Consider the following 144,179-nt stretch of genomic DNA (forward strand, 5'->3'; position numbering starts at 1 on the left):
ATTAAATTTGTTGCAACGTCCTGGAGAATGGTCCAAAATGGCAATGAATAATAATATTATAAGTTCGATGGAGTCGCCACTAACTTGTTACTTAAGTGTGATTAATTCACCTAATTACCACTTGATGATTGATGTTAAAACTAATCCAAGGCCAAGGAACCAGTAGTGTTAGTCTACTTGAGGGATGTTTGTTTTGCCGTATCTTTCAAAATTTTCAAGAATGTGATGTACATGATATCTCATTCCCACGTTTGTTTGATTATGAGAATCTGATGTGACAGACATATTCACATTCTTAAGAATGTGAGAATTTTCATGAAACACGAACATTTTATTCTTACCTCTTTTATGAGTAAGTTTCATGGGCAAGCTATTTTAATGGAAATCCTACATTTGGAACTAAAAGTGCCTTCACTATTTAGCTTCGGATAACAGTCCCTTATAAAATAATATAATCATAATCATGCTCTATTACTAGATTCAAAATAATAAATTTGCTAATAAACTAAAAGTAAAAAATTTAAATTAGCATAAATATTAATTATTAGAATGTGAAAATATACAAAATGTTAATTAAAGATATTTAAAATTTCAAATAAATTTTAATAAATTATTAATTGGAAATAATTAAAATTTTATTCAAAAAATATTAAAATGGCATCCATCATAGATTTTAGTTTAATTTTTTAAATATTACTATTAAAAAATTAATTACAAATATTAATAGTCAAATTTTAATAAACTTTTTAATTTAAAAATATTTAAAATGTATATCAAAAGTGTTAATATTAATATTAGTTAACATTTTAATTGACACGTGTAATGTATTAAATAAAAATAATACTATTCTTATTTTATGAAAAAAACTAATATACTAGTTAATATTTAAACACTATATTCTCCTTAATTATTTCGATTTAATCAACTACTTAGTACTAAAACTTTTAAATTTATACTTGTTGAAAATTACAGGATACAGATTTAATTAAGCTGATATTATTAATAGATTTCTGTGTTGAAAAATATAATTATTCTCTATGCATGCAATAATTATTTTTTTAAAACACTTATAAGAATTTATATGTTAAATCAAATATTGGTATAGAAGTTTTATACGCATTTTTGAGAATCTCAAAAAAGTGAATTAAATAAAAATATTTTTATAAAATAAATATATTTTTAAAAAAAGATAATATTTTATAATTTTTTATAGTATGGATAAAATAATTCCTTAATTTATAATTTATTATTATTATTATGAGAGCTCGTGATGTCACCAAAAAATAATTTCTAAACATATTTTGTTGTGGCTTTGAAGAAGCATCAAACATTAAAAGAAAGTGGTACTGGGGAAGCTGAATAATAATGGATGGCCTCTTCAATTATGAGGCTGACACTGAAATGATTTAGGGCTGCTATGACTGTGTCAACTCTGTAGGCTTTCACCAATTTATTGGACGGTGTCCTCTTCTATTTTTTCCTCTTTGCATGACCGCGTGTGCGTGAAAACTGGACGGTGCCCTTCTCAAGAATAGACTCCACACCAAACTCGCGTTAGTTGCGGCTGACACTGACTCCCACAGTGACATTTATTAATTTGTTGTCTATCAGCTGATTTTTTATGAACAATACTTATTTGTTAATAGAGTCCATGGGATTGGGAAGATACAGGATACAGGATTTTATCTGGAAGGTTCCGGATAAACCTCATTGCATAATTAAGAATTTTTTAAAAATATTGACACCGCTTCTGTCTAAAAATTTATCAAGAAATTGCAATGACTTTTCTGCTATATGCATTTGGAGTTTTTTCTCTCAACTTCTATTGATTTCAAGTTCAAAAAATTTTATATCTGGTTTGTACCAAGTGGTCTTTCTTTCTTTCTGAAAGTACAATTCTTTCATGTAAAAACACTTGTCACCTGCTTTTAAGTGTTTGTAGTGATCCTTAATATTTCTGTTAGAGCATCATCAATGTAAATAACCAAATTATAATTTGATATTTTGTAACATGAGAATATATGAATGTTATTGTAATTTTTTTTGGTTCCTTCATAGTTAATACATGTTTAAGGGTTATTTGATGTTACTATAAAAAGTTGTAAATAAATTAAAAATAAAAACTAATAACTTGTGTGATTAATATTTGTAAAGTTAAAATGAATTTTTAACTTAATTAAAAATTATTTATTTTTGTCTTTAAATTAAATAATATTATAAAAATATGATTAAATTAACAAAAATTAAAAATAATGCAAATTAAAAATATTATAATAAAAATATAATTTTTTATAATTAATTTTACTCAATGCTATATTTTCCAAAATTCATTTCACAATAATAGTATTGTACATGATAATTAAAAATAGTCAAAATATTTTTGATTGAATTTTATTATTATTTTTTTAAAAAGTATGTATATTTTTTGTAGCAACCGGGAAAAAAAATAATAATAAAATTTAATTTTAAAAAATATAATAATAATAAAATAATAAAAAAAATAATTAATTTTAACATTAACAAAGTAAAATGAATAGTCATGATAAGAAAATATTATATAATATATATAATATATATAAAGTAGTATTATGATATGTATTTAATATAAAGGTTAAAGGTTATAATATATATATATATAATAGAAAGTGGAAAACTTCTTCACGAAGCTTACTTGGATATTTTTGGAGTGCTCTCTCTATTCTTCTCTCTCGCTTCTCTCCTATTCTATCTTCTCTCATTCTCTCCTCTCTCCTACGACTCTCCCTTCAATTCAGTGCAGTTTGTTTTACGCCGGATCGACAAACCGAAGCCACCACGACGCTCCTGACGAAGTTCTCTACAAGTCTGTCAGAGCGGATCGTCAGGGAAACGAAGTTGGATTTCATCCCAAATCCAAGATAAGACTTTATATTCAATATTTAGATTTTTGACAGTTGAAGAAAATGATATATGCGTAAAAATACTAAACTTTAATACTGAAAATTTTCAGTTTCAAGGTATTGATTAGGAACGTTGGGAATCATCCCTAAGTTGAGGTAAGACTTTTTAAGTCGAATTTGACTTAGTGGTTGTTATAGAAAATGATGTACGTACGAAAATACTAAACTTTAATTCTGCGAGTTTTTATTTTCAGGGTATTGAGTTAAGAACCTTGTGGGTACGGGGAAGATTTTTTTAGGGGTTTTTCAGGAATCAAGTAAGGGGATAAACTAAGTTAGTTTTGTTTTGAGAAAATGTATGTATATATACATAGCATCTGGTTTCAGGAAAAATAAATATATTTATATATATGATTTATATTTGAAAAATACTGTTTAAATGATGATATGTTGAATACGTAGAAAATTTGTTTAGTGTGGCATGAGTATAAAAATGTTGTGAAATACTGTTTTTTTTTTTGGAATGGGGACGATATGGATTTCTATGATGGAAAACCGGCGTACGGGCCAAGATATTTTTATATGTATATGTGATTTACCGGCGTATGGGCCGTGCTATATGGATGAGATTTGCCGGCGTACGGGCCGTGCTATGTAATTTGCCAGCGTACGGGCTGTACTATGTGATTTGCCAGCGTACGGGCTGTGCTATGTGATTTGCCGGCGTACGGGTCGTGCTATGTTAAAATGTGTAATATCGGCGTACGGGCCGATGATTTTTATGATACACGTATATATGTGAAATGATATGATTAATGTGAAAATAAATGATATGAGATATTTATGTATCACGGTTTTAGTATATGTATATGATATCAGAACCTGATTGGCTTGGTCTAGGCTACCACTTGCACGGTACCGTTGCTATGTATCCATGGTCCTCGTGATCATGATATCTGTGTTAACGCCGCTGTACGGAGTGGTGTGAGATTGGATGGTCGATGTGGTTATTTTCAAGAAGTGTGCTGTTACCGCCCCTAGTGTACGGACCAGTCTGGGTAGACCCATCGGACCTACAGACTACCGTTTGACTTGGCAGTGGTTGGCCAACCATTGTCAGGTTCCGCCTTCGGGCCACACAACTCAGTCATGTGGGGGTAATACATGACAACAGTCAGCTAACCTACCAGGATTGTTTTTATGTTATTATTATTATGATATGAGATGAAAAATGTTTATGAAAATGCAGTATATTCTGCCATGTTTTGATATGCATATGTTTTTCTAGATTTGATAAACAGTATTGAACATGTTATGTATGGTATATGTAGAACACAGAATACTCATGTTGCCACACACTGGTATTAGTTTATTTCCCTTACTGAGAGGTGTCTCACCCCTAAATCTTATACATTTTTCAGGAGCCCCTAATAGGAGAGCAGGAAAAGCTTCGCTGATCTAGATCAGTTGTTTGCCTTCTTTGGAAGGGTAAGTTTTTGGTAGGGACAGTTAGGTTTTGTGGGGATTGTCCCTAGATTTCATTTTTGAGATGTATATACTGTGAGATAGTAATTGTAGTGACTTTGGTATGTGTTATGCACATTATGATGAGATGTATATGATTTTGTACTTTCTGCTGCGTAGGCTTCTGCTGTATGTTTTGTTATATCCCTGGTGCCCACGGGCCCAGGTGGATTGTGACCTGCTGAGCTGGAATGTATGATGTGATGATAATTTATTTATATAAAAATATATATATATGCGAAAAAGGAGCAGGTCGTTACATTTTTATTTAATTTATATTTAAATTAATATGATTATTTGATTTTATTTTAATCAAAAAGTGCGCACAAAATGAATGATTTAAATGTTAAAATTTCTAATAATGATTTGTCAAAATGATAAAAAAAATTATAAAATTTGACTTTTAGTCACAAAAAAATAAAACTAGTAATATAAAAAAATTTTATTTTTATAAAAAATTATAAAATTTGACTTTTAGTCACAAAAAAATAAAACTAGTAATATAAAAAATTTTATTTTTATAATTTATTTAGTCACTATTTAAAATATAAACAAAAAATAGAAAAATAATAATGATACTAAACATATCTTCAGACAAACATTCTAGTGTGTGTGTGTGTGTGTGTAGGACATAACATATAAAATTTGAATTTGGTTAAATTTTTTTTGAGAAATCATTTTAAAAATGTGTTTGAAAATACTTTGAAAAAATATAGATTTTTAGAAAATAATTTTAAAGTATTTTTTGTATTTCAAAAGCATTTTTTTGGATGCAGTAAAGATACATGTGTTGGGTATAATTTATTTTTTTAATAAGAATATAATGATAATTATTATTTTATTAAAAAATATTCACTTGGATATATTTTAACTAAACCCAATTTTGTTATTTTCATCTTCAAGATTAATTTTGAAAAAAAAAATCCAAACCAAACACAGTTTTTTAGTATAAAAATACAAGACAAAATCCTCTATTTTCATTTTCCAAAACAACAGCTCAAAAATTTTATTTTTAAATCTTTAACCAAAAAAACCATTAATTATTTAAGTCTTAATTCTCCAAGCTTGCATATTCCTTTCATACAACTAAAGTTTGAAAAATGAATACCCTATGTCGCTACCAGAGTGTGTCAGTGTAGAGATCCGTAGAATTATGGTAATTAAATAATAAAAGAAAAAAGAGAAACAGGAAAATTCAAAAGGGAATTATAGGGTCTCGTCTCGTCGACGAACACAGGACGTTCATCGATGAGCATCCTTATAACGCTCCTCGTTAAAATATAACAAAATACATCAAATGGTCAACCCGAACCCGTGGGGAGCAGGGACACCTGTCAAATACAGCGGAAAAACCTAGCAGCAGTAAAATAAAATCACAATCATCCAACCATAATGCATAATACCAGAACTTTCTATTAACATTAATATATTTTTTATATGTACAATCTCCAAAAAGGCAAAATGATACTAGGATCATACAACAAAAATCTCCTAGTCCTAGTTCAAAGCTTACCCTTCTAGTAGGGAAGCTCCACTCACTCAACGGCGGCCTTGACCCGCCGGTTTCTCTAAATTTCTTGAAAAATATATCAATTTTGGGGGTGAAATACTTCTCAGTAAGGGAAAATAAACTAAATATAGTTGTGTAACAATATGAATATTTAGTGCAATTATACATATACTGTACATTTCATAAGTCGGAAAATATTCGTCATATCATTCGAAATAATCATACATTTTCATATATGCTAATAACTCGTAACGTACATAAACATATGCTATGACTGTAATACTGAAAATCAACCTAGGATGAATAGTTAGCTAATGTCATGTATTACCCCCCATGACGGGTTGTGCAGCTCGAAGGAGGGACCCGACAATGGCTGGCCGACCACTACCGAATCAAATATGTCTGTAAGTACGATGAGCCCGCCACACCCTGGTCTGGACTGCCAGGTGGACGTCCACACTCTACCAAAAGCCACATCGACTATCTATCTCCCATCCCCTCGTGAGATGGTTAGCACTAATACGGCCTCGTACCAAAATCTGATCTACTCATAGCTACGGTACCGAGCTCCTGGTCTGAACTAAACTAACATCCTGATTGTAATAACATATAATACATGAACATACGTAACATCAACACGGCTCGTGCCGAAAACATAGATACGGCCTCGCGCCGAAATCATACGTATGGCCTCGTGCCAAAATCATAGTAAATATATATGACCTCGCGCCAATAACATAAATACAGTCTCGTGCCAATAATATAATAATAAGACCTTGCACCGATACTATAATAAATACAACCTCGCGCCGATAACATCAATACGGTCTCGTGTCGAATCATTTCAGGTATTTACATTCTAAAAATAACTCTTTTATCATATATTCGTCAAACTAAATATAGCATAACTCGTCTTTCCAAAATACCTGAAAATGTGTTTTACACGTAAAAGCATACATATCATATCTCATTTCACGTAAAATAATACTCATGCCACACGTGCTCTGTTAAAAGTCATACTTCATATTCTAAAATCGTGCTTTTCTATCATCTCAAACATACATATACGTTTCATCATAATAGCAGTATTTCCCAAACGTACATTTCATCTATAATATACAGGTATATCATATGCTTTTCTGAAAATAAATTTACTCATAATCAATAATAATTTGCATGGAAAATAACTGCATTAGTTTATTCCCTTACCTTACTACTGAGAAAGCCCCTACAATTTCCTAGCCTAACCCCCGTAGGATTTTCTGATAAATATCCTGAAACTGAAAATTTCTAATATTAAATATCAATATTTTCATGCGTATATCAATTCCTATAACTATCACAAAGTCTAATTTGGCTTAAAAAGCCTTACCTCAACCCAGGGATGATTTCCAACTTTGTTTTCTCAACGATCTGCTTCGGCAAACTCGTAGAGAACTTTGCCAGGAGCGTCGTGGTAGTCTCAGATCTTCGATCCGGAGACTGGCGGGGCCAAAATCAAAGAAAGAGAGTGAAAGAGCCGAAGAGGAAAGAGAGAGAGAGAGAGAGAGAGAGAGAGGAGTGTGAAAAATGAATAAAAAATCGGATTTTTGATATTTATAGACGGTAGAATTCGTCGACGAGTTCTTCACAAATTTCGTCAACGAAATCCAATCTTCATCGATTAAATTCAGTCAGCTTCGAACCCCTCTTGGTATTTTTTCGTCGACGAAATCTTTTAAGCCTTCGTCGACAAAACCTTGTGTTCATCAACGAAATCCTTTAAGCCTTCGTCGACGAAACCCTGTGTTCGTCAATGAAGCTTGGCAGCTTCCTTCTTTATTTTTGTTTCTATTCCCTTTTCTTTATTAGTTAAATTTCATTTAAAAATTCAGGTTGTTACAATCCTTGTTGGGTTTGTCAATGGGGACATTCATCTTATCGACGAGAAATTACCGAAAGAGTCATTTTCAGGACCTGAATCTCGTCGACGAGGTGACATGGCTCGTCAACTAGGCCACTTGTCAAGAGACCTATAAATATGCAAAAAACGAGTTTTCAACGAAGGAAATTCTCTCTCTCTCTCTCTCTCTCTCTCTCTCTCTAGAAAATGGTTTCTCTCACTTCTCTCTAGATTTATGGCCCCGATTCTCCCCGGTTCAATGATTAGAAGCTACCACGATGATCCTGGGGAGTTTCTCCACAACCTAACTGGAGCATAAATTCAATTTGAGCAATTTGGGAACCATCCTAAAATTTGGGTAAGTGGATTTTAGGTATTTTCAATATTATCAGTATTATTTGGGGCCAGATTTTGTATCTTATGAGAATATACTAGTGTTTTATGGAATAAATTTGAGGTGTCATATTTTTAGGAATATAGTGTTTTGGGCCTCTACAGTCATGGGTTAAGACCCCAGTACGTATATGCTCAGGAACTTAGGTAAATTATAGTTTAAGAAATTTATGAATAGGCCATTTCAGGAATTATGGGTGTATTGATTTACTGAAAATTTTGTATATATAAATGCTAGTTTTTTAGGTTGGTACACTGATGGTTCATCCTAATGCACATGAAAAGCTCGTGTGTAATGCACATGAAGAGCTCATGTGTAATGACCCGACCCTTTATACAGACCCAGATTACTACCACACATACATAATACCTGTACCTGATAAACATACATAAACAACCCGCCCTAAACAGGGACATACGGGTGTATCTCATACATAACTGTAATTCAAATGTTATGGAAAAACATAAATATCCATAGGGATTCTATTAGACATATACCAGAGTTCTAACTAGTATCTTTAATACATAGGATCCATACTTAAAACATAAACTGTATTAAATCCCCAAAAGAAACTAACCAAGCTAACAACCCAGTACTAGTACAAAAACTTACTCCTATCAATTAGATTTTAAGCTCCAAAGTCCCATTAGAAGACTAGGATCGATGCCTTGAATGACCTGAAACAAAGGTTGTAAGATTGGGGTGAGACACTTCTCAGTAAGGTGGAAGATATTACAATAGCATGTGATTACATGAGTTTATTCCAATTAAAACAATTGCACAATTCCACATTCATATTACTGCACCACAGAAGATATACAAATATAATTCAACATCGTTACAAGTGAGAGTTCCCGAGGTTAGAGTAGGGTATAGGCCCATACACTGTACGATCCCTCTACACGGTACTCAACCCTGTGACCTTGCCCATTTTAGCCTTTTAAATCATGTATATGAATATTTAGAACAATGACCAGCTTTGAAATGTCATAATATGGCTATTTACCCCGTGGCACGAGTTGTGCATTGATAACTCTAACATGCCCTATTCGTGCAGGCACTGTCTTGCATCTATTATATACTTCGACTGCCCTACCTAGTCCATTATTTCACCAGTTGTCCCAATACTCCTGCAAGCCGACTATCTCTGTACCCACATTGATTCACATATGTGGTTACACTGTATTTTACTAGCAACGGAACCGCGCCCTTAGAAATTGGAGTATCTTTCAACTCATTTAATCTGAAGTATTTTTCAAATTTTTTAGTAACAAGTTGTGGTCCCATTTATCGTATATACAATTTACAATGAAAACATAATAACCTGTGCATTTCCAATATTTTCACAATCTCATTAATGAACTAAACAAGCATGTCACAACCTGCTTATTTTCCTTATTCATTTTTCTTTTATAATAATAATATCAACATTATACATTCCAACTCAGCAGATCACAATCCATCTGGACCCGTGGGTACCAGGGATACATCAGAGCACAAAACGGAAGCCTAAACAGCAGAAAATATACAATCATATACATACCATTATGTCATACATCACAATATACTAGAGTTACTACAATTATTGTATCTCAGAATATACATCCCAAAAATCCTATCTAGAGGCATTTTCCCACAAAATCTAACTATCCCTACAAAAAGAAACTTATCCTTCAAAAAGGGCAGATATCCAGTACTAGGTCAGTAGGGCTTTTCCCGCTCTCCTATCAGAGGTTCCTGAAAAGTTTATAAGATTAAGGGGTGAGACACCTCTCAGTAAGGGAAATAAACTAATACTAGTGTGTGAGAACATGAGTATTCTGTGTTGTACATATCCCATACATAACATATTCAATAACTGTTTTGTTGAATCTAGGAAAACATGTATATATCAAATTATGGCAGAACATATTGCATTTTCATAAACATATCTCATCTCATATAGTAATAATAACATAAAAATCATCTTGGTAGGTTAGCTGGTTGTTGTCATGTATTACCCCTACATGACTGGGTTGTGTGGCCCGAAGGCGGGACCTGACAATGGTTGGCCGATCACTGCCAAGTCAAACAATAGTCTATAGGTCCGATGGGTCTGCTAGACCTGGTCTGTACACCAGGGGCGATCACAGCACACTTCTTTAATAACCACATTGACCATCCAATCTCATACCACTCCGTACAGCGGCGTTAACACAAATATCATGATCACGAAGACCATGCACACATAGCAACGGTACCGTGCAAGTGTTAGCCTAAACCAAGCCAACAAAGTTCTAATATCATATAACATATACTAAAATTGTAATACATAGATATCTCATATCATTTATTTTCACATCAATCATATCATTTTGCATATATACGTGTATCATAAAAATCATCGGCCCGTGTACGCCGGTATTACACATTTTATTATAGCATGGCCCGTACGCCAGCAAATCACATCATAGCACAACCCATACGCTGGCAAATCACATCCACATAGCACAGCCCGTACGCTGGCAAAACATATAAAAATCTTGGCCCGTACGCCAGTTTTTCATCATAAAAATCCATATCATAAACACATTTCCAGAAACAGTATCTCATAACATTTTATACTCATGCCGCACTAACAGATTTTCATATATTCAACATACAATCATTTTCACAATATTTCCCAAATATAAATCATATATATATATTTATTTATTTTTCCTGAATTCAGATGCTATATATATAAATACATGCATTTTCTCAAAACAAAACTTGCTTAGTTTATCCCCTTACCTGTTTCTTGAAAAGCCCCTAAGAAAATCTTCCCCGCATCCGCAGGGTTCTCAAGTTAACACCCTGGAAATGAAAACTCCCAGAATTAAAGTTCAGTATTTCTAAGCATATAACACTTTTTACAATTGTCACAACTCTAAATTTGGCTTAAAAAGCCTTACCTCAACTTGAGGATGATTCCCAACTTGCATTCATCAACGATCCGCTCTAGCAGTCTTGGATACTTTCCTAGGAGTGTCGTGGTGACTTTGGATTGTCAATCCAGCGTAAATCTGGCCTGAAATCAATGAAAGAAAGAGGGAGAACCGAAGGGGAAAGAGAGAGGAGAAAGATTTATTAATTTGTAAGTTAAAAATCGGATTTTCCATATTTATAGAACAGGGGATTTCGTCGACGAGCCCATCCTTCGTCGACGAAATTCAGTTGGCTCCAACCCCCTCTCGGTATTTCTTTGTCGACGAGTCCCTTGTATTCGTCGACGAATTCTCTTAAGCCTTCGTCGATGAATCCCCTGTATTCGTTGACGAAGTCGACGGCCTCCTTCTGTTTCTGGTTTCCATTTCTCTTATTCTTTATTATTTAAATTCCATTTTTATTCGGGTCGTTACAAAGCATTATTTATTTATTTCAAATCGAGGTATCAACTGACACACGTACTCTTGATTTACCCCTTTTCACATATAAAACTCGGTATTTAATCGACACCTATTTTCCACAGTTTCAAATAGTATAATGGAACCTTAGTTCCTATAGTTTATAACTTTATATACCAATGCATTATAAGTCCATTTAACAGCATATATCACGTTCGTTTCGTCAAAAAACTGCTTTAAGGAGTAATCCGTTCAAAAAGTCATTTAAATGAAAAATGAGGGTTCATGCATTTCCTACTAGTAGTTTAAAGCAACTAGGTAAGTTTTTAAAACGTTTGGAGATCATATGCAAAATCTCTAAATTTACCAAAACCATAAAAATAATTAAACCGACACTATTACCTTGTAGAATTTTGCAAACGAACAGTCATAACATACATAATAGTATAGACTACAGTTTTATCAGTTTACTTTTCAAAATAAACTGATATAAACAAATCCCCTTACCTTAAACCTGAAATCGAAACACGAACGAATCAATCCAAAACAACGACTTGAGGTCCCCAAAACCTAAAAACCAAAGAACAATACTTCAATATAATTTCCTATACTACCGATCTACCAAACTAAAACCGAATTCAGACCCTTACCTCGATTTTAGGGAAAATCCCGAAATTTCACAAATGAAGATTCGTTCCACAATAAATTTAGAGATTTTCCTCCTGATCCACGTGGTAACGACGGATCGTGGATTTCGATAATGGATGGCGCGAAATCCTAGAGAGAGAGAGGGTTGGCTTGAGTTTTAGAGTGAGAGAGAGAGAGAGAATGAGAGTTTATAAAATAAAACCTAACTTAACATTTAAGTAATCAAAATAAATATCTCCTCAAAGATATTTATATATAAATATCTACTTTCAAAATATCTTCTCCAAAATATCCCCTCTAAAATATATTTTTATTTATTTATTTATTTAATATCTACTACAATGTGCATAGTTGATCTCAATAGCTAACCTACCTAGCCGAGCTTATCTTCATGCACGTGAAGAGAACATGTATAGTTAACCTCAACGACTAACCTGCTTGGTCGAGTTCATCTTGACACATGGGGAGAGGCTGTGCATAGCTAACCTTAAAGGTCGACCTACTTAGCCAAACTCATCTTAGGTGCACTTATAAGGCATGTGCATTTCAAATGTGATAGTCACATAGAAAATGGACAAATGGAAATTGCCCACGAAAGTCACAAAGATAGCTGAACACACACATACTCGTGGTTGTAACTCTTAACTGTTCACTCCCCAATAAGGAGATTCGTGTTCGAAAGACAATTAATTTTCAAGGAACCAAGAAACAAAAGGAGGGGACAAAGAGCAAAAAGAGGTATGCTCACTCTACACAATGAGGTGTTCTATCTATTTATTTCTTTTATTTTGATTTTAAACATATTCACTAACTTAGGCATTAAAGAGAACTCTTAGAGGCCACCGTAACCTTCCAAAATTTTATTCTTATTCTTGCAAGTCAAAAGTGATAATGATTCTTTACCAATTCAATCTTTATGGAAATGATTTGTTTTCAAAAGTCAGTAGAAGTTAAATGAAACAAAACATAAGATTTTAATAAAACTCGGCACATCCTAATTACTAAAATATGAAACTTACTATTGATTTATCTCGGTTTTAAGGAAAAAATGTAACTTGAGTATGAGAGAGAGTAAATTTTGGAGTGTCCTATAGATAGTGTGTACGCAAGGAAAAAAAATGTAACACTAATGAGACAAGGACATTGGCTCTTAAGGGGCCTTCAAATTCAATAATTAATATTTGGAGGTCTCATTCTCATGTATTGATCTTGATTCTCATGAAGTCTGCAGAGAAGAACACTTGGCATGTAAAGGTGGGGTGGGGGATCGGACCGGAGTTGTGGGCCCCAAAAAACCCACAATAATTCAGACAGGTAAAAGTTAAAGTAAAAGTAAAAGTCCACGTTTAACATCACCCCTTCCATAACATCACCATCACCTCTCAAGTCTCAACATAGTGGTCCATTTTAGTGGCAAAGAAAGTCGACCGGGTTCACTGAAGACTGCTTAACGCAACATGACCTCCATAACGGCATAACGTCGCCATTACAACGGAGAGGTCAATTTTGGTGGAAAGGAAAGCCGACCGGGTTCACTGAAGAGTGTTTTGGTTGGATTGGGTTTGACACAAAAAAAAAACTGTTAAGTCTGATGGTGATGGGTAACCTTTCCTTTCCATTTTCTGTCGTTCTCCCTTCCACTCTATATATATATATATAAAATCAAATTTATTATTTAATTTTTTAAATTAATTAATTTTCATTTCTCAAATGGAACATATCTAATATAAAATACTTTACTCTTGTTAATTTAAATTCAAAAGAATAATTTCACACAAGATGTTCGCATTAATGTTTTTCCTTTTATGTTAAATATTATTGAAAATAAAAATTTATTTTAAGATGATTAAAAATATGAAAAATCATATATTAATGATGAGTAGGATTAAAATTTTATTCACAGATTTGGTGTGTATTTTTTATTTTCTTTTTCACTTTCCTAATAATCAAACATGAAAATACAAATTCCTTTAATATTTTTATCTTTTGTTCGAATTTTTCAAATAGAACCTTAAATATCACTTTCACCTACGACATGTCAAGGCCGAACTAATTGAATTTAGTTTTAAGAAATAGATAAAAAAGAAGTCTCTATATAAGTCATCCATGAATTATGGTCCATGCCATTACATTTGTACGAACCATAAACATGTGGTCCTCCAGTAACAGCTCATCCATACTAAATTAATTATATATATATTTTATTATTTTACTTTCTAATAATTACATATGTATATGCACATTCAAATAGTATAATTATCAAAGCATCCATTGTCGAGACTTTTATATAGGAGATCTTATATTTTAATTTTGAAAATAAGTAAAATATAATTTATAATTAATGGACGTCCCAATAAATCTTTCAAAGATAGAAGAATATTTCATGTAAAAATTTATTGTATATTGTTATTTTAGATGCTCGTGCACTTAATATTCAGGTGCTTTTTGAGAACAAAGTCAAAATTTTCTTCTTAAAAGAACTAACGACTTATATATTTAATGTAAAATTATAAATGAGCTTAGTCTATTTCTATCTAAATCAACATAAGAGGAGAGAAAATAGTAAAGTAATAATTTAAAAATTAAAGAAAAAAAGTATAAAAAATTAGTTCATAAATTTTATATTGCACATGTCAAAATATCAATAAGGCAATTGAAAGAAAAAATTAATTCAAATAAAACTTGACATTCCTTTCAACTCACAAAAACACTAATAAAGAAATTAATATTATACTTCCCAATGCATAAATGCCCCCAAAGTAGTAAATTCAAGACTCTCCTAATTAATATGTATGAATTTTGGGGGTTACGACTTTCTATTTGAAAAATTATAAATGAATAGACCTATTATTCATGTATATTAGTTATGTATCTAATAAATCTTAGACACCATTATTTTAAATTAGGAATACCACTGATCCTTATATTTTGGACGGATGAACTTTAAATCTCATATTTGGATATGCACCAATTGGTATAGTGCGTGTGGTCCATTGTATATATATATATAAAGTGCAATCCAATCGAGATTTGTTCAAGGCTGCTTTTGACAATAAAAACAAATACATGTTCAAAGAGATCAACAAATTGGTCCCAATGATATTTGAACCTTAGATTTAAATAATGGTCACTTGACACTTTGTCTAAAATTAGGTTAAAAGTCCTTACTCATATTACACTAAGTATGTATTTTTATTTTTTGTAAATTTGAAGAAAAATATTGTTTACTTAAGGAATTTCAATTTTTACAATTTAAAATAAAAGAAAATAAAATAATGTAATTTTTTAAAAATTTACATAAATTTAAAAGATTTACGGGATGTAGAGTCATTTAACTTGTAAGTGGATATGTCTTTTATTATTATTATTTTTGATTACATAGAAATTTCAGCCACCGAAAAAGTCATTTTGACCCCTTGGTGAGGCACCACACCAACGGATTAGCGTTCTCTCCTTAGGTCTCGCTGATCAGATAAAGTCCGAAATGCGGACACGGCTTACATGCATCAATTACACGTTCGGTCAACTCGATCCCGGGATACATCTCCATTACTATCCATGGTTTTTGTTGGTTCACAGAAAACTTTTTCAATCCACGATTCTCATTGACTCATAGAATAAATTCTCACCATCCATAAGTACTGCTGGTTCCGTAAGTGTATCTACCAGAACTTGAACCCCTGATATTCCTTCTTACGTGCTGATGCCTTTTCACCGCACCAAGCCCATAGGGCGATAGGTCTTCTTTTATTTCTGGTATGAAGTTGATTCTATCATTTTCTTAAGAGTTGAAGACGAACTGCACAGGCTGTCCCATTATATACGTATTTTCAAGCTATCTACCATGTTGTAGGTCTCCTCTTCCAAATCACATTTTCCACGTGTCAACATAACATTTTTTATTTTATTTTATTCCCATAAAAGGCCAAAACAGGTTGTATATATAATGGCCACAGCAAATCTTCCACGCAGGACCACGAGTGGGGTCCACTCTGAGCCAGGCTGTAGCTGATCCCTCCCCCCAGAGTCCAGACGAATATTTTTTTGTCACCATTTGATGTAAACGTGGCAGACAGTGGTAATGTCCTCTTCTTTGTCGTTAATCACACCTGATTATCCCCTTAACCACCAATTAATCATTCATTTCCACAGTAAAATGGTCTTTCAAGACCCCACGCGTCAATCACCCATTGGCTTCCCCATTATTCAAATATTATTTTATTTTATTTTTTTATTCATTAATATATGCAATTGTACATTTTTCTTTAGCACAGGCCAGTACTGCGGAAGTTCAGTTCGGACACCCTTTCGTCTTCATCTGTGTTTTCACACTCCGGGGGTTGCCGATTTGCTGTTTCAGTGTAATACATCACTGTCTTTTCGTTATCTTCTTTCTCTCTCTGTTTTTTCTTCTTCTTCTTCATTTCAAGGACTAGGAGCTTGTTCCTGAGGATGGCCGACCAGTTCGCGAGGTCCGTACAGTACGGCCTTGGGCTCGCTAAGCGGATTTACTACGGGAAGGATCGGACGGTGTCGCCGCCGGCTATGGCGGCGATGGAGAAATCGCCGTCGCTGAAGTCGAGGGAGATGTATCTGCCGGCGGCGCCGATGGTGTACGCGGCGGTCTCAGAGCCGTCGATTGTGGATAATCCGGATATTACGAGCTACCAGCCGTACGTGCACGGCCGGTGCGACCCGCCGGCGTTGATTCCGCTCCACATGCATGAGATTGCGATGGAAGTTGATTGCTATATGGATACGGCTTTTGTTACGGTTTGCGGAACTTGGCGAGTTCACTGCGTTACGGGAAGTAGAAGCTGCGATTGTCGCATAGCCATTCCGATGGGAGAAGAGGTAATTCTCGGGTTTTTTTTTTTTTTGAATTTTATTTTTGTAAGGTTAAGTCAGAGTTACTGGCATGCTTGGAAAGTGTAGCTCTTGTTTTTCAGAGCTTATGTTGGTTCGTCTTTTGGTATTGAAACTGAGAAATCCTTTAGCAAACATTTTAAACAAACAGCAGTGTATCTTGTACTAAACTGCGAATTAAGTCGCTATAAAGCAAGTTGAAAAGAAAAAAAAAAGAAAAAAATATTTTCTTGCCATAAATAAATGGAACAGAGTTGAGGCAATATCAGATGAAATGTATGTTGATTCGTCCTTGAGAATTACCATTTTCATCAAAGAATCAACTTTTAGCCAAATTATGTGAGAGACGGCTCTCTGTTTGATGCAGTAAACTAGTGTGAATACAGGGCTGCCCTCACCTTAGTCGTGCAACTTCCCCAAACCCAGTATTTCTTTTTGTCTTATTTCTGCAAAATGAAATATATTGCTTGGTGTCTAAATGGATGTAATTTATTGAAGTTCATAGCATTTTGATTGAAAGCCAAGATCGTTTGAAACTTTCCAAGCTGCACATCTTGAAAATTTCAATTCTGTTCCCTTTTGGTCGCCCATGAATAGGGCAGTAAATTACAAATTTACTATAATAGTAAAAACGTACAATCTGTATGGCGGAGTGCAAATGGTTGTATTTAGACTGGGTTGAATTGAGTTTATCAAATGCTAAAGATGGAAGGATCTGAATTTTAATTCTCTTATAAGCCTTTTGCTATCACACAACAGAGAATTGTGCCAAAGAAAGAAAGGCATTTCACCAAATGGGAAAATATGTACATTAAGGAAGAAAATTGATAATCAAATAGCATCCTAAGGTCAATTCACAATCTAAACTAGAGAGGACATGGTCAATTCAAATATGGACTAGATATCTACAGATTTCCTTTATTTCACTTTAACATATTGTTAAGCTATGCTGCTCATCAGCAAAGAGACTGGCTAGAAGGCACATTAGAAGACCACTCTGAGGAGTGCTGTTGATTTTTTTTTTTGGTTGAAATTTTAAGAAGTTACTTAAGAGACACAAACTGAAGGGATTGCACATGGAAAAAATGCCAGGTCAAGGTCTAATATAATGGGTTGCTGCAGGACACAAAAATGGTGCAGCTCAGACAAGTAAATAGATTTAATTGCAAAACTCCTTGTCAATGAGAAATTGCTTCTTCCTTAAAGTTATGAATTTGGCTAGGAAGCTCTAACAGTTTTATCATCATCCAGATAGAATCGGAAATTTGTTTAGCAGTGTATGTTGATGGCATCAATATGTAGCATTATAATATCTACGAGTTACTTTACCTTGCAGTTTATTATTATTATTATTATTATTATTATTATTATTATACTGTTTTTATGTAGACCTGATGTTTTTTATTTTAATTCTCAAATAAAACATGATTTTGCTAACAGGGTTCAATTCTAGGTGTCGAGGTTGATGTTGGTGGAAGATCATATTATACCAAACTGATCGCCATGGAAGATATAGAAGATGTGGATAAAGCAGCCAAAGCTGAAGATGGGGGCTTTTTGATACCCCAGATTTATACTTTGAAAGTTGCAAAGGTGTTTGCTTCCAACATTCTGTTCTGATTGCACTAGTGATCTTTAATGGTTGTACTTTATTTTTCTCTAAGATATTTATTTTTCGTATTACAAGGTATATGGAGGGTCCATTCTTTCACTTAAAGTCAGTTGGTCTCAGAGGTTATCATATGATGATGGTCAGTTTTACCTCAGCATACCATTTAGTTTTCCAACATATGTGATTCCTGCTGGGAAGAAAACCTCCAAAAGAGAAAAGATAGAGTTGAATGTGAATTCTGGCAACAGTGCAGAAGTTTTGTGCAAAACTAGCAGCCATCCTCTAAAGGTATGTTACTGATTAAAGTTAAATATAGTGATGTGTTTCCTTATCTTTTTCAATATACACATACATATATATATATATATACACACGCATGTATACATTGTATGTGTGTGTGTGTGTATTTATATATTTATGCATATGTGAGTGTGTGTTTGTATTTTATATATTTTTATATTTATTTATATTTGTGTGTATGCATGTGTGTGTTTGTGTATTAATGTGATTTATTAATTTTTAGGAAATAAGGCGTCAGTCTGGTAGATTGGGATTTTTATATGAAGCAGAAGTTCTCAAATGGTCAGATTCTGACATCAATTTTTCATATACCGTAAGATCTTGGACCATGGTTATGTTGCCACTAGTTTATGATTTACAGCTTTCTAGATCCAAAAACGGCCCTCTGGGTTTTGGATGATGATGAATTTTTGACTCATCATGTGCATAGGACCTGCCTTGGAGAATTGATTCTTAATTTTTTGTGTATTGCTTTTTTGCTTTTTTGTTTTTTTGTTTTTCATGGTTTGCAACCATGTTTCCAGGTTTCTTCAAGCGACATATGTGGTGGAATGCTCTTGCAGTCTCCATCTTTGCATGATTTGGATCAAAGAGAGATGTTCTGCCTCTATCTTTTCCCTGGAAATCACCAGAGTATGAAGGTCTGTAAGCTTTAGTCTTTGATCTTTGTCATTATTCTATTTATCTGTGAAATTATCCCCATTTATGTGATTATATAATAATTAGATTCTGCTTTTTGGATGGATTTTCTGATTTCCAGGTTGTGGTGTGTACACTAATATTGGAAATGTTGTCCATCCTAACATTTTTTGGGGGTTCAAGTGGTCATTCGGTCACTGTACAAAACTGGGAATTTCTTAAAAATTAAAGCTACCTGTCAACTAAGTAACTAACTGAAGTTAGAACTGCATCTATTACACAAACATGTTCATGTAATTTGCTTTATGTTTCTCTTGGAAATGGCCACTGTAGGCTTGTAGCACCAGGCTTTTTTTTTCTTTGAGAACAATTTTGGGGCTTTTTTCTGTAAAATATATCATACAACTTTTGAGATCATAAAAAATGACAAACTGGTACTTGCATGGTTGTATCTTCAAATATCACCTCTTGATTTTAAGGAGGTTAATTTTTTGGCATATTTTTTGACTTCAACATTTAAGACTTGATCACAGAGCAGTTTATGGGCTTGGTGGCTGATGACTATCAATCTGATGCTGATATATTTGATCTTTGGCACTAGTACTAAGTAATTTAATTAAAAATTCTATCTAATTTGCGGAGAGTGCTACTTATAATGTTACTTTTAAAGTGTAGGATATTTTATTTACTGTGAATTACGTTGAATATGTGAGAATATAAACTTCCAATTTTACCATTTTCCTCAAGACAGTTCAATAATTATCGAATTTTCTACAAATCAATCCCAACCTCATTGTAATTTCAATCCTGTCAAATTTTTATATCTTTTACTTGTTAAGATTTTTCTCAAATTTCTTTTTTTTTGGGTCCAATTTCTGTACTATGAATAAGAGAAAGATATTGGAGAGCAAGGCTTGAAGGCTATACTAGAAGAGTACTTCATTAGGGAAGATGAATTTGTTTGGAGGGGGAGGGGTCTTAGCCTGTGAGAGTGGGGCTTTGGCTATGAGGGAGGAAATTTGGTATAATGTCATACCACTATTTGGAACTTCTTGGGCAATATTCAGTATCTCATTAAACTACACCCTTTATGCGTGTTAATCACTTAATCCCTATGGAGATTATGCAAGAGTGTTGCAAGAGTGTTGTGGCTCCTATGTGTCTTAAAACTCCTATGACGAACACGTGTAAGTCAAGTGGTTTGTATGTAATGGAATTTGGGTTGAGTGACCGATGTGTTTAAATCCTTTTCTTAATCATGGTGGATTGTGGACATATAGGTCACTGTAGAAGGGCCGAACAATGTTAAATCTCTTGGTTTCTTCTGTGTATGCTTGATTGTGTGCTTCCGTTTGCATGTTTTGTCCCTTACACCATTTTAATGGATTTTTTTAGGTTTTTAGAAAAGAAGTAGTATTTGTCGTGGATATAAGTGGAAGCATGCGTGGAAGGCCTCTAGAGAATTCTAAGAATGCACTATTGGCAGCCCTCTCCAAGCTCAATGCACTAGATTATTTCAACATAATAGCTTTCAATGGAGATTCTCGCTTATTCTCGTCATCTATGGAGCTGGCAACAAAAGAAGCAATTGAAAATGCTACTGAATGGATTGGCTTAAATTTTATTGCAGAGGGTGGTACAAACATTTGGCTTCCCTTAAATCAGGTATTTTCAAAGCAACCATCTTGTTCAACTGACCTGTAAATGTTCTCTCAGTATGTTTTGGCTCTTTGGGTTAACATTTCCATCTTTAATTAATTATTTTCGAAAAATGGTGGTTACATGCAAAGTGCGTACAAAATTTTTTAATAGAAAAAACTTGACAATGGCTAGTTAAATTTTTTTCACTTCATTATTTCCCCAAGAAATTACTTATATGCTATGTAACAAAGGAATTTCTATTTTTGGCTCTTCACCATGCAACCTCTATAAATGACTAAATGTGTTCCAAATCATGGTGGATTCATATTGGAACTAATACAGTTGCCTCAACTTTCGTGTAATTTTATTTTATTTTTTGGGGTGGTGGTGGGGGGGGGGGGGGGTTTAAGGAGTTCCATGCCATGAACTATTCATATTTTTATTTTTAAAATTTTGTTATTGGACACAATGTTTTAAAAGGTGAAGGGAATAAGGGATAAGGCGAGGTGTTTTAACCCTTAAGAGGCAAGGCATAAGCCTTAAGGCATTGGGATGTAAGCCTCTTGAGAATTTTATTTTTCTGGTAAAAATATTAAATAAATTATATATTTTTAAAAAATAAAGAAAAAATTAAAAAAAATCATAAATATAATGTAAAAATAAAATAAAATAGATATACATTTCAAACTACTTGCTGGATTGCTAACCTTGCATGACATAAATCATGACAAGAGATAGCTATACTATTATAAAATTCAAATTATTAGTTTACTTGTAGAGTTTGGTATACTATGAAGGAAAAGATTGAAGAGGTGGTTTCTTGTTTAATTGTTAATTTTTTAAATTATTTTATTTTATTTTATTTTTGTGGGATGGACTTCTTGTCCTCTTTCATTGTAATTTCTCTCTCTCTATCTAATATACCTTCCTTTATTATCACAAAAAATAAAAAACAAAGTTCAAATTATTTTCATGATTTAAGATATAACTTAGTTATTTTGGAAAGGTAAAGGTTCAATAGTTTTAGGAATCGACTCATACTATTTTTATTTTTTTTTTAGGAAGAGCCGGAAGCCACCCACATAGTGGCCCCATCCCAAGTTTATTAATAACCCTCACTTATGGCGGAGGAATACCGTGGAAACAAAAAGACACTTGGGGCTTACATGATAACCAATAAAACACCCCATGCATTAAACCAAACAAAAGAAAAAAACAAATTTATACCAAAACCAAAAGAAAACCAACTAAACATACCTCATATAAGCTGTACCCATCTTATCCAATCTATACAAACCTTTAATAACTCTAGGAAGTTGACTATTATTTGTAAACAAACTATTCCTCCCCATGACACCTTGTCGAGCCAAAGCATCTGCCATTTTATTCCCTTCTCTACACAAATCAACTTATACTATGACATTCCTTTTATATAAACATGTAGTTAAAATTTTCTAGCCAATTCTAACTTGAGAATTGCATGCTCAAAATGCATAAGCCTCAACTAAAAAGGCACAAAAGGCGTGCCTCAACCGGTAATGCTTTAGCCTTTTTGGAATTTGGTATTTTAGATTGAGCCTTGAGGCATTTTAAGCATGCCTTTCCTTGAGGCAAGCCTCAATTGAGCCTTTTAAAACAGTGATTGGACATGATCCCCATGCTGGTTCCTTGGTGACATGAACTGTATGTTAATATTATTTGGAAGGTGCAGTGTCCATTTGTGTACTTCGTTTAGACGTCGTGAACAATTGGAAGGTTCAAATGAATGGGAATGCTCCCGGATGTGGTTATATCATTTTGTATATTGGAAAGTATTTGTACATTTAAATATGTAATAGACTATGTATGAGTTAAATAATACATGTCTTTTAATTCATGCATTGTTGTTTCTATCTCTAGCTGTCAGTGTTATTTATTTTGGTTGGTACACATATGCATGTTTTGTCTCACCATGTGTTATTATCTCAGGCTATAGAGATGTTATCCAAAACCAGTGATTCAATTCCTCTCATTTTTCTCGTTACTGATGGGACGGTGGAAGATGAAAGAAACATTTGTAGTGCATTGAAGGTCCGTTTCACTGGGGAAGGATCAATCTGTCCTCGCATTTCTACTTTTGGCATAGGTATGAAATTTGGTTTAAAATTTTTTCACCTTTTATTGCTAGAGTACTCTTCCAAACTTATTGTGTTATATGATTGTTAATTTTTGGGGTCTCCATGATATAGTTTGATGTACAATTACTTTTGGAGAGGAAAACATGTCATATGTTTACAGTATTCATGGGTTGTGAGTTGTTTTGGAATATGGATGTCGGTGTGCATGAATATTTGTGCATGTACAGGTGGAGGATGGAGGGAGGGTTAAACAAATTATTATCATGAATGTGTTGCTGGTTTATGAAGTTTGCCATTTTTCTGTTCTTGGTGTATGAGTGTTGTGGCATATGTTGTTTTCTCTATTGTCCAAAGTCCAATGCTTTGAACCAAATGGATTTGATTTATGACTTTCTGTTTTCATTAGTGATTCTCAGCATGTACAACTTTTTGCCTAGGTGAGTCACTGCCTCTTTGTTGGCTTCACAATTTGTTGACTAGATACCCCTCTTTCACAGTTTGATACATGTAAGTTCTCTGTCTTGGGGTGGTCGACTAATGCTTTTAGGTATGTAGAATGGTAGCAACTCATATATTGAGTGTATTATAACTTAACAAATGGTTTGGGAAGAGTACAAACACAAGTATTTCTTGTAAGTTTAAACATGATAAACATTATTCATACATCATAATTTTAAGATCTTCGAAACTCATAATTTTACAATCATTAACGTTAAAATAAAACATACCTTGATCCATAGCCTCCAACTATATATATATATATATTTGAGACTGTGTTTCTATCTCACAACCCTTACTCTTCCTTATGCTTCAACTTAATTTGATAGATATATTTAGCATAAGTATCATAGGTTGAGATAGGACCAGCCCCTAACCTCTCTTTTATAATCACTTCCATCAAGTGATTAATAATGTATCATTATTATATCATAATTATAGACTTCTCATATTTTGAGATGTCATTATAGTTTTACAAAATTCTGAGATCATTAATCAGAAAACATAATTACAATTATGATAACAATATTTTATTTAAAGACCTTTCATAGTACCTCAACAAATATGATTATAATTTATTTGAGGCAATTAATGTCTTACATTCTCCCACTTGGCTCAAGTGAAATTACTTAACGTAGTTGATCATAATGTGCATACATTAGTTATCATTAATATTTAGAAAACTTGTAGGAGTCATGGTGGTTCCATATCATCTTTATTAACATAGTTCTTTCCATGCACTACAATACTAGTTCTCCACTACACATAATGTTCTTTTAGTTGAGAGGCATACATTAGGTCCAAATTTAACCCTGTTATCATTATTCCATAACAATTATGTATACAAAATGGAAAACAGAAATAACAGAAACATTTTCATTATCGAGCTCAAATATCAATTGAACAACATACATTAAGATTCAATAATACCCATCTTTTCAACATGACCAATAAATGTTTTGGGCGGCAATCCTTTCGTCAAAGGATCAACTATCATACAATCGGTGCTAATATGTTCAATTGACACTTTTTGTTTCTGTAAGTCTTCTTTAATAACAAAGTATTTCAATTCCATATGCTTAGCACCCTTGGAATACTTATCATTCTTAGACAAGAAAACAGCTGCGGAATTATCATAATAAATTTTCAGCGGCTTGGTGATACTATCAACTATTCCAAGTCCTGAAATAAAGTTCCGCAATCAATTAGCCTGAACTGTAGCCTTAAAGCAAGCTACAAATTCAGCTTCCATAGTGGATGCAACAATTATTGACTGCTTCGCACTCTTCCATGAAATTGCTCCTCTGGCTAGCAAGTATACATAGCCAAATGTGGACTTTCTTGTATCCACACATCCAGCGAAATTAGAATTCGAATATCCAACTACCTCAAGATGATCAGACCTTCGATACATAAGCTTGTAATCTTTCGTTCCTTGCAAGTATCTTAGAACTTTCTTTGCAGCCTTCCAGTGAATCATTCCTCGATTACTTTGATATCTATCGAGCATTCAAACTGCAAAGCTAATGTCAAGCCTTGTGCATGTTTGAGCGTACATCAAGCTCTCAACAATAGATGCATAAGGAACATCCTTCATTTGCCTCCGTTCCAAATCATTTTTAGGACATTGCATGAGACTGAACTTGTCTCCTTTCTGAATTGGAACGGGTGAAGTTGAGCATTTGTCCATGTTAAATCTCTCTAAAACTTTATTTATATAACCTTTCTGAGACAAACCAACCAGTCCTTGGGACCGATCTCAAAATATTTCTATTCCGATTACATACTTTGCCTCTCCCATATCTTTTATTTCAAAGTTTTTAGAGAGAAATTCTTTAGTCTCATGTAACAGACCAAGATCATTAGTTGCAAGCAAAATATCATCAACATACAGAATCAGGAATATAAACTTACTCCCACTAATCTTCAGATATATACGCTGATCAACAGTGTTTTCTTTAAATCCAAAGGAACCAATTATAAAACTTAAGATACCATTGTTTGGAAGCTTGTTTAAGTCCGTATATTGACTTCTTAAGTTTACACACCAAATTTTCTTTCCCTTCAATTGTAAAACCCAATGGTTGATCCATATAAACATCTTCATCTAAATTCCCATTTAGAAATTCAGTTTTCACATCCATTTGATGTAACTCTAAATCGTAATGAGCTACTAAAGTCATAATAATTCTGAAAGAATCTTTCTTAGAGACCGGTGAAAAAGTCTCTTTATAATCAATACCATTTTTCTGAGTAAAGCCTTTAGCAACAAGTCTGGCCTTGTAACGTTCAAGGTTACCATGAGAGTCTCGTTTGGTTTTAAAAACCCATTTACATCCAACTCTCTTGCAACCTTCTGGTAATTCTACAAGATCCCAGACTTCATTTTGTTCCATAGACTTTAACTCTTCTTTCATGGCATCCATACATTTATCAGAATTATCACAGCTAATGGCCTGTGAAAACAAAACTGGATCATCTTCAATTCCTAAGTCAAAATCTGACTCTTGAAGATAAATCACATAATCATCCAAGATAGCATATCTCTTTTCTCTTTGAGATCGTCTTAACGCAACCTCTTGTGGTTTTTTTATAATAGGTTTACTTTAAATAGCCGGAGTTGTAATTTCCTACATTTAATGGAACCATACTCCCACTAGTTTCATCATTCTCAATGAACCTAGCATTTCCAGTTTCAACTATTCTTGTGAGATGATTAGGACAACAAAATATACACCCTTTCGATTTTTCTGGATAACCAATGAAATTACCACTGATTGTTCTTGCATCTAGCTTCTTTTCTTGTGGATTATAAACTTTAATTTCTGCCTGACAACCCCAAACATGCAGGTGTCGTAAACTTGGTTTCCTGCCAGTCCAAAGCTCAATTGGCGTCTTTGGAACTGCCTTACTAGGAACACGGTTTAATACATACATGGCAGTTTTTAAAGCATACATCCACAATGAATTGGGTAAATACTTTCTGCTTATCATGCTCCTAACCATATCCATCAAAGTCCTATTACACTTTTCTAATACACCATTCTGTTCTAGTGTACCTGACATTGTGTATTGAGCACAAATATCATGTTTTTCAAAGAATTTAGCAAATGGACCAAGTAGTTGTCCAATTTCGTTATACCTTCCATAATATTCACCTCCTCTATCAAATCTAACAATTTTCACCTTTCTGTCTAATTGTCTTTCAACTTCATTTACATAAATCTCCAAAGCATTTACCGCTTGAGAATTATCATGTAGCAATTAAGCATATTCGTAACGTGAAAAATCATTGATAAATGTGATGAAATATCTATCATTATTGAAGGTATTTACGTCAAAGGGTCCACATATATTAGTGTGTATAATTTCTAGAAGCCGAGTGCTCCTTGTGGCTCCTTTCTTTGTGTGTCTTGTCTGCTTTCCTTTAATACAATCTACACAAATGTCAAGGTCAGTGAAATCCAAATCTGGAAGTATTTCACTCTTTACTAATCTTTCCAATCTTTTTTTGGAAATATGACCTAACCGTTTATGCCACAAGTAAGCAGATCGTTCATTCACTAAACTTCGTTTAGTGCCAATACTATGATACGAGGTTAAAAGTGTTTCAGCATAATGATTATCAAGTTTTAACTTATATAATCCATCACAAAGCATACCGCAACCAACCATACTGGTATCCTTAAATAAACTGAAACATCATTTATTAAAATTACAAGTGTATCCAGAAACATCCTATTTAGATAATGAAATTGAATTCCTAGAAATACTAGGAACATAAAAAGTCTCATATAAATCCAAACAATAACGAGTGTCTAGGATTAAACGATAAGTCCCGACAGTTTCAACTAACACTTTTATTTTGTTCCCCATGAGAATAAACTTCTCATTTGGGTTTATGTTCCAGGTTGTAAGAAATCCATGCATCATATTAGAAACATGATTGTACATCCAGGATCAATCCACCAAGTATTATAAAGAACTTCAGCTAAATTTGATTCGAAACATACATAAGCACTAGGCTTGCCCTTCCTTTCGAACCAAGCTTTCCATTTCAAGCAATACTTCTGGTAATGTCCAGGTTTCCCACGGAAATAACCCTTGTCCTTACTTGATACCTTCTTTTGGATATGAGAAGAGGATTCATTATCCTTTAAAGATCCTTTCCCCTTTCCATGCTTCTTTACTTTCTTTTTAGCTCCTTGATTGTTCACATAATGAATAGAGTGAATTCCTTTATTGTTTAGTCGTGTTTTCTCTTGAACTAACATACTGTGCAATTCATGCACATTCCATTTATCTTTCATGGTGTTATAGTTCATTTGAAACGGTCCATACTCTGTCGGTAATGAGTTTAAAATAAACTGAACAAGGAAATTTTCATTCACATCCATTCCCAAAGTCTTAAGTTTTGCTGCAATATTTGTCATTTCAACAACATGCTCATGCATAGTACGTGAACCATCAAACTTCATGGTGGTTAACGTACTCGTTAATGTCCCAGCAAGAGACTTATTTGCTATTTGGGAACACTCCTCCACAAACATTAAAAACTCTTTAGCACTTTCAGTTTTGGGAATAATTGTCTTGATGTTATTTGCAACACTCATTCGCATAAACATCAAACTTAACCTGTTTGATCTTTCCCAATTATTATAATAGGTTATTTCTTCAGCACTGGTAGGATCAGTAATAGCAGCAGGCTAATCACTTAAGAGTGCCAAATCAAGATTCAATACACCAAGGTGAAATTGAACTTGTTTACTCCAATCAGCAAAATTCAACCCATTAAACATTGGAACAGATGAAGCATGCAAGTGTAACGATCCAGGTACAGATACTGCAACAATTAACCATACTTAATACTTTGAATGAAACATTTATAAGATCACAAATATAAATATATTAATGTTTCCTTTGGGAAAAATACTAATGTAAAGAGCATTAAAATGATACTAATTAAATTTTAAATTTTAACATTACTTTGGTAACATTATATGTACTAATTATAAGTATCTATTATCTTTGGATAAATAGATAAAATAATAATACATAATAATATTACCAAAAAATTATCCTTATATTATAAGAACAATTAATCGACCTTTGGGTGATTCTTGATGTCTTATAATAATTTTATATCGTTCTAGCATCAAACATTTGAGTACTTTACTTAATGATTTAGTCACTTTGGTGATTAAAATCAAAATACTTTATAACATCACAATGTTAAAATATTGTGAGTAACGTAAACATGTTGGCAAAATACTTGTAGATTCATATTAGCATACATTAACATTATATATATTTACTATCACATCAAACATTTTGCACCGTCATTATTATTACATAGATTTTAAGAAGTATCATGGTAGAACAAAATTAAACACAGTGCACATAAAATAAGTTTGGAGATGTGCTGCATTGTCAGATTTTATTAACCAAGATGTACATGTACCATACTTACACCATTATGCCTTAGAAAAATAGAAGGTTACTATGCCTTGATTCATAAACTAAAATTTAACGAAACATGAACCTTTAATCATAATCGAAAATCATGAGTTTCTACAACTTAGCTCTGATACCACATGTAAGTTTAAACATGATAAGCATTATTCATACATCATAATTTTAAGATCTTCGAAACTCATAATTTTACAATCATTAACATTAAAATAAAACATACCTTGATCCATAGCCTCCATATATATATATATTTCAGACTATGTTTCTATTTCACAGCCCTTGCTCTTCCTTATGCTTCGACTTAATTTGATGGATATATTTAGCATAAGCGTCATAGGTTAATATAGGACCAGCCCCTAACCTCTCTTTTATAATCACTTCTATCAAGTGATTAATAATGTATCATAATTATATCATAATTATAGACTTCTCATATTCTGAGATGTCATTATAGTTTTACAAAATTCTAAGATCATTAATCAGAAAACATAATTACAATTATGATAACAATATTTTATATAAAGACCTTTCATATTACTTCAACAAATATGATTATAATTTCATTTGAGGCAATTAATGTCTTACATTTCTAATCCGGCACAAAAAGCTTAGTCTCTCTCTTCCCTTGTCTATGCACGTGCATGGCTTTGTGTGGGCACTCATGTATGAGTGTTTCAATTTTGGTCCAATGCTATTTAAAGATGTATGTGATGGATATGTATTGGGTGCATTTCCATTGAAATGTGGACCACAAAATGTTATCATTGTTTATATGCTTTCTTATACGAGTGCTTAAATGTTTTGCATGGCCTAAATATTAGTTACCTTTTACGTTTCAGCTCTAAATTTCTTTTAAAGTTTCTTCAAAAATTTATTTGAGCGAGAAGTTCAATGTAATATTTTTCATGGTCCCCATGTACACTGCTTGTCCACTTGTAGTTTCATACTAATGAATGATTTTGGTAAGAGTATCACTAATTTACCGTGCAATGTGAATATGTGATATGTCAGATCATGCTTGGGTGATCAGCAAGACTGTTCCAACCCTTGCTCAGCTCAAGCGTACTTTTTCCCTCAGTGAAATTCTGTTTTTTTTTCTTTGAGTTTGTTGTTTGGGAGGGGTGTTAGGGGCACTGACAAGCATTAACAAATTAAAACTTTCAAGTCCATGTGAAGAATTCGAAGGCACAAAGTAATGGAATATGCAGGTCTTATCCCTTTTTACACACTATGAGTTTTGAGCATGTTCACAAAATTTATTGAGCTAGCTTATTATCTCAAATTTTGTGAACTTAGTTGGTTCTACTTAAGCAATTTTTTTGGTGCACTGAGAATTAAAGAAATTATTAGATTTCACTTGGTTGCCTCTCTGCATAAAAGCAGGGGTAAGGTTGCATACACTGTGACAACCCTCCCTTTGCCCTCGCAAAGTGGAGAGCTTTGCGGGCTGTGGACTTCCTTTTTTCTTTTTTATTTTTTATTTATAAATTTTCTCTCAGTTGCACACTTGCATGGCTTTGTCCTTTCAGCTCCATCTTATACAAGCAGAATATCTAGCCCCCATATTTGATGAAGCCTCATAAAATGTTGCGAAGTTAAGCACTTGTTAGTTATTGATGTCTATGTTATAAAGCTTATTTTTAAAAGTTATGTCTGGTTGAATCATTGTGTTAAAATTTTTACAGGTTCATACTGCAATCATTACTTTTTACGAATGCTAGCACAGATTGGGAGGGGCTACTATGATGCTGCTTATGATGTAGGTATGTTAGTTTGTTGTTTTTTTTTCCCCAATTTTTTTTTTGTTTATATGTTTTAATATATCCTTTTTTCTATTTCAAAATTGAATTCATGTTATAGATAGTGATTTGACTGTTACATTGATAAAAATCAACATGCAAATTCAGCTATTGAAATTATTTGCTCTAACTTTGTCAAAAATATCATCACTTTTCTGTTTCTGAATGTTTGATTACTACGGAACAAGAAAATAGAGATCTTCCACATTACCAAATCTTTAATATTTCATTTTTTGCATAGCTATGAGAGAATAGTAGTTCATAAATAGTGTACTGCTTAATAGAGCTGAACTCTTGCCTATCAAAAAAAAGAAAGAGCCCAAATATTATTAAAATTATTCACTAAACAAGTAGATGTTGCAACCTTCATACATTGTATTCAAAATTTTCTAATTTAATGTGTCGTAGAGTTGGCTGTTCCATGGAGATGATGTTTGGCCTTTGTTAAGGCATGATATACATTGTTGGCCCACTATCTAACAGCTTAAGCTTTTAGGTAAAGTGGTCGTGCAATATCGTAATCAAGCTATGTTGCCAGGAGGTATTGGGTTCTAGTCTTGTTGCCCACATTTATGTTTAGTTGTTAAAAATTATCTTATTCTCTGTAATGCCATTTATAATTTGTTTCTCTCTCTACATGCAATCGGGCTTCATGTGGAGGGGAGTAAAGGCATGATATGCATTGTTGGTCCACAACCTAACAGCTTAAGATTTTAGATAAAGTGGTTCTTTGACAATTGACAGTATTCATAGTTAACTATCCCAGTTTGAGGGCCATTTCAATTCTCCCTCGAATACATGAATATTCAATGAATCTCATTGATACTATTATTGTGTGTGTTTGTCCAACATGAGCTGTCTAAATTTTTGTTTTTTTTTGTATTTTTTGTATTTTTTTTTTTGTGGCCAGAAACAATTGAATTTCGAATGCAAAGACTAATCACTACTTCATCATCAGCTCTTCTTGCAAATATAACCATTGACACTTTCAAGCTTCTCGATGCTGTAGAGGTATGATGGTCTTGATCTCTCTTCTTAATATGTTCTTGCTTTTACTCTTGAACTCATTAGCAAGAAAAATAACAATTCTCCATTTTTTGGTTGTTTTTGTGTGTGTCTGTGTCTGTCTGTGGGCATTTTTTTTTTTTTTCGGTGGGGGTGGGGTTGGGGGCATTAAGTTGGTGAGTTCAGTGAGCCTCTTTGAAATACAAAGTTATTTTATTTGGGGCCCATCCATATTTTTTTCAGTCTACATATCCTAAACACAAAAGAATAAATGTAGGAATTTTAAATTTAAACTCTCTAGGGGTCAGAGCGCCCCATTTTTGAATGCAATTCCACCCTCAGCTTGAAGTATTAGTACACTTGTAAATCGCAGTAGCAACTTGCCTGTAAATTTAAACAGTGGAGGCATTATGGATTCATGGCTGAGCCTCTGCTTGAAGCGTTAGTACACTTGGAAATTGAAATTGACACTTGCATGTGCATCAAATTTGATTTCTATGTATTTTTCATAAATGATCATATCTTGAAAGTTATGGCACCAAATGATGTATGTTTAGGATGGGAATCTTGTGACTAGTATAACATGGTTGATTATTTTCCTTATATTCATTTTTAGTTCTGATTTGGTTTAGTATTATAATTTGACTCCATGGTGAAGGAGAAAGTTATGGATTATACTGAGGCATTTTCAATTCTCTTGGCTATCTGGATTATGAAACTTTATTTATTCCCTGCTGCAGTTATTTCCATCCAGAATTCCAGACCTTTCATCTGGAAGTCCTTTGGTAATATCAGGCAGATACCGAGGGAACTTTCCAGAGTCTCTTAAAGTTAAAGGTACCCTGGCTGATATGAGCAATTTCACAGTGGACTTGAAAGTGCAAAATGCAAAAGATATCCCTGTTGATAAAGTATGTTTGCTTTTTATGAATTTATATTCTTTTCAACTTTGTACAAAATTGACGCCAATAAAAAGTTTTGTATGAAATTGATAATGGGATGCTCATCCGAGTAATATCAAATCATAATCCTTAGTGCTCATCTGGAACTTGGAAACATTAGAGAAAGGAAAGGAAAATATGAAGCAATCCACTTTTTCATGTTTGGTTTTCAAGTAAGTGAAAAAGGAAAAAAAGGATAGGAAATTAATGAAAAAAAAAAGATTTTATACAGCACTAATATTTGATTTTTCTTGATTTCTGATCATATTTGTAAAAAATCATTTTAAATGGTATTTGATACAAAATATAGTGAATTTTTTTTTCTTCTCATTTTACTTTCCTACTCTTTTCTCAAACAAAATCCTTGATCTAGAGCCTTAAGGATCATGTAATATTCCAACTTCTGGTAAATATTTTTAGTCAGAATTCAGTTAAATGCATATTTCATCTCAAATTTTTGCTCTTCTGAGCAGGTACTTGCCAGGAGACAAGTTGATATACTCACAGCCCAAGCATGGTTGTCAGAAAATAAACAGCTTGAGGGGAAGGTTTGTCACTAACATTTCTGAAAATTATTGGATCAATCTTGGGAAAAAGCCATTGTATAATTCAGTGAATAATGGTAACATAATCTTCAGTTCGTGTAATATCTTTTTTGAAGATTATTAATACAAAACACGATGATGGAACTAATTTTCCGTTACAAGGAAAAGATCTAGTTTCAGGGACAATCATTGGATTCTTTTCCCGGGGAAATGATTGAGTTGCGAAGCATCCTTGTGTGAGGAATGTTTTCCCACATAACCTTGATATGGTTTCCTTACTGTATTTATATCCAATGATGAATAGTCAAATCCCTACCCACCTATGGAAGAAAAGTGACCCATGCCTGCAATTCTGACTTTAGTATTCTTTCTATGAGTTGAATTGTTTGTTTTGCTTGTAGGTTTTTATTATTTGTTCGTTTGTCTTTCTTGTAGGTTGCAAAAATGAGCATAGGAACCGGGGTTCCATCTGAATATACCCGCATGATTTTACTTAATATTGATAAAGGGAAGCAAGAGTTTGAGTCCACTGTAATACAAGAGGTCTGTGCTTGCCTTAATCTCTACTGTTTACTTGGAAGCATTTACAATGTGAAAATTACTGAATTATCCATAAGGCTATTTGCAAAATTTGCTAGCTATGCTACCAGCAATGTTCAAATACTTCTGATTTCCATCAGATCTACAAGCAGAATATGGCTATATATTAAGCATTTGCAATGCGGAAATTTCTCAATTATTCATAATATATTTTCCAAACCGACTTCTTCATTAACCATTCATGATCTTAGGTACACAACCTGAATTGGGCTTGTAAAATATAAAAGTTTTCGTTTTTCCTTTTTTTCTAATTCCCAAATAACTCCAACATAGCAATTTGGTTTTCCCAAATGGAGAAAAACTAGCAATTGCTTTTTTCATTTAAAAAATCATTGCTAAATTTTCTTCATGTTTATTAAATTCTCTATTTGATTGTCTAAAAGTGGCCAGAAAAGAAAATTCACAAACTCATGAAAGCCACTCTCAACTGCATTGTGATGGTTTATTTTTTTGCTCGTTAGGGGATATTTTGTTTTCCATTCCCAAGCATAAACTGTGAGTCCTGAGCTCCAAGTTATTCCTGTGTTGAAATAAAAATTTCATTTTCTTTCAAATAACTAGCGTAGCATAAATAATGTTAGCATCAGCTCCTTGTGTGTTAGTTGATCTACTACTAATTCATTAAATTTTTTTTTCTAGATTATTTGCCGCATTAGTGTACATAGTCATTTTGAATTGTTTGATTTCATAGGTAATATAGAAAAATATGCTAGAGCTGCGCGGGTGCTGGAAACTGGAAAAAGTTTTAACTGACATGATACCATGCACTGATCAGAAATACGCATGATATAAATCAACTTTAAATCTTTTATATCATATTTTTAGTTTCATGTCACATAAGTTTATTTAAAAAGGGTTTCCATGGAAACATTTACAGCATAAAATTGACCTACGAACGATGATGGACTTTAAGGGCCACAAGGTGGTGTTTCTGCAAGGCCTGGGTGTTGGATTTGGCGACTTGGTAGCAACTGCAGACAATTTGCCTCCGGGAATCAGAGAAATGGCATTACAGGAACCTCCTGGAATGCTTGTGAAGGCAGTTTCCAAATGTTGCGGTGGGCTGGTGGATCGCTGCTGCTGCATGTGCTTTATCCAGGCTTGTGCACGGCTGAATGACCAGTGTGCTATTGCTTTCACGCAGCTTTGTGGTGCCCTTGCATGTTTTGAGTGCCTTAGTTGTTGCTTTGATCTGTGTGTTTCGTGTGACTAGAACTTAAATATGAGAGAGAGAGAGAGATAGAGATAGAGAGAGGAAAAAAATATGAAACTATCAGATCATATCCGGTGCTCTAGTTTCTGTTTGTACATATATTTTGTAATATATTGTTAATATATTAATATTCTGCAGCGAGTACTATCGTTTATCATTTTCGTTCATACATTACTTGCAGGGATTTAATCTGTACTATTTTTTGGGGGTCAGTTGTGAGGTGTATTAGCTAGGGCCAAGTTAGACAGCGTGGATTGTCAATTTCGCTTTCCAAACGCCATGCGGATAGTTTGCATTTCAAGTATAGCTAGATAAATCCATTTATCCCAAGCCAATTATGGTAATAGATTCATAATCTAAAGAAAACTGAACTTGAACCATGCACGCTCCTGAGCTCTCCTGCATTTGCCTTTTGGCAGTGGTCAAATTTATACGACCATAGTTGGTTCCTTATGGCAGGGTTGAGTAAGTTTGACAGCCTGAGTCCACGCTACTAACCGACTGCCACACATAAGAAACAACCCTCTTATATGAAGCAAATTTGCCTCCACTAAAAAGTGCACAGCAACTTCAAACAGCGATACATCCACCAATAATTGAGAAGATGTTAGAGCTGGAGCCAGAAGACAGCTAGGAGCTGGAGTTGAGTTGGAGACACGGTCCATTCATGGAGTTGAGTTTGAAAATGCGTTACAATTAATCTCACGTGGTGAAATTAATCCCATGATTGAAACTTCTCATGTTTTGATTCATTATGTTTAAATTGTAATTAAATTGTGATTGAAATATTAATCCTATAAATAGAGGGCTGAGGAATGACACAGTACAGCAGTGAAAAGCTCATAGAGCAGAGAGTGAGAAGCTCAGAGAGAGTAGAGAGGAAGAAGGGAGGAAGAGAGAGAGAGAGAGAGAGAGAGAGAGAGAGAGAGAGAGAGATAGAGAGAGAGAATTGTAATTTTTCTGGCGAAATAGTGAATATTTGGTGTGTGCTTCGTGGACACAGGTCGTTATTGACTGAACTACGTTAAAATTCTGGTATCACATTGATCTGGTTGCTCACAGTTTCCTAACAAGTGGCATCAGAGCCTGATTGGAGCAGAAAAACCAAATTAGAAGTGATCCCGAAAGCAGAGCTCTATCCAGTAGATTGAAACTGCGTTTTTAGGTCACCATCATATTCAGCTCGTCGAGACGAAGATAATGGTGCAAGCCGGAGCTCGAACGGAGTTCAGCCGAAGGCTCACGTGCCCTCACCCACCTTGCCGGAGCAAGACGCCTCGCCACGCGCTGGTAACCAGCTCCTTCACGCGCCGCACGCGTTGCACGCGTTGTCCTCGCCCGGTCAGCTTCGACCCGACCCATAAGGAACTCGACCCGACTCGGACGCTTACTCAGACCGGATCAACCCAAGATCCGGTCCCCGACTTGGATCCAACCTGCAGGCACAGACTCGGCCACGTTAGCATCGCTGAGTCAGCCACCGGCAGCAGGTGTGACACGTCAGCAGGGGTGCCACGTCAGTCGCCACGTCAGCAGGTGGGCCCACTGCCACGGCAGCTGCCGCATCATCGTGCCACGGCAGCACTGCCACGTCATCGTGCCACGTCAGCCGCCATGTTAGTAGAGTTGACAAAGTTTGACCAGGTTTGACCAAACTTTGACTGAGCTTTTCAGAGTTGTTTTAGGTCCGTTTTTCGAGTAACTTGAATTATTTCTAGGGTTTTCGATCGTTCTGGATCCAACCGCGCTATCCATTTGAGCTAATTCCATCTCTAGATCAGCGAATCAAGATGTTGAATGAAAAGAGCTCAAAAATTGAAATGTTCAACGGAAACAATTTCGATTTCTGGAAGATGCAGATAGAAAATTATTTATTTGGGAAGGAATTGCACTTACTGTTGAAGGGTAAGCCAATATCCATGAACGAGGACGAGTGGGAGTTGCTTGATCGAAAGCCCTCAGAGCCATCAGAATGATGTTGTCAAAATCTGTGGCGTTCAATATCAAGTATATAACTTCCACCAAGTCTCTGATGGATGCGCTCTCTAATATGTACAAGCAGCTTTCAGCCGCAAACAAGGTACATCTCATGAAAAAACTATTTACGATGAGCATGTCTGCAGGTGAAAGTTTCAGCAGGCATTTGAATAACTTCAATGAGTTGTCTGATCAACTCGCCTTAGTCGGGATAACGTTTGATAATGAGATTCGGGCCCTACTGATTCTTAGTCAGTTGCCTGAAAGTTGTAATGGTGTCGTTACTGTCATCAGTAGCTCTGCAGGAAAATCGAAGCTTGTTACGATAAGGTCGTCAGCATGATTTTGATGGAGGAAATCAGAATGCAGTCAAACCATGGCTCCACTTCGAGTTCAACTTTGAACATGGAGAGTCGAGACAGAGGAAACATGCATGGAAGATCAAACAACCGTGACAGATCTAGGCCCAGGCGGTCTAAATCTGGAAATTCCAGAGGTACGTAGGACACAGGTTCCTAGAGCACAAAAGTTATTGAGTGCTGGAACTGTGGAAAGACTGGTCATTACAAGAACCAATGCAGAAGTCAGAAGAAAGAATACGAAACGAGGGCAAAGACAGAAGCAAATATTGCTTTCGAGAATGATGAGATGTTGATATGCTCTTTGGAGAGCAAGCAGGAGTATTGGGTCTTAGAGTCCGGAGCCTCATTTCATACCACATGCTGCAGAGATTGCCTAGAGGAGTACACACCAGGTAATTTTGATAAGGTGTATCTTGACAACGATCAACCTTGCGATGTAACTGGCAAGGGAGTTGTGAAGATCAATATAAACGGGTCAATATAGAAGTTGAAGGATGTCAGATATATTCCAGACCTAAGAAAGAATTTGATCTCAGTTGATCAGCTGGCAGATGAGGGATACACGACGAAATTCATTGGCAATGAATGGAAAGTTTCAAAGGGTGTACTAACAATTGCGCGAGGTAAGAAAATCGGAACACTTTTTCTAACCTTCAATGCCTCCATGTTTATTTCAGTACAGATTGACATGTGTGAGGATTGTATAGTCGGGAAACAGAAGAGGGTTAGTTTCCAGATAAACACCCATGCCCTAAAGAAGAAGAGATTAGAAGTAGTTCACTTAGAATGTGTCGGGACACAACAGTAGAATGCCGAGAATCCTCAAGTGGAGGAATCAGTGGAGCAGATCGTCGCACCACCGTCTCCTACTCCAGCTCCGGAGCTTAGGAGATATACTCGGTCTCATGTATCAAACATAAGGTATATTGATTACTTACTTTCTACAGATGGAGGAGAACCCGAATGCTATGATGAAGCATGTCAGGTGGCAGATACGAAAAAGTGGGAGCTTGCGATGAAGGATGAGATGAAGTCCCTCACCTCCAACAGAAAGTGGGAACTAGTTGAGTTGCCCAAAGACCTTCACAACAAGTGGGTGTACAGAATCGAAGAGGAGCATGACAGCTCCAGAAGGTACAAGCCTTGGTTGGTAGTCAAAGACTTCGAGCAGAAGGAAGGGATTGACTATACTGGCATTTTTACACCAATTGTGAAGTGACAGTCATCAGATTAGTTCGCAGGAATCGAGCAGACAGGGAGATGGTAACTATTGAGAAGTTGAGTTGTGTTCAATTTCAGTTGCTCTTCATGCCTGAAGACATATTTTGAGCACATCATTTATTCATGATACTAGTTAAGGAGGCGTCTTTGTCTCCAAGTGGGAGATTATTAGAGCTGAAGCCAGAAGACAGTCAGGAGCTAGAGCTGAGTTGGAGACGTAGTCCATTCATGGAGCCGAGTTGGAAAACGCATTGCAATTAATCTCACGCGGTGAAATTAATCCCATGATTATAACTTCCCATGTTTTGATTCATTATGTTTAAATTGTTATTGGAATATTAGCCCTATAAATAGAGGGCTGAGGAATGACACAGTACAGCGGTGAAAAGCTCAAAGAGTAGAGAGTGAGAAGCTTAGAGAGAGCAAAGAGGAGAGAGAGAGAGAGAGAGAGAGAGAGAGAGAGAGAGAGAGAGAGAGAGAGAATTGTAATTTTTTCGACAATAGTGAATATTTGGTGTGTGTTCCGTGGACATAGGTCGTTATTGACCGAACTACGTTAAAATTCTGGTGTCACATTGATCTGGTTGCTCACAGGTTCCTAACAGAAGACCAGTTGACAGCCATAGGCTCTCGAGGAAACAAGGTAAGAGGATGATTTGGTTAGAATTAGCATGGCAATTGACCACTTCTTTGTTTTTGATCACAAGTAGATACATGAATGTTAAGCTTTGTTTCATAGGTAAGAATAGGATGAAATAAAATTGAATTGGTCTTAATGATTTTAAAAATTTGTCACATAATTTTTCATTTCATTTTACTCAATTCATTTCATTCTAATTTAATAAACATAGAGGTAGTTCGAGTAATTGAGGAGGGAGATGGGAGGAAGCAAGCAAAACATCGTTGCTCATCAGGTAGGGAGCTTGGGTCATTCTCTCATAGAAGTCATCACTATCTCATGTTTTGCAAGTTTGAAGTATCTAATGTGGAGGCATATGATAGATGCACAAACCCAATTGACCTCTTTGGATAAGTTCGAAGTTTTGATGTTGTTGCAAAGAGCTCATGATGCCATCATGTGTTGCACACACATTCATGACTAGTTGAATGGGCCAAGTAAGTATGGCGTTGGAGCCTTGAGCCCTCATCTACAAGCACATTTTAGGAGCTAACTTTAACTCTTCAACAATTACTTTGTCAATAGTATGCCAAAGGTGGAGGAATCAACTGAATATGAAGAAATTTCAAGAAAAACAAGAATTGTTCAGTCTTTCCAAAATACATTGAGAATGACGAAATTTGGAAGCTATATTTTTCCTTTTTGTTTTAAAATGAGGCTTCCCATTTGTGTGTATGCTTATTTGCATGGTAATGTCAAAATAATATAAATTGAAAGAATTACTAATTGTAGTTCTATTCATCCAAATTTTTGTGGCAAATTGAGAAATATATAGGGAGTAGTAAAAAAAAAATAATTCGTTATTTTTTCTCAACACCGGAGTAAACTTAAAAAATGAAGCTGACCGCAATTCTTGGTCTAAGTATTAAAAAAAAAAAAATCATTTGTCTTGAATTTTATGTCAAGCCAAATATAAATATAATAAAACTCTGATTTTGATTCTCATTTTCTTTTTGAACCAAATGGCACCTCATATATAGGTAGGTAAGATGGGGAAATAGAATTAGAGCCTATGCATATTGTAATTGAATATATCTTGAAAATAACTTCGGTAAGATGCAAGAATATTATATCACAATTTATAATCAAGGTAAATAATAACAACCACGCAATATGAGCAAGGGAAAGAGAAGCTTAACACGGCAATATTAACATGGTTCGGCACCAAGCCTATGTCCACGCTATGAGACCAACTCAAGGATTCTCCAAATCCACTATGTAACTCTCCTTCGCCGGTGGAGAAACCTTTACAATCCAGCTGCTTACAAAGAGTTACAACAAGGTACTCACCTAGAGTCACCTTACAAAGGCTCACAAAGAACCCAGCAATCCAACAAACTTGAAATAATGAGATACAATAACAAGAAGCCCCTTCAGAGTAGATACATAATCACCTCACACTATTCTCTCTTTGCAAATGATGTGTGAACAAGAGTAAAGAGTAAGAGAGCTTGAGAGCACAAATGAAAACCTAGAATGAATGCTCAATAAATGTTCTCAACAACCAAATTGCTTAACTACTTTGAAATAAATGCATAACACCCATTTTAAAGGCCAAAGGGACGAGCTATGCGTTGGAGAGCTGTTGGGCATTAATTGACAAAAGACAAATTGAAAACTAGACGTTTAAGCGCATTTAATGTAGTCTGCAGCTCGACATTCGTTGACGAGGTCACTTCTTCATCGACAAGTCCCATGCCAGTTTCGTCAACGAGACCCTATGTTTGTCGCCGAACCAGCTGTTCTGAATTTAGGTGACTCTCAATTTCTTCTTGTCGACGAGTACCCCGTGTACATCGACGAACCACTACATTGTCTTCGTTGCTGAATCCCCTATATTTGTTGACGAACTTGCTCTAAAATTTTAGGTGGTTTCGGTATCTTTTCGTCGACGAGTACCTTGTGTACGTCGACGAACCACTGCATTGTCTTTGTCGCCGAATCTCCTGTATTCGTTGACGAACCTACTCTGAACTTTTAGGTGGTCTCGGTATCTTTTCGTCGACGAGTACCTTGTGTACGTTGACGACGTAGCTTGTTACGTTCGTCAACGAATCCCCTGTATTCGTCGATGAACCCTTTACTTATATTGGTTCGAAAATTTTCAGACTTTGGTTTATGTTAAAGTAAAGATTTCATCTTGTTCATAAATAATGTTTAATCTATTTTAAGATGTCTTGGGTTAATAAAATATGTTTGAAAGTTGTTTAGACATCTTACGCAGTTTAATTGACTGGATATGCATGTGTAAGCCCAGTGTTTATGTTATAGCCTATCATGAACTAAATGCATATGCAGTTTGCCTATCTCTTGCTGATTACTTTTGAACAGCACCATACACAAAGGAATTACAATATCAACCTTCCTTACACACACACACACAACCCAAAGCTCGTGCTCGCAATGTAAGATCCATAAATGCTTTGGTTGAGTGGTTAAATTCCGGATATGTCATATATTGGACTTTATTGATGGTCATTTGCTCTTTGCCGGTTTGATACATGTTTAACCCTTATGCTTGCTTTGGAACTGTCCTGTGTATATGAACTAGACTAGAGGAAAAGTGTTAATAACCTTAAAGAACTACTAATAAGTTGTTGTCATCAAAACAAAGTTGGAATGAAAGCCCTTGACTACTAGGACTAATATAAATTAATTTTTTTATTATTCTTTAGGAAACTAAAAATGAAAAAACAATTGCTTTGTATAACTAAACTAGCCCTAAGATTTTTTTTTTTTAATAAAATGAAGCTTTCAAAAGATATTGGATTGATAACTCTCAAAAATATAACAAAAATGTCACACTAATAACAATTTTATGAATTTTAAAAATTAAAAAAGTAATTAAGTTGTTTCCTAAGTTTTGAGATATCAAAACTCATCGTTTTTAATTATGTTTTTGATAAGAAAAAAAGCACAAAATCCTTTTATATTGGGAGAAATTTGTTTTTTCCTAAGTTTTGTAATATCCTCAAAACCTTCTTTTTTTTGAAATATGTTTTCTCATCATCAAGATCTCATTTTGAAATTTTCTTAACAAACCCTCTCCTCATGGTGCCTTTAAAAAAAAAAAACGTCCTTTCCTCAATTTTTTTAAAATTATTTTTAAAAATTAACTTTTCTAAGTAGATGCTCACGTGTAAAAAAAAAAAAATGGGGACTCGAAACAAATTATCATGAATGAAAATTTTCATTTTGTATTTTACATCTAGATAATATGCACAAATCTATATATATATATATATATATATATATATATATATAAAGGGTATGGGCACTTTTTATAATTGTTGGTTTTCCACATTTTGTGTTTCATTTTCAGTGTAGTGTTTCCACATTTATATATTTTCATAATTCTAAAAAGTTTAGAATGACCAAAAGCGAGCTAGTAATCGAGTACACAGCTCCGCGGCTGAACCGGAAGCGCGTTATGTAGACGAAGGGTCTGTACTCCGGTGCTGGCTCCTCGTGCCCCATCTCTCTCTCTCTCTCTCCCTGAGCTCGAAAAATGGAGATGACTCTGCGCCTCAATCAGCTCGTGCCATTGTTTTTGGTTTTCTTCCTTCTGTTTTCCGTCTCTCTCACTGTCAGGTGAGCGAAACTAGGGCTTCCTATCTTCTTAGTTGTCGAAGGAATTAGCAGAAAATAAATTATGTTTTGCATTCCTTTATGTCATTTAAAAATGAAGATTTTTGCTCGCCCAGCCAGAATCGGTGAATTAGGCTCAATTTAGTGGAGGTTTCACTCGGCTGTAATTTCAGTCAAATACAATATGAATTATTGAATTTCAATCCGTTCGTTTATGTTGAAAGCTACGGATTCTGAACTTGATTGTATTATGGCAGATGCACGGCAGATGTCAAGTTTAGAGTCAGTAGCTTGAAATTACTATAGGATAAGTCTGCTAATAGAAATCTTTGTATCATTTGGGGCTTTGATTTTAATGCTCTGCGATAGATTTTTGTGCATTTAGGCTTGGGTTTGTTGTGTTTATTTTTCTCGTTTTCCTTCAAGCTGCTCGTAATCTACTTTCCATTCTGTAGCATTCTTCCTGCTTTTGTTTCTCCCTTTCAGATTAGTGCTTCTCTTTTATCTGGAAAAGCTTGATGGTTAATAACTTCTTTTATGCTCTTAATGCTATTGGTCTTTGTATGTCCTCATTGTAAGATGCTGCTAATGTTTTTTTTTTTTTTTTTTTGTTCAATGGTTTCCTTTGATTTCCTGCTCTATATTGTTATTGCTAGTGTTTTTTTTTTTTTTCGGTGAAAGTCCGGTTGCTAGTGTTGTTATTGCCTTTTGTTTATTTTTTAGTAGTTTCTTTCAGTATATAGATGTTCTGTATTAATTATCTTACTGGTTTACTATTTCTGATTGCTCCTCAAAAATAGATCTTCAAGCAATGGAAGTATAGAGAAGGAAAAAACATTAGCCATGATAAAACCTGATGGATTATTGGGTAACCACACAGATGAGATAAAGAAAGTTATTTTTGATTCTGGCTTTGAAATTATCAAGGAAATCACAGTTCAACTTGATGAGGATAGGGCTGCAAGCTTTTATGCCGAGCATTCTTTGAAGAGCTTCTTTCCAAGCCTTATCAAATACATGACAAGGTATCTTTTGGTCTTTCTAGGTCATAAGTTGTTTCTCTTCCATATGTTTGAGCTTTCAAATTTAATTGAGATGGGAAGAATGACTCTTGAATTGGTTGACCTAATACATAATTATTATTTTATGAAGTTCCTCATCAACTTTATTTTTTAACAAACTACTGCAGAGCAAGCAAGTTTGAGAATTTGGTTTTTGAACTTTCATATTTTCTTTGCATTTTCTATTAATTTATGATTATTATATAAATCACATGTGCACACAAATGTTCTAATATTTTTGGTTTATTTTTTGCAAAAATTTTTAAGATCTAAAAGCATGAAAGGTGTAGTTATATATCAACCGTCTTCCATCTGGCGGTTCACACGTGGCAATTCAAAATTTTCACAATCATGGTTTATCAAATTTGTCTTCCATGATTAGTGTAGTGTTGTGCATTAATGATGTTTTTGGAATTTTGTCTGTTTTCATAAAGTAGAAGCCCCAACGTACTTACTTCTACCCTTATCACAGTATACCCTTTAATATTTTGAGTATTATTATTTCTCAAATATTTTTTGTCTGCACTTGTTAAGGTGACAACGCAATAATGATACTTTATAGCTCTAAAGACTTCACTATATTACATTTAGAATACCCCTTGCAAGGTTGTCTAGTAGTAAGGACAAGCCATCAACTTAGATGCCTGGGGTTCAATTTCTTGTGGGATCAAACCTTTATTTGGGTGGACATCCATGGAAAGATGTTGTGTTTGGTATTACGGAGGTAGTCAGTTAATGTGCTGCTGGGCTCTTTGTTTTCAATATATATTTATATTTAGAATGAATAAGGTTGCAAGGGCAACATATGCATCTTAAAGAGTTGTTGACAAGCATATATGCATATTTATATTCTGCGTGTGCGTGTTTGTGTGTCACCCGACTTTGTATTAGTGGTCCAGTGTTAATTATGGTCTTGGAGAAGGAGAATGCTGTCGCTGATTGGCGTGCTTTGATTGGACCAACTGACACAAGCAAGGCTAAGGCTACCCATCCTCATAGGTTGTTTATTTTACTCATCTTAATTCCTTTCGTAATCTCTATTGCATGCTTTTATTTTTAGTTTCCCAATCATACCATTATATATTGTTAGGGATTTCAAATTTTTTTGTAGAACTTTTTGGGTGGAATTCTTGACTTCTGAATTGCTAAATGTGGTTCAAATTCATATTCTTGGTTTCACTTGATTTTTCCATTTCCCTTCTTTGCTTTTCTCCTCTTGTTTTTTTTCTGCTTTTGCTTCCAGCATCAGGGCCATGTGTGGGCTGGATTCAGAAAAGAATTGTGTTCATGGTTCAGATTCTCCTCTATCCAGTACTAGGGAGATATCATTTTTCTTTCAAGAGATGTCTTCAGGTCAGATCCTATTCTTGATTTCTAATTGTCAAATTGTTATAGAACTACCTTTTAATTTAATCTTTTCAGATGTCTGCCTTATTTTATTTTGTCGAGGAAAGGAGGAAAAAGATGCCCTCTTTCTTTAGCGGAATCCCAGTTTTTGGCCTATGAACAAATGATGTGTTACAATCTGTGACCTGTGCATTAAGAATACTTTTTTTTCCAATTTATGAAGGCAAGAAAAGCATTTTGATGTGGCTTTTGAGAGTTGTATTTTGTTTTCATACAAAAACAAAGTTGATAATCAAAATTGTAAAACTATCGTGGAATTAAACTTACGAGTCATGCGTTGAAACTGTGGGAAAGAGTAATTGAATGAAGAATAATAATAGAAACGAGGTTTCAGAGAATCAATGAGATTGATAGAATCTATATAGCTACTAAGAAGATTAATGGAAAAGTTCAGGAAAAAGAGGAGGGACTTGCATATGGTTTTATTGACTTAGAGAAAACATATGATAGACTAACGACTAAAGTTAAGACTGTAAGAGGAGAGAATAAAGAATTTTCAATCACAATAGGTGTACATGATCCAAAACAAGATCTCATAGTGTATGATGTTTGCAAATGATATTGTTTTGATTGATGAAAGTGGGAGTCGGATAGAATCTAAATAAGAACTATGGAGAACAACTTTAGATTCTCAAGGTTTTAGGATAAGTAGAAACAAGACAGAGTATATAAACATAATTTCAACCATTTAAGGTGGAATATTTAGGATAAGGTTAAACTTGATAATCAAATCAAAAACACTAGTAGATTTCGATATCTTGGATCCATTATGCAAGCAGAGGGAGAACTTGAAGAGGATGTAGTACATAGAGTTAAGGCAGGTTGGTTAAAATGGAGGAGTGCTTCGAGTGGGATATGTGATCGTAGAATACCATTAAAATAAAAAAAAATTATATGATGATTGTAAGACCTGCAATGCCTATATGGATGAGAATGCTAGACAACTAAAAAACAACATATTCAAAAAGTAAAATTGACCGAAAATGCACATGCTAAAGTGGATTAGTGGCATAACTTTTTAGGATAAATTAAGGAGTGAACATATTTGCAGTAAGTTAGGCATAGGACTAGTAGAAGATAAGCTAAGATGGCTTGGGCATTTGAAACGAAGGTCAAGTAATCCGCCACTGAGGAGGAGCAAGCTAGTTATTGTTAATGACACTAAAAGAGGGAAGGGTAGACCTAAAGTAACGTGGAGTGAGGTAGTGAAGAAGGATTTAACAGCTTTTAAGTTAGTCTAAGAAAATGTCCTTGATTAAGTGAATTGACAGAAAAGGATTCATATAGACGACCCGCTTAATGAGACTTAAGGCTTGTTATTGTTGTGTACATACTGTCTATTTATTATATCATCATGGCCTGCTATGCTTCCTATGCATTAACTCCATGCATACAAGCTAGGTATGACAATAGCAGCGCCTGCCCCACAGTTGCATGTTTTGTGGGAAATGATGATAGTATATGTGTTAGCATTATTTGTTGGTGTAAAGAAGTAACCCTAAGAGCAGCCTTAGTAATACAATATGGGAGGTTCAGTTCAGTCATTAATTTCAACATTTTGTGAGTAATTGAGGTCAACCGAGTGCACACATGTCTTGATAAAGTGAATGAATGAACAGAATTTGTGTTGCTGAGTCCAATTAGGTCAGGCAAAGCACTGTGAATGATGGAAACTTTTTTTATTTGAGATACATTGTATGAAAGTTTATTGTTCTAGACATATAGAAAATAATTTTCCTTGGCACTTTTTGGGCATTGTGGGTTTTGAGTTTTGGAAACAACCTGCCCGCATAAGGCTGGGTATATCAGACCACCCTCCTTAGAAGTTCAGTTGGTGGGAGCCTTCTGCACTGGCCATACTAAAAAATAAGCCCTCCTCATTTGTAGCAGTACAACACTAGGAAGATTCCAAAATTCCTTTTTGTTTAAACTTTGCATTGCAACCTTTCTGGACAATCATTTTAGCAGAAATTGGATGTTTACTGATAAATACTATTTTACATATTTGCCCTTGTGGATTCTCATTTGATTTTTTTGGAGCATTGGAAAATTGGGATGATACTTTGTGAAATTTTTTGATACATTTATGTATCATTAATCACAAGAAGTGCCTACCATGCAGTTCTCTGCATGAAAAGTATGCAAAATCTGTAAACAAAAAGAATCCCCATAATTCATCCATATATTTGAGGTATATGAAAATGAGTCTGACGTCCAAGAATATAGAAGATAAAAGTCTAGTTTCCTTCAAATACTTCAATAAAGGATCTGCCTCCCATATCATTTGAGTAGTACCACCTACTTTTTCTTCCTTTATAATTACCTTTTCCCTCCATATTCTGTTTGATTGAATGGAATAAGATGAGAAAAAAAAAATGCAGATCTTAGAAATGAGAACTGAAACAGGAGTTTGCTGTCGGTAGATATTGTCGTAAAGACATACTTTTCTTGGCCTTTTCTTTTAGAGGAATTTTCATTCCCTTCTGTACTGTTTCTTTTTTCTCCTCTTGTTGAGCTCTTCTTTTACCCAAAAAAACGTGGTTGTTACATTTTAGAAATGCCTTCTATTTTTCCTTTCACTTATGGAAATTTGAAGTCCTACATCTTGTTCATTTTGCACTGCAGGTGAAGATGTTATGAAGCATGATGAACTATAAAAGGTAAGAACTCTTTTTAGTGCACAACCTTCCAGAAAAAGGGAAATGATCTTTAAGGTTGAGTTTTTCCTTTGCCCCTTTTGCATCTTGTGGCTGTCTGACAATGGCCATGCAGTTTTGCCAGCAGTATATGCTGTGTGATCTGAGCTCTTTGTCTTCAAAATGGTACATGGAAATTGTATTGAAAAATTGGTGGTACATGGTGCATTTATTTTGGAATTACTTCTGTCATTTTATGGTCTGCCTGGAGAGTTTGGAACTTGTAGACCTTTTTTTGTTTTGGTAGCCTCCTTAAACAGGTGGGGTTGAGGCTTAGTTGAGTGGACCTGAGTTTGATTTTCTGTTGCAGGAGAGAGGAGAAAGGGAAATGGAGGTAAAATTCTGTTAAAAAAAGTTCAGTAGATATGGTTAAGGAGAATTGGATATATCCATGGAATAAACCTCTAATTGCTTCGCATAATAATGCACATAACTAGCAAATTAAAGAATAATTGACTTTTTTCTTTTGTTTCCTATTTTCTTCTATATTCCTTTATTATCATTTTTATTTCAACTACCAAAAAAATACTAAAATTAATTATCCATGTGTTGAGTTATTCATGGACAAGGATTGGGTGGCCCCTATAGCCAAACAAAAAACAACCCAGATCAAATTCTCAAAAAATCTACGCCTATAACTAGAATAGATGGCGTGATAAGCACCTTGATGTGTAGTCACAAGACTCTCAACCAACAAAAGAGGACCATGGAGCCTCTTTTGGAGATTGGCAAACCAACAAGTGCAGTAGGAAAATGGTCAGAGAATAAACCAAAATGGATCTGGTCAAGACAAACAGCTGGATTGATATCGTGGGTCACCTGCATGCGATTGGGCAGTAACAGTGCATGTCAATGGTCCTTTGAAGTCAGATCCCAAGCAGTGCTGATAATGATAGTCCAATGGTGAATAATCAATGAGATCAATGATAGAAAAAATCAACAATACTCTCGTGGCAAAGCTCAATAATAGGATCAATGACAATGGAACATGTATGAAGCCTTAATTGTGGCTTGTGATGTGGGTTTGTGCTTGGAAGCATGAATTGAGGGCAGTGGCTGGGTGGGAGCTGGAAGTGGGAAGTGCTTAGCCTAGGAGGTTTGAGGATTTGGAGTATCTAAGAAGCATTCATTGCATATTATGTGCATAAACACCTATGTTTTCTCAATAGAAAGGAAGTGAAAAAAAATTAGGATGAGTAATTTGTGGATGCAATTATATTAAGAAGTTGAGCTAGAAATACTCTTTGTATTATTTTGTGGAAATTTTTATGACAATTTGACTGATTTCCATGGGTTATAATTTTTGTTTTTTCTTTTTCCTTTTCTTTGTACGATAATTTTATTTATGAATGGAAAGCAAACTGAAGTTTATCTTTAAATACTTTGAGGTCTTATTGTGAGGGGAGCGAGATTCTATCATTAGTGTGAGCACTGAAACCGAGTATAGGAGTTCATTGTGTATGTGTTTATGTAGTGGGTTGGTTCTCAAAACTAGATCAGATCAAATAGCTGGTTCTATGTGTCATTTTTTTTCCTTGGTTGCCCAATTTTCTTCTCAGGTTTGTGAAACAAATTTGGTATATCAGACAACACAAGGGCTTCTTGTTAGTTCTTGTGAGTATGGGTTAGATTTGGTTGTGATACCACTTGGCACATGCTAAAGAGAAGATATAGAGATAAAGGGAAGAAGAAGAAGAAGAAGAAGAAGAAGGAATGAAGAGGGAAGAGAAGAGTAAGGGAGAGGAGAGAAGAAAAAAATGGAATTCAATTTTAGTTAATTCAGGAGGGAAGCAAAAAGATGGAATTCAATTTCAGTTAATTCTATATTATCCACGAGGGCCATGGCAGTGTGCTCCAAAAGAACAAAATTTTATTTATAGGCACGTGAAGGAAGAAACCCTAAGAATGAAGTTCCTAAATAAAATAAAATCCTGTAATATTAAATTTACTTGCTAATTACTATGAAACCTCAAAATGCAGATTTTACAAGAAAAACTTAAATTAGAAAAATTAACTGTGATCCAAAATAACAAAATCCTATTTATAGGCACATGAAGGAAAGAAACCCTAACTAAGAGTGAACTCCCTAAATAAAATAAAATCCTGTAATATTTAATTCACTAGCTAATTACTTTGAAAATTCAAAATATAGATTTTACAAGAAAAACTTAAATTAACAAAATTTATTATTGGAAGAAAATAATTCTTGCATTTTATTAAGCTGTTGGCATCTATTTCCTTTCCAGACTACAGGGGAGGGTCAAGTTGATGGAATGATTATGCATATGTATGGGTTTGATTATCATTTTTATGAGATGCAAAAAAGTTTTTAAATAACAGGTTTATAATTTCATTAGTAGAACAAGAGCATTTTCAGTTGTTCATTTATAGGATTATGCTTTGCAAACTAGATTGTTGCCTATTCCAAGCTAAGTTTTTAAAGTTCACATGTTCTTTGGATGAAAAGAAATGGATTGGTGGGAGATGAGGAGCTTGCTTGTAGTCCTTGAGATTGGTTATAAGCATTTTGAAATGTCAGCAAAAACTAATTTATGCCTTGTTTGTAATTGTAGCTTGTTGTAATCTAATGTATTGCTTGAAAGTGTGACGGATGATTTAAAAGAGTTACTTGCACACGGTGGTGAACCCAACCCCCTTTTTTTATTAATGAAGTAATGGAGATTTATCTATCGAAGCACTTTAAAAAATGATCATTTTTTTTTTTAATTTTTAAATTTGCAACTGCTCTGAATTGTGTCGTTTTTTTTTTATTAAATGTTTTTTTGATCATTGTGAATCTTGGAGTGAAATGTACTAATTTGCTCCTTTTTTCTTGTGCTAGTATAGTAAAACTACCAAAAAGCATGATGAGAGCAAGATGTGGTTAATCTCAATAGATTTTGGTATATAATACATTGGAGGTTGGGCTACATTTTAGGAAGTCCACACCATTCGAGAATTAATTGATTCTTTTGAATCCACTTGTATTTAGATGAGTTGATAAGGTTGACTTGGGTCAAAATTTTATTTAATATTATTGTTGAGATTTTAGAAAGGCAGGTGTTTTGCAAGCTTATTTTTTGAACTTCACTTGGATTTATAGGCTTATTTTAACTGGATGTGATGCACCCAATGTCCTAAATCTTTTCATGCGCAGTTGGTCATAAGCTTGGTAAAGGATTGTTGCATTAGGTATATGACAATCAACATAAAACTTGTTAGATATCTATTGATTATGCGTTGGGGCGTCCTGTATGAGCGATATGTTGCGCTTATGCAATTCATGCATAGCAAAAAATGCCTAGGATAAACCATGTTGGTGCTCAATCGCAATGTCAAATATGTTAGGTTTCTCGCATTATTTTAGACATGGACAAGTAAAGAAGTTAGTTTAGCGACGAGTGTTAGATTAGCAACATAGAATATAGAGAAACTTTTGGTAAAAATGTGGAGATTGTTATTATAATGCTTAGATGAAAAATTAATATAACAATGCCTTCAAGAACTAAGGTTACGTTTGGTTTGTAGAATGCCTGTTCTCAAGAATGGATTAGTTTTACTAGATTAGTTATATTTAGTTATATAAGAAACTATGTTGTTATTATAACGCAAATAAGAATGTGAAACATTTTATGAGTCCATGATAAGGAATAGACCAGGAATAACTATTTTCAAATTTTATCATGGGGATGTCTATTCTTTTCTTATTACATGTTAAATGAAATAATTAAGAATATACAAAAAATAACTAATCCCTTGATTTCCAAAATTTCTTAGTGGTTATGCTCCTCAAATAGATTTAACAAAAAACCTTGAAAACAATTTTGGAAAGATTGGAATAGTATTATACTAGGGATATAAGAGATTGAGAAAATATTCATAATTAATGGACACATTAGAAAGGACAATAAAAGTTATTAGAGGATATATAGAGGAAATGCATATGGAGATGAAAATGAGTTTTTTTATATGAACTAAGATTTTGCCATTTTATATGATTTTATTACTTTGAGCACATGCTTTGATATTAGAGAAATACTTAATAACTTGTAAGACTAGACAAAATAAAAGTAAAATAAAAATTTTCTTATCTAAAAGGTTAGTAATCCTAGGTAAAAGTTTAGCTACACAATAGATAGTTCTAGTGTTAGAAACATGTATTGAGAAATAAAGGAGACAAGGTAACATAAATCAATGCTGGGAAACTAGGTGGTAGAATTTAAAAGGAGAAAATATAAGAAAATTTAAAGATATATTGATTAAAATGGTGGTTGGACTACAAGGATAGTGTAGATGCAACACTCTTTGTAGTAGGATAACAAGCTCTAGTAGAAAGATGGTAAAAGAGATTTTAGGTAAATTTAGAGGAAGAATATAAGCTACTAAAGAAGGTGGTGACATTAAGATGCCCAAAAAAGCCATAAATACAAAAAGAATTTGGTGTAAAACATGACAAAAAATGAAAAACTTTGAAAAGTATAAAGAGGTAAGAAAGATGCAAAAAAAGGTAGGTAGTGAAACTAAACATAGAACATTTAATAATTGATATGCTATATTAGACACAAAATAAGGGGAAAGAAATTAATAGTACTATTAGATTTCGATATCTTGATCTATTATATAAGTTGAAGGAGAAACTGAAGCAAATGTTATACATAGAGTTAAAGTTGGTGGATAAAATGGATAAGTGGTTCGGATGTGTTGTGTGATTGTAGAATACCCTTAAAATTAAAATGTAAATTTTATAGGATAACTATAAGACCAATTGCGCTATATGGATCATAATGTAACTAAGAACAATATATCCAAAATGTAGTCACCAAAATGAGAATTTCAAGTAAATGAGTGGTGTAATGTTAAAAGGTAAAAGGAATGGACATATTGGTAGTAAGTTTGGCATAGCACCTTGATGTAAGGGTAGTATCAAAGGATTTGTAGCCACAAGAGAGATTAAAAGGAATTGAAGTGAAGGTAGGGGAAGAGAGGAGATATGAGGGGAAATTGCATGTTTAATTTAATTCAATTCAATCATCAACAATTACCTACAACATGACTTTTACACACTATTATAAAAAAAAAAATCTAACACATGAAATTACACATTTATGCCTAAAAGTATATGAGACTACAAACATACTCTTAAAATATATAAATATTACAAACAGGACTCCAAATACACTTAATTAAACCAAACACGCAATTAACTATTAATTAAGCCCAAAAATCCTTGTCTCAATTCTTTTGAACTATTTTCCAAGGAGGATTTTCCCATGGTCTTGCTTCTTGTCTTACATCACGCCTATAGAAGATAAGGGAGGAGCCTCTCAAATGATTTGGGCATTTGCAATACATATCAAATAATGCACTGATGAGGAATGTTAAGTGGCAATAGGAGTAGGGGCAAGTATAAAATAATGTGAAATGAGATAGTAAAGATTTAATAGCCCTTAAATTATTGGAGAAAATTGCTCACAATTGTGTAAATTGGCGTAAAAGGATCTAAACTCAAATAGTGGGACTTGAAAGACTTAGTTTATTATTGTTGTTGTTTATAGTCTTTGTCTTCGTGAATGTAATTGTTATACATACTGCTAGTTTGTCATCGGCCCATAGTTTTCATTACCAGGAATATGGCATAGTTTTTAATTTTATATTCAGTCATATAGTTAATATATATTTTAGACAAAAGCTAGCAAATTGATGCATAGTTAGGTTTGGACACACTACTCTATGTACTAATATCTGGTGATTCTCTAGAGGCCAAGAATTGGACTTGGCCTTTAAGCTTCAACGCATGCTAGTGATTTTCCATATATATATATATATATATATATATATATATATATATATATATAAAATAAATTGGCGGAAAATAATTCATATAGCCGACCCCACTTAGTGGGAATAAGGCTTGGTTTTGTTGTGTTGTTTTATATATATATATATATATTCCGTTTTTGTGAGCTTCGCGGTTTATCTGGAATGCCATTGTCAAGCTGTATGCTCTCTTTATTATTCCATACTGAGAATATGTGTTGCAGCTTTGAATTTGTAGTCTTTTACTGGTCTGGTTTGCGGCAATGAAAGTTCACCTAAATTTTCTCATGCATAATGTGGGAAAATGTTCCACTCTTCACTTTATGGAAGTTTCTAGGGCAAAACATTGCAAGATGATTTCTAAAATTACTCTACAATTGTCTCATTCAATTTAATGTATGATTTTTTATTAGTCTATTGGGAAAGTAGGTTCTCATTCTTTCTGGAGTGTGTCAATAGAAGTGAGAGCACTAATTATATTGGCTTCTTGTCCTTGCACCAAAAACAAGATTTCATGAAACCAACTGTTTCATTTATCCAGAGGGAACACATTCATGCCAATTTTGGTCCTACAATGAGCTTTGTTGGTTGTAATATTGAGCCAGTGTTTTTCTTAGTCACCATTCAACTTGGTATCGAACATTTTAAGGTTCACTGTGGTAAGTTCTGTTGAATGCCCTTTAACCCTTATGTTCATCTCGTTCTAGCCAGTGTTTTTCTCAATCACCATTTTACTTGGTATCAGACATTTTTTAGGTTTTCTGTGGTGAGTTCTGTTCAATGTCCTTTAACCCTTGTGTTCATCTCGTTTTATGGTTGCAAGTACTTGTCCCTTGTGGTTATCGATTGAGTGGGGACACTGGAGCATACGTAAGTATCAGGTTTCCAATGGTTATTGGGCTTCCAAAGTATGAGGTATTCATTAATAGTCAAAATGCTATTTATAAATCAAAAATTTTGTTTTGAGACCGCTAAAAGGAATTGAGATAAAAGGATTCATCAAGCAAGAAGCTTGGTGAATTAGGATTACATGTTGGAAAGGAGAGCAAGTACATAGCCAAATTTGAGCAATATCATAAATTAATTAAGCATATATTTTGAGCTTGAACATGTATTGTAAACAAAATTTTAATTGAGGATAAAATCCCCTAGAGAGAGAGAGAGAGAGTGAGAGAGCGTCGGAGATGGCAATCATCAAAGGAATCACGGTTGGAGTTATGTTGGAGATGGAGGTGTCTAGCATGCTTTCAGTGAGAGGTAGTTAGGTTATGTTTGGAATTTAGAAAGTATTGAGGAAAGGAAAGATAAATATTAATAAATTTATATTTTCATGTTTGTTATCAAGAAAAGTGAGAAATATATATATGTGTGTGTGTGTGACAAATGCATAAACAAATTTTGACTTTACACAATTGATGTTCTTAATTTTAAATTATATTAAAATAAATTTTTATTTTTAATAATATTTAATATAGAAGGAAAACACAAGCAAAGATGAGTTTGATTATTAGGGAAAAGAAAATAAAATATTAAGGAGTTCGCATTTTCATGTTTGATTATTAAGAGAAATAAGAAATAAATTGAAAAATATGTCAATTTCATGAATAAAATTTTGATTTTAAAACTTGTAAACATTTAGTTTTTTAAATTTTTTAATCATATAAAATAAACTTTCATTTTTAATAGAATATAATGTAGAAGAAAAATATAATGAAAAATGAGATTTTCGTTTATTTTATATATATATATATATATATTTAAGTTAAATTACTTTTAGAAAATTTGAAAATATTTTGAGCTAAAAAGAGGGGGTTGCACACGAAAATGACATCATTTTCAGTTTTGGGTTTGCCGCCTATTGTGTTTTTATTTTTAATTTTTACTTTTTAGTGCACAAAATTTTCAATCATTAATGACCAGATTATAACATTGATATTAAAAGTAGTTATTAAATAATTTTATTTTTTTAAAACTGTAATGACGAGATATGATAATTTTATTATGTTGCTTAAAAAATTAGTTGTTAAATAAGTATTTTGTTGTAAAACATGTATAATTATGTGGATAATTATTTAGATAATAGGTTACAACTTTTGATATATTCACATAATGGTTCATTATGTGGTTAACTTTTGGGATGCTAATGTATTTGCTTATATAAGAACATATTTTACAACAAAATGAAATAATAAGATGATTAGTAATATCTAGTTCTTCAGGAGCTAGACTGTTGAATATTTTTAGTTCCAAACTTTTTTGTATTCTTCTTTATTTTATTTATAGCACGTTATTTTTAGATTAGAATTTTGTTTTCTTTAACATTTGTTATCTATATAACTTTAGTTTTTTGTCAAATTATAGTTATATGTTAACTATATCTCTAACTTGGAATATGTGTCCTTAAATATTTTTATGTTGGGATATATGTAAGAATGACATTTCCATTTAATATTTACCTAACTTTGAATTTTTATTTGTTTTCAAAATGACTTTATAATGTCGAATCTCATAAAGTTTGAATTTGTTGCCCTTGATATTTCTAGAAGAAATTATTTGTCATGGGTACTTGATGCTAAGATTTACCTTAAGATAATCTTGGAAGTACAGTTGAAGAAGGAAATCAAACATCCTTGTAGGATCGCGCAAAGGTAATGATTTTCCTTTGATACCATTTACAAGAAAAATTGAAAATTAAGTACCTCACTTTTAAGGATCCATTAGTCATTTGGAATAATTTAAATGAGTGATATGAACACAAAAAAATGTTAATTCTTCTAAAAGTTTGATATGATTGGATACACTTACGACCACAAGATTTTAAAATTGTAAGTGAATATAATTCATTCTTGTTCAAAATTAGCTCTCAGTTGAAGTTATGTGGAGAAAAAATTATCGATGATAATATGTTAGAAAAAATATATTCAACTTTTCATGCCTCGAATGTGCTCTTGTAGCAGCAATATTGAGAGTGTAAATTTATAAAATATTCTGAGCTAATTTATTGTTTACTTGTGATTGAACAAAATAATGAGTTTTTATTGAAAAATCATCAATCTTGTCCAATTGGCTCAACACCATTCCCTGAAGTGAATGTGACTTTTTCTCAAGGTCATGGACGAGGTTGTGGTGGTAAAAGGGGTCGTGGTAGGAAAAATTGTTGGACTCGTGATGATCATCATTCAAAGTTTGAAAGCAAAGGTGCTGAAAAAATTCAAAGAAAATGAGTAAAGAATAAAAAAAGCTCTGAACAAAATAATAAAGTGTAAAATAATGACAATATTTGCTATAGGTGTGGAACAAAAGGTCATTGGTCTTGAATATGTCATACTCCTAAAGACCTAGTTGATCTTACAAGGCATCGTTAAAAGGAAAAGGAAAAAATGCTAAAGTGAATTTGTCTGAATCCATTGATGCTAAAGTATAAGTCTCATTTGAATGTTGATTTTGATGTTTTTGATTTTTTTGAGGATCCTAGTGGCAAATTTGATCATTTGATTGGAGATGGAAATGTCTCCTATTAAATTATTTTCATGTTTATGTTATTTTGAAAATTTAATTTATATAATTTTTTATTAAAAGTTTTACATATAATATTCTTGGTAATATTTTGTTATCTTTCCTAATTCTTAAATTTTATTTTTCATTTACTAGATTATACAAAATAAACTAGATAAAAGGAAGGATGACATGTGTTTGGTAGATAGTAGCACGTCTCACACAATTTTTCGTGTTAAAAAATATTTCTTGCAATTAACATTAGCTGTAATTAATGTTAATACAATATCTGGCTCTGTAAATGTAATAGAAGACTTTGGAAGAGTTCACATTATGTTTCCAAATGAGATAAAATTGTATATTGATGATGCGTTGTATTCTAGTAGATCCTAAAGAAATCTACTAAGTTATAAAGATATACGTCGCAATTGATATCATGTTGAAACTAAAAATGAAGGAGACATGGAATATCTCTTTATTACATCTACAGTTTCAAACCAGAAGACAATATTAGAAAAATTTTTAAGTTTTTCATCTTACCTATATTTCACAAAAATAAGGATGGTTGAATCAAATTTTATGCATTAGAAGTGTTTCGAGTTTAGAAGTTTTATACTTTGGCATGATCGTTTTGACCATCTTGGTTCAATTATGATGTGACGAATTATTGAAAATATACATGGACATCCATTAAAGGATTAAAAAGTTCTTTTACCTGGTGATTATTTTTGTATTTATTGTGCTCAAGGAAAACTACTTGTTAAACATTCTCCTTCTAAATTATCTTTAGAAGTTTTTTTCAATTCGTAATGTTGCTTTTGCTAAATTTCTTGCTCAAATAATAAAGTTGAGATCAAGTTTTCTTGATCATCCCATTTAGACTGTCCATTTAGATAATGCAGGTGAAATTTCTTTAAAAGCATTTTATGACTATTGCTTGTCCATAGAATAAGTGTTGAATATTCTATTGCACATGTTCATACACAAAATGGTTTAGTGGAATCCTTCATTGAACGTTTACAATTTATTGCTAAACCTATGTTTATGCAATCAAAGCTTCCTACATTTGCTTGGGGTCATGATATAACGCATGCTGCGTCTTTGATTAGAATTAGATCAACCGCATATCACAAGTTATCACCTTCATAGCTTGTGTTTAACCACCAACCTAATATATCTTATCTTAAAATTTTTTGTTGCGTTGTATATGTTCATATTGCACCTACACAACAAAGTAAGATGGGACCACAGCGTTGACTTGGTATTTATGTTGGTTTTGATTCTCCTTCTATCGTTAAATATCTTGAACTACAAACAGGTGATCTTTTTAGAGCAAGATTCCTAGATTGTCAATTTGATGAATTAGTTTTCTCGTCATTAGGAGAAAGAAAAGGTAAAGGATTAAAAATACAAGAAATTTGTTGAAATACACCAACTTTGTCTAATCTAAATACACACACAAATCAATTTGAACTTGAAGTTCAAAAGATAATTCATTTGCAGAATTCTGCAAATCAATTGCCAAATGTCTTTACAGACCACCAAAAGGGTCACTCAATCACATATTCCGACTGCAAATATTCCTGCTAGATTGATAGTTCCTGAAGAACTAGACTGTTGAATTTTTCTAACTCTAAACTTTTTTGTATTCCTCTTTATTTCATTTACAACATATCTTAATTATTTATTAATGCTGATATTTTAAAATCTTAGTTTTTTATACACTATTTACAAAATTTATTTTATTTTGTTGTTAAATATTTATCATTAAAAAAGGCAATGCACACTTTCTCGCTAGGGGTGTTTGAATTTAGTATGACTTTTTGCGCAAGACTTAGGTTAACTTTTTATATCAATACATGGACTTTATTTAGGGGTGAGCATTCGATTGATTCGGTAAATTAGGTTAATTAATAAAAAAATCTTGATTAAAAAACTTTAATGTATATAATATGTAAAATATTTTACTAGATAATATATATAATTATTTATTATTAGTTTATACTATTCTTAATTTGGTTTACTAAACCCAAAAATTGAATAGAAAATTGAAAACTAAAATTCAATGAAAATGAAAATTGTAACAAATTGAATAAATTTAAATCGAATCGAACAGATCAAATTTATTTGTTTAATTCGGTTTCAATTGAATTATGTTGACCCCTAACTTTATTATTGCTCTAAAATATAAATAATTTTTTTAATATTAAAAAGTTTAATTATTTCTTATATGCTTCTCTATATAACAAACTTGAACAAATTCTTAGAAACTCAAAATTAACCCATTTATAACTCCAATAGATCACTTTTTTGACTATAATATTTTTCAAAGTTTAAAGATATAGATCATAAATAAGTTTACCTAGGGTCGGTTTAGTATAACTATTGTTTTCAGTTTTTTGTTTCTGTCTCTTCACAGTAAAGAAACAAATTATAAAAATACGTTTGTTTAAGTTGAGTTTTATGTTTCTATTATTAATTTTTAACTGTTTGTCAAAAAATTAAAAATCAGATTTTATGATTTTAATTTGTTTTGGCAACCAAGTGGAGTTGGTCACATGAATTATTTTTCGTCAATTTACGTGAACATGGATAATTTTATTCAACAAATTCAGGACTATTATATCCTTATTCACTATCTCTCATTCTAAGGTATTTTAGATCGGTCTCTACCCCTTCAATTGCTTTTCACAATAACTAATTCACTCTTTCTTAAGGGTGCATTATGTGACATGTGTTACAAGTGTCAAAACCATCAAATGTATTCATAAAAATGGAGACCAATTGCTCCCACGACATGGCGCGGTGGAAAGACATCAGTAAGTAAAGAGTATCAGAGGTTCAATTTCAGGTAAATACACTCACGGAGCCAGCGATACCTGTGGATGGTGAGAGTTTACTCTGTGAGTTAACAGGGATCATGGATGGTAAGAGTTCGCTCTGTGAGCCAGCGAGGACTGTAGATGGTGAGAGTTCCCTATGAGCCAGTAGGAATCGTGGATGGTGAGAGTTCTCTGTGAGTTAGTGGGGACCGTGGATGATGAGAGTTTTTTGTGAGTTAGTGGGGACTGTGAATGGTAATGGAGACGTGTCTCAGGAGTCTGGTTGGCCGAACATCCAATTGATGTGCAGAAATCATGTCTGCATTCGGACTTTACTCTGATTAAAGAGACCTGAGGGCGGAAGACGCTGATCCGTAGGTTTGGTGCCACACTAGGGGGCTCGAAAGGCTCGTCGGTGGCTAGAATTCCTATGTAATAAAAAAAAATGAAAACTAATTATTCTCTTGACCTCTTTATAGATAAATATGATTGTGAACAATTTTTAGGATTAAAATAAAAAAAAAAATAGTTCTCAAAATTTGCTAAAATTTGACTGAAATTTAGGGGAAAAAAAGCGAAAGAAATAGGAAACCAATCTCGAAATATGAAACTTCTATTAAATTAAAGAAATTTAAAAATCTTTATAGAATATGAAATATTTTCTCTATCTTGAATTATTTAATGAGGGAGACTTGGTGAGGAGGGAGGGAGTCAAACGATGCCGAGTATGGCCCTTTCTTCTCTTTTTCTTGGATAAAAAGAGTGCGCAACCCACAGCACATCATTATATAATAGTGTTAATTTGATGAATGCGACGAGGCAGAAAACATTCCTGTTTAGGAAAGTTATAATATAATATTCTCGAGCTTTTAAGGTTGAAAATTATAACACGAAGGCCCTCGCAGTCTCCTAGGCGTCTAGTGCCCTCTCAATCTCCCACATCTACTTATTTAATTTTCCCTTTTTCGGTGGAAGTGCGCCCTTCCCTTGCTTCATCATCTTCATCCATCTCAAGAACAATGAGAAAAATTCCCCCTCCTTTGCGATGGATGCTGATGCCCTCCCTGACGCATTAAGCTCGCATACTTCACTTCCATCCATACCTTAACCTTCATTTATTTATTATTATAGAAGAGGAGATGGAAAGTGGTAGAGAGTCAACCCCACGCCCTTCGGTACGAAACAGTCACCATGTCTAACTTTTGCTTGTCATGACACGTAGCCGATTGCAGGCAATTGGAACTCCCTCGCATGTCTAAAATTCATTCATGCACATTAGGAATTTAGAGTAAAATTTATTAAATATAGCATAAAACTTACTAAACTCCTCAGTTTTCATAAAAATATAATAACTTTTCCTGAAATTTGGAAAATCTTGACAAAGAATAGAAAAATATGAAAAATTCACTTCTTAGGAAAGTAAAATAGAAATGCATGAATTTGAATTTGCATAAATTTAAAAGAAATTTAATAAAAATTTATATTATATTATATTCAAATTCACACGTATTAATTCACATACAAGATGTAAATTCTATTCTCTTCAAAATATGATAATTTCTAAAGCATGTAATTTAAATCTTAAATTTAAATTTTTATAAACATGAATAAAATTCAGTATAATTTTATATTACTATTTTTTATCAAATACGTATGAATATAAATTAAGATTCAAAGTTTAAACTTCCAAATATAGTGTAGTTTAATTGTACCATCCAACAAGGAATTATACAATAACAACAAGCCTCAAGTCTTATTAGGTGGAGTCGGATATATGAATCTTTTTTCGCTAATTTATGCAATCATGGGCATTTTTAATTTTAACAGATTCAGGATTATTAAATGTTTACTCATTATCTCCTTTCAAGTTATTTTAGGTCTACCCCTATCCTTTTTACTGCCTCTCACAGTAATTAACTCACTCTTCGTCACTGGTGTACTATGTGACTTACATGCAAGTGTACATACCATCTGAGTCATCCCTATATTATCTTGTCTTTCATAAGAGTTACACCTAACTTATCGCAAATATGTTCATTCCTTATTTTATGTTATGACCTTAAAAATAATATACATGTAAGTGTAAAAAATAATAATAATAAAATTAAATTAAATTAAATTAAAAATAATTAATTAATGAATTATAATAATATAATAATATAATATAATATAAATATTATAATATATAATAAGTTAAAGAAACATAAGAATGCTTAAAGAAGCATCTTGAATTCAATAGAAGACCCCCCTCTTCGCAATCTCTCTCTCTCTCTCTCTCTCTCTCTCTCTCTCTCACAACTTTAATGCCATTTTCGGTCAAATTGAAAAACGAACATCATTCTTGGATCCCAATTCCGATCCTCAACGATTTGACGGGGGGAGATTTTATATTTTGCACGCCGTAGGCACCAATTTAGGGTTAGTGTAAGTGAGTTAAATTATGTTAGAATTTATTTTAAAATATGTCTGATTTAAATTGAGTACGAAAATTTAATTATTTCTATGTTCATATTTTATTTTAAAATATGTCTATTTTAAATTGATTACGTGAATTTAATTATATTTATATGTCTGAATTAAATTAATTTTTAAAAATTAATTATATTGGTTTTATTCAAATATATACCCGAGTTAAATTAAATTATACGGATTTTGTTTAATTTAAATACATGTCTGAGTTGAATTAAATTGCGGGAATTTGATTATATCTAGGTTTTTAAATATGTTGGGGATTAAATTTAAATATGGGGAGTTGATCATACCCGCTCGTTTATTTAAATTTACTGATTATATATTTATGAGAATTTCTCAGGTAATTTATGAAATTATAATTATTATATACATCGTGTGACATGAGTTTAATTTATTTAATGCATAATTAAGTATGTTTGGAATTTTACGGTGTTATATTTGTTACGTGTGTAATTGGGAATAATGATGAGATTTATCACAAATTTTATGTTCGGAAAATGGTGAGAATATTATAAGAATGTGGTGGATGTAATAATATGTTCTAAAAACCCTGATTGGCCAAATGTGGTGGATGTTCGGTACCGTTACCACAGATGAGTATATTAGTGCAGTCACACTATTGTGAAAATGTTGGCGGTGGATAGTGGATTTGATCTGAGTAGGGGAGTATACACCTGTTTCTGGATCAGGATGTGAGGCAAATCGCACTTACAGACATTGACTTTTGATTTAGCTTTGGTCGGTCAACCAATGCTAAGTCCAGTTTTTGGATCACATAGTCCGGTCATGGAGGTTAAACATGACATGCATTCGCTGAAAGGAGTTCTTTTATATATATTTAGGTATTTATGTGATTATGGCCTTTAATAGGCATAAATGATGTTTTGAAGGAAAGTACGGATATTTATTTATATATGTGATTGACATATTTCAAATGAAATTTTTATTAAAGTAAAATTATGATTAAATTACTTTTCACCAAAGCTCATTATTAGTCATACACTGATAATAATTTAATCCTTATTTACTGAGAGGTGTCTCACCCCATTATTATATTACATTTCAGATACCTTGAAGAGCATAGTTGAAATCAGAGTAATGTAGCGGAAGCATGGGTGGGATTAGAAGGAACAGTTTAAATTAAATATTAAATTTGTTATTTTTGTATATTTTAAAATTTTCCTAGGATGAATGATATTGGAAATATTGTTTTAATGAGGTTTTTAGTACTTCGATATAAATATATTTGAGGTTTTTCGCTGTATAATATTCGAGTTGTCACATTTTATCTTTCAGTAGTATAATATTCGTCTATCTAAGCATTCTCATCTCAACAACTTTTACTTTTTAAATATTTTATTTCTTCCTTACCCAACATTCTGATCCATATAACATAACCAGTCTTATAGCCGTTTTATAAAACTTTATTTTTAATTTTAAGGGTATTGTACGATTACAAAACACACTTGAAGCACTTTTCCATTTTACCAACTTACTTTACCTCTGACAATGAGAAATTATATACTAGTGTAATTTAATCATTTTACTATACAATAAGACAATCACCAATTCCTTGAAGTCATTGAGTATGTCAATGCTTTTATGTAAAATGAGAGTATCATTCTCTAGTCAATTTTAGATTTTTCACTGTTAGTGCTAAACTAATGTAAAGAACCATTTAGGGAAGAGTGAGTGTCAGCATATTTATAAATAAGTTTAGCTTGCTCATTTCTCTTACTAAATACATCTTAGATTCTAAATTTTGAAATCAACGAAGGGTTTCAATCCACTGTAATTAAACACTTCACATCTTACGAAGCTACTTCAACTACTTTTATGTAATTAGACAACCCAAGCATATTACAGGTTTTGATCTAAGAGAAGGTGGTAGAAAGTCAGCCTTGGGAGGGGAGAGAGAGAGAGAGAGAGAGAGAGAGAGAGTGGAAATTGATTGCTGGGATGATAAGGGAATAATAATTTTGAGTTTAATATACATTGAAAGCAGGGAAGAGAAGGTGGTAGAAAGTCAGCCTGACTCTTTTGACAGAACACGTGTTGACAACGTACACGATGATGGATTCACTTAGGCTTCTGTCGTGACACGTAGCCATTGCATGGACGCACGGACGTGGCCTGGGCCAAGCCACGAACTGCTCGCGTGATCTGCTGTTGTACCCTCGAGTACCCCAGAGAGAGAGAGAGTTGGAATTTGCTTCGTGGAAAATGTGAGATTAGGGTGTACTCCACCTTAAGTAAACTATTTAAACTTTATTTGACTCAAAACTATTGAGATAAAAAATCAATTGAAATTTGATTATTTTTAAAATTATTAAGCTCAAATTTAATTGGACTATAAATTCATAAAATTTAAATAGGATTCCCTTATAATTTAATATTACATGTATAAAAATATGTATGTCATATTGAATATATTTATAAAATAAATACTTTATATAGCATATATAATATGAAAAATGAAATTAAAAAGTTTAATTCAACTTGAAATTTGACTCAAGTAATATTATTGAGTTTATTTGGACTCGAATTCGAGTAAAATCGAATCGACTCAAGTTAATAAATATATAATTCGAGTAACAAGACAGTAGAGAATAAGACAATAGTTTGAGTAGTAAGGTTGGTTTTACCTTTAGGTGTGATTTATCTTTTAAATAATAATTTTTCTTTTCCATACTTACAAAGCAAAAAAAAAATATTTAATTAACTTCATGAATAAATAGGAACAATAGAGTTATTATTATTATTATTATTATTATTATTAATCAATTTTACATTTAAATTGGTATGTTGGAAATAAATTTATATGATATGTACATGCCCATAACATTTTTAAAATTTTACATATTATGTGCAATTTTTATAAATATTATATTATTCATTTAAATTTATAAATATTTCACTATTCTAATGAATAAAATATGTAAAATAATATGTTAAACTTTAATATTATTGTTAAAACTAATTATTGAAGTAAATATGTATGCCCGCCGTGAAGCACGAGTTGGTTTAAGTAGTAATAAATGAATTCTCGAATCCAAAAATTTGTGATTACGTAAATTTTTTTTCATGGTAACAATTGAATGGTAATTATAGGACGCTTTATTGGTACATTTAAAAAATATTGTTAACTCCTTTGATTTTGTAATGATAATTTGTCCTTAATTTTAATTTTTTAAATGGAGAGAGAGAGAGAGAGAGAGAGAGAGAGAGAGAGAGAGAGAGAGAGAGAGAGAGAGATTATTGACATTTGATTGAGAAAATTTGAAAGGCTACTAATAGTTTTTTTTTAAATTGGTAATTCACATTATAGTACATTATTGATTTTTTAAAAATATTAAAATGTATAATAGAATGTATTAAAGCTATATTCAATCCCCTCCTCTCTCTCTCTCTCTCTCTCTCTCTCTCTCTCTCTCTCTCATTCATTAAGGTTAATTGCACAATGTGAGATTGATTAAATCTTGTATTAGATCATTTATTTTTTATTAAATTAAAATTATTTCTATTTTTCTAGTTTTGAGTGCAAATCAAATCCTTTAGCATTGAATAATTCATTGAATTTGTTCTCTAATCTTTTAATTTTATTCTATAATTCATTTATTTACTCTCTACAATTTGCTCTCTAATTTGCAAATCAAATAGAAAAATTATTTTTATTCTTTTAAATTTTTCTAGCGATTAATCAAACAATACGCTAGCTTAGGAATCCTAATATCATTAAATTTAATGTCTTAGGTAGTATGACATTTAGATTATTTGCTTTGTCATAGTATAAAATTTAGTTAGGTGTTGTGGTTCTCGCCCCCCCTAGCGGTGCGAGAACTGAGATTCAACGACCTCAGAGTTTTATTTTGTAAATCAATGAGAAAAGTTTATATAAAATAAAATTATAAACTTAAAAACTTTTAAAGGTTTTAATCATGACAGTAACATGCTTTAAATGAAGGCTGAATTTAAAATGTGCTCCAAATTCATGACTACTTTGGTAGAACCAAATAAAAGATTTGAAAGTAAGCTTGCAATTGCATTCCCAATGCATCAATTTCATTCAACACAACAGATCCATATAGATATATTCTTCACTTCCCACCATTTGAGATGATTAAATGTCAACAAATATTAAATTTAAATCAAAGTGAAATTGAATACTGATAGACTGAAGCTTGGGTCCGCGGCCACACAATCTCGTGTGGGCTCACCGTGGCACCTCTCCTTACCACTGATCTCAATTTATCGAGATTGATTCTACGGAAAGGAAAATAATGTCTTGCGATCTCCGGTCCCCGATCGGACGGACAAGAGGGGCGCCACGACCACCGCTCCACAGGCTGCCATGTACGGGCACCTACAGAAACGTGGCCCATCTGTCGGGGAAGGAGAGCTTTGGGCAGTGGGGTATTAGTTGAGTAAGGGGGAAAAGGGTGAGGAAGAATGGAGAGAAAGTGTCTGGGGTGGAGAGAGAGAGAGAGAGAAAGAGAGAGGCCGTGTTTTGGAACTCGAACCCAGTGAAGGAAAGGCTGTCGAATTCCACGGGATCCGTGGGGGCTGTCCCATCACCTTTCTTTGTTTATTAGGGTTGTAGTACCATTAATAACTAGAAAAGTTTCAATTAAGTCTGATCATTGGCTTGTAGGATCTGCCGGGCATATAGTCTCAAGCGTACCACTACTCCATACACCACCGCCAACTCTCTCACGCTCTGCTCGCTCCTTTAGCTTCCGCATTCAATCTCTGAGAATGAAGGTGAGATAAAGAGAGAGACAGGGCCTGAAAGATTTTTTGAGTTTAAATTTAAGTAAATGGTTGGAGTGCGCACTGAAGGTAGCTGAGGTTCATTCAAATGAGAATTTTGATTTGTTTTTGGTGCATTGGCAGATCTTCGGATGGATGCAAAATAAGCTGAATAGGAACAGAAATACCAATGCAACTGCACCTACTTGTAAGCATTTCATTTCTCTCTGTCCCTTTTTTTGTTTTTTTTTTTTCTTTCTTTCATTTATTTATATCGCATTCGATTCAATGCCTTGCGTTTGCAATCCATCAGATCAACGATGTCCTTCTCCGCTACCTCTCCCATTTCCATGCTCTACTTGAATTATAGTACTCTCATGAATCTATCCATATTATACTGAACACTTTTCTTAAAAAATAATTAAATTCATTTCAAAAGCCTAGCTAGATATTCTAAAAATTATTTATATAATGCGAGAGAAATACGCACGTGCGTATATAATTCAATGCGTTCTGTTTAGTCTTTTTACTCCTGACGTCTTAGTGATGCCTTCATGCTTATACATATCTTTTTCGGCGAGAAACTTGGGATGAAAAATATGGCGATTCATGGGATTTTCCAAGCTCATGTCTCACGAGCTCTTGCTTGGTAATTTCCTTAAAAAACTTAAATTGAATTGCTCGATTCACATAGATATTTCTTTTCCACGAGGTGGTCGGATGTCCTTTGAGAATCGTTGCAATAGGTTAAAGATACCAAAGACACACATACGATCACGTTTGATTACTTGTGACTCTGTTCATGATGATTGTATATTACATTGGCTAATGGCTAGTAAAGCAGAGATGTATGAGATAGAAAAAATAATAATAATAAGAGTGACTATAATAAAGATTGCTATTGAGAAATGTTTGTAGATCTAAAAGCTAGCATTGATAAGTGGGTTCACTTGGAATCAAATCAATATAGTGAGATACTCTAACTATTGAACTTGAATTTGATTTGACAATGAATTCGTAATAGTTGAATTAATTAAATTTGATATATGGTCATATTGGGTAACAATACATGAATAGATAAGCAAAATAAAGCAAGAATGACCATAGCTTTTATATGGCCATTCTAATCAAAATCTAAATCTACCTATTTATATTTAAAAAATATATATTTTAAATGCTTGTTTGGTTATACTGTAATATGATCATGTGGCTAAGCTTGCATGGCATAATGGACTTTTTTTTGTTCAATCTTTTCAAACTCCTTTTTCCATGCTAGCAATTCAAGTATAGTAAAAAAATAGATCAATTTCAGTAGTTAGATTTATTATATTTAAATAGTGATAAATAATAAATTTGGGATGAGAAGACCATCCGAAATGATTGTTAGAATATTGTAGATTATCATTCAATAATATAATAAAATTTCAACCTTATCGTTAATAAAATTATAAAATCTGAAATTAAATATTTTTTATTGAAATTTGTAAGTACACATATTAAAAATATAAGGGAGGTGTATGTAATTTCTATATCCCCTCAAAACAGAAAACACAATTGCATCCGTATAAATTATCGAGCATCTTAAAATAATGTTTGTTCTCATTTTTTAGCATTATACCAAAACTTCTTTAACTCTCTATTTAGTTATACAAAAATAATTAATAGTAAAACTATTAAATCTAACGAAAATGCTATTATTCTTAAACAAAATTGTCTCTATAGACGATGAAAACATGCAAACATCATTAATCATACAACTTAGCTGACACTTAACAGAATGTACAATATTTAATTCGAATTATGCTTTGAGTTAAGATGAGTTCATGTGACACTCCTTCACTGAGTACAATAATATGGGTTCATATTAAGGTAAGTGTATTCTCTCTCACCTTCAAAAAATTGCTGTGTTTTCAAATTCATAAAGGCGCCATCACCGTGTCTTTTGTAGTTACTAAATTCAAATTTGATCATCCCTCCCACCATATTCATCAAACACATCTATAAATTCCAATTTCAATTTGCAGATCAAACAAACCCCTCAAGTGGGAAGGAAGAATTCAAGGATTGGCCTCACGGGCTATTGGCGATCGGAACTTTCGGAAACACTTCCGAAAGTGTAAATGAAAATCATATCTCATATCCCCAACTTGCCGAAGAGGACAACCCATCTTCATCCGAAGACATCCTCGAGGATTTCACACCTGAAGAAGTTGAAAAATTACAGAGCGAACTGACGAAGCTCCTATCCCGAAAGCCCGCAAATAGCTCCAACGTGGAAGGAAAAGTCGCAGATCTCCCCCTGGATGAATTTCTCAATTGCCCGTCGAGCTTGGGAGTAGATCGACCAATCAGTAATACAAATGCAATCTGCAGCGAGGCAGAGGATGAAGATGAAGATATTGAGAGGACGATTAGCGTAATCCTTCACCGGTGCAAAGGCATTTGTGCAAATAGTGAGAAGAAGAAAATTAGGAAGAGGTCCGTCGCCTTCCTTCTAAAGAAGATTTTTGTGTGCGCAAATGGGTTCGGCCCCGCTCCAAGTTTGAGGGGTACCCTTCAAGAATCGAGAATGGAAAAGGTATTCACATAGATCATTTTAGTTCTTGAGGAACCTATTAGAAGAATGAATGATTGATTAATTGAGTTTTTCTTTTTGGGTATATTGGATGTAGTTTTTGAGGAAAATGCTGCACAAGAAAATAAACTCTCCAAATTCTTCTCATGGGGCGTCATCCTTGCCAACATACATGGAGAATAGACAGAAGTTGAATGTAGAAAATGAAGAGGAAAAGCAGGAGAAAATCGGAGATGTTGGACACAAATGGGTGAAGACAGATTCTGAATGTAAGATTCCCACATATACATACATACATATGCATATTTGTATGTGTAAAGTATAAAATTTGAAGCTCACGGGGTATGTTTTTCGGTTGTAGATATTGTTCTGGAGATGTGAGAAAGATACCCTTTGCCATTGCTTCAACTCATAAGGTAATATAAATGCTTTTCAGCTAACTTCAATACTTTTCTCATTGAACGCTTTGACTAGTTATTACTTTCATGGAGCCCCTATATATCCCCAAGAAAAAAATTAGGTCATCCGGAAGAATAACATGATCCTCCTATGAGCCACTTTTATTCAATAAAAACAGTCTAAATTGTGGGTCTTGTTAAATTATACTTGGATTTTCCAATTTAAAACTCAGTGCATGAAATGTTTTCACTGTATGGGAATGATGCTTTTCATTGAAAGGTCATAATGCTTTTTGAAACCTTTCCACTATATCTTCTCATTTTAATTTCTTTGTGTTTGTATGCGTTTTTCACTTTAACATTCTAATTATTATATTTTATTGCATCTAAACTTATTCATTAATAATTGCAGGTTCAGATGCTTCTTCCAAGTGATTCAAGAACTCAAAAGATACTTGAGATTATCAAAACTTGTTGATATTGTAAGGAGTTTTTAAGAATCATCAATAAATTTGTCACAAGCAACACTAATGAGAAGAGCAAAAAAATTTACTACTAAGAGACAATGTTATCCTTTTGGGGACTACTCTTTTTAACTTTTCTTTCCTCTTTTCTTTTCTCATGGTTGTATCTCTTTTATGATACAACTCATGCTCTATGACATTGTCTATTGAGTTCTGTAACTATTTTTATTGCCACATGGTATCTTATATTCTTGCCCCAATTGAAAATATAAAGTATGAAAATTTCAAGAAATACAAAAAATAATAAAGCATTTGCGACAAAAAAACTGTTAATTAATATATAAGGCGCTAGTTTCTTGACATCTTAATTTAATGACATGCATCATAGTAGTATGATCAATGAGATGTTTCCTAATTCTCAACAATTGCTTAATAATTGGGCATGTATTTTTCAAATTCATTACCAATCTAATGATGAAGTATTACTAATTTGATGAATAAGGTATAAGTCATGTCTAATATATAGACTACAATGAGAAGCCATTCCACTCAATAATAGTTTATTCTAACTATTTCGGTAAGATAAGTAAGTCGAAATCGAAGTTAAATTTTAAGTTTAAAAATTAGAGGAGCCGAATTTGTGTTAGACAATACTCGACTTGCTAAATTTGTGACTAATTTGTTTAATTGATTTGAAACCTTAATTGTTTAAAAATAATATATTTGTTCATAAGCTTAGAGTTAACTAATGAAGTAAGTTCATTAACTTTTTCTTATTTAGGATAAAAAATTGACTTGATATTTGCTTTTCTCTTTAATCATCACTATAACAATTTTTTTTTTTTTTATAAATATTTTCATGACATGAGATTGTAAGACATAAATTAAAATCTTAATTTTGTGTTTGAGTGAGCAATTTTATATTTAATTTTAAACCTATTAATATATAATCACATAATTTTAACAAGATTAGTCTTGACTCATTTAGACTCATTGGAGAGTGAGCAATTTTATATTTAATTTAAACCTATTAATATATAATCACACAATTTTAACAAGATTAATCTTGACTCACTTAGACTCATCAGCAAGTAAGAAAGAGCATCGAGGGTTCAATTTCAGGTAGATACATTCATGGAACCAGCGGTACCTGTGAATGATGAGAGCTTACTCTGTGAGTCAGCGGGGACTGTGAATGGTGAAAGTTTGTTCTGTTAGTCAGCGAGGACTGTGGATGGTGAGAGTTCTCTGTGAGCCAGCGGGGATCGTGGATAATAATGGAGATGTGTCTGGGGAGTCAGGTTGGCCGAACGTCCAATTGATGCACAGAAGTCATGTCTGCATCCGGATTTATCCTGATCAGCAAGATCTGGGGGCAGTGGACGTTGATCCGTAGGTTTGGTGCCTCACCAAGAGGTTCGAAGGGCTCATTGATGACTTGAATTCCTATGTAAATAACAAAAAATTAAAAATTAAAAAAAATTTTAAAAAAAATGAACTGAACATGAACAGGGCGAACTCAACTCCTTTAGTTAAAAAGTCAAGTTAACTCAAGTTTAGTTTTAAAGACTCATTTGTTTTTTTAAAAAAAAAATGGTAAAATTAGAATCAACAAACGGGCTCAAGCTACATCATAAAGAGATTGTTAAACACTTAGAATTATTAACAAGCAAGAGAAATAAGAAAAGAAGAAGCTAATCAACTTCCCTGATAGATACTCCGATTGCAAGGAAACCGCAACATTCCTCTTGAAATGAGAACATTTTCTCGAGTTTTTTCCGGATTTATCTTTTTTTTTAATAAATTAAATAATAGCTCTCTTGGGAAAATAATTCTCGGAAAAACTCTGATGTAATCTCGCTACTTGAAGTAGTGAGATTTGCCACGTGTCATTTCGGGAATTGTTTTCCAAAAAAAAATATTATTTAATATATATATTTTAAAAAATGATAAATCAAGAAATAAATTTTTCTGCGTAATAAATTTTTCTGTGTAATAAATAGGGAAATAAATTCTTTTAATATATTTTTTTTTAAAAGATAAATCGAGAAATAAATCTTTTGCGTAATAATAAATTCTTCTGCGTAATAAATCGGGAAATAAAACAAAATTTAATTTTTTCTCTTATTACTTTTGGAATAATAAATTTTTGAAAAAAAAAAAAGAAAATTCCTGTTTAATTATATCTATTTTTTTCCATTTAATATATTTTAAAATTTTTTTTTACTTAAAAGTATTGTTTTGTTCACTAGATTTAAAGATTCTTTTTAGAACGATTTAGAAATGGGATAAGTGTGAAATATTTTTATTTAGTCTATCTTATATCAATATAGAAAATATATAGACGATACCCATTTCTCTATTTTGTTCATAACAAAAATAAAATTTTTACATAAGATTCTCATGGGTTGGGGTTGCATGAAATTAAAATTTTCATATTTTGTGAGCATTGTCATATGTGAGCATAAAGATAAGAGCGTCACATTTTTAAAAATTTTATATTCCTCAAAATATAAAAATTGTCATCATATATGGTTTTCTAATCAACAGTTAAATGTAAAAATAAATATCATAAATTCTTTAAAAAAAAACTAAGGGTCTATTTAGTTATGAAAAATATTATTATTGTGATGTCCCAACTGCAGCATTCTTATCATTTTTCCTTTTGTTATCCTTAGAGGAAGTTGCTAAGTAAGCACTTTCTGTCTTCTCTTACTTAATCATTTCCTCTTCTTGCACACAATGAGCAATAAGCTCATTCAAAGTCCACTTATCCTTTTGGGTGTTATAACTCACAGTGAACTTATTGTATTGTGCAGGAAGGGAAATCAAAACTAAGTGCATGAGCAAGTCATCAGACAACTCTAACTTAAGTGTCTTTAGCTTTGAAGTGATTCCATAATGTATTCCCTGATATGATCTTTTTTCTTTATACGTCATTGAAATAAGACTTGTCAAAAGGTTGTTTGTTTGAGCATTTTCGTTTTTTGTAAAACGTTTCTTTAGTTTCTCAAGGAATACCTTAGCATTATCCTCATCGGACATTGTGCCACTGAATGCTTCTGGAACAGAGCGTTTCATGATCATTAGGCTAATGCGATTTGAACACTCCCACCTTTCCAAGTCCCTCTTCATATCAGAGGTACTTGTATCCGTAAGGGCGAGAGGACGTTCTATCCATAGTGCAAGATTTAGATCTATACAACCTGAAACAATCATGACGTTCTCCTTCCAATTCTTAAAGTTAGAGCCATTAAGCATCGAATGGAATTTATGTTAGTATAAATTGTAGTAGTAGATGCAGTAATTGAATGCAGAACAAAAAATCAAACAACATGCTTAGTTATAATATACAAGTCATATTAAGTTCCTAAATCCGTTTTATATATACATGACAAGTATATTAACAAATAAAGTCGGCCCCATCTGAAGATACTTAGCACAACAGTAATATTCTATCTTTGGACAGAAATATTAACTTATTAGTGGTATCCTTCATGCAGTGATCAAATACTTATTGTAAGTCCTGTCAAACAACAAGTCTTTCTTTGGACCGACTTATTATTCACATAGATAACCAAATAATTGTAACATATTTATCACCGCAAGTATGCAAGTTATTTGGCCTAAGAATGACCTTCCTTTGGGCCGATCATTACTTGCACAAATAACACACATACGTCCTTAATGTTTCAATATAGATGCATCTACATAATAGAGGTTACTTTGACAACTTATTACTTCAATATACTTATACTAAAATAGTAGGTATGCACAAATTACCTTATAAGGAAAATAATTTTTTTTAAAAAAAAATTATAAAATAATGATGATGAAAATAATTCCAAATTCCAAATCAAGCAGGCCAGACATACCCTCCATGTGCAAAATTCAATTCCGTTGTACATGTCTATATATATATATTCTCAAGCAAAATTGTGGGTCACACAAAATGCACAAATTGTACTGATTCCAATAAGCCATCACATCCTCTTACATTATTTTCTATATCAATAAAATAATTCAGCACCCATAATACATGCTTCTTTCTATATCCCCCAAATCAACCAAACAGAAGCAACAAGAATGATCCACTGCCAATTATTATATTTTTAGTGTTGAGTGTCTTGTATATCTGTTTCTCCTATTTGGCTGTTTTGTTTTGTTTGATTCTATCCCCATCACATATCAAATCATACTACTATAGTAATCATAAAATCCAAAACCCAAACTGTAATAACCCTAGAAAGGGGAGTTTTTTCCCATTTATCCTTTTTTAAAAAATATATTAAATAATATATTTTTTGAAAAAATAATTCTCAGAATAACCTAACGTAATCTCACTACTTGGAGTAGCAAAATTTGTCATGTGTCATTTTGAGAATTATTTTCCCCAAAAAAGTATTATTTAATATATATATTTTTTAAAAAATTATAAATTAGGAAATAAATTCTCCTACGTAATAAATAAGGAAATAAATTCTTTTAATATATATATTTTTTAAAATGATAAATCGGAAAAAAAATCTTCTGCGTAATAAATACGAAAATAAAAAAAATTTAATTCTTTCTCTTATTATTTTTGGAACAATAAATTTAAAAAAAAAAAAGAAAATTCCTATTTAATTATATCTATTTTTTTCTATTTAATATATTTTTAAATTTTTTTTTTTACTTAAAAGTATTGTTTTGTTCACTAGATTTAAAGATTATTTATTTAGTCTACTTATATCAATATAGAAAATGTATACACGATACCCATTTCTCTATTTGGTTCATAACAAAAATAAAATTTCTATATAAAATTCTCATGAGTTGCATGAAATGAAAATTTTCATATTTTATAAGTATTGTCATATGTGAGCATAAAGATAAGAGTATCACATTTTTTAAAATTTTATATTCCTCAAAATATAAAAATTGCCATCATATATATGGCTTTCTAATCACTAGTTAAATGTAAAAATAAATATCATGAAGACTTTAAAAAAATTAATGGTCTATTTAGTTATGGAAAATATTTTAAATTTTTATTTTTAGTTTAAAAAAATATTTAAAAAATAGCTAATTTTTCATTTTTTAGAAATTTTTTCTAAAATAAATTAACAGTATAAAAAAATTGACACTATTTTCTTGTAGAAATAGTTCTATTTTTATTTTTTTATTTTTAAAATAATTTAAAATGACATTTTTATTTTTTAAAATTCATATAGAAAATGTAACAAATATTTTTTACTGTTTTTTAGATTTCTAACTTTTATTTTGTTAATTAAGAGTTGAGAGCATGCACTCATATATTAAATTTTGATTTGTGAATTCAAATCCAAAATTAGTGATCAAATATATTAATATGACAATTTATATATAATATATATTACATAAATTTTAAAAATAATATTAATATTATAATATCATTATTAATATTTTTATTATATATAATAATATTACAACATATAAAAATTTATAGAAAGAATTTATTTCCTGATTTATTATGCGGAAGAATTTATTACGCAAAACATTTATTTCTCGATTTATCATTTTTTAAAAAAATATATTAAAAAAATTTATTTTCCTATTTATTACGCAGAAAAATTTATTTCCTGATTTATCATTTTTTTAAATATATATATATATACTAAATAATTTTTTTTTTAGAAAAATAATTCCCGAAATGACACGTGACAAATCTCGCTACTTAGAGTAGCGAGATTACGTCAGGGTTATTTCAGGAATTATTTTCCCGAAAAAGGTATTATTTGATATATTTTTAAAAAAAATAACAAATTAGGAAAAAACTTCAAAAAGGGTTATACAAGATTAGTGGAGTGATCTAAAAGAAAATTTAATTAATTAATTAATTAATCGAATAAAAAAAAGAAAAAAATTATTAAACTTTATTTTTATTTTTATTAATAAATATATTATTATTATTACTATTAATTAAATATATTATTATTATTATTATTATTATTATTATTAGAAGTTTCAGGACCCCCCTACCTTTTCTTCTTCTTCTTCTTCTTCTCTTTCTTCTTCTTCTTCTTTTCTTTTCTTTTCTTTTTTCTTCCTGCACAGCTTTGAACTCTCTCTCTCTCTCTCTCTCTCCTCTCATTCTCTCTCCCTCTCTCCTCTCATTCTCTCTCCCTCTCTCCTCGATTTCTTGACTGATTTTCGCCAAATCAAAAATTTGAAGATACCACAGGACTCCATTCTCCACTGCCGTCATTTCTACCTGAGCGGATCGGTGGCAGGAGCGGCATAGGCGTATCCCCTTAGGTAAGTCAATTTCCTTTTTTTCTTTAATTTATTGCAAATTATAAGTCCAATTGACGAACGAACACCACCACGAGAATCTATGAATGATTTTTTATAAGTCTAGAGGGACGAAATTCTCATGGGAGTGTTGGGCCAAAACCCCAAATTTGGGGTACGAGGGTTATTAAGGGGCTTATTTTTAATTAATTAGCATTAATTTAAAAATGCTAAAATATTGAGCATCTGGGGCTAAAATAGGATTTCTGAAATTTAAGGTCCGGGTGAGTGCCGCGAGTGTAATTTTGGAACCCGCGAGCAAAATTCAGAAAATTAAGTGGGGGTGTTAAATAATAGTTTAAATATTAATTTGAGGTATATGGAGCCTAGGAAAGGCTAGATGAGTATTATTTTGAAAAAATAGATTAATTAATCTGAGGAAAATGCAAATTGCAGGAGTTGAATTTTGGACGCCAAGGGCATAGGATTTGAGATTCTAGCGAGACTCTCAGTAAGTCAGGTAAGGGAAATAAATTATAACAGTCTTTTTTATGAAAATTATAGGTTGAGAAATATGTAAAAATGACGTATGTTATTTTACCTAAAATTTATTATGATATAAATATCAGATGAAATTTGTGTAGCATATGATTTATATTGAGAACTGTTTAAACTGAGTTAGATGATTTACCCTGTGAAATATGTGATACAGAAATGTGTTTTAATATGAGAATTGAAATGTGAAAAAATGATGAAAGTGAAATGTGTAATAAATGTATTTTCTGAGAAAATGAGAAAATGTGAAATATGGAAATGTGTTTTGAGAAATATTGAGTAATTGTGAAATAAGATATGTATATGATAGTATGAGATGAGATGAATTATGAACTGAGAAAATATCATTTAAATGATGAAATATGTTGAGAATATTGATATTGAAATGTGAATATGTGAAATAAAAATATTGCAATGTTAATTCTGCAATATGAAAATGAGAAATGTGGAAATACTGAAATATGAATGATAAAATGTCAATACCGCATAATGATTGCGAGTATGTGGTGGTAAACCTTGTTGAATGGTTATGATATTGAGCACGGTACCGTTGCTAGTGGTGTTAGTGCAATCAAACGGACTCTTGGAGCGTGTGATGTGACAATCGACTATGCCATTTTGTAAGGTTGTTGGTCCCCCTGAGTCCGGATCAAGGTTATAGGCCGGTCAGTCGTACTACAAACGCGATATGTGATATGATATTTGATCTAACCGAGTCGGCTAACCGCGATTAGATCCAGCCTTCGGGGCGCACAACTTTGACCATAGGTGGAAGTATGGTATGGATAGAAAGATTCTCAGGGTGGCCATAAGTTACAGACGCGATGTTGGTATTTGATACCGAGGATACTCATGAGCCGGAAAGTAAAATGGAAACTAAAAGTAAAAGAATGATAAAATTGGTTAAAATGAGAAATGAAAAAAAGAATGGAATTTGAGAAATAAAGAATGATAAAATTAAAAAATGGATCCGTGTGAGTTACTAATAAACATATTTGAGGCGAAGTGAAACTCTCCGCTTGAGGGCTTGCTTAGGTATCAGATGTGGCCATACGTGGTTGCATAACGTGTTAGGGCAGAGGGAAGCTACCTGTATGGGTGGGTAATCTTCCCTCTTAGGAACTTCGCGGTAAGTATGTGTTGAAAATTATTGAATTTGAGAAATGATTTTAAAGTTTATAAAAACTTGTGTTGTATATCTATATGATTATAAGAATGCGTATATCAGTGTATTTTCTCATATGAAACGATGATTTGAAAAGTAAAGTGTATTATAATTGAACTTATATGGTCACACACTCTAAATAATTTATTCCTTCTTACTGATATGTGTCTCACCCAATTAATCTAAATTTTTTCAGGGAACAGAGATTGACCAGGTGATAGAGCTCCGTGATAGTAGGGAGTTGGAACCCTGATATACAGGGTGAGTTTGGACTAGGGTTGTATTGTTTTTGGGTATGAGATAGTATTGTGTATATGTGTATATTGATACTCTGGGAATTGTATTCTGACTAATATATATATACTGTCTTCCGCTGTTAGGTTGTATAATAAAATACTTTTTACTCGGTACCCAATGTGGGTCGGGTCGTATGAATGATAGTAGAATTGCTGACGTGACCGATTTGTGGGTGTTGTGGATGACGTGTAATTATTTATGATTATTGGAAAAAAAATTGTACGAAAATCGGGGCGTCACACGAACCAAGAAATTTCTTTTTCAAATTGTAATTTTGTTGGACATGCCCCACTAGATTTCGAAGAAGTGAACCAGAATAATAATAAAATTTCTATTGAACTGAATGGAGGCCGACAGTTATGGAATCCGGCAGCGACAAAAACATTCCCAATCGCAGTTTTTTTTTTTTATTGAAATTAATCCAAATTTATCTTAAACCTTAAACATCCCAAATTAGGGTCGAATCCATAAAATCATGCAACAAGACATCAAATCTATGTTTCCTTTAAATTTTATCATTCTTAGATCAAAGCATACATAGTTTCTTAATCAACTACATGATCAGGTTTTGATACCACTTGTTGGTAATAATTTTAATCCATAAATCTATTAATCCAAGATCATCATATTATTCAATTAAGAAAATTAAAAGCGGAATACATACCTCGATCCATACTAAACGTGGAATAAATGTTTGGATCCATAGATGTGTGATTTGATTGTCCAACAGCCTTTAACGGAGAGTTTTGATCTTCTACAGTCAAATCTTTAAATGTCTCATTTGTGTTCTTCTCTTTAGATGGAAAAAGTAAGAACATGGAAATTGTTTCTGATTTTACTTGAAAGTCATAACCCTGTTATGTTTTCTTTATATACTAGGTTAATTTTAGAAGCCCATCAGTTTTAAAATAACTCTGAACAAACAAAAATTCATAACTAAAAAATATATACAAGTCATGACCAATAAAGTAACACCGGCTAATTTATGTGTAAGTGAAATTTTCACATATAATGCAGCGGGCAGAAATATTTAAGACATTTAATCATGTTTCTTAATGTTCATTAAATAGAAGGTTCCTTATAACAATTTAAAACTCGGACTATATATTCATCCAATTAAATTATGTTTTCATGCTTTTCCAATCATGGAAGAAAACATTTCAAATATGAAATAATTTCCACCAGGATGAGCATAAGACAAAATTATACACCTAGAACCATCTTAACCAATAACTAACTATACACAAGAGAAAGTAATAAATACTATGAAAATCTATAAGCTGAGACAACAACAAATAGAAAAATGAAGTGTATATATTTTTCTGAAAGAAGCCAATGGCAAAGCTTCCCAGAGTAATGTATTTTGAGAAACAATGCAAAAACCTAATCTATCCCAATGATAGATACAAATAAAACTCATTATCCGGAAATGTTAGAAGTGAATATGACAAGATTTATTCGGTCACAAAGTAATAGAATGACTTTGATGAAGTGTCCTGCGTTACAATTAAATAAACGTTTCTCTCACCATTACAGGCATCACTTGCTTTTTTTTCCACTAGGCAATTGAGGACTACTCGACTATTATTTGCATAAATCTTCCTTTTAAGGGTTGACAATGGGTGGCTTCATATGCTCTTTGTACTAAATGTAATTATTCTTGCTTTTAATAAATGTATGAGGTGCCCCCACACAACGTTACTTACACACACTGTAGCATGTTTCATCAGTGTATCTCTAAAAACGAACTTAAAGTACACCTGTAAGATGACTCATAAGTAACTTTGCTTGTGCATCCAAGTTCACCTAAATATAGTGAAGAGAGGGGTCATGAATTTTTTAGAAAAAAAGGTTTAAAGAGACAACAAAAACAAATACACCTTTAGAAGAAGATGTCAATTGGTTAACCAATGTTGACAAGAAAGTAACAACAATATGTGCTATAAATTGTCTATGAAAACCATCCACATGACTCACTTAATATTGCACATCAGTAGTATCATTACATCTAAAATTCTAATTTGTGTCACTATTGCACAAGTATTACTTGAACTTTTGGTGTTTTTTCATTTCCTAAAACTTCAACTTGATTTAAGGCCTGGCAGAATTCAAAAATCTAAGTGCTTATGGTCAAAATTTTTTTGAACTTCCATTGTTCGGTTCCACTTCCTAAACATTGGGTTATGATTCTCCAAAACATTGTCTAGAATGACTAGTTCAATGCTTAAGTAAACAAAACAAAGTGCAAAACAACAATTTCAGGGGAGAGGGTTAGGGATGAATGCAAATCATACTACTGACCGAATCGATGCATCCTGATTCATCATAAACCCTGTTCACAGCTCACCATGTCACTGCAATTTAATTTTTGAACACAGAATAATTGAGCACTCTAACGCCCACGGACATAATATAGTAAAAATTTAAGTATGCACGCATCTATTCGAATGTAGGAAAACTCTATGAATTTCATTTCATAACTTCTCAGTTATTCGTTTCGGCAATGAAATAAGTTTACAGCTTTCTCACTCTCTCCTTCATTATCATTTTTGTTTTCTCAACAAACGAACAACCAATAACTTCGGAATGTGTTCAAACCTGCGTAATCTCTTCAAATCTGGATTGCTGCGGCAATTTCTCACATTTTTCAGTTGTCAAAAATAGTAAAGAGCCTTGGTTTTAGGGTTAAGAGACTCAAATCCGTGCTATTTCTTCGGATTTAGGGACTTTGATGCATTTTTTCTGCATTCTCTTGACAGATAAATAGGTAGGTTCTTCCTACATTTCCCACATGAAGATGTATTGTACCGGTGCACGATGGAATTCCATTGTTAGAGTTTGCCAAAGTGGACGAACTTGAGAGCTCTGCGGGTAAGCTGCAGTGAGCATCAAGCAATTCCCCCATTGCCCCCTCTTAGAAACGAAACCACACGAACCCAAAACAGATGACCTAATCGATGACTCATTATCCGTCCCTTGAAGTCTTGAAGATGAATTCGGATCTACAAGAAGAGATCCATTTATGATCTAATTTAATAGTTGACTACTAGAAACACACGTGAAAAATATTTGTCTATATATAAAATTATTTAATTAAAAATATCAAGTATAAATCTAACATGTACCGCATCAAATGGATCAATTAAAAAAAAATTTAATAATCAAATTTCTCTTTAGTCAACAAATCATGTTTTTTTATGATAAAATAAATTTTAGATTTTTATTATAATTAAAAAAAAATACAATATAACAATCAAGGTTTATATTTGAACTCTAAAGTTTTATGCACGTCATTTGCAAAAAAAAAAAAAAAAGAGAAAGAAAAATACCAATGTCAACAATTACACAACAAAAATGTTTGAATGATTTCACACAATGTCAAATAAAATTAAATTATGCAATATATATATATATATATATATATGAATAATCAATAATAAATTAATTAATAGTCATATGCACAAAAAATAAATTTGGTACAGTTTCTTTTTAGGCATCTTTTAATGATATATTATTATTGCCAACTAAATATATATATAAAAAAAAAAAAACATTAATAGATTATAATTTTTTGTGGTATTTGTACAATTTGCTCAAATTCTATTTGGCACACACTAATCAAAATTTCAACATACTACTTACAGTGATTAATTATATAACATTCACAAAGTGTGCACATACAAACCCTTGTGTGTATGTATGTACACAAGTGGAGGAGTGTGTAAAAACGAAGAAAAAAACAAATAGTAAATCACAGAGCAATAAATCAAAAAACATAATAGACCTTAAAAATGTTTTTTCATAAGATAATAAATATTAAATCAAAAATATTCCTTCCAACAAACTTTCTTGTCCCCTTTCATGAAGAATCAATTTTCCATATCCTTTGTGCCATTTTGTCGAACACCTCAGGCACGACCATCATCATTCTCCAAAACACTTGGATCTGCCCCATCCTCATGGATTGGTTACAGTTGCTGTCATTGTGCATTAGGTAGCTGCTGTCGTTGCCTTTGTGATTTAATTGCAACATATGCAACTCTGTAGTTGTTGCACTCAAATGAACACAAGCAACCATTTCCATCTCCTTTGTGCCATTCAGTCGAGCACATTGTGCACGGTTGTTTTTCCCAATACTAGCAACAGTAGCATCACCATTGTTACCAATTCTGTGTTCGCAATGCCTTTACTTGACTCGCAATCTCGACAAGCATCACTATGGTTTTCTTTCAAACTTAAAACATTCTGCTTTTGAAGATTTTGACAAACCTGAACTTCGTCTTCGGTACCCAGCATTGCAGGGATTTTAACAAACACCCGGTGTGTCCTTTGCTGCGTTCAAACGATCCCTAGACATGCCCTTTGCAGCGGTTGAAGCAGAACCCTTTGTCGTAATTTGTCGAACACCTGAGGCGCACCCTTCGGTACCAGCTTCCTTTGCAACACCTTCATATGCACCTCCCTCAAATTCACAAACAGCTTCAATCGTAACTTTTGTTCCAAGAGTCTCCGAAGCATCAAAATCATCTTCCTCTTCGTACTCCCCATCAATTCCATCTTCCCCGAAATCATTCGACTCTAGTTCACCATCTTCTTCATCATCAGTTTCTTCCTCTGATGATTCACATCCATTTCTTGCATTTGAAATCGTCTTGATTCACAACTGATTTATGAAATCATACTTGATTTCAATGTTCAATGCTTGATTTCGGCCATGAGATCTCGAGATCCGAGTGTGGAAATTATAGAGAGCTTGTCTCATTTGTTATGCAAAGAGGAACCTTCCAGGCATCTCTCGTTCTGGTAGGAAACCGTTGTTGTCTTCGACATCGTCGACATCTGTAGCTTGAGAGACTGAATAGAGAGATATGTTGGAGACGATTATTACGAGTATTCCGCCAAAGAAAAGCTCGAGATCTGCAACGTTGACAAGGTTTTTGTTTGGATTACTAAGAATGGCGAACATTTTGACCGCATCAAAAGCATGTCGAGCTACTTTGGAGAAGAAGATCGGGTCGCAGCTGGAGCAAGCAACATTGGACGATCTTCTGAGTTATTCATATCTGAACGAGATGCTTTACGACATCGATTGCGTGGAAAGGGTTTTAAACTACTTCCTGGAGGATTTTGAAGAGAGATCTGCTGCTGGAATCGAAGACGATGAGGGTACCAAATCCACGGAGCTGATGTTCATCGGGAAATTGATAGACGGATACCTGTCGGAGATCGCTTCAGACGCCAATTTGTAGTTGGAAAAATTTAATGAACTAGCCATCACTCTTCCAAAACACGCTCGGCTCTTCGACAACGGCCTCTACAGAGACATTGATGTCTACATCAAGGCGCATCCATGGAAATCAGAAGCAGAGCGGTGAGGAGGACCTCGGTGATAGTAAAAATCTGATTGGAGTCTTCCAAAAGTGGCTCCATCTCTTGGGCCAGGACGGCAAATTCTTTAGAGCTGCCGAGATCGCGATTGTGTGAGAGCTTCTCTGCGATGCCTAGAAGGCATTCGGGTTCGGCACGGTTGGTGTCGGGGGCAATGGATGCAGCGGCGGCGGCGGAGGCGGAGGCGGAGGGGCCTTCTAGCATTTTCAAACGCTTCTCCTCACACTAGCTCGCAGGGAAACACAGGGAAAGACCGAGCCAATGCATCGACTCCTCCGAGCTGAAAGAGAGAACAAACCAATGCTCTGATTTTGAATTATTTGATATTGTGGTGATCAAGGATCGAATATTATTTGATACAGCGTCATCAAGGATTGAAGATTGGAAATAGAAGAAAAACTCTCAAAAGCGTTTTTATAGACGGCGCCAACAGTTGCAACAAAAAATATCGATTGACCTCTAATGAGCTTTCCAATCCCGATCACTTGAAAAAGACGAAAACAAATGTGGTTTGAAGGACCCGAGATGTACTTTGGGAGATCTCTCCACTGCCTAAGTAAAGGACTGTTCTAGAGAGCTTGTAAGCAACAATAAAGATGGGTTAAGAATAATACTTTAACCTATTTTCTGAATCCCCATTTATAGTGATGGAATTTGACTCAAGGGTGATATGCCATTTATTGGAGAATTATGGTGCGAACGTGAATTGCTCCGGTTATTACAACGTTGGCGTAGATTATTCTGGTCATCATAACGTTGACATCAATTTCTCTGACTGAACAGTTGACTTGGATGGTAACTACCCTTAGGCTCTAGTCTCCATTAATTTTTCCATGAATTTAGAAGTCATCTCTTTATAGACATCATCATTATTGTGACATACACGTAGATAAATAGACAATGATACATTGCACCCTTGCCTAATTAGCCTTTGATCTCTTGAATTTTTTTTTTTTTTACTTTTAATACATACAATCTTTTATCAATAGTCAGGTTTCACATTCTCATTCTCAATGATTTACTTACTCATCCTTCAAGAGTTTGAAAGATTTAAATTTGTGTGAATTTAAATGAAATAAACATAAAATTATCTTGAATTTTATCCAAATCTATACAAATTTAGATCCTAACAACACTAAAATCTATACGCCCAGATACTACTTTATTGTTTATTGTATTTTTCTTTAATTTTTTTTCTCAGGAAAAATTTTGACATTGTTTTTTGCTGTTTTTTATTTTTTTTTTGGGAGCGGGAGGAGGGAGACTCTATAATACGTCCAATGAGCACTTAAAAGAAGAAGAAGAATCAACAACATCAATAGTAGTGTTATTAATATTTCAATCTAAAAATGCCTTAAAGTCGGGTATTGGGGAAAAAATGTAACATAAATAACAAGAAAGACGAAGAAAAAGAAGAAGAAATAGGATTGGCGATTGTGCTTGGACTATTCATATATGCATGGAGAATGGAGGCAATTGTGCGTGGAGAAGATAGAGGAGGGGGGCGGGGTAAGTTGTTTGATGAATTTTTGAATAATTTGGTGAGTTTTAAGGGGGTAAGGGTGTTTAATGTGAGTTGCACATACTACTAACTGAATCAGCATGTAGGGAGATAATAATTTGATCATAATCTATTCAAAACCTAAAAAATTAACTAAATATTATTGGTTCACCAAATATTGAACCATTTAGCTTGATTTTATTTAGAGGCTATTAAGTGCAAACAAACCCATCATTACTCTATATCTCCTCTTTTGCAATGTCACGTCTTCTTCCACCCATCTCCCAATCTCCTTTTTATGACTCCAAGGCATCAACAATGGTCTCTCTCTCTTCCTCACCTCTCCATCTACTTTGTTTTTTTTTTGGTATATATATATATATATAAATAGAGAAATGATAAATTAGTTTTTGGACTAATAGCTTAAATCTATTTTAGTCCTTACATTTCTAGTTAGTACAATTAAGGATTTATATCCATTAATTTTATTCAACTAAAGTTGTTATTTAAAACAATTTAAGAGTTAAAACAATGGAGGATATGAATTAAAAGAAGGTCCTGGATTACTCGTCCATATGAGTTTGGGATATTTTCAGTTAACAAAAAAGTATATACTATTTTAAAGTTATTTTGTGCTAATTATACACTCGAAGTCACAATCACTTCATCAATAATGTGACGACCTGCTTATTTTTCACATTTTTTATATATATAATAAAATCACAATCCTCAACTCAGCAGATTATAATCTACCTGGACCCATGGGTACCAGGGATACATCACGGAAGCCTATGCAGTAGGAAACATAAATCACAAACACCTCAATATACCATACATCACAATACCAGAGTTGTTACAATTATTGTATATATATGTACACAATATACAACCCAAAAGGTATCTAGGGCCATCCTACAAAATACATCCGACCATTATCAAAATACTTACCCTTCTGGAAGGGCAAACCAACCGTACTAGATCAGCGGGGCTTTACCCGTTCTCCTATCAGGGGCTCCTGAAATGTTTATGAAATTTAGGGGTGAGACACCTTTCAGTAAGGGAAATAAACTAATATTAGTGTGTGGCAACATGAGTATTCTGTGTTATACATATACCATACAGAACATATTCAATAATTGTTTTGTCAAATTTGGGAAAACATAAATATATCAAACATGGCAGAATATACTGCATTATCATAAACATATTTCATTTCATATAATAATAATAACACAAAAACATTCCTGGTAGGTTAGCTGGATGTTGTCATGTATTACCCCCACATGACTGGGTTGCGTGGCCCGAAGGCGGGACCTAACAATGGTTGGTCGACCACTATCAAGTCAAAAGTACAGTCTGTAAGTCTGATGGGTCTGCCAGACCTGGTCCGTACACTAGGGATGCTCACACACTTCTTAAAAACCACATCGACCATTCAATCTCACACCACTCCGTACAGCAGCGTTAACACAAATATCATGATCACGAAGGCCATGGACACATAGCAACGATACTGTGCAAGTGCTAGCCTAAACCAAGCCAACCAGGTTCTGATACCATATAACATATACTGAAACTGTGATAGATGGATATTTCATATCATTAATTATCAAATCAATCATATAACTTTGCATATATACGTATGTCATGAAAATTATCGGCCCGTATGTCGGTATTACACATTTTACCATAGCTCGGCCCGTAAGCCGGCAAATCATCGCACAGCCCGTACGCTGGCAAATCACATCCATAGCTCTGCTCGTACGTCCGCAAATCATATCATAGAACAACCCATACGCTGGCAAATCACATCCATAACACGACCTGTACGCCGGCAAAATATATCCATAGCTCAGCTCGTACGCTAGTAAATCATACACATAGCACGACCCATATGCTGGCAAAACATATAAAAATTTCGGCTTATTCGCCGGTTTTCCATTATAAAAAACTATATCATAATCACATTTCCAGAAACAGTATTTCAAAACAATTTCTAATCATGCCACACTAACAGGTTTTCCGCATATTTAACATACCATCATTTTCAACAGTGTTTTCTCAAGAATAAATCATATATATGAACATATTTACTTTCCTAAAATCAAATGCTATATATACATACATTTTCTTAAAAAGAACTAACTTAGTTTATCGCCTTACCTGATTCCTGAAAAGCCCCTAAGAAAATCTGTCCCACACCCGCAGGGTTCCCCATTCAATACCCTGAAAACAACATTCCCCAGAACTAAAGTTCAGTATTTCTACGCGTATATCACTTTCTACAACTTTCAAAAATCCAAATATTGAGTAGAAAACCTTACCCTGGATTTGGGATGGTTTCCACTTCAGCCCCACCGACGATCCGCTCCGGTAGACTTGCAGAGAGCTTTCCCAAAAGCGTCGTGGTGGCTTCAGATCATCGAATCGGTGAAAATCCGTCCTGAAATTGAAGAGAGAAGGAGGAGGGACCGAAGGGTAGGAGAGAGAAAGGATTTGCGCAGAAAATTTCGTCCAAAAATGAACTTTAGGCCTACTTAAATTGTGGCCCTTGTCGACGAGGCTAATACAAAATTCGTCGACGAACTCTCCCCTTCATCGACGAAATTCAGAAACCCCAAAATCATCCCCTCGGTATTTCCTCGTCAACAAGCCACGTCACCTCGTCGACAAGCTCAATTATATTTTCATCGACGAATCCCTTGTATTCGTCAACGAGGAGCCGAAAAATTCCTGGGATTTATCCTTTCCAAAATGTAATGTCGTCGACGAACGCTTCGGTCTCCATTTCCCTTTCTTTTACTATTTAAATATCATTATTCTTTGGGTCGTTACAAATAATATATATTTTTAAAAACATTTTTTAGTGTTAAAGCATGTTGAATAAAATAGCAGCGAGATGAGAAATTAAAACGATGTAATGCATGTAGTAAAAATAGGTTGAATAAAATAAAGGAGTGTTTCGAATGTGCTATGTGATTGTAAAATACTTTCAAATGTTAAGGTCGATGAATAGCATGATATTATTGGCTAGATTAAGAAATGAATATACTTGTAATAAATTAGACATAACATTAGTAAAAAAAAATGGATGTAACGACCCGAAAAATACTGATATTTAAATATTGAAGAAAAATAAAAATGGAAACAGGAACAGAAAGAGGCATTAGACTTCATCGACGAACGCTCCGCGTTTGTCGATGACATCGCATTTTGGGGATAATAATAATAAATTTCAAGGAATTTCTAGGGCTTCGTCGATGAGTACATAAGGAATTTCATCGACGAATACAGGGCTTTGTTGACGAGCACATAAGAAAATTCGTCGACGAATACAGGGCCTCGTCAATGAGAAAATACCGAGAGGGGGTATGGAGCAGCCTGAATTTCGTCAACGAATACAGGGACTCGTCAACGAATTTAATGAAAGACTCGTCGACGAGGTGACATGTCTCATCGACGAATCTGACAGTATAAATATTTGAAAACCGGGATTTTTATCCATTTACCAGCACCCTCTCTCTCTCTCTACGAATCCTCTCCCTTCTCTCTTCGATTTCGGCCCCACCAGTTGCCGGATCGACAATCCGAAGCTTCCACAATGCTCCTGGCGGAATTCTCTACAAGTCTGCCGGAGTGGATCGTCAGGAAAACGAAGTTGAATTTCATTCCAAATTCAAGGTAAGGTCTTTTATTCAGTTTTTGATTTCCTGACAGTTATAGGAAATGATGTAGACTAAGAAATACTAATGTTTTGTTTTGGGAGATTGCGTTTTCAGGATGTTGGGCTAGGAACCCTGCGGGTATAGAGCCAGAATTTTATAGGGACTTTTCAAAGTTAAGGTAAGGGAAATATGTTATGCTAGGAATTTTCATAATACTATCAGAGATTTCATAGACACATTTTTATACCAATTTATTATATAGTATTTGCAGTGTGTGAGTTTAAATGTTTGTGTGGCCTGAGTAGATTTTCATGTGACAGAGAAACTTGTATAGTTTTATAAAGTATCATACTATACTGAATATACATATAGAGATATATATTCACAGAGATTAATATACAGTTTTATATGAGTAGTTTCATAAAACAAACACACACACACACACACACACATATATATATATATATATATATATATATATATATATATACATATACATGTATACAGTGTTACTCAGATTAGTATTTATATTATAGCTTATTATAGAGCAGTATACATAGAGTTAAAGTATGCCATGTTCCTATTACCATAACCTACAGAGTATATAGACAGAGAACATAGACAGTGGTATAGACAGATATATATATAGAGGTAGCATCAAGATGCTACAGATACAGTACACAGAGTTTACAGTAATTATAGTACAGAAATATAGCATTATGGTAATTTTGGAAACATAGCGAAAATAGTTATATGTATATATGTATATAGTATTAGATCCCTGTGAAAAGATTGCAGATAGATACAGTTTACAGAGCACGGTACCATTGCTATATTCAGATAGAGTGCAACCACACATCTCAGATAGTGTGTGGGTACCGTCTAACCGTGCTCAGAAAGGATGCAGCTCCCCAGTACGTTGGGTAGAGGGGGCCGGTTAGACGAGGTAGCAGCCAGTCCCGCGCTTAGGAGAGGATGCAGTTTGGCCGGGCTGAGGTAGTGTAGAGTATATTGACTTATCTGGAGGGCCGACCAGATAGAGTCTCGCCTACGGGCCGCACAACCCTGTCATAAGGGGTCAAATCATGACGTACAGAGTCCCATGGAATAAGCACAGATATGTATATGTATACAGTATTACAATATATGATGAGTATAATATGATATTATCAGTATGAAAAGTAGAAAATACAAACATTACAGTATATGTTAAATTGAGAAGGATAGATATGCATGAAAGATATGTTTTATTGATTGTTGCACTATAGTTCAGTTGCTATATCTTAAAGTACTTTTAACTTAGTTGCCACACACTAGTAATAGCATATTTCCACTTACTGAGCGTTGACTCACCCATTACTCTAACATTTTTCAGGTGAGCTAGATAGGCGAGCAGATCAGGCTCGTGAATAGAAAGAGTGTTTGGTCGCCCTGGTTTAGGGTGAGTTTTTGACAAAATTGGGTATATTTTTGAGTAGATGATGATAGAAGGGCATTTTTGTATGACTATAGTCTGTATATTCTGGATTCTGGTATTGTATAGTAAACATGTGAATGGTTGTATGATATATGTTTTCGTTACTTAGGAATGGATGTGAATTCATAGATGTATATATATATATATATAATGGTATGAATTTTGAGGTCGTTACAATGGACAACTTAAATTGTTTGATCATTTGATCATTTGAAATAAATTAGACATAACATTAGTGATGTTGGAGTGTCAAGCTGAAGAAAAATCCTGGCCATCCATTTGATGGAAAGATCAAATGGCTGCTGTGTCTTAAGCTATTAAGGGGGGCATTGTTGTAATTTGATTTTTTTTGTTTAGTTGTAAATGAAACAGCAGGGGCAGGGGTTTTCCTTCTTGCGGTTTTGGTAGCCTCAGAAACTTCAGCGCAGAGCAGGTCTTCCCTTTTCCAACCGTGAGAGACGTCTTCCCTTTCAGCCGCGAGAGTCCTCAGCAGCCGCGCAAGAGAGCACCTGCAGAACCGAGTGTTCCTTCAGCGGCCGCGCAGGAGTGTGAGAAGCGCGCGCGAGAGGGAGATGGCAAGAGGAGCGTGTCCAGCGTTGGGGATCTCGAGCGAAGGTGCACGCTCAGGTAAAGGGGAGGTAATGCACAGATTTAGTTTCTTGGGAGGGTTTCTTTTAGGGAAATTAGGGAGGAATATGGGGAGAAATCTAGGGTTCTTTGCAGGTGCGAAGAGGGGGTTTCTTGGGTCATTCTTGGGCTGATTTCCAAAGGAGATTGGTAAGCCAAGAAAGGGTAAATCTGTGTATGTATATTTATTTTCGCCAGATTTAATATAGTATATCCGAAGGTGAGTTTCTGCCATGGATGTAGGCCAATTTTTGGGTCGAACCACGTAAATGTGTTTTTGTGGATTGTGTGATTGACATGTTTATGTTTTTTGAATATTGGATCGGTGAACATATATTTTTCTTGTTCAGGATTAGCATACACGCACATATTGAAATAAACAGCTCTTCGTTTAGGTGTGATTGTGGTTGATGCTTAGGTAAAATCAGATTCTTATTATTTTATAATTGATTAAAGTCTGAAAATTGAATTAGCAATCAGCTGAATTACACACAACAAGTGGTATCAAAGCCTAGCTATATGATGGGGACTGCTACGTTTGAAATAGAAAAATTCATTGGAAAAAATGACTTTGATTTGTGGAGGATTAAGATGCTTGCCATCTTGGTATAGCAGGGGCTTGAGGAGGCTCTTCTTGGAGAAAAAAAGGGAGCCTCCACTTCACAAGAGGGGAAACTAGGTTTACGCTCCGCCGATAAAGTGAAGCGCGAAATCCTCCAAAAGGCACATAGTGCCATTATCTTGTCCTTAGGAGACAAAGTGCTTAGGGAAGTTACCAATGAGGATACGACAGCTAGAGTGTGGTCAAAACTAGAAAATTTGTACATGACAAAATCCCTAGAAAATAGACTTCATAAGAAGACTAGACTTTACATCTTTAGAATGACCCCTAGAACATCTATTGATGAATATTTAGATGAATTTAATAAAATTCTTTTGGATCTAGTTAATATTGATATTAGCATAGATAAAGAAGACCAGACAATTCTTTTATTGAGTTCTCTTGATTCCACATATGAAAATATTAAAGAAACTATGATGTATGGGAGAGAGAGGCTAACTTTAGAAGATGTGCAAGCCATTTTGCACTCTAGGGAATTGCACACTAAGTTTGAGTCTAAGTTAGGGTCAGAGGAAGGGTTAAATGTGAGAGGTAGGTCTGAAAAGAGGGATAAGAAAGGAAAAGGCAAGAGGTCTAGATCAAAGTCTAAGAGCAAAGCATTAAAGTGTTTCGCATGTCACAAGGAAGGACATTTTAAGAGGGACTGCCCTAAGAGGAAAAAGGTTGCAAATGCCACCACCTCTGAATCAAAGGGTAAGGCAGCTGTACTTTTAGATGGGTATGATAATGCGGAAGTGTTGAACGTCTGTGATAAAGATTCAGTAAAGGAATGGATATTAGATTCAGGATGTTCCTTCCACATGTGTCCATTAAAAAACTGGTTTGAGTCTTTTACATGCTTAGAAGGAGGTCATGTTATCCTAGGAAACAATAAGTCATGTAAAATATAGGGTATTGGGACTGTGAGACTTCTAATGCATGATGGGATTGAAAGAGTGTTAAGAGATGTGAGGTACATACCTGAGCTGAAGAGAAACTTGATTTCTCTTGGTAGCTTAGATAAGACAAGGTACACGTTTAAGTCTGAAGGAGGTAGCCTAAGAGTATGTAGAGGTTGACTGGTAGTGATGAAAGGGGTGCTAAAGAATGGGTTGTACACTTTAGTAGGAAAGATAGTGATTGGTGAGGCTTCACCTATCAATCATAGGGTAGAAAATTAGGTTTCCTTGTGGCATAAGAGGCTAGGGCATGTTAGCCAACAAGGCCTAAAGGAGCTGGAGAAACAGAGGCTCCTTGGAGATAAACTTGAGGAATTGTCATTCTGTGAGGAGTGTGTCTTGGGTAAGTCTACTAGGTTTAGTTTTAAGAAGTCCACTCACACCACGAAATAGACTCTTGATTACATACATTCAGACTTGTAGGGGCCTGCTACGGTTAGTTCTCATGGTGGTTTTAGGTATTTTCTGTCAATTATAGATGACTTTTCTAGGAAAGTATGTGTTTATATTCTAAAACATAAAAGTGATACTTTTGAAAAGTATAAAGAATGGAAAACTTTAGTTGAAACTCAAGTTGGCAAAAAAGTGAAAACACTGAAAACGGACAATTGATTAGAATACTTGTCAAATGAATTTTCTGAATTTTGTAAAGCTGAGGGCATTGCTAGACATAGTACTGTTAGGGATGCTTCCCAACAAAATGGACTAATTGAAAGGATGAATAGGACTATTCTAGAAAGGGTAAGATGCATGTTAGCCACTTCAGGTCTGCCCAAGACCTTTTAGGCAGAGGCGATGACCACTGTTGTATACCTTATTTATAGGTGTCCTTTCACAGCTCTAAATATTAAAACCCCTTAAGAAATTTGGTCGCGTAAACTTGCTGATTATCAGGGTTTAAAAGTTTTTGGGTGCGTAGCCTATGCCCACATTAGAACTGATAAATTAGAACTTAGGGCTATTAAATGCATTTTTATGGGATACCCAGAGGGTGTTAAAGGTTATAAGCTCTGGGTTGTAGAACTTGGAAAACAAAAATGTATTATTAGCAGGGATGTAGTTTTTAATGAAACTAAAATGGGGGGAAAACTAGAAAATTCAGATGAAAGTGTTAAGCACTTTGATACTAGTGACCTACAGCTTAAGGTGGAGCAACCCTCCACTTCTCATAGCCATTTAGAAACAGATGTTGTAGATTTTGAGGAGCAAAACTCATAAACAGAAACCTCTGAATTGAGTAAAACCTACCTTCTAGCACGAGATAAGGAGAGAAGGGTCATAAGACCTCCTCAAAGGTATGGGGAAGCTGGTATGACAGCTTTTGCTCTTTCTGTTGCTGAAACAGAAATTAAGGTGGAGCTTAGGACTTTTAGAGAGGCCATGGATAGTAAAAAGGCTGAAAAATAGATTCTTGCAATGCAAGAAGAAATGGAGTCTCTAAACAAGAATAAGACATGGGTGATGGTACCTAAACCGGAAAAAACAGAAACTTATAGGATCCAAGTGGATCTTTAAGAGGAAAGAGGGAATCTCTGGAGTTGAACCACCTAGATATAAAACTAGGTTAGTGGCTAAGGGATTTACACAAAGGGAAGGGGTAGACTATAATGAAATATTTTCCCCCGTTGTGAGGTATAGTTCTATTAGAATTCTATTATCCTTTGTTATTGTACATGACTTGCATTTGGAACAACTTGATGTTAAAACTGCTTTCTTGCATGGTACTTTAGAAGAAATAGTTTATATGCAACCTCCTGAGGGCTTTGATACGGAAATGAATAAAAATCATGCATGTTTATTAAAGAAATTTTTATATGGATTGAAACAATCACCTAGACAATGGTATAAACGATTTGATTCTTGCATGATTCAAAATGATTTCTGTAGAAGCAATTATGATGACTGTGTTTATTTTAAATCATGTGATAAATGTCATATATATTTGCTATTATATGCTGATGACGTGTTGGTTGCTTGTGGAGACATGGATATGTTAAATCAAGTTAAGTGCATGCTTAAATCTGAATTTGAAATGAAAGACTTAGGACAAGTTAAAAGAAAACTTGGTATGGATATAACTAGAGAAAGGAATAAAAAGCGTCTCTACTTGTCTCAAAAGTCTTATATTTCAAAGGTGTTGAAAAGATTTGGAATGAGTCATATTAGATCTACTTCTATGCCTGTTGCACAACATGTTAAATTGTTTAAAAAATAGTGTCCTGAAACTGAAAATGAGTCACTGTTTATGAATAGAATACCTTATACTAGTATGGTTGGTAGTGTAATGTATGCAATGGTATGTTATAGACCTGATCTATCTTATACTGTAAGTCAAGTGAGTAGATTTATAAGCAAACTTGGAAAACCACATTGGCATGCTTTGAAACAAATTTTTCAATACTTGTCTGGAACAAAACAGCAAGGATTAATATTTGGTAAAAGGGATATGCATTGTGAAATAGGGTTAAAAAGATATGTAGATTCTGACTATGCTGAAAATCTAGATACCAGGAATTCTTTGTCTGGTATGATTTTTTCTTTTTTAGGTAATGCTATTAGTTGGAAATCACACATGCAGTTGGTGGTAGCCTTGTCTACCACATAGGCTAAATATATTTCCATGACTGAAGCCTTTAAGGAGGCTATATAGATAAAAGGACCATGCCTAGTGCTAGGAATGTATAGTGGAACTGTTATAATTTATTGTGACAATCAAAGCACTATTCATTTGGTTAGGAATTATGTTTATCATGATAGGTTCAAACATATAAATGTTAGGCTGCATTTTGTGAGAGATATTATTTCTAGTAGAGAAATAGAAGTAAGGAAAATTTCAATGGAGGATAATCTTTTGGATATGATGATTAAAGCAGTACCCAAATCCAAGTTTGAACATTGTTCGAACTTGGTTAACCTTGGAAGTTTCTAGTGTTTGTTTTTCAGGAACCGCCATAGGAGATGCTAAGGAGGTGCAAGCGTCATAAGCTTGCCAAGGTGGAGACTTGTTGGAGTGTCAAGTTGAAGAAAAATCCTAGCTATTCATTTGATGGAAATATCAGACGGCTGCTGTGTCTTAAGCTGTTAAGAGGGGGGCATTGTTGTAATTTGATTTTTTTGTTTAGTTGTAAATGAAACAGCAGGGGCAGGGGTTTTTCTTCTTGCGGTTTTGGCAGCCTAAAAAACTTCAGCATAGAGTAGGTCTTCCCTTTTCTAGCCGTGAGAGACGTCTTCCCTTTCAGTTGCGAGAGTCTTTAGCAGCCGCGAGAGAGAGCACCTGCAGAACCGAGGGTTCCTTCAGTAGCCGCGCAGGAGTGTGTGGAGCACGCACGAGAGGGAGACAGCAGGAGGAGCGTGTTCGACGTTGGGTGTAAGAACCTGAATTTGTATTGTCACGACCTGCTTAATTAATATGATTTTTTTTCCACTGTAATAATTATCATACTCTGATACCATAACATTATCCTAAGCAGCGAGAGGCATAATACAAATAAACATTTCCATACATAATGATATACCATACTGTACAATACCAGAGTGCTATCATGTTTCTCAAAAGAATATATACATGTGTTACCAAATCCCCAAAATGGCCCTTAGCTAGTTAGGGCAAAAACAAAAACCCTCCACTGTACTCACTTTGCTGTTAGGGCACTACAGACGCCCCTCTACCTACAAGTCTGATCTGCTCGCCAACCTGATCACCTGAAAAAGGTTTCAACACTGGGATGAACCAACGCTCAGTAAGACGATATATTACTAGTTTGTGGCAAATGAGTCATCATATCATAAAAATTCGTTTCCATATAATCATGTATATTTGGATCTATAAATACAATACAAATCATAATATTCATTACCATTTTAATGTCATTTAACACATCTATATTTAAGTTACTATTCGAAATACTTCTAACATACATAAGTAATTCCCTTGTCTCTATAAATCAGAATATACATAATAATAATTGTAAACTTTTCCCTATTGATATCTGTATGTCATGATTTAACCCCTCATGACAAGGTTGTGCGGCCCGTAGGCGGGATCTACACTGGCTGGCCGACCAGGTAAATCACTATACTCCCTCAGTCAATCTGCCCACCTCTACCCATATCTGATGGGGAGTTTGTCCACTTCAAGGGCACTATGCGATCGACCTACAGCCTATTATTTGAATAGGCGGTTGCACTCTGTAAACTGTATACTGCATGTAGCTACGATACCGTGCTTTGTAAACTGTATGGTCCAACAGGGTCTGATACCATATACATATTCATATATATACTCTTTCACTATTCTCATCATGTTTTCAAAATTACCATAACGTTATCTTTTTGTTCTGTACATACTATAATTGTAGCATCTCGATGCCATCTCTGTATAATTGTCTATATATTCTGTAAATGCTCTATCTGTATACTTTGAATGTTATGGTAATAGAAAACATGACATGCTTTAAACTCTGTAAAACATAATACTAGAACTATGTAATCATAATATTGTATCCGTAATTCGTATAATCATGGTGTTAAAATCTGTAAAATCATGATACTGTAATTCACATAATCATAGCACTGAAATACATAAAATCATGAAACTACAACTCATAAAACATACTCCCATACTACATACCTATTCTTAAGCCACACCATACTTGAGTACATAATTTTCATAAATAAATATACTGCATAATATTTAGAAATTTCCTAGCATAACATATATCCCTTACCTTATCTCTGAAAAACCCCTACTGTACTCTAACCCGATACCCGCAGGGCCTACTACAAAACACCCTAAAACCAATATTTTTCAGAACTAAACATTAGTATTTTTCTGCCTGTATCATTTCATATAACTACCATAAGGCCAAAAGGAGACTAAAAGGCCTTACCCTGAATTTGGGATGATTTCCAACTTCGATTTCCCGACGATCCCCTCCGGTAGATGCGTAGGGAACTCCACCAGGAGCGTCATGGTAGCTTCGGATCGTCAATCCGACGACTGGTGGGGCCGAAAATGAAGAGAGAAGGGAGATAGAGTCGTAGGAGAGAGAGAGAGAGAGGAGAGAGAGAGCAGCGAGGGAAATGAGAAATATCCCAGTTTCTCGCCTTTTATACAGCTAGATTCGTCGATGAGACACGTCACCTCGTCGACGAGTCTTTCATAAAATTCATCGATGAAGCCCTGTATTCGTCGATGAAATTCAGACCGCCCTAGACCCTCTCTCGATATTTTCTCGTCGACGAACACAGGGCTTCGTCGCCGAAATCCTTAAGGCCTTCGTCGATGAAACCCTATATTCGTCGACGAAGCCTAGCAATTTTCTGAAATTTTGATTATTTAATATTATCTCCAAAATGCAATGTCGTTGATGAAATCTACGGCCTCCTTCTGTTTCTGTTTCTATTTTCTCTTCCTCTTATTATTAAAATATTATTATTCTTCGGGTCACTACATGTATTGTACAGGGTAATTACGTAAAATAGGAGTAAAGTATGGACTTCTGTAGACTTCGTCGACGAGGCCAAAATTCGTCGATGAAGGTAGTAGACTTTTTGTCGACGAAATTCAGAGGTTCGTCGACAAGAAAAAACCGAGGGGTTCAGGGAAATTTAAATATCAGGGTTCGTCGACGAAATTGCTGCCTCGTCGACGAAATCCCTGAAGACCTCGTCGACGAGAAGACCAATTCGTCGACGAAATCCCTTGGGTCAAAGGTCTTTATAAGGATATTTTGGGCTTGCTTCATAGCTAAGTTTTGGTTTTTTTTTTCTCTCTCTCTCTCTCTCTCTCTCTCTCTCTCTCTCTCTTCGATTCCTTCGCCATTTGTCATCGGAATAGTAAATCTAAAGTTACTGCGAGGATCAGCGAAGGATTCTCTACGTTTCTACTAGATCGGAATCTCGATTCGAGTGTTTTCGGGTTTCAGGCCAAAATCGAGGTAAGGCTCGATTTTCATTTCTTATTCGGTAAATATATAGCAGTACGGATTGTAAGTATGTTTCGTACTGTGGTTTGTAGGTTTCGGGGTCGCGGTTCATACTTTTGAGGACCGTAGAGTTCGGAGTTGGTTTTCGGGTTAAGGTAAGGGGATTCTGTTTATATCAGTCCATTTTTGAAATCAAGATCGGTAAGCTTGTAGGCTACGATCGTATGTATGTTTTGACTACTTATTTGGGGAAATCTATCGGGTAAAAATGTGGGATTTTCGGGTTACAGTTTCGAAAAAATTGGGGATTTCGGGTATCATCTCTACTTTGGTTGGAAAACTGCTTGTCTTATTTAAAACTGTATTATTGAGGTGACCGTAATCCATATTTGCATAAACTGTATACTTGGAATTGTAAACGATATGATTTGCCGTAAACCAAATAAGTGTGGTACACATGAATGTATGTATGTTGTTCCAGATATTTGTGAAACAGCTATGTGATGGTTTATTACTGTACGTTGAAATGTATAGGGACGTGAGTTCCCAAAATGATTCCAGGTTTTTTGAAATCGGGTAGTGGCGGCTAATTACCATACGCCGAGAGTGGCTGGCTCTATATCCAGGGTGTGAAATATCACTAGTATGATTCGGCTGGTCATCGATGGTGTGATCTACACCGTTTGTAGCAATGGATTCACTGTGGGCTTAGGTCATTGCAACGTAGTTGTCACGTGGCAATGTAATCGGGGTGAGACTAGGTGACCTTGTGTAGTTGCGTATGTAGCAATGGATTCACTATTGGGCCTGAGTAGTAGATCTTTGTAGTTGCATGTGTAGAAACGTAACCACTGTGAGACTAGGTGACCTTGTGTAGTTACGTATGATGCAATGGATTCACCATTGGGCCTTGATCGTCGCAGTGTAGTTGTGTATGTAGCAATGTAATCGCTGTGAGACAAGGTGACTTGGTATAGTTGCAAACTAGTGTGACGACACTAACCGTATGTATGTATGTTGGGTATCGTATGAATTGGAATGATTTTTGTGAAAATACTGGAACTGTATGGAAAAGTATGAAACTGTATGAATTGTTTCAAACTGTATCGTATGTATAATGTTATGATGTATGTAAATAACACTGGTATGTCACACACTGATATAAACTGCTTTCTTTCTTACTGAGAGGTGTCTCACCCCGAATGTACGTACAATATTTTCAGGGCCTTCAGGTAGCGGTAAGTAGCATCCTAGCGTCGGGAAGCAAGGGTATCGTAGCTACTGCTAGTACCTTCTAGGTACGAGTTTTGGCATCCAGGTTGTCAGGATGGTTTTGTAGACACCTGGGGTATGTGTTGTAATTATGAGAATGTATGTCCTAGTTGTATAGACTCTGGTATGATCTTGTGTATGTATAAAAGACCGTATTCGCTGCGTATTTGATGAGTATGGATTGATATGTGTATGTATACAGGGCAATCGTGTACCCCACGGGGTCGGACCTTCTTAATTGTAATGTATCAGGTATGTTTTAATTGATACAGAGACAGCTTAGGTTTTTAAATTCACCCCGGGTCCTATTTTCGGGTTCGGGGCGTGACAGCTTGGTATCAGAGTTAACCAGGTTGTTAGGTCTTGTAGACTTGATTAGGAGTATTGTTGAGTACATATCAGAGTATAGGATGTAGGGAATAGGTAGTGTTGATCGAGGGTTGTTCTGTTGCTAGATTGGGATTTGTCGACAGTATTCCGTGTTTTTCTTGGGATGACGATTCTAATAAAGGCAGGGTAGACCATTGTCGACAGGTCTGGGAGGGTTTCTTTTAGGGAAATCATGAAAGAATATAGGGAGAAATCTAGGGTTCTTTGCAGGTGCGAAGAGCAGGTTTCTTGCGTCATTCTTGGGTTGATTTCCAGAGGAGGTTGGTAAGCAAAGAAAGGGTAAATCTGTGTATGTATATTTATTTCGCCGGATTTAATATAGTATCTCCAAATGTGAGTTTCTGCCGTGGATGTAGGCCAATTTTTGGGCCGAACCACGTAAATGTGTTTTTGTGGATTGTGTGATTGACATGTTTATATTTTGCTGAATATTAGATTGGTGAACATATATTTTTCTTGTTCAGGCTTAGCATACACGCACATATTAAAATAAACAAGTTTTCTTTTAGGTGTGATTGTGGTTGATGTTTAGGTAAAATCAGATTCTTATTATTTTATAATTGATTAAAATCTGAAAATTGAATTAACAATTAGCTGAATTACACACAAGAAGTGAAAAATGATTTAATTGTTCTTTAGATAGTTTAAGATAACATCCTTATATAAATTGACGGAAAATAATTTATATAGTTGATTTCATAGGTCTTCAAATTTGTAGTTTTTGTAGGTTCTTAATAAATAATAGTGACACAATGTCTGTGATGTCAATTTGACATATAGCAATGAATAGAAATTTTACAAAACTAACATAAATTTTATTTAATACTTATAATTTCAAGAGAATATATATATATATATATATATATAATAGTAAATACAAATTTTACAAAACTAATATAAATTTCGTTTAATACTCATAATTTCAAGAGAAAAAAAATTGTAGACACGTTACAAGTCAAAATCTCCACTTCGACTATTTTCAAAACGAAGCCAGTAGGATTCATCCACGTGGTTTACCTCGTGCACTCGTGCTCTCCTAATCACTACTACGCTTCCAACTCTCCGTCCAATAAAATATTAAAATACGCTCGTCAATCAAATGGAACGGAAGAACAAATAAAGCTGATTCCCTTCGGGCAGGTCCGAACCCTAGAATTCTCTTCAATTACTTAAATTTCCCGCATTTTCTCTGTGAATTATTTCTCTGTGTCTCTTGTTCGCAGTAATTTTTGGTTCCTGTCAACTCTTCTTGAGCGATTGGGTCTGAGTGCTTTTAGATTTTAATATTTTTCCTTCGAAATCTCCGAGTTTTATTTAGTCCGAGGAGGAAAATCGTGACCTTGATTTCTGAGGCTTTTGAATTTTTTTGTTTTTGTTTTTTCGAGTAGAAATTTTAGATCTGAAGGAGAGATGGGTCTTAGGGTTTGGTGGTTGGAGTATCTTAATTAGGATTTTGAGTTGCAGTGTTTCGCAGAGAGTGTCTCTTGTGTTTTTCTTTTGGGTTGGGATTGGTCCGAGGCGTTGTTACTTAGCTCTGATTGTAGGAATTTTTTTTTTCTGTGAAGAAGTTTGATATGCAGTGACTGGGGAGGCGTCAGAGATATATCTGCGCTGCCAATGCCATTTGTTTCGTTTTTGGAGAATTTTTCGGTGCTTTTTGAGATACCGAAAAACTTAAAGTTAAAGCTCAATGTCTTGGGCAGGCCCGGAAGATATTTATCTATCCACTTCTCTTGCCAATTATCTCGATAGTAAGTTCTCTCTCTTACTTCCTAGTTTGACCTTAAAATACATGCCAAAGTTTCGATTTTTAGTGCTTTAGGTATTCAGTTTTTTTTTTTCTTTGAAGTTTTACTGCGCGTTGTTAAACTCAGATTCAGTCTTTGCTTGCTTTGGAACGTCTGGGTTCTTCGGATTTTTTATTCATGCTGTCAAGTTGGGCGGTGAACTTAGACATGTCACTCTTCACTTGAGTGTTTTTTAGCTAGGATGTTTTCTTTAGTGATGTGTGATGTTGGTGCATAGTTGTTTCTTGGGAGGCTATGTGATGCAGAACAGCAATTTGGTATTAGAGTCAAGAGAGGGATTGGAAGAGAAGTAGATAGGAGAAGGGAAGAATAAAAAGATAATTAGCATCAAGACTCAAGAGAGAGATAGGAAGAGAATATACAAGAGAAGGGAAGGAGAAGAAGAAGGAAGAAGGAAGAAGGAAGGGGGAAGAAGAGAGAGGCCGGAGGAGGGACAATGGGGTAAAACACACGTTCACCAATTCAATTTTCAAATTTACAAAAACTACCTCTTACGTAGCTTTAGCACCTACTTATAAGAAAGCATGAATCCCTAAAGATGCAGGAAATTACAAATAGACCCTTAAAAGACACTTATATTGCAAACCAACCCCAAATACAGACAAGCCTGCTACAAACTAAATGAAGCATTTGTCTTGTGAAAAAGATGTTCTTATCGTTTATTATCTCCAAATCTTTGATGAGGGGATTTTCTAGAATATTCCTTTTACCAGGAATGTGGCAGATTGGGAACTTCATGCACTCTTTGACTTTTCAGCAATCTTTATTATTTCCCGTACCAAAACACCCCTGATGAACCAATTTGGGCTTTGAAGGGAAATGGGGAATTCACTGTTAAATCTTTCTAGAAGAAGCTCTCTCCAATGGGAATAAATTGCAACAACTCCCCTTGGATTCATATTTGGAAGACAGTAGCCCCTTCAAAGGTTGCCTTTCTTGTTTGGGAGTCTTCACATGGAAAAATTGTAACCTTTGACAATCTACAAAAAAGGGGTCCAACTCTAACCAATAAATGTTTTCTTTGTATGGATGATACAGAAAATTGGGCTGACAGTAACCAATAGATGTTTTCTTTGTATGGCTGACGCAGAATCAATAAATGACACCCTTCTCCACTGCCCCTGGACAAGAAATTTGTGGGACATGGCTCTGTCCTTCATTGGATATCAGTGGTGTTACTGCAAATTTTGTGAGGGGAGATTTGGGCTTGGAAAGGCATCAACTCCACCAAGGAGAAGCAAACGGCTTTGAATCCCATTCCTTTTTGGTGTGCTTGAAAGTAAGAAATAAGAGAGCCTTCAAAGATTCAGTTATTCCACTTCAGATTTGCAAAGAGTAGTGAGTTGCTGATTTTTCGAGCTGGCATAGCAGGCATATTGTGAGTTATCATAATGTAATTCTTGATGTATGCAACACCCTACAGAGTGGATGACTTTTTGTACCACTGGGTGACTTCCCGTTGATGCCCAGCTAATAAAGATTTTCTTCATTGATACAAAAATTACTAAATAAAGGATGTGTAATGATTGCTAAATAAATTATACACATTTGGTTTTTGGACCCAGCAATCCCTTGATCTAATTCTTCTGAATTAGTTTCCAACAAAAGTCTACCCATGATATGGCAAAATTGATCTCGATTCGCGAATTTTGGAATACCTGAGGCAGCAAAAGAATGCTGTACAGATCCACTAAATGTGTTCTTTTAGCTTTGAAGAACCTTCAAGACAGTATATCTCTGGAAAATCCATCTTGCACCAATATGTTAAAACTCTGCAAATAATATGTGTGGTTGTAGTACATATATTGAATGTGACATATATTGTATCCCATATGCATTAACAATGCAATTCGTGTGAGTGTGATCAACATATATTGTTTACATGTGAAGCATATACTATGAGGTGCTTATAATTGCATTTGCTTTATTTTCAACGCACAATATTAGAGGAAATGTTTTTCTTTGGAAGAGCATATTTCCTGGGGAACTATAACTGTATAATAAATGGACAGCAATATTTAAGGTTTTTTTAGTTGTGGGAAACATTCTCATGTTCCATTTTTAGTTTCCCAATACATTACGGTCATTACCACAAAAACCTTTATTTTGTTTTTTTTTGGTTTGCAGCATTTGTGTAAAAAGAACTGGAAAAAATAGAAAGTTTTGGCAGTGTTCACTTGTGGAAAATAGTTTTATTTCCTTTTCCAATTATTCAAGTAATTACAAAAAAAATGCCATCTTATATAATTTTTGTAGAACTGAAAAACATGATGTCTCTTTTGTTTTTAATTGAAATCTAGAAATGAAAAATGAAATTTGTTTTGCACAACCAAACAAATCCTTTACTTTCTACCTTTTTAATACAGGTCTGGAAAACTGAAAAATTAGCTTGCATTTCTATAATTCTATTAAAAAACTCCAAAAGGAAAATGAAAACCATTTCCACAATTAAATAGGCCCTTAACTTCTTTGACTGACTGTGATTGATTTTTTGTGTGTTAGTATGTGTTCTTTTGGGGGTTCTGATTTTTACAACTGCTTTGCAAGTGTCATGTGGAGTATAGACAAAGTGGACTATGCATTTGTGTGCATGCATATGCATGGTCATTTCTTTTTGTTCTACATCAAATTTCCCTCAGTTGGGAAAAACTTGGTTTTGAATTTTGAAATGTCCAGGATAGAAAAAGAATGCTGAAGAGAGATTCTAAATGTATTCATTTAGCTTTAAAGAACCTTTAAGCTAGATCCTGGAAAATCTTTCATACAACTGTTAAATTTGTTAAGCTCTGCAAATACTGTATGTGCTTGGTGTACAGATAAATTAGATAACGTACTTATAGTACATATGGGGAATGTGCCATAAATAGTATCCTATAGGCATCACAGATGCAATTTTCAAGTATATACTAGACTGCTCTGTGTGGCTTAGAACTGCATTTGCTTTATTGTTAGTGCCCAATATTACGTGAAATGTTCAATCAGAAGACCACGTTCTTGAAGAACTGTAATAAATGTGTAACAGTATTTAACTTCTCTAACTGGCCAATGATTTATTTTTGTGTGTTGATATGTGTGCTTTTAGCATGCCTATGCTTCTTTAGTGTCATGTGGGGAAGAGACAAAGTGGACTCTATGCATGTGTTTGCTTGCATGTGCATGGTCATTTCTTTTCCTCTTTTATCCTTTTCATGTTGTCTTTTATCCATTTCTGTGGTTGCTCTTTGGCTCAGATGAAAATTATCATGTAATAATTTCAAGTACCTATTTAATTCCAAGATTGATTTTAATGCTGGTATAAATATTGTTGTGGCATCATTACTTCTGTTTTTTATTCTCCATCTAGTCGTTACTGTTCATGACTTCATGCCATCCTTTCTATGCTTCTCTGTGTTGTGTTTTTAAGTTTTTCTTTCATTTTCTTTTTACTGTTTTAGTTTGAGACTCATGTTTTGATTTAATGTTAACTTGCCGTTAATGCTTAACAGCACTCCTTTCATATCTATTAGACAAGGTGATGTGACTATTGTAAAATATACAGAAATCTGTGGATTTTTGTCATCAGAAACTGGCAGAAAGATGTGATATTAGCATTTTTTTTTTTTTCATTGGGTTTTTTCTTCACTGCTTCAAATTTTCTGCCTTTACATGAGAACTGCAAATACAGTGAAATACCTATATACAGAAAATATCAGTAGAATGTTAACTCTTTTACTTTTAAATATTTTGGGTGGGTTGTTAACTCTAGAATTGTGTGGCAATGTGAATTATTGTCTCAACAATGATGTGGGGTTATATGCTTATATTAATTTTACAGAAAAACTTCTTGTATTGCTGCGAGATGGCAGAAAGCTCTTGGGAATACTCCGTTCTTTTGATCAATTTGGTACCTTACTTTTATCTTGCTGTGCCCTTATTGTCCAATTGCATATTTTTAATAATTGATCAACTGAGGAATGCCTATTTTTCATATTGTATGCAGCCAATGCTGTCCTTGGGGATGCATGTGAGAGAGTAATTGTTGGGGATCTTTATTGTGACATCCCGTTAGGCCTCTATGTAATCCGTGGGGAAAATGTTGTTCTAATTGGCGAGCTGGTATATTGTTTTATTAGTTACCCCTCGTTTTTGTATATTTGAACATATTTTATTTCTTAAAGATTTTCTTTTGCTTGGTTAGGACTTGGATAAGGAGGAACTTCCCCCACGTATGTCTCGTGTCTCAGTGCCTGAGATTAGAAGGGTAATTGCCTTTTTTCTTTTTCTCTTTTTATATTTTTTCTTGCCTCACAACTTTAGTGACGATAATGACACTGTGATAAAGATAGCACAAGCTGTCACTCAAGGACCGAGCTTGTCCGCTTACTTGCCACTCCAATGTATCTCATTTTTAAAGCATATAATCTACTGAAGTGTCACCTTTTTAGTTTTTCATATTTTTTAGCATTGTACTGGGTTACTAGATCTACTTTCCACTTGGAGGATGAACAGTGAAAAACAAACAAATCAACAAAAAACAGAAATTAGAAATTATAAACAGTTCAAAAGGCGCCTTGCAGTGCTCTTAAAATCTGCGGGTAGCAATGCAAGAAATTCTTGTGGGGGGTGTGACTACTATTAAGGCCCCTGGGGTAGTCTATAGCAGTCTGCTAATCAGTCTGCGCACTTGTTTTCCTCTGATATGTGATTTATTGAGTCGCAACTGTGCCACACTAAATCCATGCATGCTTGGATAAAATTTGTCTTATGTAATGTTTGGAAGCATTGATTTCGAGACCTATATTTGAATTTTTTGGATTTGAATGCAAGTCAATATAATTTTATACTATATTTTGCCCATATTGTGTAAAGCCAAGTTCAAGTTACATGCTCCCGAACCCAGGTTCAGTGTTTTTCTTGAAGAACGGGCTGGTTGATATCTTCAGTAACTAGTAAAAGAATCTGTACTGATGACTATTTTTCTATGTCCTGAATTTTCCCAGGCTAATTGCAAGCCCTGTCTGATAGCCCACACTTAAGCAAACAATATATGAAAGTAATCACTTTTTAAAGTCCAATTAGAGGAGCTATTCAATGTTTATTGGCCTAACAGCAACATTGAAACAGATTGAAGTAATTGGATTAGAAGCAACATTGATGGGAATCTTATTTACGTAATCAAATTTGAACAAAAACCTTTGTTGAATATGTATATGGAATTACACAAAGTTTAACAAACAAACAAAAAAATAGTATAAAAAGCAACAAGAAACAAGAGAAGGAAATTAATTGAATAGTATATAATTGGGGAATTACCCAATTATGATTTTTTTAGCTGTTAGATGATTGTTTTAAGAGGAGTTGTAATTTATTACATGGTTTTGTACTAAATAGGATAGGAAGCGTGAGAGAGGACGTGTCATGTGGTAAATATGTTATCTTCCATGTCCAGTGTACAGTGGGGTAGGGACAGTTGATAGTAAATAGCATTTATTTTCTGTAAATGATAGGTGATGAATAAGAAACTTTGTTCCTCAAGATTTATGACTTATTTTGTATGCAAGAACGGAATGAAAATTCATCTTTATGATTTTACATATTTTGTCATATGAATTTTCATTTCCTTTCTCTCATCTCATTCCATACTAAGCATTGTGTTGGATGATTTATACTTCAGTTGGTGGAGTTTTGGACATTTGAATTGTGCCTCAGAGTTGCAGGATGCATATTTTTCTTTTGTTCTGTCTTCTTGACAATGGCATGTTATTATATTGTCTATAGGCACAGAAAGCAGAAAGGGAGGCTACAGATCTCAAAGGTTCAATGAGAAAGAGGATGGAGTTCCTCGATTTGGATTGATGTAGAGTTTTGACATCCAGTTCTCGTTGTTTTCCGCTAGGTCTTACCAATGTTGCCTGCAAATATTATCGCGGTTTATTGGTGCTGGGAGGTGTGATGTGGCCGAAGGTTTTTTGTTCTCTCTCCCTCTCTCTCTCTCTCTCTCCCTGCATAAATTTCTGTAACATTTATAAGGAATTTATCTGAAAATGTTGGAATGATGGGGCTTGAGTTTTGTGTTTAGTATTTCAAATGCCGCATTGGTGCTTATTCTCAATGTGGTACCATCAGAAGTTACGTGCAAAGTCAGTAGAAGCCCCATTGCCGTGTATTGGGATTGGAATCTCCATTTATTTCCATTGTTTGGTTGTTCAGAATGAAGTGGGAATCATGATTCTTTCGAAATGAGCATTCTCCTGCTGATCTTAATGAATATGTGTTTAATCAAATCGTCCAGGAATATAAGAGGGTGAATTTGTGAAATGCTTGGGAATGGCAGGGGCATTTTGAATGTCATACTTGGCCATTCGTCCAAATTATACGCTCATGGTGAGAGCAGAAATCTTCAGATTAAACCATCGCCTTTGAAATCATCTCCGCCTCGTGTGTACAAAAGTCGCTGCAAGTATTGTAGCTACTCATGGAGCCATGGAGGCTACTGTGTCACAGGCCAGTAGAATTCTATTACCTCAAGAATATTCTTTTTAACTTTGTAGGATATCCAATTGAAAAAATTAAAGCACGCCTGTGAGATGACAAGGTCATCAAGAGACATCTCAAAGGGAAAAGGGTATTGTGCTCATATTTCACAAGCACCAAAAGTCACCACTTCCCCAGAGGCGCATCATATGAACCTTGAGTAAGTGTACATTCTAATGAACATTTTTTAGTTGAAGCTATATGTGAAGCAACATTCTATGCTAGTTCAGTTTAGCATCCTTTGATTGCCCAATTAATACAATACAACATCCCATAGGAAGTTCAGGGGCATAGGATAAACATCTCAAAAATCTCATTTGAAAATTGTGTGATACTTCAATCTTTTCTCCCAAGTGTTTTCTATTTTACAAGGAAGTTCTGGATAACCTGCGTGGATGCGAAGGGCTTGCCTCTAGTTTTTCTCAAGTGTTTATGTTTAATGCTTGGTGTTGCAATGTTATGGAGAAGGGGTTCGGAATGGTGAGGGATAATAGAAATTGAATTTTGAAATGGAGTCGTCACTAACCTAAACTTTACCTTGGTTCAGTTAGAACACTTAATCTTAATTTATTTTATCATAATTGGGATCAGGAGTTCGGTTATACGAGGGGAAGGTACTAGTACCTCTTACATATCCATTCTACGAACGGTACTTAATTAGTTATGAATTATCTATAAATTAAATTTGATGGTTTTTAATTAATTTTTTAAAAATAAATAAAAAAAATATATTTAAAAAAAAATTAAAATTAATGTACAATTTAGGAATGTCTAATAAGACTTACAAATGAGAGGATCTTGTTAGATAATTCTTCCTTTAGTGCTGATATAAGTGAGATCCGAAATACTTTTTACCCTTTTTGAAATTATCGGGACACATAAAAATCAAGAAAATTATAAAAAATTATTTTTGAAAATATTCCTAGATTTTCAAATCCTCGTAAAAATTTTATAGAAATTTTAAAATATTTTTCTAAAATTTTTTGAGATTTTTAAAGATTTTTTAATTATTTTTTTGGGTATTTTTTTATTTTATTATTCATTTTAAGTCAAAATGACTCAAAAATATTTTTCTTGATTTCAAAAATTTTTTTTTTCAAAATTTTCCTGATTTTTTTTTTTTTTTGTAATTTTTTGCTATTTTTCTAACAATAACAAAACCAAATCTTATGTCTTACTAAGTGGGGTCAGTTATATTAATCATTTTCTACCAATTTATGCGATCATTGACCATTTCTTTTGACATATTCAGGGATATTAAATCCTTATTCACTATCTCCTCCCAAATTATTTTTAGTCTATCCCTACTCGTTCTATTGCCATGCATAGTAACTATCTCACTTTTCCTCACTGATACACTATATGGGCTACGTTGCAAGTGTCCATACCATACGATTCGTCCCTCCCTTATCTTAATTTCTTCTATTTTTTTTCTAATTTCTAAAAATTAAAACTAATTAAAAAATATTAAATAAAATGATATATACAATAAAAAAAAAAAAATAGTGAACCGGGTCGACCGGTTCATTTAAAATGAACCAACTTGAACAAGTGAGTGCCACTTGTCCACTCACAAAGGTGACACGTGACATTTTTTTGTTCTTTTTATTTATTTATATTTTTTAGAAGTACTGTAGCAAGGTGACGTTAGCACAACGTCACCTTGATACGTGTCACCACGACACATGTCACTCTTCGGTTCCTACCTTTTATTTTTAAAATTTTATTCTAAAAAAAATACATAGCACTTTAAAAGAATTTTTCTTACCTGAAACTACTATTGTAATGGGCTCGCTATCCGAGTCAGAAAATCAAAGTTATAAAACTTCAAATAACAAGTTGACCAATCAGAATTAGGAAGGGTCAATCATGAATAACCTGTAAAAAATTCAGTTCAATCGGACAAGGAATCGCCATCCGATTGTCTAGATCAAGCTAACTGCGCAAGCCTTCAATCTTGAAGTTGCTGCTGCAATAGGACTACTGTCTGAGCCACAAAATGTAAGTTTTAAAGCTCTAAATAACAATCAAACCGGTCAAAATTAAAAGGGATTAGTCATGCATAATTTGTAAAAATTGGAGTTTAATTGGAGGAGAAACCACTATCTGATTGCCTGGATCAAGCTGATTGCGTAGGCACCTCTAATTCTAAAACTGCTGCTGCCATGAGGCTGATATCCAAGGCGCAAAACCAACAGTTTAAAAACTCTAAATAACAATCTAAACAATCAAAATTTAAAAATGGTAAGTCATATACAATCTATAAATAATTCAGTTCATTCGAATTAGAATTCACCACCCGATCATTTGGATCAAACTGACTGCGTAGGCACCCTTGTTGTTGCAATGAAGCTATTGTTTGAGTCATAAAACCAAAGTTTTCCAAGCTTCGAATGTCAATCAGACTGTCCAGAGTGAAGAAGGATGAAATAGGCACCACCTGTTAAAATATTAGCACAACCGGACGAGAAATCACCCTCCGATTACCTAGGAAAAACTGACTGCGTAGGCACTCCCAATCCTAAATTTTTAGGAAAAAACACACTTTTTTTTCCCTCTTTCTCCTTCTTAACACGAAATTCTTCTTTTTTTCCTCCACTCTTCTTCTTTTTTTTTTTTTCTTTTATTCTTGATTTTTCTTTGCAAGTTTGAATTGCTCAATCAAATTACCAATTTTCTTTAATTAAAAAAAAAATCAATTGCAAAGCCAATTCCCAATCACCACTTATTTTTTATTTTTTCACATTTTTCACATTGCATGTTTGAAAATGATTTACAAATTGAAGACTACTTACCCCACTTCCATTCATTTTCTTTTTTAATTTTTCCAATGTAAAAATATGTTTTCCTTTTCTATGCATTTTTTTTTTTTGTATTTGTACTTTTTTTTTTGTATTTTTTTTGTATGAAATAAAAAATCTTTTTTTTTTTTTTTCCTTTGTAAGACCCTCGAACAAATTGGGGTGTTTACAATTGCCCCTATTTATAGGTTTTGTTACTGAAGATGATGAAAGGCATGCCTCTTATTATCTTTTAGTAACAAATCTATAAAGACAAAAGACACAAATTTTGGACTGGATCTTATATAACAAAAACCCCTACAAAAGAAAATATATGAATTTACAAAGATGCATGAATTCTGTGGCCAATTCATAGACATACCGAGTAAGGTGTGAAGTATTCTAGTTGATGGGAAAGATTACTACCACGGGTTTGGAAACCATGCCATGCACCACATGAGTAGCTCACAAATCTGGATGAAAATGACTACTCATATTCGAGAGCTAATGTCACATGTCTATGAAACAATCAAAACTACTTCGATGAGACTTTTCAGATTTGGGAACTATAAATACCAAAACCCTCTGAGATAAGCAAAACAATTTGAATGAGTCAGTGGTTAGTACAACTTGAATATGATTTGGGAACTCTAATCGCTGCAAACCTCCGAGGTAGCCGAAATATTTTAAATAGGTGTGACAACCCGAATAATGATGGGATTTAAATAATAAGAGGAGGGGTATTGGAAACGGTAACAGAAGGAGCGTTCGTCGACGACATTGCATTTTGGAAAGAAAAACCAAAAAGGAAGCAACAGGGCTTCGTCGACGAATACAGGGGATTCGTCGACGAGGGCTTTAGAAAATTCGTCGACAAGGACTGAATTTCGTTGACGAAAAAATACCGAGAGGCATTTTGGGCCGACTGAATTTTGTCGACGAGGACTGAATTTCATCGACGAAATTAATGAAGGATTCGTCGACGAATGACGTGGCTCGTCGACGAATCCAGCTATATATATATATATATATATGTAAAAATACGATTTTCAACTTCATTGTTAAGCTATCTTCACTCCCTCTCTCTCCTCTTCGGTGCTCTCTCTCTCTCTCATCATTTTTGGGTCATATTTACGCCGGATCGACAATCCAAAGTCACCACGATGCTCCTGGCGTAGTTCTCTACGAGTTTGCCGGAGCGGATCGTTGGGGAAACGAAGTTGAAAATCATCCCTGAGTTGAGGTAAGGCTTTTTAAGCCAAATTTGGTCTTGTGATAGTTATAGGAAATGATGTACGTATGAAAATATTGAAGTTTAATATTGGGAATTTTCAGTTTCAGGGTATTGATTAGGAAATCCTATAGGGGTTAGGCTAGGATAATTTAGGGGCTTTCTCAGTAGTTAGGTAAGGGAATTAACTAAATCAGTTATTTTCCATGCAAATTATTATTAATTATGAGTAAATCTATTTTTAGAAAAGCATATGTTATATTTGTTTATTACGAATGAAATGTACAATTGGGAAAATACTGCTATGATGATTAAAATGTATATGTATGTATAAGATGTCAGAAAACCACGATTTTAGAATATGAAGTATAACTTTTAACAGCACATGTGTGGCATGAATATTATTTTACGTGAAATGTATTATGATATGAAAGATTTTACGAGCAAAGCATGTTTTCAGGTATTATGAAAATATGAGTTATATTGTGATGATTTTGATGAATAAATGATAAATGATTTATTTTCAGAATGTATATACCTGAAAAGATTATGGCACGAGGCCATATATTTATGTTATCGGCACGAGACCGTATTTATGATATATTCGGTATGAGGTCGTAATTACGATATATTCAGTACGAGACCGTATTTATGATATCTTCGGCACGAGGCCATAATTACGATATATTCGGCATGAGGCCGTAATGATGTTATGTATGATCATGTATTATATGTTATCACAACCAGAATGTTAGTTTAGTTCAGTTCAGGGGCTCGGTACCGTAGCTTATAGATCAAATGTTTTTGATCAGATTAGTGCTAACCATCCCATGAGGGGGTAAGAGATGGATAGTCGATATGGCTTTCAGTAGAGTGTGGACGTCCACCTGGCAGTCCGGACTAGGGTGTGGCGGGCCCGTCGTACTTACAAACATATTTGACTCGACAGTGGTCGGCCAGCCATTGTCGGGTCCCGCCTTCGAGCTGCACAACCCGTTATAGGGGGTAATACATTACACCAGCTAGCTATTCATCATGGGTATATTTTCACTATTACAGTTATAACAGATGTTTTATGTATGTTATGATTTACTAACAAATATGAAATTATATGATTATCCAATATGATATGATGAATGTTTATAGAGTTATGAAATGTACTGTATACGTACAAGTGCCTTAAATATTCATGTTGTCACACAGTTGTATTTAGTTTATTTTCCCTTATTGAGAAGTGTCTCACCCCCGAATATTAAATGATTTTTAGGAAACTCAGAGGGACCGGCGGGTCGTGACCGTCGTTGAGTTTACTAGGCTACCCATTAGGAGGGTAAGCAACGTGCTAGGATCATAAATGTTTTTGATTATGGGATCCTAGATGTATTTTGAAATATTTTTGAAGAATGTAAATATATACAGTATTTTGGGAATGTAGATAACTCTGATATTATGCTTCTGGTATTATGTTTCAAGGTTGAATGATTGAGATTTTATTTTACTGTTGCTTAGGTTTTCACTATGATTGATAATTGTCCCCATTACCCATTGGTTCGGGTTGAATTTTCCATTCATTATATTACATTTTATGTTAAAGGAAGTTAGGGTCGCTACAATAGGACTATTCAAACTTTGGGAACTATAATCGCCACAAACATCTGAAATGACCAGAATAAACGGAAGATGACTATTTAGATACTTAACCTCTGAGATAACTAGACTATTCGGACACTTAACCTTCGAGATAGCCAAATTATTTGGATACTTAACCTCCAAAATAGCCTGAATCTTTTGAAGATGACTATTCAGATACTTAACCTCTGGGATAGTAAGACTATTTGGATACTTAACCTCCAAGATAGCTTGAAACTTTTGAAGATGACTATTCAGATACTTTACCTCTGAGATAGCCAGACTATTTGGATACTTAACCTCCAAAATAGCCCTAAGCTTTCAAAGATCACTATTCGGATACTTAACCTCCGAGATAGTTAGACTATTTGGATACTTAACCCCCAAAATAGCCCTAAGCTTTTGAAAATGACTCTTTGGATACTTAACCATCGAGATAGCCAAACTATTTGAATACTTAACTTCCAAAATAGCCTTAAGTTTTGGAAAATGACTATTCAGATACTTAACCTCCGAGATAAACAGACTATTTGGATACTTAACCTCCAAAATAGCCCTAAGCTTTTGAAAATGACTATTCAGATACCTAACCTCCGAAATAGCCAGACTATTTGGATACTTAACCTCCAAAATAGCCCTAAGCTTTTGAAAATGACTATTCGAATACTTAACCTTTGAGATAGTAAGATTATTTGGATACTTAACCTCTGAAATAGCCCTAAGCTTTCGAAAATGACTATTCGGATACTTAACCTCTGAGATAACCAGACTATTTGGATACTTAACCTCCAAACTAGCCCCAAGCTTTGGAAAATGACTATTTGGATACTTAACCTCCAAGATAGTTGGACTATTTGGATACTCAACCTCCAAAATAACTAGACTATTTATTTAGAATTTGGGAACTATAATAGCCACAAATGTCTGAAATAACCAGAATAAATTGAAGATGACTATTCGGATACTTAACCTCCAAGATAGCGAGAACATTTTCTTTGATGATGACTATTTGAATACTTAACCTCTGAGATAGCCAGTGCATTTTGAAAATGACTACTTGAATTAACGAGGTAGCCAAGGAAACTTGAAAATGATTGTTTGGATTTCTAATGCCCCAAGCATCATGAGATGGACTGAACAATTTGGAAGTGACTACCTAGATTTGTGATGCCCCATGCCCTTAGTAGAATGCAAACCGTTCTAATTTATGAAAGACAAATGAATTGGATGGGTAAGAATTGGATTGAACAAAATTTACACACGAAAACTTGTATGACATGATCATGAAGATGTATGATATGAGGACACTTCCTAACTGTACTCATGCCATGATTTTTACAAAATGCAAATGAATGGATGTAATGTATCTAATGCATGAAGATGCTTGAACCTTCCTCTTCAAATATGCCAATGCCTTATCCAATGAACAGACGAGCCTATGAAATTTAGCCTAGGTGTGTCTCCATTTCCCTCACCAATTTTCAATCTAGAAAGAAATTTATGCTTTATCAATGATGCCCTAATATTTCTGAGTAGAATATATCAATCACATCCCCTAATGTGAATGTCCTATAACTTGACATGTCATCTGCCCTAGTTGACTTGTGATTGATCATCTTCATCTTGAGATTTTGAAAATATTTTCTAAAAATTTTCTTAACAAGAACTTTCTTGAAATTGTATTGTTAATGTTTTAAAATCAATTTGAAATTTAAATGAATAAATATGCAATCAGTTAACACAATCTCATTAAGGATATGAACGAAATGCTCAAACTTGTTTGGCTTTTATTTGGTTTTCTTTGCTTGTTTAAAAGGAAACAATCCTACCAGTACTTTGACATCGATGTAATTTTTCTGCTAACTTAGAAAATCGCATCAATAGACAATCCCCACGGCTTTTCCTTTCCTTCTCATTTTAATCAATTTCCTTTAGCAATCAACATAACTCCTCCAAATGACATTAACAAAATGTAGGCTAAGGATTTGGGTTTCAACAAAAATAAGGAAACTAAAGCTCAAAGACCCCTCCCCAAAATGACATTCATGCCCCTAGTATTGACAAAGGTTTGACCGAACTTGCTCTTTGAAGAAACTGCCTACGTACCTTATTAGGATTAGGTCGTAACGTAGTTTAAACCCTAGATGAGCTTGACAATTCATTAGAAGTATTGGCACATACCAATCAAGTTAGGATTTTTTTTAGATCATAATGTAGGCTAAGGATATTGGCTATAGAAGAAAATGATTTAATAAGGCTCAAAATTATTTTTTTTTCAAAGGTAACATTGGTTAAGGATCACCTATGAAGTATGTCCCTTATTTTCCTTTATTTTTCTTTTTTCTTTACTTTTTTTACTACATCTTTTGCTTTTCCTTTGTGAAGGAATCTTAGCTCCCCTTTTATTTGGGATCCATTTGGGACTAATCCTTTTGAAATTGTCCTAGTCTGGGGTGTGATCTTTTGATGGGTTATTCAAGAAAAAAAAATTAGGCTCAAAAGGGTTAGCAAGAGATTTCTTCTTTGTTTTTTTCCCCCGAGTAGCAAAAAAATAGTCTGCCATCCTTTTGGTAGTAGCCATTGCCTCAAATGAATTGTTAAACATTAAGAGACTAAAACCCAAGTTAAATTTCTGGTAAATTGATTTTTAAGAAAAAAAAACTAGTTTAAAATTCAGGCTCAAAGGATTAACAAATGATAAATCAATGTTTGGTTCTTTTAGGAATACTAGTTGACCAAAGATAACCACCCCTCATTTGATCGGAACGCAATCATTACACCCTTAAGACACAAATCATTATCTAGATAAAGAATTGAGAGATTTTGTTCGTTAATTTCATCATGCCACATTATATATCAAGCAAAGTATGATAGAATTTGACGAGTTGTCTCCATATACTTCTCCTGATAAAAATGCTCATAATTTGAAATCCATTTCCCCTAAGGTTCCTTGTCAAAATCTTCCTCTAGAGTAGTTCATCCTTTTAAAACTACCAATGACACATTATTGAAGTGGGGTCCTTACTAAGCTCCAGTCTTAAGGCTTTTTTTTTTTCTTTTTCATTTCTTTTTTGTATTTTTTCATTTTTTCCTCATTTTTTTTTGCCTTATTGAATAGATTCCCAAAACCAATTATTGGGTCCAACTCTTTTGTACTGGAAAAATCATTTCCTATATCACTGCACGAAATACAAGTAAAAATAAACAAAATTTGGTGAAAGGTGATAGTCAAAGGAGGATGTGATGAGATGAGACTAAAATGCATTTTATTTCATTTAAATTAAAAATAATTCAAACAAAACGAATTTTTGGAAATTATCATTTTATTGACAAGAATGAAGGTTTAGCTGATTCTATCACCACTGGGTATTTGAGATAATGCCCAGTTTTTCACCATCACTTTTGTATCTTGTTGATTCACCTTCGAAGTTGGCAACCAACCAATACTCCAACTGAACATGGAACTCTATTTAGAGAAGCATCCTTTTCTTTTGGGCATTACTTCTTTTATAAGGATGTCCTTGTGCTGCTTGCACCTACTCATCTTTGTTTCTGTCCATTTCTTCCTTCACAATTCCCTACCCAATACTAGGATTGCTTATTCTTCCCATCTTAAAGGCCCCTTCAATTTGCTCTTCGGTGATTACCAAATCGAAAAAATTATGGGGAGTGCTTCTAATAGGATGACCAAAATATGGATCTTTGAGGGTGTTGACAAATAAGAAATTGCTTCCCTATCCTCAACCAGATGATGAACCTATGCTGCCATTTCTCTCCAACGGTAAGTGTACTCCTTAAATGTCTCATTCACTTTCTTTTCCATATTCTACAGAGTTAACCTATCAGGAGCCATTGCGATCACATGCCTATACTGAGCTATAAAGGCCTGAGTTAGGTCCTTCCAAGTACGAATCCTTCCTTGGTCTAGCTGAACATACCATCTCATAGTTGCCTCAGTCAAACTATCTTGGAAACAGTGAATAAGTAACTTATCATTATCAGAATGTGCAACTATTTTTTGACAATACAACTTCAAATGAGTTAATGGACATTTGGACCCACTAAACTTCTTGAAATTCGGGACCTTGAACTTTAGGGGTAAAATTACATTGGGAACCAAGCACAAATCGAACGTGTCAACTGATCCAAACACATTTGTTTCCTCCATTACCCTTAGGCGTTCCTCCAGCACTTCGTATTTACGGTTGAACTCCGAGCTTGGAGTGGCTCACTCTAAAAATGAGTGGCGCAAAGGCTATCCCAACTATAGGAGTTCTGTCGCGTAATAATTAGCCTCAAAAGACCAGATCATCTCCTCGGGGAATGCAGATTAATTTCAAACTTGCGTAAAACAAAAAAAAGAAAATAAGAAAACAATTTTACTAAACACAGTTTAGATTCAATTTCTTGGGTTGGGTACTAAAATCAAGGGAACAAACTAAACTACCAACAAACTATTGCAACAATAAAATAAGAGACAACAAATTAAAAAAACAAATTTAACTAACTATTACTCATTCAAGACACTTAAATGATTGAACAATTATAAATAAAGAAGCAAACTAATCTAATAATATGACAATAAAATAAAATACAATGACACTAATTATGTAATGCCCCAAAAATTCTGCTATATTAATTTTTTTTCCACATAATAATAATAATAACAATAACTCTGATACCATAAAACATAAACTAAATCAACCCGGACCCCAAAGGAAACCGGGGATATACTTGTCCATACATACATGACAACTATGCAGCGGAAACCATGATTTATTCAACCTTATATACAATACTAGAGTTTTACTGTAACCAAAATACATTTACATCCTAAAAAGGACCATAAATATCCTAGGGTCATACCCCAAAAATCCATCTTGATCTCAAACCAACTACTTACCATTCAGGCAGGGTAGCACTAACAGCCTCTTTTATCTTGGAGCTCGCTTTACTCGTCTGTCTAGGTTTCCTGAAATGTTTGTATTGCTAGGGTGAGACACCTCTCAGTAAAAGAGATAAACTAATATCAGTGTGTGACAACATGAGTATTATTGTGTTATAAACATATATTGTACATGATAAACCGTATCAGATAAGTAAGGAAAATCTGTACATAGTTTATCTATATTTGACAAATCAAGTAAAACTGTTCTGTATAAGTCTGAATAAATCATATTTCAACATAACACATTGTGTCATACTAAATTACTATATACGTACAAATCATCTGTTATATCTGTATATTACTGAAATCATACCCTAGATGGATAGCTAACTGATGTCATGTATTACCCCCACATGATATACGTATATATGCAAAATGTTATGATTGATATGATAATTAATGATATGAGATATCCATGTATCACAGTTTCAGTATATGTTATATGATATCAGAACCTGGTTGGCATGGTCTAGGCTAGCACTTGTACGGTACCGTTGCTATGTGTCCATGGTCTTTGTGATCATGATATCTGTGTTAACGTCGCTGTACGGAGTGGTGTGAGATTGGATGGTCGATGTGGTTTTTAAGAAGCGTGTGAGCACCCCTGGTGTACGAACCAGGTCTGGCAGACCCATCAGACTTACATACTGTATTTTTGACTTGGCAGTGGTCGGCCAACCATTGTCAGGCCCCGCCATCGGGCCACACAACCCAGTCATATGGGGGTAATACATGACAACAACCAGCTAACCTACTAGGAATGTTTTTTTGTGTTATTATTATTATATGAGATGAGATATGTTTATGAAAATGTAGTATGTTCTGCCATATTTTAATGATATATATGTTTTCCCAGATTTGACAAAACAATACTGAATATGTTATGTATGGTATATGTAGAACACGGAATACTCATGTTGCCACATACTGGTATTAGTTTATTTCCCTTACTGAGAGGTGTCTCACCCCAAAATTTTATAAAATTTTTAGGAGCCCCAAATAGGAGAGCTGGAAAAGCCCCACTGATCTAGTGCTATTTATCTACCCTTTTTGAAGGGTAAGTTTTTGTAGGGATAGTTAGATTTTGTGGGAAATGTTCCTAGATCTTATTTTTGGGATGTATATATGGAAATACAGTGGATATAGTGACTCTGATGTTTATAGTAATGTGGTCGATGTTTCCGTATTTATAATATTGTGATTGTATGTTTCTTGCTGCTTAGGCTCCCGTTTTGTGTTCTAATGTATCCGTGGTACCCACGGGTCCAAGTGAATTATGATCTGCTGAGCTGGGATTTATGATATTGATTTTATTATATTTTGAAAAAAAATGTGAAAATTAAGTAGGTCGTCACAGTTTGGTATCAGAGCCTAGGTTGTTAGGTTTTGTAGACTTTAGAATGCAGCGGAAACAATACCAGAGTTTAGGAAATGATTTGAGGTTTTGTTCTACAGTCTAGAAGCAGGACTTCAGTGGTAGTTTCTATATTTTTCCTAGGATGGCGATTTCAGGAAAACCATAGTAAGCTATTGTCGGGTTGTGTTCCCAGAATGTAGGACTGGGGATTAGAAATGAGTTAGAGATGTTGAGATAAGTGGTGAGGATAGGTGGGTAAATTATGAGGATAGAATTTATAAGTTGTGTTTGTTGTTTCCAGGATGGATCTAGGAGGAAGTAGTGCCCATGTGAGTGGCAGTGATGGAGCAGGGCCTTCGGATGCAGTTGAGACCGACTTTGACGTGGTATTACGTAGCGTGGCTCAGCAGGTTATGGGTACACTATAGAAAAGTTTACGAAGATGAATCCTCCGGCGTTCTCAGGTGAGGTTGATCCTATAGCCGCTGAGAAGTGGATGCAGGTATAGCGACTAGTTCAAAACCATCACTAATAACCTTATTTTTTGTAGTAACTCTGTCTATATACTTTGTATGTTATGGTAATAGGAAACGTGGCAAACTATAAATACTGTTCTGAATAAAGCTGTAATATACTGATCTGAGTAAAACTATAATATACTATTCTGGATAAATATCTTTGATATACTGGTTTGTATAAAACTATAACATACTGATCTGAGTAAAACTGTAATTTACTATTCTAGATAAATGTATGTGATACACTGATCTGTATAAAACTATAACATACTTATCTGAGTAAGACTGTAATATACTGTCTATATTTGTGTATTCAGTATAGTATGATATACTGCAAAAACGATATAAGTTTTTCATCACATAAATATCTACTCAGGCCACACAAGTATTTAAAACTCATATTTTGTAAAAATGGGTAATAAGCTGGTATATACATATATGTAAAATTTCTGATAACATTATAAAAATTCTTAGCATAGCATATTTCCCTTACCTTGTCTCTGAAAGGTCCCTCACTGAACTCTAACCTTACACTCGCAGAGTTCTCCACTCAACACCCTAAAAATAACATCCCTTAGAACAAAACATCAATATTTTCTTACCCACCACATTTCTTATAACTACGAGGAAGGCATAATCTGAATAAAATGCCTTACCCTAGATTTGGGTTGAATTCCAAACTAACTTATCCCACGAACAGCTCCTGCAGACTTACAGAGAACTTCGCTAGGAGCGTCATGGTGGTCTCGGATTTTCGATCCGACAAGGAACGAGACTAGGATCGAAGAGAGAAGGAGGGAGAGGTGTTTTAGAGAGAGAAAAAGTGATTGCTGCACCAAATTCTGCAATTTAATCCAGGTTTTCACTATTTATAGCCTTGGATTCATTAACGAGACACGTCATCTCGTTGACGAGTCTTTAAGGAATTTCGTCGACAAACTTCCTCTCTCGTCGACAAATTTCAGACTGCCCCAAAAACCTCTCTTGGTATTTTCTCGTCGATGAAACCTGTCCTCGTCGACGAGCTCCTCTTATATCCTCATTGACAAATCCCCTGTGTTCGTCAACGAGATGCTGAAAATTCTTCAGGTTATTACATTGGATCCCCAAAGAACTCCCTAAAAAACCCTAGCTCCCTTTCTATTTAACCCCCTAAATCCTACGGCCAGCTCACCCTAAAAGCTGCTGCCTTCTCTTTTTCTCCTCCCTTTTTTTATTCTTTCTTTCCTTATCTTTTTATTCCAACCAACCTCCTGAAGCTCCAACTCACAGGCTTCCCTTGTTTTCAATTGCATACTACTAGCGCATGGGCCTTACGTGCATGGCCTATGCACGTCCTCTCTTCTTCAGCTCACACGACCTCTCTTTGGCTTCTTTTGCATGGCCCATGCAAATGCATGAGCCTTTCCAATCATGGCCTCCTTCACAGTTCCAGCTCACGTATGCCCACTTCCTTTTCACATGCATGCGTGGCCCATGCAAGCATGGGACTAATGTGCTTCACTCAAATTTTTTTTTTTATTTTTAACTCTTTTTGATTCTTCTTTAAATTTCCAAAAAGGCCCACAACAAAGATAGAATAAAAATTCAAATATAGTCCAATGTTTAAAAATTGAACATAATTAGGCATTTAATCAAAATTGTAATACTTAAGTAATGCATTTAAAGACCTAAATACACAACTTTGACGCATAATCATGGAGCTCTCTCCTTGACTGTTTCCCTAGTTGCTCTTTTCTCTTCAGCATTTGGAATCACAATTGGTGGTGTCCCCAATGATGGGAATCCTGACAGTGGTTACAGTTGGGATGAATGGTGGTGCGCTTGGACTAGGACCATGTAACGACCCGAAAATTTAACTGCTAAAAATATAAAAATGCTCTCTGATACCACACACACACACACACACATATATATATATATATATATATATATATATATATTGCAACCTGCCCTAACTAGGGAGTCCTGTGTGCACCTGTCATTACTAGAATTATAACTATATAGTGGAAGGAAAATTCCTCAAACATATTACTAGAGTTCTAACTGTTCCCAAATACATACATACAACTACGTGTCTATAAAATACAATCCAACAAAAATAACAAAATGTAACAGTTGGTGGCTCACCAGCTCTGTCTATCACCCCTAAAAGTCTAATCCCTGCCCCGTAGTAAGCTAAGCACGGTTCCCTAAAGGACTTGAAAAATGATTTGTATAATGGGGTGAACACTTCTCAGTAAGACATATTATATTATTATCCATGTGTGGCTAGCATGAGTTCCCGTGTGAATATAAAACTTCCATTATTTAACTGTATATGAAATGATATTTAAACTATATTGTCAGCTCAATATAGCCCATAAATAGTAATTTGCCAATATATGCATAAAAGATACAACGTGGTCTATTGAATTAGCGTTGTCACGCTATTACATACTCATACGACATGCTTCCCCCCATGACGGGTTGTGTGGCCCGAAGGCTGAACTCAGCATATGGTCGGCCGACCATAGCTAAGTCAGAAAAGGTAGTAAGTACGATTGTGCCTACCCTTAAGGGTCACCCGGCACTGCTCCGAATGTGGCCCTCGGAGTTGCCTCGAGGTAGTACTGTACCCAAGTCTCCAATTAACTATCCCGTATCACGCTTCCATCCCCGTGTGATTACACTCACTTCCAATTCATAGCTACGGTACCGTGCTCATAATATTACATCTTATATCCACAGGGTTCTTAAATCATATATGGCAATTTACATAATAAAACTGAAATCATAATTCATTTTTATAAATCTGTATAAAACATAAGTTGTTCGTTATTTTATAACATATCTGTCATATCCTGCCTTGGTATAAAAAACGGCATATCATAACCCGACCTCTAGCCATCATATCACATCGCGGCTTATAGCCATCATATCACATATCGGCTTATAGCCGTCATATCACATATCGGCTTATAGTCATCACATCATACTGTGTAATATTAGTTAAAATATTCTGTCCATATATGCCATTTAAAAACTGTTCTCATGCCACACAATTTTTATCTGATAAACCATAAATAAAATACACTAGCTGGGAAATATACAAGTTGTTGAAAACAGGGGTATGAGCATCTCCAAGGTTTTATTTAACTCAAACTACATATTTTATTGAAAATAGGAGATGTTCAAACTATTCACGTTAGTTTTCCCCAAAAACGTATAAAAGTCAAAACAACCATTTTTATTACTCGATTTGTTCAGAAAATCATATATACTATTTCTGTAAACATAAATTGCAATTTAATCGGTCCACATTTTAAAAATAACTGACATAATATAATCCCCCTACCTGTTCTTGAAGAAAATGCCTAAAACTTTCGAAACCACGAAAACCTAACCGCATAGATATCGACGACCTACGTGGTGGGAGAAGGGAGAGAGGACCGGAGAGCACTTGTGGAGACTTCTTGGGCTAGAAAGAGAGAGAGAGTCAAAACCCTAACTTTGAGAGAGAGAGAGAGAGAGAGAGAGAGAGAGAGAGAGAGAGAGAGAGAGAGAGCAAATGAAGGTTATGAAAGAAAATGAGTAACTTAGCCCTTAAGTAAGCAAGCCTGCAGGAAAACCGTCAACGATTTTTCTGGGTTCGAAAAAACTGTCGATGGTTTGGCCCTTAAACAGCTCTCGTTAGTTTACCTGTAGAAAAATCATCGACAATTTTTCTGATCCTTACGAAACTGGCGACGGTTTGGTCTTAGACAAACCCTTTTTCCTCTTTTCTTTTCCTTTCTCTTTTATTTTATTAATTCCTTTATTTTCTTGGTTTGGGTTTCTACAATCTCCTACCTTATAAAAATTTCATCCTTGAAATTTGCTCTCGAAAATTGCTAACTAATCTCCATCACATCCACTGAATGATTACTCATTCATTGATCCGACTCTAGGAAGAGCTGGTGGTCACCCACATAGCAGTCCCGTCCCAAATTTATTAAATATCTTCACTTGTGGTGGAGGAATACCGTGGTTACACATAATTTCTTGGGAGATTACAATACTTATACAAAACTCTCCCAAAGACCAACCATATACTAAAACAGTAAACAACCGATAAAGCTAAACAAACCTACTCAAAGCAACCTATATACAAAACCATACTTACCTACTATTCTCCTTACCTATCTAGCGCTGAGCCTCTCTGAATAGCTATGGATACTTCTGACATATTTTTGTCTCTAATTCCCGTGTTGCTTCCTCCATTGCATGATTACGCCAAAGTACCTTAACAAGCAAAATCCTTTTAGTATGTAGCTTCTGCTCCTTATGGTCTAGGATCTGTACTGGTATCTCATCATGTGCCAAAGTGCTCTTGAGCTCCAAAGACTCATAACTGATCACATGCGAAGGATTCATAACGTAATTCCTTAGCATGGACACGTGGAACACGTTGTGAATACTAGACAATGCTGGGAGTAATGCTATATAATCTCGAATGACTGATGTATTTAGGGCTTAGCTTCCCATTTTTTCCCAAATCTCATTACCTCTTTCATCGGAACAATCTTAAAAAATATCGCATTACCTATCTCGAACTCCAGCTCTTGTCGGCGTATATCTGCATAGCTTTCTTGCCAACTCTGTTTTGTCTTAATTCTTTCCCAGATAAGCTGAACCTTCTCAGAGGTCTGCTAAATAAGCTCTAGCCCCAAAATCTGCCGCTCACCAACCTTGTTCCAGTACAACGGAGATCGGCACCTTCAACCATACAGTGCCTCATACGGTGATATCCTGATACTGGCCTAATAACTGTTATTGTATGTGAACTCAACTAATGGCAGATATTTAATCCAACTACCCCAAAAGTCTAGTACACACGCCCGTAGCATATTCTCTGAGATCTGAATGGTCCTCTCTGACTGACCATCGGTCTGTGGGTGAAAAGCTGTACTGAAAGTGAGTTAAAATCCCAATGCTTCCTATAGAATCTTCCAAAATCTAGAAGTAAACCGATGGACACAGACACCCCATGCAATTTGACTATCTCCTGCACATAGAGTTCTGCCAGCTTATTCATGAAATAACTGACTTTAATTGGAATGAAATGAGTAGTCTTCGTCAGTCTGTCAACAACTACCCAAATAGCATTATGTCCATGACGTGCCGATGGAAATCCCGTGACAAAGTCAGATGTCCTTGAGTCAAGTTAAGGAACTCCTCCACTTTAGCAACTCTGGTAGTGGTGGAAATGTATTGATTGAAGAAAATCTCTCTAAAGTGATCCCAAGTCAGTGTTGCAGTACCGAACTCTGTTCCTCTAGTAGCTTAATAGCCAACCACCATCACTCAGCCTCTCCTATCAGCTTAAACATGGCGTAGAGAACCTTTTGTTCATCAGTATATAGCAGCACTGCCAAAATCTTCTCTATCTATTGCACCCAATTCTCAGTTACGATTAGATTGGCTCCTCCTAAGAACGATGGGGGGTTCATCCGATTGAACTGATCGATGGTACAACCTAGGTTAGCGATAGAACAGTTTTGTCCCCTAGAACTCCACATAACCTCAGCCATGAATTGCTGAGCAAAGTCCTGAATCATCGATGTAGAACCATTGCCGTCCTCCTTTGACATCCCCTCGTTACTACTTCCTCCAGCGTTCGTATTATCATCCTTGGGATCCATACTGAAGATATAACTGAAATGAATTTTGAATTTTAATATCTTAACATGTTTGGTGCATTTATAAACACTAAAAGACCCATTTTATATCTCAATTCTCAATATAAACTCCAAACATCCAACATAGTCACAAAGCCATCAACGGTTTTATTGAGACCCCTGAAAACCGTCGATGAAAAACGTGAGATGAAAATCTCGAGAGCCTGTTTTGAGCAAACCGTTGACAGTTTGTGAACAACCCCCGAAAATCGTCGACAGTTTGGCACCAACCACCTTTACTAATCCTTCTTCCTATACACATTTAATAAATTTAAGTACTAGGCCTAAACCATCACCCTCAAATTACGATGTACTCTACCAACTTGATATTCCCTTTCAAAATTTCAAGTTCCAGTATCTGCTCGGAAACAAAATCGTTGATGGATTGTCATGGTTTTTCTGAAACCGTCATTTCAGGAAAATTATAGACGTCCATCAAGGAAATTCTGCCCCGAAGCTATGAAACCAAAACTCAAAATTCCTACTTGTATCCTATCTCGAACGTATACTCTGGTAAGATCACCTGACAAAGTTTGAAGAATCTACAAACCTAGGCTCTGATACCACTTGTGACGCCCCGAACCCGCCACGTGGGGCCCGGAGTGCCACATAGAAAAACCTGCATAAATCCCTGTAATAGTCTCTGATACCATTAATATACAACCTGCCCCCAAACTGGGGTCCCGGGTATTCCTGTCCATAACTGAAAACATAAATATGCAACGGAAGACAAACCACCTCGAAACATATTACCAGAGTTCTAATTGTCCCAAACATAATTACAAAGCTCCTTGTCATTATATTACAACCCAAAATAACAAAACACGACATCTGGTGTCTCACTAGCTCTGACAACCACTATGGACCGTTTAACGCAGTCCGAAGTACGCTAGGCTCGATTCCCTGAAGGACCTGAAATATGAGATCGATATTGGGGGTGAGACACTTCTTAGTAAGGTGGATTTGATTATTATCAGTGTGTGGCTAACATGAGTTTTAGTGCGAACATAATATTTCTATTTATTTAAGTGAACAGAAAATGACATTTGAAAATTGTATTCACCTGTATAACTAAAAAATGCATATATCTTTCCTTCATAACAATATTATGCTCAATATAGCCCGTTTATCACAAATTCACAAATATATGCATAGAATAACCAACCTCTTGGGCTACTGGACTAACGACATGCTTCCCCCCGTGACGGGTTGTGCTGCCTGAAGGTTGGACTTAGCATCTGGCCAACCGACCAATGCTAAGTTAAAGTAATTGGTCTGTAAGTATGATTTGCCTACCTTGTCCCGGAATGTACCTTGGTAGGGACCCTAGGAATTTCCTTCAAGAGGGGTCTCCTAGCATATCCTTTAGGAGTAGTACTGTATCTAGGCCAAATCGACTATCCCCTGCCCCACTTTCATACCAGTGTGGTTGCACTCTCTTTTGATTATAGCTACGCTACCGTGCTCACATTACATTTGATCCCTCAGGGTTCTTAAACCATATATTGCAATTTATGAAATAAAACTATAATAAAATCTCATTTTCGTATATCAGTATAAAACATGCCATATTGTATCTCGACATTGAGCCACTGTTTCATAACCCAGCATACAATCGTTATTTCATAACCTGGCATACAACCATCATTTCATACCCTGGCATACAACTGTCACATTCTGGACTGATAAAACACCTGATAAAACCATCATGTTTAATTATGTTATAATACTTGTTCTCATGCCACACAATTTTAACTAATAAATCATAATATAATAAAGTACCCTAGAAATATAAAATTTTTTGAAAACAAGGGTATGATCATCTCTACGGTTTAATTTAACTCAAACTATATGTTTTACAGGAAAAAGGAGATGATCAACCCATTCACTTTTGTTTTCCCCAAATATGTATAATAATCAAAACTATCATTTTTATAAGTCTGATTTGTTCTAGAAAATCACATATACCGTTTCTAAAATCATATACAACAATTTAATTGGTTCATATTTCAAAAATAACTAATATAATCTAATCCCCTTACCTGTTTTTGAAAAATTGGCCTAAAACCTTCAGGAACATGAAGCCCTAGCCGCTTAAACCTGCCAAGGATCGACAACCTACGAGCCGGGAGGAGGGAGAGAGAGTCCAGGAACATGTGAGAGTGACCCAGGAGGCTTAGGAAAGAGAGAGAGAGAGAGAGAGAGAGAGAGAGAGAGAGAGAGAGAGAGTATTTAAAATGAAAAAAAATATAACCTAGCTTACTACTTAAGTAAGCTCAGCCCAGAGAAAACCGTCGACAGTTTTGTAAAATGGTCTGAAACCATCAACAGTTTGGTGCTGAACCAAACCATCTCCTTTCTTTTCTTACTTTTCCTTCCCTTTTTTTTTTTCTTTTTTTTTTTTTTCTGGGTTCAGGTTACTACATTGCTCCTGTGGATGTAGGCTTTGCCGAGCCACATAATTCCTGGTGCCGTTGCTCTCATCTTTGTTTTCTTTATATTGTTATGGTTGTGGATGTATTCTATATTCACCATTTAGATTGTTGTAAGTGCATGTTTGATATTTTACAACAATATTGTTATTATTATGTTGTGCATTGTTGGAAGAGGTCCTTATTTCACAACAATGAAATAAGTATGGACCAATGATGTTGTAAGAACCTTCAACAAATGTGATCAAAATGCCATAAAAATATGTCTTGGGCACTAACCAATATGGAAAAATTCAAATCCATTATTGATATCATTTACAAAATAGTAATTTATTTTATAAGAGTTGTATTTATAATATTGTGCCTTCCTCTACACCCACATTGTTGGGATATGAATCCCGCCCAAGATCAAATAACACACACACACACACACACACAAAAATAACATATTTAGGTGGTTCGGCCAATTTAGCCTACGTCCATGGGAGAGGAGTAACTTCACTATATATATATATGGGTATACAATGAAGAAGGAGGAGGATTACAATACACTCAACTCACTCACTTTAATACACACTCACATTGCACTCACACGTATTGTGTCTGCACCTACTCTCATGACTGTCCTCTTTACAATGGAGGATTTTTCTGTGTATTTTCACACACTCGAGGCTTTTCTATGTATATATTCACCACGGAGAGCCAAAAAAAAAAAATGGAGTACTCCTTTTCATAGGCGTAGAGGAGGAGATATCGCAACAAGTCTCCTACAAAACCAAATGTCAACATCAACTTTTTCTCCTTGGAGTGTGTGCCACCACACAGCCAAGAACATTCAAAGAAACTTCCTCCATTTGGTGCTCTTCAAAATGCAAAGACAACTCTAAAATGCTAAGATGTCCTATATTTACATCAATCACTTAGGAACTTTGGAAAGAGAGAAATGCAAGAATTTTTCAGAGTATGTCCTTCTCGCCTTCATTGGTAATCAAAAGAGAGGGAGTGCATCACAACGCTACAACATTGTACCATCCATATCTTTAAAATCTTAAATCTACAAAGATACAAAAAAAAAAAAGTTATCATTTTGTATTAGAGAAATATACCCTTTACACTTTTCATTTTTCAATTATCTTATGTATATATATATATATACCCTTGTATCCCTTATAATGAGCGTGCATCAATAAAGATTTTTATTCTCTCCTCCAAATTTAACATGGTATCAGAGCTAAACCTAATTCCTTCTCCATTCTGGCATTATCTTTGTCGCAGACTCTCAGTCATAGATTCGCCAGTGTTCTTTTTTAGTTCTCAGTTATCCCTCTCCGTCCAGCGACGCAATAGTCAGTGCAGCAGATTTCCGGTCGCCTATCTCGTCGTTTTTGTTTCCCCTTTATCTGTTTTCTGGTGGCTTCTCAATTAAGGCCTTCCGGCGTTTCCGTACATGCTTCGTTCCGGACGTATCTCTGTGACAGTACCCTCCGACTCATTCCTCAGTGCTTCTCCATTCATCTTCTCTAGCAGCTCTCTGAAGTCCCAGCTGGTGCATCTCCTGCGCCGCGCAACCTTACCAGCCACCATCGTATATAGCCTCGGTAACTTTGGCTGTCATTTGCTGAGGATCGCAGATTTGAACCCCTCTGCAGACTCCAGCAACCTATCCTACGAAAACCCATTGTGCCGTGTCAAAATCTTGACCTCTTTGCCTTCCAAAACATTCAGTTTTTCGGGTTCGTGAACCTTTGGCAGTTCTTGCAAAGTGTTGGTTGCCCCAGCCAGCCTGGGAGTATATAGTCTAGGGGGGGGGGTAAATAGACTTTTTTCACGGAAGGTGTATTTTTCTACAAAATAAAAACTCTTGAAAAGATACAAGAAATTATATCGCAATATGAATATAAATCATGCACAAAATATAAAATAAAGAGTGTAAGGGAGAGAAAGAACAATACCGGTATTTTTACGTGGTTCGGAACCAAGCCTACGTCCACGCCTTAGCACCAAGCCAAGGATTCCACAATCCACTATAATCGCTCCTTCCGCAATGGAGCAAGCCTTACAAACTTGGGAACAAATCCCTACCCCTCACAAAGAGCCTTTATCAATTTGGTTCACAAAGAACCTTACAACATGGTTCACAAAGAACCTTTCACACGAAGATGGAAGATTAAAAAGAATGCTCCTTACAATGAGAAAATATGATTTAAAACTCAAACCTTATACTATTCTCTCAAGAATTGAATCAAACACAATAAGTGAGTAAGAGAGAATGAGCACATGTAATGAAGAACTAATATGCAATGTGCCAGGTTTTGTATAAAATGATGTTTTTTACTAACAATGATCAAAGACCTTCAAAACCATGTTAATACAAGCCTAATAACTTGTATTTATAGCTCAAGAGCCTTAGGAGCCATTAACTAGCCATTGAGGGGAGAAGAAAAAATATTTTATTTGGCAAACTAGCCGTTTTCCGTCCGTTAGTGTCATTTTGCCTGTTGGACTCGTCAACGAATCCCTTGTGTTCGTCAACGAGGTCCCTGAATCAGAAAAATTATTGAAAATGAAAGTTGTGTAATTTTGTCTTAGATTTCCAAGGACACCAAGATCGTCCCATTTGGACCTTTATATCAAAAGTTATGCCCAAAATACCGAAGGGTGTTTAGGACTCAATGTTGCACTACGGTAGTGACGATTACTTTGTTTTTCCTTGTCAAAAAGCATTTTAATGACTTAAAACATTCTTGGACAAAAGTATATGAAATATATTGAGTCTATTGAAGATTAAAACTTGTCCAAGTGTGTTTCCCCATAAATATAAGATATCTTGTTTTATGAAAACATATTTGAAAACTCGTTTCGATATCTTATATGCTTAGTATGTCTTTTATTGAAAATATGCTTGACTTTTAGGATTTTAGGACGTAGAGCTAGTTTTGTAAAATCAGGACCAAGTTTTGAAAATGTTTATAACTCATATATTACTTAATACTTGTCCCATTATGAAAACTTAATTGAGTATAGGATTATTTTGACAACCTCTTTGTTTTTACTTTGAAAACTATGAATTGTGAGTTTGTTACTTTTGTGCAGATCATATATGCTCATGTGTCCTAGTATGCTTATGTAATGGCTCAACTCTTACTCAAAAATCATGCAAGACACACACCGCAAGAGTTATAAATCGCACTCACTCACACAACCCTTATTACAATTAATTTATACACAATAAAAACTCCAGGATGTGCTTTGGTGCTTCTGAGTCAGTGTCATTCCGATCTTTTCTATTTGATGTCTACTAGGTCCGATCTTTGCTAATGATTTGGGACCTCTGTGTATCTAACACTTTGTACCTATACTAGATAAGATCTAAAAGGATGGAAATTCTAGAAACAACAAAAAGGTTAATATCATCAAAACATATAAACCAAGATAGTGTAATTGACAGGGCTAACATTCTCCCCCTTTTTGATGATATCTAGCCTATTAAGAATCTACTTAATCTTTGCATTTGTGTTTGTTCTTACTAAGGCTTATTGTGTAAAGATAATCTCACTTAGAACCACTAATGAGTTGTTATCATCAAAACAAGACAATTAAGCTTACGTAGCCTCTAAGGCTAACATTCTCTCCCTTTTTGATGATGACAAACCATTGGTGTTCTATATGAGGTATGTTTTAAAGCTCCCCCTTAATTTATGCATATTTTTAAATGATATTTATAATTTTCTCCCCTTTACTATATGCATATGAGGCATAAAAATAATTCATGTTCATTTGAACTTTTAACATGCATTCCATATTTTCCCCCACACATACATTATGTTTTCCCTCACATATATAACACCATAAATCTTATCCCCATGGATAATTTCAAATATCTTCTCCCCCTTTGATCATCATCAAAAAGAGAGGTCATTTAACTTAAAAATACTCTAAAAGCCTATTAAGACTAGTTTCCATGGTGGTGAGGTGAGTGTGTGCTAAACTTATATACCAAAATTTTGGGTGCTAAACCATAATATTAGAAAATCCTAGATTGACTTCCTTCCAAACTCATGAATGATGATTCAGAAGTTAAACCATTTGTGGTAGATCAATCATTCAATGATCATTCAAGAATGAACATTTTCAAAATAAGCACAAAATATTCATGCTTATAATTTAAGCATGGTAAATGTGTCCAAACAACTTGGTAAAGGAGCATGTGTATAATTTAAAGCATTCTAGGAAAATTCAAAGGATTATTGAAAATTTTGCATGTTTTTCAATATAACATACAATGTTTAGGATTCAACATGTACCACTACCTATTCAATTATTCAGCATGCATTATAAAAAATTCATAAAGTTCAACCTACATGCAATGGATTTCAAGCCATGATCATTTAACATGCAAAGACTTATAATTACAAATGAATCTTCATGCAAATGATCTTTTTATCATGCATCATTTATAAATATTCATTAATGACAATGTACATGAACCAGTCTAAGTGACCACTTAAGGTTAAAACACTAAGTTCAACTTGGTCACCATACTAATACTGCATAAGACTTTCAAAAGTATTTAGAATTTAAAAAATAAGTCTTATGAAGTCATAATTTTAATTGACTAACTAGCATGTATGTCTAAAATAGATCAATGAATTCAACATGCCAGACCCTAGTCAACTACCAGCATGCAATGCACAAATCTGCATCGACCAAGTAGATTATGTTCAAATCAAGCATGCAGTTCAGTATATTCAATTAATATAAACTATTAAATAATATAACATTTAAAAAGTAATGGATAGTAAGCGTTCAGTTCACATGAAGCATCCAATATATATAAAAAAAAGATATTTCCAAAATAAGCACAATACACTGAAGTATTTATTGGATGAACTTTAAATTTGCTACTTCCCTTCAATTATACAACCCAAGCACAAAAATTTTATGATCTTTTTGAATATATTAATCATTTAAGCTTCAAGATGAGTTTAGGGTGATATGTGCAAAGTCTATAATTAATTCGCAAAAGCTCAATTTTGTATGATGGACAAAATATACTATATTTTAAGATATTCATACAAAAACATATGTATTTAGCATTTAAAAAATTATTTAACTAGTTAAGATCCTTTGTCCATTTAAGGGGTTTACTTAGTCACGACTTGCTCATTTTTCACATTTTTTTTTATATAATAATATCAACATCAAACATCACAACTCAGCAGGTCACCATCCACCTGGACCCGTGGGTACTAGGGATATAACAAAACATACAGCAGAAGCCTACGCAGCAGAAAGTATAAAATTATATACATCTCATCATAATGTGCCCAATACATACCAGAGTACTACAACCACTAACTCTCAGTATATACAACCCAAAAATAAATCTAGGGACAATTCCCTCAAAATCTAACTGTCCCTACCAAAACTTACCCTTCGCGGAGGGCAGATAAACAACACTAATTCTGCGGGGCTTTTCCCACTCTCCTATCCGGGGCTCCTGAAAAGTTAATGAAATTTAGGGGTGAGACACCTCTTAGTAAGGGAAATAAACTAATATTAGTGTGTGGCAACATGGGTAATTCGTGTTCAACATATATCATATATAACACATTTAGTACTATTTCATCATATCTGGGAAAACATATATATATATATATATATAAATCAACATGGCAGAACATACTGCATTTTCATAACATATCTCATCTCATATCATAATAATAATAACATAAAACAATCCTGGTAGGTTAGCTGGCTATTGTCATGTATTACCCCCACATGACTGGGTTGTGTGGCCCGAAGGCGGGACTTGACAATGGTTGACCGACCACTATCAAGTCGATAGTCTAGTCTGTAGGTCCGATGGGTCTACCCAGACTGGTCCGTACACTAGGGGCGATAACAGCACACTCCTCAAACATAACCACATCGACCATCCAATCTCACACCACTCTGTACAGCGGCGTTAACACAGATATCATGATCACGAGGACCATGGACACATAGTAACGGTACCGTGCAAGTGCTAGTCTAAACCAAGCCAACCAGGTTCTGATATCATATACATATAATGAAACCATGATACATAAATATCTCATATCATTTATTTTCACATCAATCATATCATTTCACATATATACATGTATCATGAAAATCATCGGCCCGTACGCCGGTATTACACATTTTATCATAGCTCGGCTCGTACGCCAGCTACACATAGCACAACCCAAACTTTGGCAAACAGTAATCACATAGCACGACCCGTACGCCATCAAATCACATCTCATAGCAGGGCCCGTATGTCGGTAATCACAGTCACATAGCACGGCCCATACGCCGACAAATCACAATTACAAAGCACGGCCCGTACGCCGGCAAATCACATAGCATGGCCCATACGCCGACAAATCACATCCACATATATATATAAACATCTCAGCCCGTACGCCGGTTTTTCCATCATAAAAATCCATCTCATCCACATTCCCAGAAAACAACATTTCACAACATTTTTACTCATGCCACACAGTAGATTTTCCACATATTCAACATACGATCATTTTCACAGTATTTTACAAATATAAGACATATATATATATAATCATATACATTTTTTATAAATCAAATGATAACTATATATATATATATATAAACATTTTCCAAAATAATACTAGCTTAGTTTATCCCCTTACTTGATCCCTGGAAATTCCCTAATAAAACTGCCCCGCACCTGTAGGGTTCCTAACTCAACACCCTAAAAATGAAAAATCTCAAAATTAAAGTTCGATATTTCTAAGCATACAATATTTTTCTCAATTGTCAAAAACTCATATATTGAGTAGAAAGTTTTTACCCAAAAGCATTCAAGTTTAACACCTGAGGGGTTCCCTGACCAATACTCCGAAACTGAAAACCTCCAGTATTAAACTTCAGTATTTTCATGCACACAACATTTCTTATAACTAGCGCAAGACCAAATGTGACTTAAAAAGCCTTACCTCAACTCTGGGATGATTTCCAACTAGCTTTCTCCCACGATTCGCTCCAGCAGATTTGAAGAGAACTCCGCCAGGAGCGTCGTGGTTACTTTGGATCATTGATCTAACGACTGGTGGGGTCGGAAACATAAAGAGAAGGGAGAGAGAATCATAGAGAGAGAGAGAGAGAGAGAGAGAGAGAGAGAGAGAGGTTTCGTAAAAAAAATGATATTTCTCCCGGATTTTTCCTTCTTATAAAACAAGATTTTGTCTACGAGCCCAACCTTCATCGACTAGTCTTTCACAAATTTCGTTGATGAGACTTTGTGTTCGTTGACGAAATTCAGGCTGCCTCAGAACCTCTTTTGGTATTTTTTCGTCGACGAAGCCCTGTGTTCGTCGACGAATCTTCAAAGCCTTCGTTGACGAATCCCCTGTATTCGTCGACAAAGTCGACGACTTCCTTCTATTTCCAGTTTCCATATCCCTTTTCTTTCATTATTTAATTATCATTTTATTTGGGTCGTTACAACTTAAGTATGCAATAACCAATACTATCATATAATAACCAATCGTAATGATATATATATTAAGCGAAATAGATTGGATGTTTCACTAAAGTTCTCATATTGGCTTGATTTTCCTAAGGTTCTTAGTATAATAATAATGTATACTAAAATTTACAATTTTAAGCACAAAACACTATTTAAGCTTAAAACATTATTACCCCTTATAACCTAAACAGAATCTTATGAGTAAAATTTCTTTTAAGATATCTCATAAGATATCATGCAAATATAACCCATGATTTGTTAATGAATTTAACATAAGATGTAAATCATTAATCATGACATGAGATAAAGTAGAAGGAGGAAAATATACCTTTTCAATTAACTTGGTTTTATTTGACAATGCTCTTAGAAAATAGGAGACATGTTCTCCTAATTTGCCACTAATGGGAAGGTATTCCTCAAACATATGATATTACAAATAAATACTTCATTTTAGAATGTCACTTGTTGTTATGATTATTTTTACTAAAACTCAATTCATGAATATTATGTTTAGATATTCTACTATGTATTCAAACAAGAGCATATATCATCAAAACGAATTATGTGACTAAGAAATACATCTCTTTTCCATAAGAGATGGATTTACCTATCATAGCATGTCATTGAACTTAAATTCAAAACCTTAGAAACTTAAATGATAAAAACAAAGTATTTCCATTTAATAAACTTAGAGCACATGTTATTTATCCCATAAATAATAGCCAACATTTTCAAAAAGGAACCATTTGATAATGACATATACAATTAAAGCATTACATTGATTTTATAATTTGAACTCATCAATATTGACATGTTTTTCAAAAGTTCCTAACAAAATAATTTGAGCAATTTAAAATTTGGGATTTTTCACTCATTAAATACTTTTACCTAGGTGGGGTTTAAATTTACCTAAACCTAATTCCTAATCCTAGGTCCTAAGGAAACAATTCAAAGAGCTCATGTGTTTCCTTTTGGTACCAATTCCTCCTTGGGTCCCAATGGATTTTTCTTCACAACTCATTCCATTTTTCTTTCTTTGCCTCTAACTCCTCTAAATGGGCAAAAATATCTAACATGACCATTTCTTTCACAATATAGACAAATCTTGTTTTCATGTGAGGGTCATGACTTATTTGCATTATTTTTGCTTGTTGAGGCATAACCTTGTGATTTATAAGAGGATTTTGAATTCTTTTTAGAAACATTATTTTTCTTAATTTCCAAAGATTTATTTATGTTTTCTTTTCCTCTTATGATTTTACCATGATTTTCAACTTTGTTTTTCAAAAGAGTATTTTCTTTCAAAATATTTTTAATTTTATTTTTCAAAATTCCTACTCCCCCTTGAAGAATTTTATGGTCTTTTTTAGTTTTTTCCATAAGCTCCTCATTTTCCCTTTTTAAAGAGCAATTTTCTTCTTTCAAGATAGAACAAAGACAAGGTTTCTTACCTTTGGATTTTGACAATTTTCCTTCCAAATTTTCTATCTTTTCATTCAAAATTTCATGCTCTTGTTGAGATTTTAAAACAAACTCTTCATTTTTCCTTTTAAGAGATTCATTTTCTTCTTTTAAAGAAAATTCTATTTGTTTTGACAAAGCAAGCTCTTTCTCAACATTTTTATTCTTCCTTTTTACTAAAAGTAATTCATCAAACAATTTAATACAACTATTCACAATTTCATCATATGAAGGTGCATAATCCTCCTCATTCGAACTTACTTCATCTTCTTGTTTGTTAGCCATGAAGCAAGGATATGCTTCTTTCTCATTTTCATCATCGGTGGCTAATCCATCAATTTGATCCCAGGTAACACCATTTATGGCATTATGATCCCCATTTAGAAAATTTTCTTCATTTTGATTTAGGGGACAATTTATCATGTCATGCCTAAAGTTAATACAATCACAACATTCAATGCATGATTCTTCTTTTTCTTTTTGTTGCATTCTTTTACTTAAAAGTTTCTTAACTTCTCTTGTGAAGAATGCAATATCATTATGTTCAATTATTTCTTGTTGATTAGTACAAGATGATTCTAAGACAAAACCATTTTCTATCTTAGGTTTTTCTAGATTTCTTACTTCTTCAATGGTCATAGATGACTTAGGTAAAGATTGGAGAATTTTGTGAATATAATCTTCTAATGAATAAATTCTACCAAATTCTTTCAAGTTATTTATGAGGTGTGTGAACCGAGTGAGCATGGAAGAAATTTCTTCACCATCATTTAATTTAAATATTTCATATTCTCTAACTAACTTGCATATTTTTGATTGTTCATTTTGTGATGTGTTTTCATAGATGTTTTCAAGTACATCCCACATTTTTTTTGCTGTTTGACATTCACAAATATGACTATGTACATCGTCATTTAAACCACAAAGAATAATATGCTTTGCTTTAAATATTAGTTCAACTAACCTTTTTTCGTTTGGTGATTGTTCCAAGAAAGCTTTTGGAATATTCTCATTTTTCTTTGTGATTGAGAAGTCTCCTTTGGAGATGATCTCCCACAAATCCAAGTCATATGCTTGAATGAATACGGACATTTGATTTTTCCACGCGTGGTAGTTTGAACCTTTGAACATTGGTGGTTGATAAATGTTTCTCTCCCATCGTCCATATGGGGAAGAGTGCTCACGAAAAGGAATACTCCATTTGATCTTTTATGCTCTGGATTATTTTTTTATTTTTACACCGTTTTAGTTAAAATGCAAGCGCCCCACCTGGCCTGGGCTTTGATACCCACTTGTTGGTTGGCCCCAACCCGGGAGTATTGAGTTGAGTAGTATTATCTAGTCTAGAGGGCGGGAGGGTTTGTTGAGAAGGTGGTGACTGGGATAATCGCCTCTTTTTCGCGGGGAAGGAATAATGTATTTTTCGACCAAAATTTTCCCCACTCTTGACAAAGATAACAAAGGAAGGTTATATTCTCTTTGTCTTTCTGTTGCAATATGAATATACAATCATTGCACCAAAAGATTATAAAATAAAGAGTGAAAGGGAGAGAAAAGAAACAACCACCGGTATTTTTACGTGGTTCGAAACCAAAGCCTACGGTCCCACGCCTTAGCACCATAAAGCCAAGGATCCAAATCCACTATAATCGCTCCTTCCGCAATGGAAGCAAGCGCCTTACAACTGGGGAAACAAATCCTACCCCCTTCACAAAAGGAGAGCCTTATCAATTTGGGTGTCACAAAAAAGAGAAAGACTTAAACAACATGGTTTTCACAGGAACCTTTCACCAAGAAACCTTCACACGGAAGATGTGAAAGATTTTTAAATTAAAAAAAGAATGCTCCTTACAATTGAGAAAATTATGATTTTTTGTTTTTTTTAAATTTAAAACCTTCAAAAACCTGATACTATTTTTCTCAAAGAATTGAAACAAACACCAATAAGTGAGTAGAAGAATGGGGAATGGAGCCACATGAATGAAGAAAAGAAAAACTAATACTAATAAAAAAAATGGCAATGTGCCAGGTGTTGTATTTATAAAAATGAATGTGTTTTTTTTACAAACAATGATCAAAAGACCCTTCCCCCCCACCCCAAAAAAACCATGTTAATACAAAGCTCTAATAGACTTGTATTGTTATAGCTCAAGAGGCCTTAGGAGCCTTTAAACTAGGCATTGGGGAGGAGTAATAGGAGGAAAAAATAATTTTATTGGGCAAACAGCGTTTTTCCGTCCGTAGTCGTCATTCTGCCCGTTGGGAGCTAGTCGAGGAATCCCTGATGTGGGTGTGTCGTCGATGAGGTCCCCTGAACTTTTTTCCCCAGAAAAAAAGTCATAAAAATGAAAATTGTTTTTCGTGTGTAATTGTGGCTTTCCTTTTTTTAGATTTCAGGGACACCAAGATCGTTCCTCCCCCATTTGGACCTTTCTATTCCCAAAAGGTTATGGTGCCCACACCAAATACCTAAGGGTGTTTAGGCCTCAATGTTACACTTACCTGGGTAGTTTGCCCCATTTGGCTTTGTTTTTCCTTATCAAAAATGCGTTTTACTGAACTTTTTTACTTTTTAAACATTCTTGGAAAAAAAGTATATGAAATTATAATTGAGTCGATGGAAGATTTTAAACTTGTTCCAAAGTGTGTTCCATAAATATAAGATAAAGCTGTTTTATGGACAAACATATTCTTTTTTTTCGAAAACTCGTGGTTCGATATCTTATTATGGCTTTTAGATGTCCTTTATTTTAAAAATATGCTGATTTTAGGACTTTTTTAAGACCACAGGGGAGCTTTAGTTTTGTTTTAAAATCAGGACACCAAAGTTTGAAAATGTTTATAACTCATATATTACTTAACACTTGTCCATATTTTTTATAAATTAAAAAACTTTAAATTGGAAGTATCCGATTATTTTGACAACTCTTTGTTTTACTTTGAAATTTTACTTTGAAATGAAAAAAAATATGAATTGTTGATGTTTGTTAATTTTGTTGTTGCGAATCATATTCATATGCTTCATGTGTCCTAATATGCTATTGAAAATGGCCTCAAATCTTACTTCGAAATCATTGCAAGAACACACACCCCGCAGGAAGGGTTATAGTAAGGGTTATTTAAATTAATACGCACTCACTCACACAAACCCTTATTACAATTAATTTATATGCAAAACCATAAAAACTCTGGGATGTGGGGGCTTTTTTTGGTGCCTTCTGATTGGTCAGGTGTCATGTGGCATTCCGGATCTTTTTTATTTAATGTTCTATTAAGATCCCGAAGGTGTATGTTTGCTTCTGATTGGAAAAAACCTATGTGTACGTGTATCTGACACTTTTGTACCTATACTAGGAGTGAATAAGATCTACAAAGGATGGGAAAATTTCTAAGAAACAATAAAAAGGTTTAATATCATTCAAAAACATAATTAAAAATAAAGACCCCCCCCCCCCCCCCCCAAGAAGTATAGTGACAGGGGGCTTCAACATTCTCTCCCCTTTTGTGTATGATGTCAGGATCTTACATTAAGAATCTACTAAATCTTTGCATTTATGTTTGTTCTTACAAGGCTTATTGTTTGTAAAGAACAAAAATCTCATTATAGAAAACCACTAAAATGGGTTAGCTGTTATCATCAAAATAGACAATACGCTTTATGTACCTCTAAGGTCAACACGAAGCTTCTTCAAGTTCTTCTTTGGATGCATCCGTAGACAATTCGGTATTACTGAGATCGCCGACTAGGGCGGACAGAGCTATCATATCCAAGTCAAAAAACTACGGCATCATCGGCCACAGCGAACATGGCCGCGGCGGTGCTTGATTGAAAACCTTGCTGCTTCGATTTGAGAGTAGACGACTTCTTCGCCGGCATCTTCTTCCAGTTCGCCTTCTTCACCGGCACCTTCTTCTAGTTTGCCTTCTACTAAAGGCTAACCTGTAAAAGTGCATTGCCTTCCTTGTTGTGGTCTCAACGTTAGATGGTTATTGTTTATTATTGTCTTTTTTTCTTGCTGCTGTCCCTTATTGCAATTATTCTTGGTGTGACTAAAAGGACCTAGCTGATTGATGGTGCATTCTTCTAGTATTTGAAGGAAAAGCGGGTGTGGCTCCCGCTGCTCCGAGGCCCCTGACGAAGATTTTTTTTTTCTACTAATGGCATTATTGCCTCTTGGCCCAATCTTGGTATTGCAGAAGTTTTCTCGGAGCTCTCAAAGTTCGTCCCCTCCCAGTTTCTTAGCAGCTAGTCATCTTCACCGGCGGCTTCGTCATTTGGCTTTCAACCCTAATCAATTCTTTTACAGGCGAGGCTATCAACTCAAAGGATTTATATATATATTTTTTGGGTGTCGGTAGAGATCGAATTTGACCCGATTCAGCATGGTTTGGTTTGATTTCATTTTTCTGAACTGGATTTACAACATTATGGACCAACATCACATTTGGTTCTTCACTGGCTCCAAATATGTGTCACTTGTTTCTCAAAACTTCTCCTGGGAATGCTCTATTTGGGTTCATCCAGCAAAACAATACTGTTAACTCTCGGATATTTTATCGCCTTGAACAACCAACTTATGCCAATTTTATTGTTTGGTAACTTCGCTCTTGTCATTATGCCTTCTCTTTCTACACTGAATGGATTTGTTGATTCAGGTTGCCCTGATCACCCATGACTTCCAATTATCTTCTCTTTGATAATATTGTTAGCTTCTTAACAGTCAGGTGGCCCCCCCCCCCATTAAAGCTTCAAATGTGGACATTGTTTCTGTAAACTCATTACCGGGGTACTATGCAGTTAGTTTAGGTTTTCTCCAAAGTTCTCCTTTTCTAATGTTTCTTTATATGCTTCATTTAAATTTATTTATTATCCCATTCTGCAAAACCTTACACGGATCTCAATTGTGTGCTATATCGTTCCCACCTTTGTGTCTTTCAGGACTATCAAAAAATGAGGAAG

The 144,179-nt window shown here is 34.2% G+C and overlaps 5 protein-coding genes and 1 pseudogene across 21 annotated transcripts; 5 read left to right on the forward strand and 1 right to left on the reverse strand.

Moving 5' to 3' along the window:
• The first annotated feature begins 16,460 nt into the window (after positions 1-16,460).
• LOC131164366 (uncharacterized) lies at positions 16,461-35,589 on the forward strand. 2 transcript variants are annotated; one of them, XM_058121498.1, is made up of 13 exons: positions 16,461-17,056; positions 18,509-18,661; positions 18,756-18,968; positions 19,204-19,293; positions 19,505-19,621; positions 21,015-21,284; positions 23,229-23,385; positions 31,033-31,110; positions 32,057-32,157; positions 32,892-33,062; positions 33,566-33,640; positions 34,073-34,180; positions 35,115-35,589. In XM_058121498.1, exons 1-13 carry the CDS (start codon positions 16,655-16,657, stop codon positions 35,448-35,450), a joined length of 2,271 nt encoding a protein of 756 aa, XP_057977481.1. In that variant the 5' UTR covers positions 16,461-16,654; the 3' UTR covers positions 35,451-35,589. The 2 variants fall into 2 exon arrangements, with proteins under 2 accessions (XP_057977481.1, XP_057977482.1); XM_058121499.1 differs by having other exon boundaries at positions 16,473-17,056; positions 32,105-32,157.
• Positions 35,590-42,950: 7,361 nt separating this feature from the next.
• On the forward strand, positions 42,951-64,314 carry LOC131164367 (probable nucleoside diphosphate kinase 5). Of its 11 annotated transcripts, XR_009139255.1 has the most exons (7): positions 42,973-43,280; positions 44,078-44,302; positions 45,230-45,337; positions 45,582-45,691; positions 48,371-48,405; positions 56,802-56,906; positions 64,114-64,314. XR_009139255.1 is itself a non-coding variant. In XM_058121503.1 (6 exons), exons 1-5 carry the CDS (start codon positions 43,198-43,200, stop codon positions 48,400-48,402), a joined length of 558 nt encoding a protein of 185 aa, XP_057977486.1. In that variant the 5' UTR covers positions 42,973-43,197; the 3' UTR covers positions 48,403-48,405; positions 64,114-64,314. The 11 variants fall into 11 exon arrangements, 9 of the variants coding, with proteins under 9 accessions (XP_057977490.1, XP_057977486.1, XP_057977485.1 ...); XM_058121503.1 differs by lacking the exon at positions 56,802-56,906; XM_058121502.1 differs by lacking the exons at positions 56,802-56,906; positions 64,114-64,314 and adding an exon at positions 51,289-51,496.
• Positions 64,315-67,475: 3,161 nt separating this feature from the next.
• Positions 67,476-71,467, forward strand: LOC131164369 (protein NEGATIVE GRAVITROPIC RESPONSE OF ROOTS). The gene is made up of 6 exons (XM_058121509.1): positions 67,476-67,808; positions 67,941-68,004; positions 69,821-70,374; positions 70,469-70,640; positions 70,733-70,787; positions 71,182-71,467. Exons 1-5 carry the CDS (start codon positions 67,803-67,805, stop codon positions 70,750-70,752), a joined length of 816 nt encoding a protein of 271 aa, XP_057977492.1. The 5' UTR covers positions 67,476-67,802; the 3' UTR covers positions 70,753-70,787; positions 71,182-71,467.
• Positions 71,468-73,945: 2,478 nt separating this feature from the next.
• Positions 73,946-74,494, reverse strand: LOC131163552 (uncharacterized). Its single transcript, XM_058120147.1, has one exon. The coding sequence runs from the start codon at positions 74,492-74,494 to the stop codon at positions 73,946-73,948; it is 549 nt and encodes a 182-aa protein (XP_057976130.1).
• Positions 74,495-83,857: 9,363 nt separating this feature from the next.
• On the forward strand, positions 83,858-85,013 carry LOC131163553 (BTB/POZ domain-containing protein At5g66560-like; annotated as a pseudogene).
• Positions 85,014-102,326: 17,313 nt separating this feature from the next.
• On the forward strand, positions 102,327-109,336 carry LOC131164463 (sm-like protein LSM1B). 6 transcript variants are annotated; one of them, XM_058121669.1, is made up of 6 exons: positions 102,327-102,449; positions 102,878-103,060; positions 106,932-107,000; positions 107,097-107,212; positions 107,295-107,357; positions 108,875-109,336. In XM_058121669.1, exons 2-6 carry the CDS (start codon positions 103,000-103,002, stop codon positions 108,950-108,952), a joined length of 387 nt encoding a protein of 128 aa, XP_057977652.1. In that variant the 5' UTR covers positions 102,327-102,449; positions 102,878-102,999; the 3' UTR covers positions 108,953-109,336. The 6 variants fall into 6 exon arrangements, with proteins under 6 accessions (XP_057977652.1, XP_057977653.1, XP_057977648.1 ...); XM_058121670.1 differs by having other exon boundaries at positions 102,377-102,449; positions 102,875-103,060; XM_058121665.1 differs by having other exon boundaries at positions 102,381-102,449; positions 102,875-103,060; positions 107,295-109,336.
• Positions 109,337-144,179: the final 34,843 nt, after the last annotated feature.

This window comes from Malania oleifera, chromosome 9 (genome assembly GCF_029873635.1).
Source record: "Malania oleifera isolate guangnan ecotype guangnan chromosome 9, ASM2987363v1, whole genome shotgun sequence".
Taxonomy (NCBI): Eukaryota; Viridiplantae; Streptophyta; class Magnoliopsida; order Santalales; family Ximeniaceae; genus Malania; species Malania oleifera.

Bases quoted from the DNA above. Each gene is read 5' to 3' on its own strand.
- LOC131164366 (XM_058121498.1), top strand. From the start codon at position 16,655: ATGGCCGACCAGTTCGCGAGGTCCGTACAGTACGGCCTTGGGCTCGCT. The intron at 19,622-21,014 runs GTCTGTAAGCTT...GGATTTTTTTAG, and splicing joins GAAATCACCAGAGTATGAAG to GTTTTTAGAAAAGAAGTAGT. The intron at 21,285-23,228 runs GTATTTTCAAAG...TTATTATCTCAG, and splicing joins TTTGGCTTCCCTTAAATCAG to GCTATAGAGATGTTATCCAA.
- LOC131164367 (XM_058121500.1), top strand. From the start codon at position 43,198: ATGGAGATGACTCTGCGCCTCAATCAGCTCGTGCCATTGTTTTTGGTT. The intron at 45,338-45,581 runs GTTGTTTATTTT...TTTTGCTTCCAG, and splicing joins AAGGCTACCCATCCTCATAG to CATCAGGGCCATGTGTGGGC. The intron at 45,727-51,283 runs GTTATAGAACTA...TTCTTGTGCTAG, and splicing joins TGATTTCTAATTGTCAAATT to TATAGTAAAACTACCAAAAA.
- LOC131164369 (XM_058121509.1), top strand. The intron at 68,005-69,820 runs GTAAGCATTTCA...TTCAATTTGCAG, and splicing joins CAATGCAACTGCACCTACTT to ATCAAACAAACCCCTCAAGT. The intron at 70,375-70,468 runs GTATTCACATAG...TATTGGATGTAG, and splicing joins AAGAATCGAGAATGGAAAAG to TTTTTGAGGAAAATGCTGCA.
- LOC131163552 (XM_058120147.1), bottom strand. From the start codon at position 74,494: ATGCTTAATGGCTCTAACTTTAAGAATTGGAAGGAGAACGTCATGATT.
- LOC131164463 (XM_058121665.1), top strand. From the start codon at position 103,000: ATGTCTTGGGCAGGCCCGGAAGATATTTATCTATCCACTTCTCTTGCC. The intron at 103,061-106,931 runs GTAAGTTCTCTC...TTAATTTTACAG, and splicing joins TCTTGCCAATTATCTCGATA to AAAAACTTCTTGTATTGCTG. The intron at 107,213-107,294 runs GTATATTGTTTT...TTGCTTGGTTAG, and splicing joins TTGTTCTAATTGGCGAGCTG to GACTTGGATAAGGAGGAACT.